Here is a 129162-nt window from a genome sequence, read left to right as displayed (position 1 = left end):
TCTAGAAAAAAAGCTTTAAAATAGTGTGAAAGTGCAGCCTTAACTCTTAATTTTACGGCAAAATTGCAGAGTCTTTTGCAACGCTCGTATTTAAGAAATATTGAGATCGCAGTCAAAGTATATAGCTCGTACTGATTCAAAATCTAGAAAAAAAAGCTTTAAAATAGTGTGAAAGTGCAGCCTTAACTCCTTAATTTTTACGGCACAATTGCAGAGTCTTTTGCAACGCTCGTATTTAGCACCAAAAATGGTATTATTGAAATATTGAGATCGCAGTCAAAGTATAGCTCGTACTGATTCAAAATCTAGAAAAAAAAGATTTAAAATAGTGTGAAAGAAGCAGCCTTAACTCTTAATTTTACGGCACAATTGCAGAGTCTTTTGCAACGCTCGTATTTAGCACCAAAATATGGTATTATTGAAATATTGAGATCGCAGTCAAAAGTATAGCTCGTACTGATTCAAAATCTAGAAAAAAAGCTTTAAAATAGTGTGAAAGAGCAGCCTTAACTCTTAATTTTACGGCACAATTGCAGAGTCTTTTGCAAGGCTCGTATTTAGCACCAAACATGGTATTATTGAAATATTGAGATCGCAGTCAAAGTATAGCTCGTACTGATTCAAAACTCTAGAAAAAAAGCTTTTAAAATAGTTGTGAAAGTGCAGCCCTTAACTCTTAATTTTTACGGCACAATTGCAGAGTCTTTTGCAACGCTTGTATTTAGCACCAAACATGGTATTATTGAAATATTGAAGATCGCAGTCAAAGTATAGCTCGTACTGATTCAAAATCTAGAAAAAAAAGCTTTAAAATAGTGTGAAAGAGCAGCCTTAACTCTTAATTTTACGGCACAAATTGCAGAGTCTTTTGCAACGCTCGTATTTAGCACCAAACATGGGTATTATTGAAATATTGAGATCGCAGTCAAAAGTATAGCTCGTACTGATTCAAAATCTAGAAAAAAAGCTTTAAAATAGTGTTGAAAGTGCAGCCTTAACTCTTAATTTTACGGCACAATTGCAGAGTCTTTTGCAACGCTCGTATTTAGCACCAAACATGGTATTATTGAAATATTGAGATCGCAGTCAAAGTATAGCTCGTACTGATTCAAAATCTAGAAAAAAAGCTTTAAAATAGTGTGAAAGAGCAGCCTTAACTCTTAATTTTACGGCACAATTGCAGAGTCTTTTGCAACGCTCGTATTTAGCACCAAACATGGTATTATTGAAATATTGAGATCGCAGTCAAAGTATAGCTCGTACTGATTCAAAATCTAGAAAAAAAGCTTTAAAATAGTCTGAAAGAGCAGCCTTAACTCTTAATTTTACGGCACAATTGCAGAGTCTTTTGCAACGCTTGTATTTAGCACCAATTATGATATTATTGAAATATTGAGATCGCAGTCAAAGTATATGATCGTACTGATTCAAAAATCTAGAAAAAAAGCTTTAAAATAGTGTGAAAGTGCAGCCTTAACTCTTAATTTTACGGCAAAATTGCAGAGTCTTTTGCAACGCTCGTATTTAGAAATATATTGGAGATCGCAGTCAAAGTATAGCTCGTACTGATTCAAAATCTAGAAAAAAAGCTTTAAAATAGTGTGAAAGTGCAGCCTTAACTCTTAATTTTACGGCACAATTGCAGAGTCTTTTGCAACGCTCGTATTTAGCACCAAAAATGGGTATTTATTGAAATATTGAGATCGCAGTCAAAGTATAGCTCGTACTGATTCAAAATCTAGAAAAAAAAGATTTAAAATAGTGTGAAAAGAGCAGCCTTAACTCTTAATTTTACGGCACAATTGCAGAGTCTTTTGCAACGCTCGTATTTAGCACCAAACATGGTATTATTGAAATATTGAGATCGCAGTCAAAGTATAGCTCGTACTGATTCAAAATCTAGAAAAAAAGCTTTAAAATAGTGTTAAAGTGCAGCCTTAACTCTTAATTTTACGGCACAATTGCAGAGTCCTTTTTGCAACGCTCGTATTTAGCACCAAACATGGTATTATTGAAATATTGAGATCGCAGTCAAAGTATAGCTCGTACTGATTCAAAATCTAGAAAAAAAAGCTTTAAAATAGTCTGAAAAGAGCAGCCTTAACTCTTAATTTTACGGCACAATTGCAGAGTCTTTTGCAACGCTTGTATTTAGCACCAATTATGGTATTATTGAAATATTGAGATCGCAGTCAAAGTATAGATCGTACTGATTCAAAATCTAGAAAAAAAAGCTTTAAAATAGTGTGAAAGTGCAGCCTTAACTCTTAATTTTACGGCAAAATTGCAGAGTCTTTTGCAACGCTCGTATTTTAGAAATATTGAGATCGCAGTCAAAGTATAGCTCGTACTGATTCAAAAATCTAGAGAAAAAAAGCTTTAAAATAGTGTGAAAGTGCAGCCTTAACTCTTAATTTTACGGCACAATTTCAGAGTCTTTTGCAACGCTCGTATTTAGCACCAAAAATGGTATTATTGAAATATTGAGATCGCAGTCAAAAGTATAGCTCGTACTGATTCAAAATCTAGAAAAAAAGATTTAAAATAGTAGTGAAAAATGCAGCCTTAACTCTTAATTTTACGGCACAATTGCAGAGTCTTTTGCAACGCTCGTATTTAGCACCAAATATGGTATTATTGAAATTTTGAGATCGCAGTCAAAATATAGCTCGTACTGATTCAAAATCTAGAAAAAAAGCTTTAAAATAGTGTGAAAAGAGCAGCCTTAACTCTTAATTTTACGGCACAATTGCAGAGTCTTTTGCAACGCTCGTATTTAGCACCAAACATGGTATTATTGAAATATTGAGGATCGCAGTCAAAGTATAGCTCGTACTGATTCAAAATCTAGAAAAAAAGCTTTAAAATAGTGTGAAAAGTGCAGCCTTAACTCTTAATTTTACGGCACAATTGCAGAGTCTTTTGCAACGCTCTGTATTTAGCACCAAACATAGGTATTATTGAAATATTGAGATCGCAGTCAAAGTATAGCTCGTACTGATTCAAAATCTAGAAAAAAAGGTTTAAAAGAGTGTGAAACGTGCAGCCTTAACTCTTAATTTTACGGCACAATTGCAGAGTCTTTTGCAACGCTCGTATTTAGCACCAAACATGGTATTATTGAAATATTGAGATCGCAGTCAAAGTATAGCTCGTACTGATTCAAAATCTAGAAAAAAAGCTTTAAAATAGTGTGAAAGTGCAGCCTTAACTCTTAATTTTACGGCACAATTGCAGAGTCTTTTTGCAACGCTTGTATTTAGCACCAAACATGGTATTATTGAAATATTGAGATCGCAGTCAAAGTATAGCTCGTACTGATTCAAAATCTAGAAAAAAAGGTTTAAAAGAGTGTGAAAGTGCAGCCTTAACTCTTAATTTTACGGCACAATTGCAGAGTCTTTTGCAACGCTCGTATTTAGCACCAAACATGGTATTATTGAAATATTGAGATCGCAGTCAAAGTATAGCTCGTACTGATTCAAAATCTAGAAAAAAAGCTTTAAAATAGTGTGAAAGAGCAGCCTTAACTCTTAATTTTACGGCACAATTGCAGAGTCTTTTGCAACGCTCGTATTTAGCACCAAACATGGTGTATTATTGAAATATTGAGATCGCAGTCAAAGTATAGCTCGTACTGATTCAAAATCTAGAAAAAAAGCTTTAAAATAGTGTTAAAGAGCAGCCTTAACTCTTAATTTTACGGCACAATTGCAGAGTCTTTTGCAACGCTCGTATTTAGCACCAAACATGGTATTATTGAAATATTGAGATCGCAGTCAAAGTATAGCTCGTACTGATTCAAAATCTAGAAAAAAAGCTTTAAAATAGTGTGAAAGTGCAGCCTTAACTCTCAATTTTACGGCACAATTGCAGAGTCTTTTGCAACGCTCGTATTTAGCACCAAACTTGGTATCATTGAAATATTGAGATCGAAGTCAAAATATAGCTCGTACTGATTCAAAATCTAGAAAAAAAGCTTTAAAATAGTGTGAAAGAGCAGCCTTAACTCTTAATTTTACGGCACAATTGCAGAGTCTTTTGCAACGCTCGTATTTAGCACCAAATATGGTATTATTGAAATATTGAGATCGCAGTCAAAATATAGCTCGTACTGATTCAAAATCTAGAAAAAAAGCTTTAAAATAGTGTGAAAGAGCAGCCTTAACTCTTAATTTTACGGCACAATTGCAGAGTCTTTTGCAACGCTCGTATTTAGCACCAAACATGGTATTATTGAAATATTGAGATCGCAGTCAAAGTATAGCTCGTACTGCTTCAAAATCTTGAAAAAAAAGCTTTAATATAGTGTGAAAGAGCAGCCTTAACTCTTAATTTTACGGCACAATTGCAGAGTCTTTTGCAACGCTCGTATTTAGCACCAAACATGGTATTATTGAAATATTGAGATCGCAACCAAAGTATAGCTCGTACTGATTCAAAATCTAGAAAAAAAGCTTTAAAATTGTGTGAAAGAGCAGCCTTAACTCTTAATTTTACGGCACAATTGCAGAGTCTTTTGCAACGCTCGTATTTAGCACCAAATATGGTATTATTGAAATATTGAGATCGCTGTCAAAATATAGCTCGTACTGATTCAAAATCTAGAAAAAAAGCTTTAAAATAGTGTGAAAGAGCAGCCTTAACTCTTAATTTTACGGCACAATTGCAGAGTCTTTTGCAACGCTCGTATTTAGCACCAAACATGGTATTATTGAAATATTGAGATCGCAGTCAAAATATAGCTCGTACTGATTCAAAATCTAGAAAAAAAGCTTTAAAATAGTGTGAAAGAGCAGCCTTAACTCTTAATTTTACGGCACAATTGCAGAGTCTTTTGCAACGCTCGTATTTAGCACCAAACATGGTATTATTGAAATATTGAGATCGCAGTCAAAGTAAAGCTCGTACTGATTCAAAATCTAGAAAAAAAGCTTTAAAATAGTGTTAAAGAGCAGCCTTAACTCTTAATTTTACGGCACAATTGCAGAGTCTTTTGCAACGCTCGTATTTAGCACCAAACATGGTATTATTGAAATATTGAGATCGCAGTCAAAGTATAGCTCGTACTGATTCAAAATCTAGAAAAAAAGCTTTAAAATAGTGTGAAAGTGCAGCCTTAACTCTTAATTTTACGGCACAATTGCAGAGTCTTTTGCAACGCTCGTATTTAGCACCAAATATGGTAATATTGAAATATTGAGATCGCAGTCAAAATATAGCTCGTACTGATTCAAAATCTAGAAAAAAAGCTTTAAAATAGTGTGAAAGAGCAGCCTTAACTCTTAATTTTACGGCACAATTGCAGAGTCTTTTGCAACGCTCGTATTTAGCACCAAACATGGTATTATTGAAATATTGAGATCGCAGTCAAAGTATAGCTCGTACTGATTCAAAATCTACAAAAAAAGCTTTAAAATAGTGTTAAAGTGCAGCCTTAACTCTTAATTTTACGGCACAATTGCAGAGTCTTTTGCAACGCTCGAATTTAGCACCAAATATGGTAATATTGAAATATTGAGATCGCAGTCAAAATATAGCTCGTACTGATTCAAAATCTAGAAAAAAAGCTTTAAAATAGTGTGAAAGAGCAGCCTTAACTCTTAATTTTACGGCACAATTGCAGAGTCTTTTCCAACGCTCGTATTTAGCACCAATCATGGTATTATTGAAATATTGAGATCGCAGTCGAAGTATAGCTCGTACTGATTCAAAATCTAGAAAAAAAGCTTTAAAATAGTGTGAAAGTGCAGACTTAACTCTTAATTTTACGGCACATTTGCAGAGTCTTTTGCAACGCTCGTATTTAACACCAAACATGGTATTAATGAAATATTGAGATCGCAGTCAAAGTATAGCTCGTACTGATTCAAAATCTAGAAAAAAAGCTTTAAAATAGTGTGAAAGAGCAGCCTTAACTCTTAATTTTACGGCACATTTGCAGAGTCTTTTGCAACGCTCGTATTTAGCACCAAACATGGTATTATTGAAATATTGAGATCGCAGTCAAAGTATAGCTCGTACTGATTCAAAATCTAGAAAAAAAGCTTTAAAATAGTGTGAAAGAGCAGCCTTAACTCTTAATTTTACGGCACAATTGCAGAGTCTTTTGCAACGCTCGTATTAAGCACCAAACATGGTATTATTGAAATATTGAGATCGCAGTCAAAGTATAGCTCGTACTGATTCAAAATCTAGAAAAAAAGCTTTAAAATAGTGTGAAAGAGCAGCCTTAACTCTTAATTTTACGGCACAATTGCAGAGTCTTTTGCAACGCTCGTATTTAGCACCAAACATGGTATTATTGAAATATTGAGATCGATGTCTAAATATAGCTCGTACTGATTCAAAATATAGAAAAAAAGCTTTAAAATAGTGTGAAAGTGCAGCCTTAACTCTTAATTTTACGGCACAATTGCAGAGTCTTTTGCAACGCTCGTATTTAGCACCAATCATGGAATTATTGAAATATTGAGATCGCAGTCAAAGTATAGCTCGTACTGATTCAAAATCTAGAAAAAAAGCTTTAAAATAGTGTGAAAGAGCAGCCTTAACTCTTAATTTTACGGCACAATTGCAGAGTCTTTTGCAACGCTCGTATTTAGCACCAAACATGGTATTATTGAAATATTGAGATCGCAGTCAAAGTATAGCTCGTACTGATTCAAAATCTAGAAAAAAAGCTTTAAAATAGTGTGAAAGTGCAGCCTTAACTCTTAATTTTACGGCACAATTGCAGAGTCTTTTGCAACGCTCGTATTTAGCACCAAACATGGTATTATTGAAATATTGAGATCGCAGTCGAAATATAGCTCGTACTGATTCAAAATCTAGAAAAAAAGCTTTAAAATAGTGTGAAAGAGCAGCCTTAACTCTTAATTTTACGGCACAATTGCAGAGTCTTTTGCAACGCTCGTATTTAGCACCAAACATGGTATTATTGAAATATTGAGATCGCAGTCAAAATATAGCTCGTACTGATTCAAAATCTAGAAAAAAAGCTTCAAAATAGTGTGAAAGAGCAGCCTGAACTCTTAATTTTACGGCACAATTGCAGAGTCTTTTGCAACGCTCGTATTTAGCACCAAACATGGTATTATTGAAATATTGAGATCGCAGTCAAAGTATAGCTCGTTCTGATTCAAAATCTAGAAAAAAAGCTTTAAAATAGTGTGAAAGTGCAGCCTTAACTCTTAATTTTACGGCACAATTGCAGAGTCTTTTGCAACGCTCGTATTTATAACCAAACATGGTATTAATGAAATATTGAGATCGCAGTCAAACTAGTCAAAGTATAGCTCGTACTGATTCAAAATCTAGAAAAAAAGCTTTAAAAAAGTGTGAAAGAGCAGCCTTAACTCTTAATTTTACGGCACAATTGCAGAGTCTTTTGCAACGCTCGTATTAAGCACCAAACATGGTATTATTGAAATATTGAGATCGCAGTCAAAGTATAGCTCGTACTGATTCAAAATCTAGAAAAAAAGCTTTAAAATAGTGTGAAAGAGCAGCCTTAACTCTTAATTTTACGGCACAATTGCAGAGTCTTTTGCAACGCTCGTATTTAGCACCAAACATGGTATTATTGAAATATTGAGATCGCAGTCTAAATATAGCTCGTACTGATTCAAAATATAGAAAAAAAGCTTTAAAATAGTGTGAAAGTGCAGCCTTAACTCTTAATTTTACGGCACAATTGCAGAGTCTTTTCCAACGCTCGTATTTAGCACCAATCATGGTATTATTGAAATATTGAGATCGCAGTCAAAGTATAGCTCGTACTGATTCAAAATCTAGAAAAAAAGCTTCAAAATAGTGTGAAAGTGCAGCCTTAACTCTTAATTTTACGGCACAATTGCAGAGTCTTTTGCAACGCTCGAATTTAGCACCAAATATGGTAATATTGAAATATTGAGATCGCAGTCAAAATATAGCTCGTACTGATTCAAAATCTAGAAAAAAAGCTTTAAAATAGTGTGAAAGAGCAGCCTTAACTCTTAATTTTACGGCACAATTGCAGAGTCTTTTCCAACGCTCGTATTTAGCACCAATCATGGTATTATTGAAATATTGAGATCGCAGTCGAAGTATAGCTCGTACTGATTCAAAATCTAGAAAAAAAGCTTTAAAATAGTGTGAAAGTGCAGACTTAACTCTTAATTTTACGGCACATTTGCAGAGTCTTTTGCAACGCTCGTATTTAACACCAAACATGGTATTAATGAAATATTGAGATCGCAGTCAAAGTATAGCTCGTACTGATTCAAAATCTAGAAAAAAAGCTTTAAAATAGTGTGAAAGAGCAGCCTTAACTCTTAATTTTACGGCACATTTGCAGAGTCTTTTGCAACGCTCGTATTTAGCACCAAACATGGTATTATTGAAATATTGAGATCGCAGTCAAAGTATAGCTCGTACTGATTCAAAATCTAGAAAAAAAGCTTTAAAATAGTGTGAAAGAGCAGCCTTAACTCTTAATTTTACGGCACAATTGCAGAGTCTTTTGCAACGCTCGTATTAAGCACCAAACATGGTATTATTGAAATATTGAGATCGCAGTCAAAGTATAGCTCGTACTGATTCAAAATCTAGAAAAAAAGCTTTAAAATAGTGTGAAAGAGCAGCCTTAACTCTTAATTTTACGGCACAATTGCAGAGTCTTTTGCAACGCTCGTATTTAGCACCAAACATGGTATTATTGAAATATTGAGATCGATGTCTAAATATAGCTCGTACTGATTCAAAATATAGAAAAAAAGCTTTAAAATAGTGTGAAAGTGCAGCCTTAACTCTTAATTTTACGGCACAATTGCAGAGTCTTTTGCAACGCTCGTATTTAGCACCAATCATGGAATTATTGAAATATTGAGATCGCAGTCAAAGTATAGCTCGTACTGATTCAAAATCTAGAAAAAAAGCTTTAAAATAGTGTGAAAGAGCAGCCTTAACTCTTAATTTTACGGCACAATTGCAGAGTCTTTTGCAACGCTCGTATTTAGCACCAAACATGGTATTATTGAAATATTGAGATCGCAGTCAAAGTATAGCTCGTACTGATTCAAAATCTAGAAAAAAAGCTTTAAAATAGTGTGAAAGTGCAGCCTTAACTCTTAATTTTACGGCACAATTGCAGAGTCTTTTGCAACGCTCGTATTTAGCACCAAACATGGTATTATTGAAATATTGAGATCGCAGTCGAAATATAGCTCGTACTGATTCAAAATCTAGAAAAAAAGCTTTAAAATAGTGTGAAAGAGCAGCCTTAACTCTTAATTTTACGGCACAATTGCAGAGTCTTTTGCAACGCTCGTATTTAGCACCAAACATGGTATTATTGAAATATTGAGATCGCAGTCAAAATATAGCTCGTACTGATTCAAAATCTAGAAAAAAAGCTTCAAAATAGTGTGAAAGAGCAGCCTGAACTCTTAATTTTACGGCACAATTGCAGAGTCTTTTGCAACGCTCGTATTTAGCACCAAACATGGTATTATTGAAATATTGAGATCGCAGTCAAAGTATAGCTCGTTCTGATTCAAAATCTAGAAAAAAAGCTTTAAAATAGTGTGAAAGTGCAGCCTTAACTCTTAATTTTACGGCACAATTGCAGAGTCTTTTGCAACGCTCGTATTTATAACCAAACATGGTATTAATGAAATATTGAGATCGCAGTCAAACTAGTCAAAGTATAGCTCGTACTGATTCAAAATCTAGAAAAAAAGCTTTAAAAAAGTGTGAAAGAGCAGCCTTAACTCTTAATTTTACGGCACAATTGCAGAGTCTTTTGCAACGCTCGTATTAAGCACCAAACATGGTATTATTGAAATATTGAGATCGCAGTCAAAGTATAGCTCGTACTGATTCAAAATCTAGAAAAAAAGCTTTAAAATAGTGTGAAAGAGCAGCCTTAACTCTTAATTTTACGGCACAATTGCAGAGTCTTTTGCAACGCTCGTATTTAGCACCAAACATGGTATTATTGAAATATTGAGATCGCAGTCTAAATATAGCTCGTACTGATTCAAAATATAGAAAAAAAGCTTTAAAATAGTGTGAAAGTGCAGCCTTAACTCTTAATTTTACGGCACAATTGCAGAGTCTTTTCCAACGCTCGTATTTAGCACCAATCATGGTATTATTGAAATATTGAGATCGCAGTCAAAGTATAGCTCGTACTGATTCAAAATCTAGAAAAAAAGCTTCAAAATAGTGTGAAAGTGCAGCCTTAACTCTTAATTTTACGGCACAATTGCAGAGTCTTTTCCAACGCTCGTATTTAGCACCAATCATGGTATTATTGAAATATTGAGATCGCAGTCAAAGTATAGCTCGTACTGATTCAAAATCTAAAAAAAGCTTTTAAATAGTGTGAAAGTGCAGCCTTAACTCTTAATTTTACGGCACAATTGCAGAGTCTTTTGCAACGCTCGTATTTAGCACCAAATATGGTATTATTGAAATATTGAGATCGCAGTCAAAATATAGCTCGTACTGATTCAAAATCTAGAAAAAAAGCTTTAAAATAGTGTGAAAGAGCAGCCTTAACTCTTAATTTTACGGCACAATTGCAGAGTCTTTTGCAACGCTTGTATTTAGCACCAAACATGGTATTATTGAAATATTGAGATCGCAGTCAAAGTATAGCTCGTACTGATTCAAAATCTAGAAAAAAAGCTTTAAAAGAGTGTGAAAGTGCAGCCTTAACTCTTAATTTTACGGCACAATTGCAGAGTCTTTTGCAACGCTCGTATTTAGCACCAAACATGGTATTATTGAAATATTGAGATCGCAGTCATAGTATAGCTCGTACTGATTCAAAATCTAGAAAAAAAGCTTTAAAATAGTGTGAAAGAGCAGCCTTAACTCTTAATTTTACGGCACAATTGCAGAGTCTTTTGCAACGCTTGTATTTAGCACCAATTATGGTATTATTGAAATATTGAGATCGCAGTCAAAGTATAGATCGTACTGATTCAAAATCTAGAAAAAAAGCTTTAAAATAGTGTGAAAGTGCAGCCTTAACTCTTAATTTTACGGCACAATTTCAGAGTCTTTTGCAACGCTCGTATTTAGCACCAAAAATGGTATTATAGAAATATTGAGATCGCAGTCAAAGTATAGCTCGTACTGATTCAAAATCTAGAAAAAAAGCTTTAAAATAGTGTGAAAGAGCAGCCTTAACTCTTAATTTTACGGCACAATTGCAGAGTCTTTTGCAACGCTCGTATTTAGCACCAAACATGGTATTATTGAAATATTGAGATCGCAGTCAAAGTATAGCTCGTACTGATTCAAAATCTAGAAAAAAAGCTTTAAAATAGTGTGAAAGTGCAGCCTTAACTCTTAATTTTACGGCACAATTGCAGAGTCTTTTGCAACGCTCGTATTTAACACCAAACATGGTATTAATGAAATATTGAGATCGCAGTCAAAGTATAGCTCGTACTGATTCAAAATCTAGAAAAAAAGCTTTAAAATAGTGTGAAAGAGCAGCCTTAACTCTTAATTTTACGGCACATTTGCAGAGTCTTTTGCAACGCTCGTATTTAGCACCAAACATGGTATTATTGAAATATTGAGATCGCAGTCAAAGTATAGCTCGTACTGATTCAAAATCTAGAAAAAAAGCTTTAAAATAGTGTGAAAGAGCAGCCTTAACTCTTAATTTTACGGCACAATTGCAGAGTCTTTTGCAACGCTCGTATTAAGCACCAAACATGGTATTATTGAAATATTGAGATCGCAGTCAAAGTATAGCTCGTACTGATTCAAAATCTAGAAAAAAAGCTTTAAATTAGTGTGAAAGAGCAGCCTTAACTCTTAATTTTACGGCACAATTGCAGAGTCTTTTGCAACGCTCGTATTTAGCACCAAACATGGTATTATTGAAATATTGAGATCGCAGTCTAAATATAGCTCGTACTGATTCAAAATATAGAAAAAAAGCTTTAAAATAGTGTGAAAGTGCAGCCTTAACTCTTAATTTTACGGCACAATTGCAGAGTCTTTTGCAACGCTCGTATTTAGCACCAATCATGGTATTATTGAAATATTGAGATCGCAGTCAAAGTATAGCTCGTACTGATTCAAAATCTAGAAAAAAAGCTTTAAAATAGTGTGAAAGAGCAGCCTTAACTCTTAATTTTACGGCACAATTGCAGAGTCTTTTGCAACGCTCGTATTTAGCACCAAACATGGTATTATTGAAATATTGAGATCGCAGTCAAAGTATAGCTCGTACTGATTCAAAATCTAGAAAAAAAGCTTTAAAATAGTGTGAAAGTGCAGCCTTAACTCTTAATTTTACGGCACAATTGCAGAGTCTTTTGCAACGCTCGTATTTAGCACCAAACATGGTATTATTGAAATATTGAGATCGCAGTCGAAATATAGCTCGTACTGATTCAAAATCTAGAAAAAAAGCTTTAAAATAGTGTGAAAGAGCAGCCTTAACTCTTAATTTTACGGCACAATTGCAGAGTCTTTTGCAACGCTCGTATTTAGCACCAAACATGGTATTATTGAAATATTGAGATCGCAGTCAAAATATAGCTCGTACTGATTCAAAATCTAGAAAAAAAGCTTCAAAATAGTGTGAAAGAGCAGCCTGAACTCTTAATTTTACGGCACAATTGCAGAGTCTTTTGCAACGCTCGTATTTAGCACCAAACATGGTATTATTGAAATATTGAGATCGCAGTCAAAGTATAGCTCGTTCTGATTCAAAATCTAGAAAAAAAGCTTTAAAATAGTGTGAAAGTGCAGCCTTAACTCTTAATTTTACGGCACAATTGCAGAGTCTTTTGCAACGCTCGTATTTAGCACCAAACATGGTATTAATGAAATATTGAGATCGCAGTCAAACTAGTCAAAGTATAGCTCGTACTGATTCAAAATCTAGAAAAAAAGCTTTAAAAAAGTGTGAAAGAGCAGCCTTAACTCTTAATTTTACGGCACAATTGCAGAGTCTTTTGCAACGCTCGTATTAAGCACCAAACATGGTATTATTGAAATATTGAGATCGCAGTCAAAGTATAGCTCGTACTGATTCAAAATCTAGAAAAAAAGCTTTAAAATAGTGTGAAAGAGCAGCCTTAACTCTTAATTTTACGGCACAATTGCAGAGTCTTTTGCAACGCTCGTATTTAGCACCAAACATGGTATTATTGAAATATTGAGATCGCAGTCTAAATATAGCTCGTACTGATTCAAAATATAGAAAAAAAGCTTTAAAATAGTGTGAAAGTGCAGCCTTAACTCTTAATTTTACGGCACAATTGCAGAGTCTTTTCCAACGCTCGTATTTAGCACCAATCATGGTATTATTGAAATATTGAGATCGCAGTCAAAGTATAGCTCGTACTGATTCAAAATCTAAAAAAAGCTTTTAAATAGTGTGAAAGTGCAGCCTTAACTCTTAATTTTACGGCACAATTGCAGAGTCTTTTGCAACGCTCGTATTTAGCACCAAATATGGTATTATTGAAATATTGAGATCGCAGTCAAAATATAGCTCGTACTGATTCAAAATCTAGAAAAAAAGCTTTAAAATAGTGTGAAAGAGCAGCCTTAACTCTTAATTTTACGGCACAATTGCAGAGTCTTTTGCAACGCTTGTATTTAGCACCAATTATGGTATTATTGAAATATTGAGATCGCAGTCAAAATATAGCTCGTACTGATTCAAAATCTAGAAAAAAAGCTTTAAAATAGTGTGAAAGAGCAGCCTTAACTCTTAATTTTACGGCACAATTGCAGAGTCTTTTGCAACGCTTGTATTTAGCACCAAACATGGTATTATTGAAATATTGAGATCGCAGTCAAAGTATAGCTCGTACTGATTCAAAATCTAGAAAAAAAGCTTTAAAAGAGTGTGAAAGTGCAGCCTTAACTCTTAATTTTACGGCACAATTGCAGAGTCTTTTGCAACGCTCGTATTTAGCACCAAACATGGTATTATTGAAATATTGAGATCGCAGTCATAGTATAGCTCGTACTGATTCAAAATCTAGAAAAAAAGCTTTAAAATAGTGTGAAAGAGCAGCCTTAACTCTTAATTTTACGGCACAATTGCAGAGTCTTTTGCAACGCTTGTATTTAGCACCAATTATGGTATTATTGAAATATTGAGATCGCAGTCAAAGTATAGATCGTACTGATTCAAAATCTAGAAAAAAAGCTTTAAAATAGTGTGAAAGTGCAGCCTTAACTCTTAATTTTACGGCACAATTTCAGAGTCTTTTGCAACGCTCGTATTTAGCACCAAAAATGGTATTATTGAAATATTGAGATCGCAGTCAAAGTATAGCTCGTACTGATTCAAAATCTAGAAAAAAAGCTTTAAAATAGTGTGAAAGAGCAGCCTTAACTCTTAATTTTACGGCACAATTGCAGAGTCTTTTGCAACGCTCGTATTTAGCACCAAACATGGTATTATTGAAATATTGAGATCGCAGTCAAAGTATAGCTCGTACTGATTCAAAATCTAGAAAAAAAGCTTTAAAATAGTGTTAAAGAGCAGCCTTAACTCTTAATTTTACGGCACAATTGCAGAGTCTTTTGCAACGCTCGTATTTAGCACCAAACATGGTATTATTGAAATATTGAGATCGCAGTCAAAGTATAGCTCGTACTGATTCAAAATCTAGAAAAAAAGCTTTAAAATAGTGTGAAAGTGCAGCCTTAACTCTCAATTTTACGGCACAATTGCAGAGTCTTTTGCAACGCTCGTATTTAGCACCAAACTTGGTATCATTGAAATATTGAGATCGCAGTCAAAATATAGCTCGTACTGATTCAAAATCTAGAAAAAAAGCTTTAAAATAGTGTGAAAGAGCAGCCTTAACTCTTAATTTTACGGCACAATTGCAGAGTCTTTTGCAACGCTTGTATTTAGCACCAAACATGGTATTATTGAAATATTGAGATCGCAGTCAAAGTATAGCTCGTACTGATTCAAAATCTAGAAAAAAAGGTTTAAAAGAGTGTGAAAGTGCAGCCTTAACTCTTAATTTTACGGCACAATTGCAGAGTCTTTTGCAACGCTCGTATTTAGCACCAAACATGGTATTATTGAAATATTGAGATCGCAGTCATAGTATAGCTCGTACTGATTCAAAATCTAGAAAAAAAGCTTTAAAATAGTGTGAAAGAGCAGCCTTAACTCTTAATTTTACGGCACAATTGCAGAGTCTTTTGCAACGCTTGTATTTAGCACCAATTATGGTATTATTGAAATATTGAGATCGCAGTCAAAGTATAGATCGTACTGATTCAAAATCTAGAAAAAAAGCTTTAAAATAGTGTGAAAGTGCAGCCTTAACTCTTAATTTTACGGCACAATTTCAGAGTCTTTTGCAACGCTCGTATTTAGCACCAAAAATGGTATTATTGAAATATTGAGATCGCAGTCAAAGTATAGCTCGTACTGATTCAAAATCTAGAAAAAAAGCTTTAAAATAGTGTGAAAGAGCAGCCTTAACTCTTAATTTTACGGCACAATTGCAGAGTCTTTTGCAACGCTCGTATTTAGCACCAAATATGGTATTATTGAAATATTGAGATCGCAGTCAAAGTATAGCTCGTACTGATTCAAAATCTAGAAAAAAAGCTTTAAAATAGTGTGAAAGTGCAGCCTTAACTCTTAATTTTACGGCACAATTGCAAGGCTAGCATTTGCATAGTGTGCACCTGTCTTTACATATATACAATGTTGCAAAATGCATTTGAGATCTGTCCTCACTATTGAGCAGATTGCATTATACATATATACATATTATGTAGCTCACCGGAACTGCGGTCGAGAGACTCGAAGCATTGAGCGCCCTTCTGCGCTCATTTAAGGTCAAAGACCATTCTGGATGTGGGCATGGTTTCAAAATAACTCTTCAAGATGTTTCGGTCCAACCATTCTGGTTTTAACTGAATTATAGCCGGTGTAAAATGTGAGGCCTCGTGTTAATTGTCTCCACTTTTATTGAGCTGGTGTACATCCTTTGTGAGCGGAGAAGAGCAGAATTAAACTCTCTGCTCTCTTTATCATGAAATATTAAATCTCAAAAGCACGCGAGCGTAGATGGTTAAACGAGCTAGCACCTCCAATGCTTTGAGCTTCAAATAGAGCATTGCTATCGCCACGTTCTCCCAGTGCAATTTAATTTTTCCAAGTTCGTGAAAAGAGGTCGTCATTCTGAAGGAGCGATGTCATTCTGCTTCAGTTTCAAAATAGAGTATTGATTTCTATTTTCAATTTCAAATATATGAATATATGAAATTATTGTTGCTTTTGACTGTCATTAATGTTTTGAAGGGCCTCAAAATCTACGAATTAATTCAAAGCAACTAAGATATAACAGTTTTTAAAATGTAGTAACATTTTTTTTTAAATAAAAAATACTTAAAATAATGCAAAATTTACTCTAAAACAATCTCAATGATGAGTAATTAATTCATAAATAATAGATAATTTATCAAAAGAAATTGGTTAAGGGGTAATAATGATGATGAAAATAGCAAGTAGTATTTTTTAATAAGAAAAAAATATTTTTAACGTTAAAACCGAGCTTTTTTCCTTACTCGAGAATACAGTTTTTGAAGCGTAAAAGCTTGAGAATTTTCAGCAACGATAATGCAGAACGCAATAAGGGCGCACAAGCCTCTTCACAGAGCAGTGCGCAGATTTTACCGTAGCGATAACGGGGCAGCAGGACGAGCAAAAAAGCCAAAGCTGTGTAGAAACTCGGCGAGCCGTGACAGCAAACTCTGTGCATTTTGCTAAGCTTAGGCTTGAACAGCAATTCTAAAGCGGCTGGATAATGAAACGTTCTGCGGTGCAAACTGCAACCATGTCACCGGCAATTGAGAGTGGATTGCGCGTTGCATTGTGTGCAAACGTTAATGAGCAGCGGCTATTTGTACTCTGGCTTCTCGCACCAAATACCAATGAGAAATTGCGCAGGAATCATTTTTAATTCTTATACTGCAAAGTAGTCAAATAATGCGTAGCAGTAAAATTATCTTCAAATTAATGACGAAAAGAGAAAATATTAATATGAAAATACATCAAAATATTTGATGATGAAATTGTTTTTTAATATTGTATTAAGAATCAAGAAAGTAAATCAAAACACTTTGGCATCGACTTTTATAAATAAATGATTAATAAGGAAAGTTCTTCAAGATTCTGTTTTCAAGAAATCTAATAGGAATCAAGCACATTATAGTTGTCATTTATTGCAGTTTGAGTCGCGAAATAGGTGGTTTGTAGCGAAAGGGAATTAAATTGATGATGGCTTTGCGAGATGATTTATGGCCGGTGTGCGGCGAGAAGCACAACAACAACAACCCCGAGATGAAGTGAGTAAGTAATGGTGCGGCGGTGTCCAAAGCGAGCGAGCGAGCGGCGCACGCACGCAGCCAAACAACGCTATTGCTGTCTTGAGGATGCCTGGGCGGACAAGAAAGTTCTCTTTAGATAGATTACGACGCGCTAATGCTATGTGTCTGCTGAGAATTTCTCTTTTTCAAACAGCCAATTAATTAATTTCCGTCCCCGCCTGCTGTTAACAATGCCACGCACGTAGCAAAGGAGTGAGCTATGCAACTCGCTCCACTTCGCTGGCGAGCGCCTTGCCTAGTTTCGTAATGGAAGTGAGACTCAAACGGTCTAGAGGCGATTCAAACGTGTTTTACAAAGTTTCCCACGAGAAGAACAAAAGTAAATTTAAACAGAAAAGCATTAAGCGGTCATAACATTATATTCAGTGATTTGCTCTTCAAATGGTAAAAACTATTACGATGATAGGATAAAAAATAATTGATTTATTTTATATTCAAAAAAAAGTATTTTAAATTCGGAAGTAAAAAGTTGGAAACATTTTTCAACGCGACCACATTTAAACGTGGCGACTATTAATTTGAGAGTTCCCTTCTCAAATGGAAGAGGGAAGAACAGATATGAAACTTAATTTTGTTTGCAGGGGAAAAAGTTGGTGCGGCGACTGTAGCTGAAGTGATGAAAATGAATGCAAAACTTTTCTTGTTAACGCTCGAAAAAATGGAGGAGAGGACTCTTCTTGGGCGACAAATTCTTAAATTTATTTCATCACTCCCTGCAGCCATAAAAATCAAGCAATCGTCATTCTTCTGACATTCCACTGCTCGGAATTCAAATAGGGGAATAAAAATTTATGTAACTGGAAGACTTGAAAAAATGTAAGATCAAGTTCTTGCTTCAAATTACAGATCGTTATCATGTTACACTTGAATAAACTCTAGTTTACGACGCAAATACGCAAAATAAAATCAGAATTATATTTGTAGAAAACATTGACATTAAATTTGTGAAAAATTGGCAATTTAATTGCTTTCTTTTCTACAAAGAACAAACAAAAACATAGTCTGCTGAAATAATTTTTTTTCTATTATATTGATTATTTTGTATGTTTATACCAGTCAAAGAAAATATCAAACTCTCAAGCGGTGAGTAACGAGCCTAAAAATAATCGCATTCATGCACCACAATTTGTTACCAAGGAGGATGGGTATGGCTTATTTCCTTGAGGAGGCATATTGGTGGAAAGGGCTTGAATTTATCACTCGACATCGCCACGCATGCATTCAGGAGCGACAGATTCGACGGAGAATTCCTCTTCACATTTTTGCCGAATCAAAAATTCAGCATCTTCAATGCAGCCAGCCCTCAAGTGGGTGAAAGAACGTCGTCGTCATCTCCATTGTTATCAGAGGCATGTATTCGCGCACCCCAGTATATCCGGCACAGATGGAGTTTTATCTGAACTGATGACGCATGGCTTCAATGGCTAATGTTCAAAATTAATTTCAATTCTGTTTACTGTTCTCCAACAAGTCTGATATACAATTAATTAAAACCGAGAAAAACTTTGCTTTCCAATAATGGTACGACATTTATTTTGTGTTATTTATTTAAGGTTTTAATATTATTTACCTTACTTCAGTTTGACTATGTTGTATGTAAAGATATTTTATAGAATAATTCTAAAATTTAACAATTTAATTAAAACATTTAAATATTTTCCCTTATTTTTTGCTGAAAACATCGCAAGTGTCTTTTGTAAAAGTGAACGAAATATCAGACAAAAAAATTATATTTATAGCGTTAGTCTTTGGTGTGACAGTGGAGTACTTTTAAATTAATATTTGTAGTCCTCTTTTGACCTGGAAATATTGCAAGTTGTTGTGGAAAAGAAGTAAATTTATGGGAAAAAAGTCTATAGCATTATTTATTGCCATAGGCGCGACTGATAGATGAGTATAAATTTGGATTTTGCAAAGCTAGAGAAACAACCCTCATAAAATAATTATATAATCTTGAAAGATTAAAGAGATTTGTGCTCTTTGATACATTCATAGCAAAAATCGGAACAATGAATTTATTTTACAGTTTTTTATTCTTAAAAGTCGAGTACTAAGTTTTTCTTGTTTTTAATTTTTGAAATTCTAAATTATTCAAAGGTCTTGCTTGCTTTTAATTAAAAAATAGCAATTAATTTGAAAAAAATATTTGAATTATAAATAAATTGCCAATGATGTGTTCCGATACGCTTTAATTATGAGGAAAGCCGTTACTGAAATTGAATATCAAAACCCATAATAATATAACACGAAGGATGGGAAGTACATTCGCAAACAGAACGATCCGCGTTGAAAAATGTTTAATTAACTGAATAGCACGCAGTGAGCTCACATTCGCCGCACCCATTCGGTATGTACAATCTGATAAACGCAAACTCGCAGAGTATTGGCATGTCTTACCATTATTTATTAGTCCCAGCAGCCACTCTGCAACAGCGAGCGCTAGATGAATGTGTGCGGATAATAATAATGCGAGCAAATATAATATCGTGGATGTTCCGAAGCTGGATAATGGCGAGAGAGAGAGAGAGAGAGAGAGAGGCAGCGTGCGCGAAATGCAATAATTCATTTCCGCTGATCAACAACTCCCGACTGGCGGACGCGCTCGCGCCTCTTTTTAATCGCACATGCACATGCCGCGCAATAAATCAGCGGCGTCGTGCAATTTCAATAAAGGAGAAAACGCGATTTCAACCAGCGAGAGTTTTGCTTGTGCAGTCAGTTAATCGAGTTGCCCCCGAGTGCATCTCATTCCGGATAGTGGTTGCATGACCTGATTCTCGGCTCCAATAATATCTGCTTTTGCCACCAGCATTACTTGAAGTTAACTCGGAGCTAATTTGATCGACGTCAGGCTCTGAAGAGCTTCATTAAATCGCAACAAAAACTTATTGCATATCTAAAGGAAATTCTTTCTGAAGGCTATTTAATTTTAATTAAAAATAAAGGATGCATAATTTTAATCAAAGAGACAAAAAAAATACTGAAATGAATTAATTAATGCAAAAAAGAACTGCGGTTGAAAGTTTTGGTTTCTAAATTAATTTATAGACCCATATATTTTATTAAATTGTTTTCCCTTGCCCAATTTTTGCTTTTCCACATGAAGCCTTTGAACAAAAAATATCAAATTTCACACTGTTAATCAACGCTTCACTTTTTTTACAAATGAAAAGGGGAAACATTTATTATAAAAATGTTTCATTTTGATTGGTTTGAATAACATTTCAAGCTTTCCTGCCGTTGCTTTCAACGCGTCCAAAGGACTGATAAAAACGGGAGAAATGAAAATTGTAGTCAGCACGGAGTATCTCACTTGATCACCACTGCTGTAATATTTGTTTACAAAAAGCGGGCCGACTACATTTCGTTTTCACCAAACAAATGTGGGCGTGCTATCCACTCTATTGATTAATGAAGCAAATTACATTCCTAATTTTAAATGTACGCTAATGCGTGCGTGACATTGCTGAGTGAACATTTTGTCATGCAGGCGATGAAGCTTTGTTGTCAAATTAATTGCCAGTACAATAACTTACTGTTCTTGGAAATTTGTAATAAAAGCAATCTCCTATATTAATGTCAAGTTATAAAATATAAATTGTGTGTTCCTGGAATATAAAAATATAAAAAATAAAAAATGATTCCTCTTTCAATAAATATATCTGATGTAAATAATGAAACCAACTTATCACAATTTTACCATTTTTTTTTTTTTTTACAATAAATCAAATAAATTTTAATTATGAAATATACTTTTCTTTGATCAAAGTTTTAATTTTATGATTTATGATTTTCATATTGCTGAATTATTAATGTAAATTACAATTGTATTGTTAATATATTTGAATTTAAGGAAATAATTCCAGGAATGTACCCATGAAAATCACTTGTAACTAAATTAAACTTCCGCAATTATTTTATTGACATCTGTTGCGTGCTCCAGTATTGTTCACAGGGCAAATTTAATGTGAAGAAAGCCCATAAAGCTGTTGGTGAAACTGAAGATCGCACCCTCTGTGAGCTGTGGGTGCAGACAATGCCTCTTGCCATGTGCAAAATAAATGAGTAAGAGCCATTTATTTTGCCAGCAGCCCCGGCGGGTTATAAATTTTTCAAGTGCGCGCCAAGGCAGGTAATAAATATGAGAATGAACCAAATTTATCAACTTGCCGCTGACAACGCGCGAAAGCGAACGTGAGCGCACCTCCAGGTATATTTCTCCTGGGAGATCCGTCATTAAAAGTTGTGTCATATCATCCCCTCGAGGTCTGGCAGAGTCTCAGAATAACCCTCTTGAACTAAGCGAGCTGCGGTTGAAATTAGGCCTCACACCGCACTCGCATTATACCATAAGCCTGAAGATAGTGAGGTGGATCGAGAGAGCTTCTAGTTTCCAGCAATTTTGATTGACCCTCCTCAAGCCGTGATTAAGAAGTACTGTATGAAATTTCTTACTTCTATTTGACGTGATATCATTATTTTAATTAATTACTTTCAATGGCACAAATTCATAGTAATTTATAAAATTTGAAACATATATTAAAAAATAAATTTATAAATAGGCAAAAGCCTGAAACATTTTTAGCATCATTTTAGGCTAGAATTATGTAAAAGGTCACTTTTAAACTATAATTTATTCATCTCATATAATAATGTAAATAGCGTAATTCATTGAAATTTTTTAGTTTGAACCTGCCAGCAATATGAATATTCAATTCACTGAAAGAAGGAAAAGTGAAATAGAAAAGGGGGTGGAAATATTGACTTTAAGTCAATCGGTTATGATGGTTGTATTTACTCTCTCCAAATTCAAAATTTACTCATGGATAGTATTATGTAATTTGTAATTTAAGTACGAAAGCGATTCCATTGTGACTCTTACGCTTTTAAATGACTTTTTTAGAAAAATATAAATCATAGATGCAAATAAGTAAATATATTTTGGAAAGAAATATTTTTATAAAAAATCATAAAATGAAGTGTGGATTTAAATTTAGCTTTTCCTCCTTGGGCTTTTAGATTTTTTATTGTTTAGTAGAATAAACAATATCCTGGTCTTTTTTCACGGAAACAAAATACCACTCAAAAATCCATCAAGGAAAGGCTGAATTTCAATTCAAACGCCATGAATAAAACCTCGGCTGTGAAATTCTTCTGCTAAATAAAAATTCAAATTTGGCACGTTAAAGAAATTACAATAAGCCTTTCAAAATATTATCAAAATCATTAATTTTTCTCTCCCACGTTAATTGAAATATCAAATTAAAAATTATTTTTATTTATAAACTTTAAGGTAGCTAAATTAAAGGAAGTTGGGAAAATTGCAAAAGTTTGAAGAAGAGACAAAGCAAGACACGGGTTCTGGGAATGAAGCAGCTAAGCTGGGCGCGCGCGACCGGAATCGCCGCTCACGCTCAGAAATCAGGAGGCGCCTGCGAGGCCGAGCGTCGGCGCAGTGGCGCCGGCGTCGCTCCTCCGCCGCTCTTCAGTGTTGGTGCTGCAGTCCTGCCGGGTGCACCTGCTTTGGCCGCCGCCGCACGTGCTTAGCAACCGACGACCCTCGCTCACTCTCGCCCACTCTCGCAATCAGTGTGTTGTTTTCTCGTGAAGTGACTCTCTTTTTCTGGATTACCTCGCGAAAGTTCAGCGAGGAGAGACGAGACATTTTTGCGCCACTTCGCACGTCCACCGAGCCAGTGGTAAGTTTTTTTGATGAATTTCTTCTTTCTTTTCTTTCCTTCTCCCCTGTATTAAACACACAAAAGGGTGGCTTGCCTGGACGTCTGCCAGCCGGGATTATGTATTTCGCTGGCCGGTGCCTCTTCTCAAGCATTCGTGTTATTCCGCAGAAGCGACCCATATTTCTGTTGTGCTCGTCCTCAATGCAGACGGCGTGAAGGAAAAGAGCTGCTGGCCTGCAGATATTCTCGCCCCATTTGCATATGTATGAACGCCGTCGCGCTTTTATTAATATTTATGCCACCCAAGCGCTGTGTGCTTTGTCCATATCTGGCTGGCGCTCTGCTTTATTTCTATATTCTCCGATATACTGCTCGATTTTCAATCTCAAGAGTCACGCTTCCGGGCGCATCCTTCTCCCCTGCAGCTCAAGCAGCGTTTTCAATTTACAGATTCCTACACTATTTTCAGAGAAACCAAGAAACGTAGCAAGTTTAAAAAATATTATCAATTCTTTATATATTATTGATTTTTTAACAATTTTATATGACGAATAAGATTTTTTTTCTATTAATTCTAAAAAATTTATTGCAACTATTTATTTCAATATAAGTATTGAAATTTTTGCATTTTAAATTTTTTTAAGTAAAAAAAATACCAATTTGATTTTATGTTGTTTCCAATCAGCTTAAATTTTTTTTTTTAATTTAGAATATCTCTCTAATTAAAATGTATTCAATAATTAAGCTAATCATGTCTTAAATCTGTTTGAATTGTTGAAAATAACTTTTGATGGTCGTATTAAATGACTATCTTTAAAAGTACCCCATTATTTAAATTAAAAATTCAAAAAGAAAGAAGCGTTTGTGATATATAGTTCTTTTTTCTCTCTGATAGCGTGGGTTTTACCGCGGCGGCCGAGTCTCTTATGATTTTGAGCGTTTTAGCAGACACCTGCTAATTGTAAACCCTTCCTTCTCTTTTTTAAAATTCAAATCTCGTGTGTCCACTGAGAAGAATAAATAATACTAATAATCGTACGTAAAACCAAATTTTATGCCTTTAGGAATTTTACAAGAAAAAAATTCAAATTTCTTGGAATTATTATCATTTTTTCTCAGGATTAATTCAATCAGATTTATCTTTCACCTCAAGATGACTCCTTAATATTTTATGGAGTCAAGTTCATATTATGTATTACGTAATAATTCACTCACCTTCATTGAGTGTGTTTACATTTTCGCTGGATCGAATGCAAATGTGTGCGATAATCCATAATCTTCAGTTTGCCTTCGGTTGGTTTAATTATTCATCGTCAAATAACTTCCTGTGCAAACACCCAGCGAAAGCAATTACCATCTCAAATAAAGTCTCTTTATCCGTCTTTGGCAAGGCAAACATGATGCGATTTTAAAGAGCAAACCGGTCTCACTCTTTCTCCGTCGTCCGTCGCCGTGTCAAGTGTGCGGTCATAATTCAGAGGCACCCCTTTGCTCGTCACGCGGCACATAAATACTCGCATTAACAACACAAAAGCTGGCCAAGTTTGCTCATGCATTTTTAAGCGCGGCGAAAGTTGGACCGAGAGTTAAAGCGAGCGAGCGAGCCTCACCGCACCAGTCGCAACAGCAGCTAACTTCATTTTCGCCGGCAAGTGGCTGCTTGCTTTTCTTGGCCTCTGTCTAGCTAACGTACTAATTATCATTTAAGCCGAGTGCGAGACTGTGCCGCTGGATGCAAAAACAAGCAAGGGCTGAAATTTAACCGGCGGCTTGTTTGCCAAATTGATCAGATGCAACTCAAACAAACTGTGTTGAAAGACCTGGTAAACAAAGGTACATTCACAATTGCGCCACACTGGGTCGCGCCGAAAATTTAATCGGCCTTTTACCAAATACCAGAGCCAATACAAAAGGCTCCGTTGATATAAATCGTGCTATTGAGCTAATCGAATTGACAGCCACGGATTATGGCAGCTCGTTGAAAGCTTTTCAAATCCAGACCGTTATAATTTTATTTTCCTTTTTTATTTGGTAAGCAAAATTGATTTATTATTTTCTCCGTCGGAATATAATCGAAAAGTGGATTTTGTGTGCAAATTTTTGGCGACATGGCGGCTCTTGGTCGACTGCCTCATTCAATTTGGCCGTGTGAAGTGCGATCTTGTGTAGGCTGCAGATAAACACTACAAGATAAAAGCATCACAATGTTTTTATATGTACTCTCCTTTACGTTATGTAGAGAGCAGGCCACGTGAATACAGATGGAGAGTGAGAGAGGCAACTCTGAATGCTGGGGAACGCATTGTCCAGAGCTGTGTGTAACAAAGGGCTCTCTTGTGCCTCTGGAATCAGACAATGCAACAGCACGAACTGGGAAAAAGTGAATTAGCAGATCTCGGGGAGATGGACCCTGTGGTGCACAAAAAGATTTTTTCTTTTCACTCGGGACTGTCGTTGAAGCACTGCAGCTTTTCTATTTATTTTTTAATTTTTATTCTTCCTAATTTTATTAAAATTAAAATTTTTAAACTTTAAATTATTTTCTTTGAAGTTTGAGAGGAAATTTGAAGAATTATTTGAAATAATTTATTTCACACCGCTTTCATTGGCTTCAAAATGAAATTCAAGTTCTAAGCGTTATTTTTTTTTCTTATTTTTTTTTTTTTTTTTTTTATTTTTTTTATTACAGAAATTTGTTATTTTGATTATTTTTAAAACTTTCAGATGCACAGAGTGTAAATCAAATTGATTCAGGAAGCTCGCAGCTGGGAGGGCAAACAGCGTTTTGTAAACCACGCGCACCACATTAGTGACCCTGGGGAGTGTGCTCGGCCAAGTGCAATTTGATTGAGCCTTGAGGCCATCAATCAGGCGCGTCTAGAATTGGCAGATCCACTTGATTATGCATGCTCGTGCGCGCAGAATGCCTCACAAAACCCTTTGGGAAGCGACTTGCTAGTTGACAGGGCAGTGCAAGATCGGTCGCGGCAAACAACCGCCTAATTGCTTCGCACAGTCAAAAAATCAATATATTTTTATGAGGAAATTAGCCCTTGAGAAGCGGGGGTGGATATGTTAGAAAATTCATGCTCGTCATTGTTGATTTGGAAATTTGCTACAAAAAAAACTGATGCAAAAAATTCTTTTTTTTTCAGACTGCGAGATGTAATTTTTTTTTTTTAATTTTGAGCATTCAGAATTTGAATCGTACTTTTGGATAAAATTCCTGTTTTTTTCCTGCAACACAACATGAAGAAATTATGCTGTCTATCTCATCTGTTGTGGAACAAAAGATATATATTTTTCTTCTCTACCGCACACCGCTCGTATTATCTCACACGAGCGCCGACTTGCCGACTTTTACGTGTTATTTGCTCTTTGACATGCATTTTCAGACTCGGCTTTGGTTGGATAATTTTTTTTCCTCTGTTCTTTTGGGTCGTGTGTATTTTCCCCAAACGCCATATTCTTCAAAGAGCGGAGCGCGTGGCACGAATTTCTGCGGAGGACAAATAAATAGAGGGCATGAGAGATCTTTTGCCTTTCAGCGGCAGTAAAAGAGCGGCGAATTTATAAATATTAGGAATGAGAGAAAGCGCGCGCATAAAATTTACAAAAGCATGGCCGAGAATGATATCAAAGGCTAAGGGCAGTAAAATTTTATGATGGGAAAATATTTTTGCAGCAGCATAAGAAACGCGCGCGCGTGGCTATTTCTTTTGCTTTTCCTTTTATTCATTCCCGGGCTCTGATTTTACGACTGTGTGTTTCAAAGTCTGCGTTTGGCGGCCCAATATAAAAAACGAGCTGAGAGAAAAAGTACAGGCGGCCCTGCGATCCACATGCGCTGCTTTCACCAAGCCATGCGTAAATAACCACCCTTCAGGTCGATGAATAATGATTTTATTGGGGCCCGAGTTGGTCTGCCGGGACGTGAGCAGGCAAGAGATTGACGATTGCACTGATAAAAAATAAAAGAGCACCTCGGAATTTAAAATTAATTGGTGATTTGTTACACAAAGGGAGTTTTTTGACTGCTTCACGACAAAAAGAAAATAAATAAAATGATATCAAAATTTATAGCAGGAAGCGCTTGTTAACCATTACAAAGGGTTTTTATTTTATTATAGGCAGATTAGAGGTAAAAGAGGCAAAATTTAAAAAGAAAAATATACAGTAAAAAAAGTTGATAAGGATGGATTATTTAATTTTTTTTTTTTATAAAATTTAAGTAAAAGCAATACTGTTTTTTCTTTAGTTTGATTCAGGCTATAAAAATTAAGGAAACTTTAAACAATTAAGTTGTTTGTTGTTGAATTATGAACCTTCGTGATGGATTTTAAGGCTCCAATTTTGTAAACTATTCGCATTCCATCATAGCAGTTTGACAATCCTTACAAAATCAGATCAACACGCTACATCCTTCATCGTGTATACGCTGTTAGCTGCTTACATAATTCAATTTGCCTATAATTTAGCTAATACATTTCATGGAAAATGGAGAAAGTAGATATTTTTGCATATATTCTTTTATTACTTTTAAATATGTATTTTTTTTTCAAAATACAAAAATTGTATGTTTTTTAAAGTCAAAATCACCATGGAATTTCTTAATATTTGTCAAAATTATCGTTGATTTTGGAAACTATATTAATTCCCATAAAAAATGTTATTGACGAAAAGCTATTATTTTTTGTATGCTGTAAAAGCAGTTTAAAATTTTGGTGCTTATTGTTGGGGCAACAGAAAAATTTCGTTAAGTGAGTGGCGTAGATGGCGTAGTTGTTCAAGCGTGTCAGGCTTTGACTTGTTAGCGCGTCAAAACGTGTTCTGTATCGTCACTCATGTTCGGTGCCGAACTTGCCTGTGCGAGGTTTGTTCTGTTTCCTCCAGTTGTTGGAATTCCTGCACCAAAAGGGGGGACATTTCATAAATTCCAGCGGCACCTGGCTTTCCAGCCGATAAGCACTAAATACTGGAGCTAGGCAGGATCAGACAATTCAGATGAATATACAATTAATTCAAAATTTATATTAATACAAAATTCGCATTTTTATTGCCATACAATCATATCAATCAGGCTATAATTTTGATCTTATTTAACAATTTGGATAAATTTAATTGACCTGAAGTTTAATTATTAAAATAATGTTCTTTTTTCAATTATTTTCATTACCAGCAATAAAAACGTAGTTGATATTAAAAGTTGTGAGCAATGTTTATAATTTCTACGCATATTTTCGTCACGTACGCAGGAGTTGCTCAAGCCAGATTTCATTGTGCGAAAATAGCATGCTGGTAAACAAAGCACGACGCGTTGCGCGAGGGTTTCTTCTTATTGTTATAAGAGCGCGCGCGACGCGTGCAACACACAGAGCCCAGCATTGTGCTTAAAGAAGTGAAAGAAGCCCCGCAAGAGATAAGCGGAATCCTGCGTGTGTTTGTGCGATTCAGCAAAAAAATTTAAAAGTAATCTCGCTCTCTCTCTCTCTCGCGCGCAATATGGAACTGGATTTCGCCTTGCAATGTGTTTTCCTCCCCAACGCACGCGTGCAATATTAAATGTGTACCACTACCACCCTGCTGCATTATTACGCAGTCAGCACTTTTTTGCAGGTTCATATACGAGCCTGATAATAGTAATAACAACCCCCAGCTATGCGGAATGCCTCTCGCTTGAACTTATTTCCACCCAGAGAGGGGTTGCGAGCAGCGTTCCAACCCACCAAGAAACACACATTTTGCGAGTCACCCTGCCAAAAATATAAATCCAAAAGGGTGGAAAAATGAAAAAAAAAAAAAAAGCCTTAAATTTTTGCTTGACGTTTTAATTAGGAAATTAAACGCACATCTGGGGTTTTGGTGAAATTCAAGCAAGGCAAATTTATTATATTACAACGTATTTTGTGTTCCCTTCAACTTGCGAGGCTTCTGAAAGCTGCTGAGATTGTTCAACGTTTCCCGTGAACTACGCAGTGAGATTATTTTCCAGCAATATATTATATTTATTTGTGGACTTAGATGAAAATGAGCCAAAAATTAAATAATTATAATCATATTTTGAATCAATTTTTGTTTGCTTTTTTGTCAAATGTTTTAAATTTTTTGAAATAAAATAAAAATAAATTCATGATATTTGAAATTAAAGTCAGAAATATATGTGAGAATCAAAATGGCACAAGGAAATCAATTCAAACTAGAGATTCATGCATAATTTAAATTGAATCCTTTACTTACACATCTCTTTGATAATTAATAAATATTGATAAATATTTATCAAGCATCAATGAGGGACTAATAATATTATGCTATTTATTTACTATAAATTTTGTAATTAAGGCGAGAGAGGATTATTCTCGCTGCGTGGCGAGATTATCTTTGGCAGGCATCCCGTTTGCGTCCATCTCATTTTCATTGAATTTCATTCACTAGAGCTGCAAGTCTAATTCAATTACGAGCACACATCTGCCGGAGCATTCCATGATTATATGCTTTGGTGCATTCGAGAGTTAATTTAATTTTACGCGCTCTCACAGAGTGCATTCCTTCTCTATATTTGTTCTGGCAAACGCCTCTATGCACTTAACCAGTTATAATGATCCGCTTCTGCCTTCCCAAGCAGACGTTAAAATATTTAATCATATTTAATTTTATATATCCTCTCAAGACGTTTGTTTAATAATCGTAAAAACACCCACGGCAGGAAAGTAAATTAAATCAAGGAGGAGTTTGCTTTGCTGTTCTGTTATATGGAACACTTTTTGGCGCACCGAACGTAGGCCCATATTTGCTTTGGTCGCTATTGTTTCGTTTCATCCTCGGATATTTGCTGTGGGTGCTCGTATAGAACAACAACAAAAATAAATTTCAGGTTTGGATCGAGGCAGGCAGGCAGGCAAGCCTTTTCTCATAACTCACACTCTCGCCTCCTGTGTTTTGGGAGCTGCAGGTGTATCGTATTTCACTGGACTGTCAATATCGATTTTCCATTTCTTCGCGCAGACATAAGGCATGACGAAGTCTGCATAAAAAAGACGGCGCTTTCACTCCTCGCAATAACTTCAATTTTGATCCAGATGAACATTTATGCTCTCCTTGAAACGCTTCAGTCGCGACACCATTCAATTGTAATCACCCTTAATCACACTGGAAATTTCCAAGAATTCGACGAGCAAGTTCCTTTGTGAAAAATGAACACTTCCTTGAGCTTATAAGATTTATAATGATATGCTAAATTTCATAAATTTGACTACCCACTGAAGTGTAACTGAACTCTTGATGGAAAAAATTAAAGGCAGCAATAATTTTTAAGAAGTGAAAGTTGTTTTTAGAGGGAAACACGGCAGCTGTATTATTATGGATGCAAATTCCTCTGGTACAAGCAATGCGTAGAGAGAAATTGGCAAAGTTGAGTTGGTAGTAAAGAGAGTGAGTTAAGGGCAGGGGAGTGGAGAGAAATAAGAGCTCGTGCATAAAATCCACCCTGCGTAGAAGTTTATTGTTGCCTTGCCTTATTTTCGCTAAGTAAGTGAGCGCGCAGGCACCATGTGGAGCCGGTATAATTTTGATGCCACACTCATTAATTACGTTTTACAGCCCCCTGCGAGCATTGACATTGCGATGAACAAGCAGAAACGGTTTCTCTCTTCACTGCGGCTGGTGCCTCTCTCAGCCTTTTTAACTTTTTAGAACGAATTTTCGAGTTTATTTAATCGGCGTTGCAAAAAAAGAAAGAGCGTAATTTAGAATAACCGCCTTTTTCCGTCGTTGTGAAATTTCTTGTTGGAGAAAAAACGAGACAACAGTCATGTCGCTGGATAATCTCGCAAATTTATTCAACAGAGAGACCAAAACAAAAAAAGTGTTCCTCCTCCGGCAGGGGACGTTTGTTTCCGCATCAGAAAAACTTTGCGGCGCAACCCTGATTACAAAATGCGAGAGTTAAAAGCTGAAAAAGTTGTTTTTCTGCTCACTGAGAGGCAGTTGAGAGAAAAAGGAAAGCGTTAGTTATGCATCCAGGACCCAAGTGTTCTGCAACTCCCAGAGCTGTTGTTTCTCTATTTTTACCACCGTTCCTCGCTTGCTTTTTTGCCTCCCTCTTTTGTCACAAGGCTCGGAAGTATTGTACGGGAAAGCTCTCGTGATATTTATGTATGAGCCACGCTGCGCCGCTCGCATGCATGCATGCCAGACTGATTTACTTTCTCGCCTCTTGGAATTCCTTGTGTCTTCCCTTACGCACGGAATGCCATTCGTTGGGATTCTTTGGGGTAAAAACTAGATTTATTTCAATCTTAAGGCGTTCCGATAGCACGCATCGCTAAAATTAGATGGGGAGGGCATTTTTCAGATCCCCAGCACCATAAGAAGGAAACCGCAGCTGAAATTTGTCAAACTCCAAACTTATATTAAATTGATTAAATTAATTCAATCTAGTCTTGAAAATTTGAAGAATTAGTATTTGTATATTATTTACTCTGTTAGCTTTGAAAGGTTCTGAGCACCAAATTTTTACACTAATTTTGACTGCCAGATTCAATTGCAAAATAATAAAAACTTGTATTCATGAACCGTTAAAACAAAGTCCAGAATTCAAAACAATCATTGAAACATTAATTGTAATTATTACCACCATATTATTTTATATATTATTGTCTATTTATTTAAATCCTAATTTTCAATTCACTTTTTTCCTTTGGCTCAAAGTTTTTGGATGGATTATTAAATTTAAATTTCTGGAGACCATTATTTTTTAAAGAGAGGGTATATTGATTTTTTAAATATAGACCAAATAAAAAATAAAATAATTAGGAAATCAATCATAAGCGTTGATTGTATTCAAATTTTGGCCTCAAAGACATTTAAAATAAATAATAATAATAGAGAAATAAAAAATTTACAACATAATCATAAAATTTAAAGTTTAGTCAAAAGAATAGTTTTGAAATAATCTTTTGAAAAATAAAGTATAATATTATAGTAAAAAGTATAAATTTTTGGTATTATAAAATCTCTATGACATGAGTAAGGAAATACAATGATCATCCGACATAAAAACACATTCCGAGAAATACCAAATAACAGGAAACGCAATAATACTCAAAACGCGATCGAAAAACTTGCGTGCTCAGAGGGTGTGTATTTTAAATTGCTGTTGACGTCCAACATTGCTCTGCAGCATACAAATTTCCTGCCACTAAACTATAAATTTTTGATGTACACCGGCGGTGACCATTTGCAACCTTTGAAGTTATCAACCCTAATTATCTTGTCTGATGCAAACAAACCGTGCGTCAGTTGGAAATTTATTCACTGGCTCGTCCGGCAGCCATTGCCCGGTGGCACGCAAAGGGGCCAATTTTATTTGCAAATGTCAAGTGTAAGCTCGTCCATCGGCCAGAAGCTTTGTTTAAATTCACGTGTGCCCGCTCGCTGGGGAGTGTTGGCAGAGCGATTTTTCCAAGCGTTTTGTTGCCATTCAATATCAATATCGCGTTCTGCGCCGCTTGTATTATTTTTCAGTGGTTGCTTTTCTGTGCGTTTTTTTTTTTACAATGTATAAAAAATATAACGTGTATTTGCGTAAAAGCCTGGGTGGTGAGTTCGCCAGGGACGGAGGCGGCGGCCATGCTGATGACTGATCACTTTTTATCATTCGCAGTGCTCGGCTCTCTCTTTCTCTCTCTCGCACATACAAAAACAGCTGAGCACTCGAAAGCGGCGAAGATATAGGTTTTTTTGCCTGTTGTGTTTGCGCCTCCGCAGCTACAGCTTTTGAAAATAAAGCTCCACCAGCAGCAGGGTCGCAATCAATATCAAATAAAAGCGCGCGGCTGCTTTTGTGTCGCCACCAAGGAAGAGCTGGTTCGCAGAGTGAAAAACACAAACCACGGAGAAAAGTGCCGGAACGTATTTTAAATAAATTGGAATCGAAAGCACGCGCCCACGACGCCGCCGCGATAACAGGCGATAATGCAGCAGTTTTTATGCCGCAACACAGTTTCCCCATTTTATTTATTACCAAGGTCATAAAACAATAGGTGTGCGCGCATAAAATTTATACTCGCTGGCAATGGAGCTCAAGCGCTTTCGGCTAAAGAGAGAAATTTTGTGCTGATGCATTAGGCTAAAAGCGTTTCTCCGCGCAGCAAAACGCGCCAAATTTATGGGAATTTTGGCAAATTTTCGCTCGTAAATTGCCCGTAATTTGTAGCTTGTGCTGAATAGAGAGCTTTTAAATGACAGCACCAGGGCGTAATTAGCCATAATTTGTAAATTGGTGACTCAACAAAGGGGTCTAATGTGGTTGAACCTAATTACCAACGCCGGAGAGAAGAATGAATTTTTTTATGAAATGCTGTTTGACATATTAAAACAGCCGTTGAAAATTTCAATTTTAATTGCAGATATTTTTGAGTGAATAACGGATACGGAACTGCTGAATGTGCAAAAACATTTGTTAGTTGTGAGCACGAGTGCAAAATTTTTAAGCGTGGGCCTTTTTTTGAAATTGTGAAATTTTGTCATTTAATAATATAAAAATTATTAATGTTCTAATCTGAAATATTTTTTTCAAGCTTTTTCAGACACATTCATCCAATTAATTTTTATTGGTAAAATTTCAAAATATCCCTTTTTAGCAATCTCAGGATCATAATTAATATGTTGATTGTTTTTACGTGCGCCGAGCTGATATATAAATTGAAAAAAAAAAAAATTATTCTTTACATCCGCATATTATTTTATTGGGTCATTTCAGTGTAGTCTGTCAAAGGCTTTATGTTTTAGAAATGAAAGTTATGGCAATGTCACAATAAACTTTTGATTTCCACGCATTTAAGGTACCGAGTGTAACACACAGAGCTACTTTCGTTGTGATACCAGATTTCAAACTAACTTTCGCATGGCGAGTGCGACGACAAAGTAAGTTTGCAAAATCCATCAGGAAAACATTATGCCGTGGAAATGGCCGAGGGCATCAAAGACCATCAAATGAACTGGGCACTGCCTGAGTGCAAGAATGTATCTGGGCTCTTTTTATGGCGCCGGCGGACGATGAAACGGCAAATGCGTGGAGGAAAAAGCAGCACGTGAGAGCAAAAAGTTTTGGGGAGGCAGGTGCTAAAATGGTGTACCGATGTTGGCGAGGCGAAAGAGCGTGAAATCTCATGCCTCTCGCTCGCCCACCCTGGCTGCGCGACACGCAGCAGCCCTCTGTGCAGGGGCGAACACGCCCATTACACACAGCGAATTGTGCAGCGCCGAGAAGGATTTCGCTACTTTACCTCCTTTTCCCCCGCAGCTACAAGTTCATTAACTTTTTATGCAAATCAGCACTGGGCGCTTTTTAAACACTTCATTCGCCGCGAAGCGATTATTTTGTAATTGAAATTGCAAGAGAGTGGTGCGCTGGTTTTTATTATGCAAGTACGCGGCCGACGGAAAGTGGCTTTTTTTTTTCGCAGCCACTGCCGCCACCACTCTCATTATCATGATGTATCAGAGTTTTCCAACGAGAAGAGTGAGCGAGCCGTCTCTCATTAATATGTATGGATTCGTGTAGTGATTTCCAATTTCGCTGCAGCAACCAATATAGGGCCTGTTATGGGACTTTGGGAAAAGGTCTTTTGAAGAGTGCACGAATGTGTTTTTATTAAAATTCTTTCAATACCTTTGAGAGGATTCTTTTTAGATTTTTCATGGAAACTTGAAATCTAAAAAAGAGAACTTGAACATTTTTTCATCTCATTGCTTCCAAGAATTCCTGCAAATAATGTAGTATTGAATTTGGATAGAAATAGGCCTGCAATAAAATACGGCAACTCTTCAAAAGGAGCCAAGTTAAATCACTTTCAATGACCGAATTTCACTATGGAGACGGAGACATTGGAGGAATAAGAAATGGTTAAATTTACAAAATTGCCATAAGCTTGTATGTGCGGAACAAATGTTGCACCCCGTTTCATGTATTTATTGTAAAAGGCAAACATTGAATCGTTAATTTAAAGAGTTCAGTCGATCCTGGCCTACAGAAGATCAACAAAGTAACATCATGTGCATGTGCACATTATCAGTTTTTTAAATCTTGTTTTGTTCCTAGCTTAACTCAGCTATTGACCTTAAATTATGTACTTTTGTATTCAATAGACACACCATTTTGCAATTAAAATTCAATTTAAATTAGTGTGGAAATGCCAAAAATTATATTTTCGATGACAAATATAATGAATTTAAGTGGTAGCTAATTTTCAGAGCTTTCTCATTCTCACACATTCACATAATTCGATTAAAGCGTGTACTAAAAAATAACAAAAACCGATACAAAATTACTCTGAATTTATTTTCTTATAAGAATTACATAAAAGAATATAAACTAAAAATTAAAAGAGATCAGTCCAAAAATGACTAAAAAATTTCCAAAGTAGAATAATTTAGGAAATTTAGTCATTCTGCTGTTGCCATGCAAAAAAGCGGCTTCATCCTTAATTGGCTGGTGGGGAAAATAGTGTCAAAAGACACGCTTTACCTAAACAATAAGAAATTCATAAAGAAGCGAGGGAGTGCATGAACGTTCGCTAACCCGTCGCGCCTGCTAAGTAAGTAAGTGAAGTCGAGGCGGGCGCGTTGGGAGGATTTTGTTTCAACACACGCACTAATGAGCAGCTGGCAGGGTTCATTAATCAATTTGAATCGCAAAAAGGACTGAAAGCAGGCGGCTTGGAACTCGGAGCGCACGTCTAACATGCACAACGTCAAAGTTCATCTTGAAAGAGACTCTCGGTGCCGCTTTTTCATCTCGGCGGCGGATTCGGTGTTTCGGAATGATGAGCTCCGCCTTGCTTTTTATGGCCCGGCCGGCTATTTTATGTTTCAGCTCGCGCGTGTAATTAATTTGAACGTTTTCCTGCAAGAAAAGCGCAAACGCCGCCTCTCGGCTGCGCTTGAGAGAAATTAATGTGTTATTCGAGATTGATAGCCGTATTGCGACAAAGAATGAGCCGCTTATCAGTCGTTTGCTTTCCAGCACTCGCAGCCATCTGTCAGGCGCGTGAAAAGTAATTTTGAGGGCTTACGACAGAAGTTAAGACGTCTGATTGATGGTTTTGATCAGGCATCCATTGATGGCTTCCATTAATTCCTCCTTTGCTAGAAGTTTTTGCTAGGAATCGAGCCACCACGATTTTGAGGGTTTCTCTCATAATATTGAAATGTTTCAACATCATCTTTTTTTATTTACAATCACTGACCTTTGATCTCTCTTATTAAAGGGTATGAGTAAACTCTAAAAAAATCCGTGGTTCTAATTCTTTATAATTCTTTGATTAATTTGGGAAATTATGAGGACTTAAAATGAGTTTCTCCGAGTGAAAGTTGTCTTATGATTTATGAACTTCAAAAATTTTTGAACCAATTTAGATTCTCTATGTCAAATTAAAAAAATTTTTAATTTCTATGAAAATTTTTATACATTGGTATATCTCAACTAATAAGCTTTTAAGTTTAATAACTGCGGGCAACGTCGAAGCTAGTGTTCATTAACAAGGATGGTGGTCAATTTGCAAAAGTTGATTGCAGCGCATGCACGATTGCAAAAATTACCAACCACTTCAAACAAGCGAACACTTAACATTTCCATCGGAATAAGCGTAAAACGCAAACTGTAATAATGGTGCCGACAACTGTGTGCTTGCGCTGGTTATGCAAGCGCGTCGCTCCTGCAATTCGTTCGCGCAAGATGAGCTTGGCTAATGGCTTAATGATTGCAGCCATGATGATTATACCGCTCCACACTCTGCGTTGCCAGTTGCATGTGCAATTATTCGCGCCGACAATGTGCCAAGAAGCAGAGATACAGGGAATGGCGACACTCTTGGATTGCAAACAAAAGCCAGACAGACCTGCCGTGCCTGTACATGAAAGGTCAATTGGTTCATTAACCTCTTTCTCTTTATTCGATTTATTGATTCTGATCATTTTTATAAAAAAATTAATGAGTTACATAAGATAAAACAAATTTAGTCCCCTGCGGTCTCCTGGAAATTAAATATTCTAGCGTCATAGTAGCGTTGAATTTCATTAGAAACAATTTTTTATTCAATTAATTCAAGAATGATAGAAATTTAATACAAAATATAATTTTAAATTTCAGGTTTGTAATGGAAAATTGCATTACAAAAGACATCATTTAATTGAGCATTATTTAATATTTTTCCTGCGTATAGTTTTTGGAGGTTTTTATTTCTGCATATTATTTGAATGGAAAAAAAACTTCATTTTTTTTTTAATTTTTTTATCAAATAAAAATATATACATAGTCAGATTAGAAAGATGATTTGAAGTAACAATGTGATAAGTTGAAAAAAAATTATGCTTTATTTTTTTTAAATAATTGTTAACCTACATTACGCCAGAAAAACTAGATGTGCATAATCATGAAAAATAAACAATCAGTAATGAGGACCTCAAGGACGCCGCTTTTTGCTTTCCTCTTTGAATGCAACTTAAAACATGCGGCAATTGAGAACAAACGTCCCTTATTGGATGCTCCAACAAGAGCAATAGTCCTTGGGGAGCTAATCATGAATGCAAATGGGTTCGGATGGTAAGCAAACATCAGAGTGCCGGTCTTGCGTAAAAACAAAGGGGGATGACAACATGATTACGGTGACATTATTTCAGCCGCCTGCTGTATAAACTAATTACTAACTTTCATCATTGGCGTTGGTGAGCGGGCGGGTGCGCGCCTGAATTATGAACACAAGTCGTGACAGCACCCATACTCGCTCGCACAATGCCACACACCTTGACGCACAGCAACTTAATTAATACAATTTTGTTTATAATGCAACCCCTTCCTTCCTCCTAGGAGAACTGAGCCTCGTCGCGCACTAATTTGCCCCGACTCGAAGCAAGTTCAGCTGACTGTTTTCCCTCTCGCAGCCTCTTTGATGCTCCGTTTCTCGAGTCACAGCTCCTGAAATTTATATTAAGCGGAATCTTTGATATTTAGCCGGAGAGCTAAGCCACTCACGCAGCCGTCAGTTTGTCGCCACTTTGCAGATAGAGGAGCAGACGAAATTCAGTTTGGAAAGTCTGGCAAATTCGATTCTTGCGCATTTGACACGCTATAGCTGTGCCGTCAAATGAAATCCTTTACGTTGGAAATCTAATAAACAAGAAGAAGCAGAAAGATGAGTAAAAGAAAGTGCGTCTTTATAATGTGAAAGTGTGCATGAAATTTTTTTGATGGTTTTTCACATTTGAAGCAACCACAATAATTTAATTTAAATTTCAGTTTAAAATTATGATTTTGCCAAAAGAGAAAGTAGAAAAATTTCTCTGAAAATTGATTTAAATGTGTTAAAACTGGTGAATTTAGACTAAATGAAAGTGGTGATATTTACTATGAATATAAATATATCATTTTTCTATTAATTAAGATGATATTAATTGGCATTGAAACAGGGATGAAACTTAGCTGAAATAATAACAAAATTGGAGTATAAATCAATTAAAGATTGAAATTCTAGTGAGAAGGAATTCACAATGTGTTGCATCAAGGATCGTGATTAAAATAGTGTGGTTCTTATTCTATCCAAGACCGCTTCACGCGCTTCACAATAAACACGTTGATTTTTAGATTTAAAATATATTGGCTGAAGAAAATGGTCACGAGAAACTGTTCATTTTTGTTTCTCCTTGGAAGGATTCATCCCAACCATTTCCCTAAATGTTAACAATAATTTAAAAAAAAATTAATTAAAATGGGGAAAAATTATTTTTATTTGTTCATTTTTATAATATTTCTGATTCACTGGTTAAATTGCGTTGTTTTTTCTTCTTTTACTTGATTTTGAAAAGTTTAATTAATATCCTGATGTAAAATGTTTTAATATAACTTATCGTAATTAACTCTATATTGGAAGAGAAAAGGAAAATTGATATATGTGCAATAAATTTTGCATCTGCCAGTGGACGTTGACATATCCATTCATCATTCCATTCGCCTTTGTCATTTCATTACTAATTTTATTCATGCGCTAGAGAAACAAGGGCTTCTGGATAAGCAAATTAGTTCTGTTGGGAGTGACGCGAGTCGATTTGCCACAGGTTGCTTTGACACACACGAATGCATTATACCGGAGCTTGCCGCTGTCAGTTTTTTTTCCTGCCAATCCAACATGCTGTCAAGATAAAATCGCAACTCGTGCAGCAAAAGCAGGATTTCCAATAATCTTGTGGAAAAACGCAAACGAGCAAAGGAGGCAACAAATTTTCGTTCTCTCCAAAAATACTCAATTCTGATTCAGGCCAAAGGAACCTTTATATATTTTGTTCCGGTTTTCAATAGAAGCAGCAGTCTTTTGGGCCGAACTTCCAATCACGTGCCAAGATTTTCAATTACACGGCCATTGATTGAACGAGCCAGGGAGGTGTGCAAATCAAGGCAGCACACGAACGAGCTATAAAACTTTGCGAAAAATTTTCGCTCTTGACGCGTGAAATCCCCATCCAAATGGAATTGTGTGCGCCACTAATTGCGTCAAGGGCTGTTCAGGGCTGCCAATCAGGCCGCGCATCAATGGCCGGCGTCAAAATTAAATTGGTGCCACCTCGTCTGAATTTTATCGCGTATTGCGTGCCATCCATCCATCGCGCCGAGTTATATTCTGCCGTGTGCGTGCGCGCCGCGTTCACCAGTTACAAGTTTAATTAAAGACGTGAGCACAATATTGATGAGAGGGATCGATTTTCTGGGATTTTCGGCGCCGACCGTGCATTCCTCGATTTTATACGCGTTCCCGATCACGGCACGCTGAAAAACCCTTCCGGCTCAAAGAAAACGCACCTTTCTCCCTCGGGCGAAGTTTGTGCGGCGGAGAGAGATCAAACTTTTATATTCTGCTGAAAGTGATCGCAAAAATCGAGACGGAGAAATGACAGCAAGCGTTGTTTCGATAACGGCGCACAAAACTTTTTACCACTGCTCTCGGAGCAAAGAAAGAAATAAATGCTGAATACTCTATAGAGTCTTGGAAAAACATCTCAGTCAGTCAACGGTTTTTCTCCTTTTGTGGCATGTTATGCAGAAAAAGCTAGAAAACTCGAAGGGCGGAAAAATTAATGGCCGTGCTTGCAAATATTCAGTATTTGAAAACATGTTCTACAATAACATGGATCGTCTGGCTTTATTATACACGCCGTTGTAAAGAGATTGCTTGAAGGGAGATGCTACAGTTTTGTAAGTCAAATTTGATAATTTTGGTATAAACATGATTTTCTCTTCAATTAAAAACTTTGTGAATCTCAGTAGAATCTTTTACTTTTGAAAGGGCGCAAGGGTTTAATTTCGACTGAAATTTTTGCAAGAATTGCAGTTGTCATAAGAATTTTTAATTTATATTAAATCCAATTAACCATTTTGTGCAATTTTTAGTGTATAGATGGCAAAAATTACATAATGAGACCCTTGACCCGTGATCCATCTGCGAATAACTATTTATTTTTTGCGACAAAAAAAAAATAAGAGATAAAATTGTTTGTTTTATGTATTTCAAATTTGAATAATGAAAAATGAGTAAACATTTTCTTAGTTTGTACTACTTTATCTATTATTTTTTTCTTATTTAATCAACAAAGAGTTAGTAAAAAATCTTAAGCGACCTAATTAAAAATAAAAAAAAATTAAAATAGAAAATAGGTTTTAATTTTGATAATTTGCTTTTAAGCGTTTCTCCCTGTAAAGTCTCTAGTGGAGGATTATTTTCATTTGTTTGGCTCGATGTACGTTTTTTCGCGACTTGTTTTCTGATCTTGCTTTTTCGCATGTCGGCGAGGCGCAGACTTATATTTCGTTGCTCTCGTTGGCAATGCCATTGTGAGATGAAGCGGCGCACGACGGTGTAATTTTTCAAAATGATAACAAAGAGGGCAAAAAGTGACGTCGTGTAATATTACTCCAGAGAGAGGAGAAAACAAATTTACATAATAATACCAACTGTGCGTGTGTGCATTTTTCTCTCCCCGCTCCCCCTTTTTATTAGCGTGTGCGTTTCTTTTTCTCGGCGTGCCATATCATAGCGAGTATAGCAGCAGCAGCAGCTCTCACTGGCTACATTACATAGGGCGCGCATTATGTAAACACTTTGCGTTCTTTTTCTCTTTCCGCCCTTGTTTGCAAATGGCGCAATAAGCGAAATATACTGGTGTGCAGGAACTCTCATTAGGGGATATTATCAAGGACTGCGCCCAAAGTGCTGCACACGCTGTTGCAACGATACACCCGCTTCTTTATTAGGCCCGACAGCCCGTCTCTCTCTCTCTCTCTCTCGGCTCAAATCTGCTATTTTGAAATCACGTCCGACTGCGTCTCTGTTCCAGGTGCCAGTGTCTCCAACAGCCCCCGCCGAGAGAATTATTCGCATTTCTTTAGGCAAAATGCTTCTCCAATTTCAACTGGAAACGGTAAGTGCCCATTGTTAAACATTCATTTTAAATTTAGCAAGAAAATAATAATAGAAAATAACTGCGAATGAAATTTTATTGCCAATCGTATCTAAGAGGTTGTTAAAAAATTGAAAATTAGCAACACAATGGATTTGCCAGAATTGCAAAATATTTTTATATCTTCTAAATTTGGTAGTTTTTATTGTTTAAATGAGAAGCAATACATTATTTTATTTAATATTTAAGAAATTTTAAGTGTACGTTTTATTTGATACAAGATTGTTAGTTTAGATCTTGTTTTAGATAATTTAAAGCCCTCAAATCGTCAATTCAATTAATAATGGTTCTCTATTAAAACAGTCCAACAAATGATTTATTCTTGTTGGGTTCAGCCTTTGTTTGAGAAAGTTAATTGTAATAAAGAAAGTTAAGATTCGAACAAAACATTCAATTAATTTTATCAATGAACGATTATTAATTTAATACAGTTACTGATTTCCGATAATATATGATATAAATTTTTAATCAGATTGAATCGTTCATGTTAATTCAACAAATCGTAATTTCATGCAATCAATAAACCGCAATGAACATAATTCCAGCTCTACAAAATTTGATTGATAATAATTTAAGCCACTACAAAGCAGCAGCGTTTTCAAAACATCAATGTTGCCGCGTCATACGCAGACTCGGCGAGTTTTAAAGCCTAAAATCTTTGCCGTCCGCAAAAGCATGCAGGCTGTAACATATTCCCAGCACGCGGTTATCCCCAACTCTGATGGAGTACACATGATGCGGTTTTATAGGGCAAAGATTAGGTGCCTGCGGGGTGGAACGCGTTCCGGGGGCGGCGGGGGCCTTTATGAGTATTTATGTGCGGCGCACTCACTAAACAACAACGGGCGCACACTTGATGGAAAAATAGAATCACATATAGTGCGGTGGCGGCGGCGGCAGGGGCTATCGTTAACACAGGGACAGCAGGACCACTTTTGTGCACCCCGCTGATGTGCGATGGCGGCCGCTTTTAATGGTGCTGGCCTGCTGTCTTTGACATGTTTACAGGGCAGTAAACAAATCGCTGATAATTCAACTCGTTCACTTTTGTCCGACGCATCCCGTTCCATTTGTCAGGCGGTGCAGCGATATTAAAGACCACAAAAGGATCCTCGCCATCGACAATTATATATGACTCTCGTTTGAGACCCTTTCAATGTTATTATGATCAAAGAGCAAAATTTGAAAGGAAAAATCAACAATTTGGTATCATTCAGACATTCAAAACTCAAAAACAGTCGCAAAGCTGATATTTTAGTTTTCATATTTAGTACTATTGATTTATTTTCAAAATTTACTTATTCTCTTTGCAAAATTTCGTATAAATTAAATTATTGGAATTGTAATTCTGTTTCCGTTTTGATTTGATAAGGAATAAGGAAAATATAATTGTTGAATACAGAAATTCTAAATATTCATTAAATTTGGTGTTGAAGCAGCTGCTCTGAAAACTACTGTTGAAAAAAACTCCGTTTAAATAAACACACTCTGGGTAAAAACGCCATTAATTAAAACGTAATTGAGCTTATTTGAAGCGTACGTGAGTGAAAAACGTTACTTTTCATTAGAAAATGCTTTCTCTGGAATTAGCTGCAATCAGCCCAAAATTGACACTTAAGCTTCTACCAATAATTGCTTTTTTATTTGTATTTTTTTGCTCTCGGCGCCAAATCAAAGCAAGACTCGCAAAAAGGCGGCCGCAAACGCGCTTCAAAGCGGGGTGAATTTACGTGGCGCGCGTGTGCCAAACCAACAGCAATTTGAAAAAATCAAGCGGCGGTGGCTTTTTTGTCCATCTATGTGTGCCGGCGACCACATTATTTTTGCCAGAGAGGGAGAACGAGTGCATGGGGCGAGCTGCTGGTGCGCCCGGCTGTAACTCTGTCAGACCCGATCGACGGGCAAATGAGCCCGCGGCCACTAATGGCTTCTGTAATTAGGTCTGCACAACAGCGCCAGCATAAAAGCATGTTGCTGCTCTCCGTAAATAACAAAATAACGAGAGAGTGGGAGAGGGAAAAAGCCTCTTTTTTATCACCAGCAGTGGCCCGCGGCACAAAATGTGCGCTCGAGCTGTGCAAAAGGAGAACTTTGCTCTCAGCTCGATCCGTAAATTTTACCCACATCTACAATTTCTTTTTCAAGCAAGTAGCCACCGAAAGAGAGCGAAAGCAGGTCAGACCACAGCAAATTTTGAGTGAAGAAAAAATTTCTTGATAATTCTGATCATCAATAACAATCAACATTTTTAAAACGGAGTAAACATACTTCAGCTTTAGATTATAAGTTAATAATGTTCGTATCCTTTTTGTGTTTGTGTTGAAAAATCTATTTCGATGATAATTTTATAAGAATTTAAAATAAGAGAGTACACGTGCAAAAATATATAAGTTGCTTAATCAGTAAGTAATCTGTATTTATAACAAATTTGGTATATTATTTAAATTTTAATGACGAGCTCCATTTGGTAAAGCATGACAATTATTTATAAATTTCTCTGTATATTTTCCTTTGAGTATTGAAATAAAATCATGTCAAATTAAATAAACAAAATTTATTTAAAAATATGTATTTTAATCTAAATGCTACAAAATTATTTGGTAATAAATAGTAAAAAGTATTTTAATTTAATATTTTTTGTTAGTTATTTCATCTAAATTCATAATGTGATTCCTGGGGTGTTTGTTAAATATTGTATTAAAATATTATTTTGATACAAGAGACAGATATTATACGATAAGTTAATTCAATCAATTAAATGAAAGTAAATTGAATTACCGTTACCACAATTGTATCATTTTTTCATGTATGTTGTGTTAATTATATTGTTTATAAGATGAATTTCCCTGCATAAAGTATCCGATAATATCAAATAAATTTTTGTAACTATACAGCTGCTCAATTTATGATTTTATAACACAGGTTTGACAGGATTCTTAACCAGAATGTTTTTATTTTTTACATAAACCAAATTATGTGTGTGAAATTTTATGAAGGTTAAAAACTGTCGTTACCAGAAACCACCTGAGAAATTAATTATTTCAACTGTGAAATACCAGTAGATTGAACTCCGTTTGGCGCTGCACACCACCTAAATTTTACACTCCCTTTTGTGAATGGGGAACGAGCAGGTTTCGCCTCTCATTGCAAGGAAAATCACGTAGAGTGGCGGGCTTAATATTTGATTGCGCGCGCAGCCCTTTTGCGCGCTGCGAAGTGCCAGAAATTCCGGTCAACCCTCGGTTGCGGTTTCGCCATAAATGCTGAATAATAAAGTGGCGCGCATTAGCAGAATTGCAGATTCGCAGCTGGAGTGTGGCAATAGCTCGTCGCGAATAGGTTCATGACTTGTCGATATAGGCAATTTTCCCGAATGGCCGTGACCTGCCTCTTCACTTTGTCTCCGAGTAATTGCGCACCAGGTCATCTATCACTTTGCTGTTTCAAGCAAAGAGCTCCATTAGAAGCAGCAGCAGGCTGGTGCTAAAATGCGGAGGGGCAGGCACCTTTTCTCCTGCTGCATAATGACTGCTTTTTGCGCCGCCGCCGTGTCAAGCGTGGCTTCCAACGCAATTTATTATATCGCGCGCAATCCTCTTTATATAACATTTTTCCCACTCACCGAGTTTCTCCGTTTCAGGAAAATTTTGAAATGAGAGCGACTGAGAGAGAAATGCTGCTTATTGTTGCAAAGCAAAAAGAGAGGAGCTTTCCATTTGTGAGAGGATTTTTATGATTGAAAAGGGCGAATGAGGAAGGAGACATTTTCTTTGCCAAGCTTTCTGAGCCGCCGCCGCCGGCACACGAAAACGAGCTGGATAATTTTTTCCCACGAAATTAAATTCTGTTCCCATCTTTTTCAACTGCAAATCTTGTTGAACCAAATTCAGAGTGAAGCGGATTTTTAATGCAAAGAAAGAGCTTTCGGTATAGCGTAAAAATTCAAAGCATCAAATTAATTCCACATCACGTGTAACAAAAGCTCAATTTAAAAATTTTCCTCCCGTGTCTCGAGCGGCATCGATTGTGTTTCCCTGGAGGAAAAGCACGTTCTTTTGCGTGCGGCCTAATTGCTTCCACCGTTCCACCATTCAGCCGAAAGCCTCTAAATTGAAAGCGATCTTTTAGATATAAACGGTTAGGTATAATTATTAAGTAAACATGTATAATTTAGCCTTAAATAACCCTGTCAATCGATTTTATCAAATATACATGCATTTGATCACAAAATCAATCAATTTTTCACCATATTCCTTCTAAATAAGGTTAAAAAAATTTAAAATGAAAAAAATTATAAAAAGTTTGAATTTGAAATATTCATAAAAAGTGTCTAATATTATAGCCCTATAGGAGAAATAAACAATAAAAAAGCACGAAATAGTTTATCGGCACTAAATTAAATTGTACAAGTAAAGATTCAAACATGTTTTTCTTTCAGATATTAAATATTTTGAACATTTTTTTTACATATTTTTATGAACATTAAAATAAAAAGGATAAATATGCGTATTATTATATTTTTATTAAAATAATCAACACAAATTGAATTTTTTTAATCTCAGTTTTCAATTAGGTAATTTTGAATTCATTGTGATTTTTACATAGCACTAGAATTGTAAGTGACTGTTTGCTTAATTTCCGTTCCCTCCTGCTTTAATTCTGACTGATTTATTGGATGATGTTTTGCTTCACTGTTTTGCCGTTGTCTGTAAGAGTATCCTTTCCCTCTCTATTATTGATTGAATCAAGACACGGCGATCAAATATTGGGGGCTGGAAATCGAATTAATTCATCATCGTGTGGCGCCACAATTTTCGACAGCGCCGGGCGTTCTTTTTGCGGGGGTGCCGGTCGGGGCAGGTGGCGTTAATGACCGGTCCAGTGGCCACTTCTATTTCCGCTGATTACTCAAGAGAGAAATCCCTCGCCTTCACTCGGCTGTCACTTTGATAGATTATGGCAGCGTTCACCAGCACCAGTAGAGCCAAGATTATAGGAAAACGCAGGAGAAGCGTCCCTGGCTCAAGCCTAATCTCGACGCAGACGCTGAATAAATTTTGCGGAAGAACGCGGTCGATGGCTGATTACGCCGGGGGTGTGTTTAAAATTAATTAAATGAAAGTGACGCCCTGGATCAACAAACAAACAGCCGAAATGTGAATCTGGAGAAAGTTTGCGCAGTCATCAATGAGAGGGCACGGGTTAATATCGGCCTTAGGGCACAATTTGCAGAGGTGGAAATTTAGAGCTCTTGATAAATAAATTCCCAACCGTTCTCGAAAAGGGTGGTGAATTTTTTCCCCGCATTAGGCATTCCGTTTGTTGTTGGAGTGCCTCTGATGAAGCCACATTATTACTATTGTCCCTGCCGTCGCATTGCTTTGTGGGCGAATATTACCGCGGGAAATATTAAATTCGGTTCCAGTGCGGTTGTCTTTATGCAAATTAGAACGAAGCTCGGCTTGAAAGCGTGTGTGTATGGACGCTGCTTTTGAAATTCATGGGACAGCAGCGAGTACACTTTATGTAATATAAATTCGCGCCTTGCACTCTATGATAGTAAATTGTCTGACAAATATTGGGCGGAGGGTGAAGTGTGAGCTCTTGTGGTTTGAAGGATAAATTTGATTTGCGGCCTCAGCGGTGCCTCTGCTCGGCTGGTGCTCTTTAGCGCCGCACAATACAGCATTACTGCAGCGCGCCTCCGCCCGCTTTCACCCCCGTTGAGGCGATGGGTGTGCGACGGCTTTATTAAAAACATATTGTACACGAGAGCAGAACACAGGCCAGTGGCGCGGAACGAAAACGTCGTGTGATTCTGCACGGCATGGCGCACAAGTATTTACGCCTAATGACGTTTTTCAAAGTCACTCGTGCAAAAACTGCTACGTCAATATCAGGGCAGGAAGTGGAAGGCGGAGGGAATATAAAAAAAAGTGTGTATACGCACGTTCATCCTTTCGCATTCAATTACGAAATGTGAGCAGTGACTCGGTTCGGTGCGATTAAAAAAATCCTAATGAGGGTTTTGCTCTCTTTTGATTCTGAGCATCATTCACACGCGCAACTTTCTGCCATCTGGCTTGGATGGCTCTTTTCTGGGACGTTGCCATGGTTTCCTTCTCAAGGCACTTCTTAATTGATAATTTTCATATAAATTAATCCACTTTATTCAAGGAAAGGTAAAATAAATAAGCATAATTCCTTTACTTTTGACTTTTATTATATTTTTGCCAGTATTAAATGCAGTATTGAAGTGTAATGATATCTTCAATCTTCCATTACCGTAAATAATTGAATATTAATTTAAATTATTTTAATTTTTATAAAACTTTACGAATTTGCATTCATATTTTTTACTTTAGGCAGCTTAAAAACAGCTTAAATTAAAAAAAAATCTTAATTATATCAATGCATTCTATTTATTTTGTTATCTCTGACCTGTCTGACCTGTTATGAGAGAATAAACGAATTGAAAAAAAAATTTGAATTTTATTCCAAGTTGAAATTTAGAATCATTAAATAATTTCAGTTAGCTTACTAAATTTACTTTAATAAAGCCGTCAAGATGTTACATGAGTTATCTTGAGCACCTTTTCTCTCTCTTTGAGCGATGAAACTTTGTAAACATGTAAATTTAAATTAAATCATAACGCCCCTCCTTTCATACACATTCAACTACTCTAACTCGATTAAAAGAGGCAAAAGCTTGTATATTCAGCCGAGATCCAAGGGAATGTTTACATGTATCCTCTTGCGCTTTGTTTTCTTCTCGGAACGAGCATTATTCAGAGCTGGAACATAAATTTGCATAAATAAGACTAGCGTGTGGCGGAAGGGTAAATTATGTTAGTTTTGTGTTACAGCCCAGACACACACACACATACACTCTCGCTACTGATGTACATTTTACAAGCACCGACGTAAGCGGCCGTGCAATGTGTTTGAAACTCTGGCAAGAAAATAGGTCTTCTCTACAAGGAGAGGACGGTCCTCTTTGAAGTTCAGACACTCTCTGAGTAGGAAAGACCCAGGGCAGTCATTCGCCGCTCACTTCGCGTCGTGTATATAAATTTACAGTCAGCCAAGCACACAGAGAGGAGAGATGCACATTACTCTCGTCTCTCGCGTATAACATCACGCGTGTAAAACAACATTTATATTTGCCAACGGCTGATATAATGGTATGTACAAATGAGTGCACAGTACATACCAAGTACGTAGTACATACAATAACATGTCGTTTCCCACCTTTTTTTTTTTGAAGCAAAAAGCTCCATACCATGATTGTATGTATATGAGAGTGCAATTTGCTACAAGCAAATGAAATGGTATGTTCAGTGTCGGGACATATTTATTCATAATTGTCGCAACTTGGCGCATACTATTTATCATCCACCGTAATTTAATGGGAATAATATGCAAGCTAGCGTTTTTATGAGAGGAGTATTGTTTGTTTCCATAATTTGACTTGATTCATTTTCATTTGAAGGTTTTCTGCTCATTATATTGAAAAAAAAATCGTTTCCTTTTTTTTTAAATAGAAACAATTACGAAAAGTGTTTTCAAATTTATTTCAAATAAATATGTAAAAAATTTCACTAATAATTTTACAAAATTTATTACATAAGAAATCATACTATTTTACAAATTTTAACTATGTATAAATTTACTCAATTTTGATAGGAGCTTGATAAAATGCAAAGATAAAGCTAATTTATTATTAATAATAATATAAATAGAAGGACCAAAATTCTTATGATTTGGTACAGCTTTCTTAAAAAATAATATTATTTATCCTAATTTTATTGCTCTTTGTATATTTTTATTCAAACAAGGCACATTTTTTCTTGTTTGTTTTTGCACTAATCGGAGATTCCGCTTCAGTGCTACCAACAGTCCGTTTAGAAAAACACCAGAATTAACTATACTTTCTGTTCATTCAAAAGAAAACAAATCTTTTTATAAAAACCAAAAGCACGGCTAATTTTTTTTAATGAGAAAACTCGTCTGACTTGTTGTTTTGCACGCGTTAATCGTCATTCACCGTGCGCTGCGGAGTGTGAGGATTACGTTTCTGAAACGCAAGGGGCGCTACGCGTTTCGGGGCGGCAATTAACCGCAGCTTTAAATTTCGCCCAAAACTCTCCTCCGAGTGTAATAATTTGTGAAATGCGATTTTACGTGAAGAGGAGCACGCGCGCGTTAACAGCGTACAAGAGGGCATTCAACCCGCTTGCAATAATATTGTACACTGGAGAGGACGAAATTTAAAGTCATTCAAGCGTGAATCGATAACTATCTCGAAGGGCTGCAGGGCCTCTTGAGCCAAGTGATAAGGCCCAGGCAAGAACCGCTGGCTGGAATATTAGAAGTGTACGGCAGCAACCCGCCCGCGCCCCTTTATTGCTTTTTAATTCAATTTGTGCTCTCCTCAATATTCAAAATTGCTCTCGATGAGATGCATGCAAAGTTCTCGCGCAAGTGCATGATGCACGCGAGCGCAGGAAAAATGTTACCCGTCTGATGAAATTATTGCTAGAGTTCAAGTGATCTTGAAAGAGAGCTGAAGAATGGTTATTTCTCTCTATTTCAAAGTAAACTTTTATTGTTTCAGAATACAAAGCTTTTTTCTCTTTGTTATAAAATAAACATGCTAAAATAATGCTAACAAAAAAGTGATTTAAAATTAACTGCAAGAAATTTGTTTTGTAGTAAGAGCTTTCAATTTAAATTTGGTAGAAACGTCTCTGATTAATTCATCCAATAGAGTTTAACATTTAATATTTTCTAAAAATAATATTAATGTTTATTGCATTTTCATATTGCTAATTGTAAGCACTAAAAAGTTTTTAACTTTTATTACAGTTTAATATGAAAGGCAAATTTTCAATTAAAAAATATTGCTTTCAACAATCAAAATTAAGAATTCAATCTACTTAAAATAGACGTTTATATTTAAAGTAATATCACTATATTTGAAATTAAAATAAATCAAACTTTTATTATATTTTTACTAAAAATCATAAATATTTTGTTTTATATTATTTTAAATTTTTTAAATTTATTATTTTAATAAGAATTCTAACTTGTATGAATACAATAGAGCATAGCGTAAAATAGAAATTATTAACTATATAATTCTGAATTGTATTTGACTAAGTTTTAAACCTTTTAAATAAATATTCACAAAGTTTTACTTTTTGAATGAATCTAATGAGTTAATTTTTAGCGAAAACTTGTAAAAAATATACATAGTACAAACTACAAGTAAGTGCAAATTATAAATAAATTAATTAATTTTATCTCTATTAATTTAAATAATTACACCTTCATTTCTAGACTATTCCGAATGTTTTGGTCTAAATGGAGTGATTAGGGGCTGATACATGGTGGTTTCATGTGGTGAGGGCAAAGGACTTGATTGTCGTCAGCCTAGCAAAACATCACCCACCCGCACCACACCACATTAGAGTCAGTGAGAGACCTTGTTGCTGCATGCAAACACGTGTGTGCATGTGTACGTTGGTACATTTCGTACGAACAATGAAACGGCGCTTTGACGTTCGCCCAGGCAGTTTTGCAATATGATGCGCGCACTCGCCACCCTCGGCACGCGTTACACCCAAGTTCACTCACTCGCCAAAGGGCTGTTTGTCTGCTGCCGAGAGCAAAACTACTGCTAGAGAATAATTTAGCATTCGTCTCGCAGCAGCGCTAACAAGCAAAAAACGCGCGCCAAATGACAAAACTCGACACGCGCTTTTTCCGCGCAGGTGGAGCATTATTTTAAAATTCCTCTCGCCGGCGCCCATGCATTATTTACCTGGGCGCTGGGCGAAGAAAAAGCGCACACAACACACAAAAAGCAGATGGTTGTTTGCCATTCTGCTGCATCGCAAGACATAAAACAGCGCGCGCGCTGCCCCCCTTATACGTTTTGCCATCCAAATCCAATTACTGCGAGATGACCCACTCCGCGTGCGTGCAGCCCAATCTAAAATTTATGCCGACGTAAAAGCGGAAGCCGGGGTCACTTCATCATATCGCGACCCACGTATATTTTCCTTTTTTGTGCGTTTCTTCCGGCCCTTAGACGTATGAAAACGAGAATAACGTTGTGGAAGCTGAAGTGAGTTATTCAAAGCGTCACTCGATCTTTCTCGGCTTTATTCTAAAAAGGAATGCAATTATTAAAATACTTGAAATTTACAGATGGTATGTTCGGAAATTGGTGTTTGAATCTGATATTTATTGCGTGGGATGGAAACAGATAAGTTTTGCGGCTTAACAAATACCAAGTACCAATTATAATAATATTATGATGTTTTGGCAGGTTATTGTTGGAGAGTTCATTGAAGAGCTTGTAAAGAAGCTTGCTACTGAATTCATTATAAACAGATATTAGCGTTGGAAATTAACATTACCACGAATTATGATTCTGAGAACGCTGGTTGGAAATTGTTTTCTGCCTACAGGGTGTATTTTGATTTAAAGCAAACTCTAAGCCAGTCCTCTCCATTAACAATTGAAGGTTCATGTTTATTTCTTTTTTGAGCGAGTTAATTTAAGGAAGGCTACATTTAATTTTAGGCGTGTCGTATCATTTAAAAATGACTTTAAATATCTGTTGTTTTAATTTTTTTTTATCAATATTCACATAATTATATCAGCATATCAAAGAAAGTTGATTGGTTTTATCAGTTAAAGATTTCATTCACTGATCTTGTTAAATTAAGTTATAAAATTTTTTTAATATCAAACATAAAATTAATTTTTGTGAATTTTTGTAACAAGTACGTTACGGAGAGAAGACGAGAGCTGTGTAAAGACTGTTATATTTGAGCAAGCAAAAGCTAACTTCATGACGGCAAATTTAATGATGTCGTGGGAAAATAGCAAACAAATTTACTTTTGTTTATACTTCAGTCTGTTGTTTTATATCATCATGTTTTGATAACTTGTCTCAAAGCAGAGTTGTAAATTTTAGTAACCACGAATTTGCTGAATGAACTTCTTTCTTATGCTGTGTAGGCGTTGTATTTGCGTTTCAAATGTTGGAAAGTCAGTCTATCTCAACAAACATTTAATTTACAATTGCAAATTAAAATCTGGTGTATCTTTTACTCCATATTAAAAAAAAACTTTGACTTATAAATGAAAATTAAACATTGGTTTATTTCTTTATCGCGCACGCTATAATAAATTAAATTGAATTTTTTAAACCTGCTTTGGAGCTATTCTGGTTTAAGTCGCATGACGGACGCTCTGTTGGTTTTAAAAGGGTGCCCGAAATAAATTACCTCGAGTATCATAATCAGTTACTTAAGCTTGGCAGCGGCTCAAGAAACAATTCATCCTCGCTCGCGCCCCCGGCACTTTCAATTCCGGCCAGAGGACTGGCGCGCGCGTTTTATCTGCAAGGACAGACCTGCTTCGTGGGTCCAGCAAACTGATAGCGTCGCTCCAGCGGGAGAGCTCAGTGACACGGCTTAATTAAAGAGCTCCATCTCTATCTCACGCTCTTAATCTTCGTCATTCTGGCCAACGTGCTCCGTCGGAGTAGGAACGAAAAAAATAATGGTGCGCGATTCTTGCCTCGCTAATCCCTGTTGTCAGGTCCGGCAATAATTGGACCTGCAGGCCAGCGACTTTGTTGCTACAACACAAGCCGGCAGGACAACTGTCGTGTCGCAACTAACAAACACGATCGACGCACCAGATGCCGGTCTCTGAATGTAATTAGCGCCTGAGTGGATCATCTTTAATCTCCTGGGCATGTCATCTCGCACAGCCTCCGTCGTAACGAGATTCGAACTGCGAGATTAATGCTCCATGTCCGACTCGTGTAAATAATTTATCGCTGCTGCTCTCAACAATGTAATCACGGATTGCTAACGAATTAATCAGTGCAGCCAAGCCAGCCACACACACAAAGCCCAGCGCGATTATATGAATTATGGACACAACTCACAAGTCGCGCGCACTGCCCTCTGTGTTGACGCCGGGGCCGCTGGCTCATGAAACATGTATTTTTATTTCTTTGATGGTCCTTGTGATAATAATAGTAGCAAAGGCCAGACTGCGCAATACTTTCCGTGTTTTCATTTAGCATGCAATGCCCAACGGCATTTTCCGCCACCAGGAAAAGGAAATTGTAAAAATACACATTTTTTTTGCTTTTTTCAATTCAACAAAAACACATGATTTCATGTGATAAAATTGTGAAAATACAATTTCATGAGCTAGAATATCATTTAAATTCTACCTTTGCCTTTATTTGTGAAAAATACAAAATATTTGAGTATAGAAAGTTTTAAAAAAATTTGTAAATTTCTGCGAATGCTGCTCTACAATAATTATTAATTATTCTAAAAAAAATTCACAGCGACATTTTCGAGACTTATTTAAATAGAGTCTCTCACAGAATTTTAGGATAAATTTTATTGAACTTCCATTACTCCATTATATTATTTGATTAATAATCTGCCAATAATATCTAATAATTCATGGAATTTATCAATGCTATATATGTGCAGTGACATTAAAAAATAAAGATGAAGGTAAATTTGTATATATCTATACATTTTGACAGAAGCACCGTTTTCAAATTGCCAAGCCAGGGTGTAGAACTTTTTGAATCATTGGAGGATGAATTTTGGATGAACGATTGTGGTCCTGGCGCTGACAGTGCGCAGGAGGGAGTATAATTTGAAATTACACTTGAATAATGCAGTTTGTTGCGCGAGAGCCCAAACTTTATTTGCTCGCATCCTCTCGGTTTGCTCGAATAGGGAAAGGCAAATTTGCGCAGCCTGCGTTAAATATTTGATTGCGAGCTCCAATTTGCGGTCATCGTGCGTTTTGTGCCACCCTGCCAAATTAAAAGACTGTTTTCCTGCCAGAGCTGGTTGCATAAATCTATGCCAACTAAAATTTCCATTATTTCTTCGTCCACTAAAAACTCTAAAACAGTTTGTTAATTAATTAAAAAGCTATGGACAAAATTCAATTTAGTGTTGAGTTAAGATAAATTAATTTACAAACATTCCATTCATTCTTTTAACAAATTCCAGAGTAATTGCAAGTCTTTTAATTACAGAAGTAAATTTGCAGTGCTGTTTTGTGGAAATTGAAACGCTTTTTACTGTTCTTGGGAGAACGGCACTATATATCAGGAGTCTATTTCCCGGAGCAAACTGTGTGTGCGGAGGCTTCCGTATTATCTCTTATTGCTATTTGCTGTGAACGCAGAGTGCGTCTTGATATCTATTTATAAATAAGCGACGCAGTGGAGCAGGACGCAGCCTGATTGCGAATCCCGCAGAGACTGTTTATTCTGCAGTGCCGTTTTATCTGAGTAAGAGAGAGAGAGGCCAGAGGAAATTGATACTCTCGCCCTGCTCTCTCTCTCTCTCCATCTTTCTCTCTTTTTCGGCTGCCAGCAGAGATACTTTTTGTGATTGCCTGCTTATTTTCAATACGCGCCCGAGCGCCGCACCGGCTTATCAAAATGATGTAAGTGACTGGGGCCGCAGGGTGTTTTGCAAAAAGCGACGTAATCAGATTAGCAAGCACGCGCACACCGACCCCGGGGAATTTCGCCCGCAATTAATTCCAGACTGGTTTTTCACGCCCACGTCGTCCGCTCCTAAGTGCGCATCAAAGGCGGCAAAAAACGATTCAAACGCGGTTTCCTTCTGCGACTAAATTTTGTTTGCCTGCGGATCAAAAGGTAAACTCGTATGGCCTACTCACGTGGTATTTCGGCTCCATTACAACGCGGGAATTCAGGCCAAATGCTAGAAATCTACTTCCGTCGCCTAAAGTACGTTTCCATGCTTATTCCCCACCTCTGGCAATTTTGGTTTGGTTTAATCTTGACAAAGGGCGCCGATTTGGCATCGCAGTCACGTAGCTCACCGGCAAAACCCTAAACTCTGGCACGTGCTCACACATGTGTATGGAAGGAACTAGAGAGAGCTCGCGCGAGAAAACTTTAAACGCAGCCATTACTCCCTTTGTCCTTAATACGTCACACGCACTCCGAAGGGATGCAACCGCGTCCGAAAACTTTCTTTCGTCCCCCAGCGTCTTCTTTCTCTTGCAGAATAATTCGTATGTGACACGCGCGCGTTTAGCCCCGGTGCCGTTTTCATAAAAGTTATTTACGCCCGGCGATAGATTTACGTACGAAAGTTTTCATTTTAATGTATTCCACGAGGAAAACTATCTCTCTCGGCTTTTAAACCCAAACACGACCATAAAGCTTGTGGGTGATGCAAATGGGTATTAATTTTGCACGGAATTTCGCGCAGCGTCGCTCGCGTTTCATTGCGCCGTCGACTTTGGCTATAAAACAATTTGTACGTACTTCAGCGGCCATTTGTTGGCCCTGGCGGTATTAAAAAGTCGTTCGGCGTGTATTTCGGAGTTGTTTCTGATTATCACTACTAGATGCGCAGAAAACAAGGATTATAAAATGTGATAACAATTTTGAAACCCACGAAATTAAAAGCTTTTTATATGATTTTAACTTTTAAGCAATGATTTTATATTATTTTTTTTTTATAAATAGATAAAGAATTTTTGTTGAAGCGTAATTTTTTATTCTATTATACACCATAATAAATTATTTGCTTCATAGCGATTTATGTCATAATGTCAAAACCAGCAAACTAATAATTCAATGTAGGCAGTCTGGGTTCAAATGCAGTGAAATAAAGATAAAAATAATTCAAATTTATACTCTATTAAATAAAAGCTTGATAAAATCGCCTTTAAAGCTCATCTGGGAATTGAACACCCAAACTCGTTATAAAACTTCAAACAAAATTTATTAATCTTAATATAACCAAATGCGTTCAAATCGTAAATTTGTGAAGAAGAAAAATCATGTATGATTCACTGGGGCGGATGGGTTATTTTTTATCTTGGAAGTTTTAGCAAAATACTTGCTATTGGAGGTGCCGTTTTGTTCAAATATTCCTATTTTTTCAAATTTTTTTCAACAATTGAATGTAACAATCAGGAAAAATTAACAACAATAATAATAATTTATAATTGTGTCTGCCAGGTGATATATAAAAATTAAATCAAAATTAAATTTATTAAATGTACATTTTTACCATTTTAATAAGGAACCTGCCTAAATGCAAAGCTCGAACGGAAATGTGTATATGCAGGCAGAATCTGAGCATTTAAATTTGAATGGGCTGGAATTGGTTTCTGGAGCAGGAAAATAAGCCGTCCTCAAAGTGCTCCAAGGAAACCTTCGTGCGGGTGCAATTTAGTCCACGGAAAGGCTCATTAGTGCGGCAATGAAAATAGATCTCCTTGTGCTGTGAGCGGCCAGTATCTGTGCAGCTCACAAACTGGCCGAAACGGTCCGAGAGAGGTGGCACCAACGGTGTGCTGGCCACTAAATGTGCTGGTAATTGAGAAGATTGCCCTGTCCGGAGGAGCCTGCCCAAACGAATGGCGTAATAAGCTTTAATGAGATGTTGCCACTGATCCGAGCGGAAAGAAATTGATGCTGCGCCGCGCCACTCACTTCCGCGAGCTCAAGTGGAAATAATAGAGAATCATACTTGAAAGCAGGAACTACCTGGCTAGATTAGGGCGCGCTTTCCTCGAACAAGAAAAGTGATTAGCGAGGATATTGTGTTTGAGGAAAAACGATTATCATCCTTTTGTGCTCAGACCAAGCGAGGAAAAGCCATCTTGCCTCCTAATAGAGAACTTCTTTCTGTTTGCTTCAATGCCGCCTTGATTATTTTTGTTTCGCGTCAATTTACAAAAGGCGGGGAGAAAATTGTGCACCACCGCTGGAGACAATCGCATTTCCACGCCTCACAGACTGCGACGGTGAAATGAGATCGGCCGGGCGTCTGGGGAACGAGTGGTTCTCACGAGATAATCCAGGTGGAAATTATCAAGGCACTCGCGCGCGCCGGGAATCGACTTCTCACTGGCGAAAGCTGAAAATAAAAATATCTTTTGATGTCGCGAGGGGTGATCCGAGAAGATTCGTCAACGAAAATGACGTGAATATATTGCGTTCGACACGAGACTTACAACGGAAATGCGGAAAAGCTATATAGGTGCTTAGCTGAAAGGTATTACTGACGCGGGCGGATCGATATATCTGGTGATACACGGGAGCATGATGAAAAACGCAGCTCCAGAGAGCCGGTCGGCTGCGTCACGACTGTCTCGGAAAAAGCACAAGAAGCAAAAAGTCGGCTGCAAACAAAAATATCAAACGAAACCGCAGCACAGAGGAAGTCGGCGCAGCCCTTGGGGAATCCAATACTTCCACGCGCTCTTGCTATCCCAGTTTATGACTTTTGCTTTAATCTCCACGGGCATGCATATGCCTTGCCGAATCCACGTTTAAGTCGCGTCTTAATTATTGTACTATAAGTACTGTAAGTTGATAGTTTCAGTCAGTTATAAATTTTAGTTAATAATGCTAGATTTATTATAATTATACTTTGTTCTGAAACTTGATTTTAAGACAGAACGTGTGAGGATGCAAAATGTAATGTGATTACTAAGTAGCACATAAACAAGTGTTATGGTGAGAAATTTTTAATAATTTATAAATATTTATTTAATATATAGTATAATTTATATAATTATTCATAAATAATAAAATATATTTAAATATATTAAAAATTAAAAATATTTAAACATAACTGTATAATATTGTATAATTATCAGACATCAGTAGTATATTTATATAGAATATAATATGCCCATCTTTATAAATAAGTGTTTTTATAAACAAATTATACTTTTGTATGTTGGGACATAATGCTTATAAAAATTTAGTATTATTAAAACGTCAGAGAGAAGACAATTTGTTCAGATTTCCATTTATTTCCCATTCTTTAATGATGTCTCAAGTTCGCTTTTATTTCTGGAACATAAAATAAATAAAGACTTTCAATTGAGTAACTTCTTCGTGGCAACACAGAGATAAAAAATACTTTGTCCGTGCTTGCCATGGAATACAAAATTCTTCTGAAATAGATGAAAAGTTGTCTACGACTCGCTATAAAAATGAGCAAGAAGCGTGATTGTATTTTATGGAGCAAGCTCGCTTTTTTGCTGTGCGCCTCTGATATTTCGTTTTTAAGGTCTCTCTTCTCTATGGCTGCGATAAAGTGGCTGAAAGAAGAAACCCCGGTCCTATGGGTACATATCCACTTCAGACGGGGGCATGTGTCGTTCGTTCATGTGTGTGTGTAAAGTATGATACAGGGTGTTTAGCAAAGGAGCAAGAGTTTGTTGTCTTAGGCATTAATGTCACTCGCAGAACTGTGCATACACTCGCTGCGAAAGAATTTTGTGGGGCAATAACTCTTTCATGCATGGTTCGAATGTAAAGAGCAATCTAAAATCCGAGCATATACACACTCGAGACGACTTTTCCATTCGCAGCTGCATAAAACAACACACAGCAGCAGCCATTCTGATGGATTTTCTGATAGTTTGTTGTACTGCTTTTGCCACATATACGTATACAGCGAAAATCCATTTCCTTGCAAATCGAGCTCAAATTTTGTAACACGTTATTGGACGCGGCGAGCGCCTTCGGTCTGAAAAATTCTTTTGCGATATCGCATTGGCGAATCCGTATCTGGGAAATTGGCTGGTGCGGCGCCGCCCCGGAGAGTTGCCGCAGGAGTATAGAATGAGCATACAGATGGTTGGTTTCACCGCTGACAGGGAAATTGAGAATGCGGTCACCGACGATAATTGGCCGGCGTCCGAGAGAATCAGCGAGTCGAAAGCACCTTCGGCAGCAAAGCGCAACTTTTACGGGTCACTAAGGAAGCGTGGCACGGATTTGCATTTTTGTTTTCCGAGAGTACGAAGAGCCGAGGAGGCAATTGGGATGCAGCAGCTGCAGCCATCGCCGGCTGCGCCACTTTTTGTAATAAATTTATGAGCGCAGAATAATAAGCGAGAGCAAATAGTCGCTGCCATGACTGTACCTCTACGATGGTGCAGTGCTTTGTCGAAAACATCATAAATTTCAATATCGTCGCGCGCGCGGCACCCAGCAAATAAAAACGCCATTTCTCAAGTTAGGCAAAAATGGCTGGCAGCGAGTCAAGAAAGGCAAGAAAAGTGAGTCCTCGTTCGTTTTTTGTGTAACAAATCGCCCGCGGCCAAATTGCTCATTGCCGGCGGCAGCGGGCAAGCGCGAGCCGGCAAATGGCTGCGCCACCAGGCTTGACGCGAAATTAAATTTTAATGGCATCATCTGGTGCAGACTTTGGTGCATTATGGATTATGGAAAGCCGCTTTTTGCCTCGCTGTATCGCTTTTGGCTTTACCTACAGCACTCGGCCAAATCCGCTGCTTCGTCTGATAAAGCTGAAAGGCGCTCTCGTCATTTGCATGTGAGAGTGTCGAGCTGTGCAAAAACTGAGAGTATGCCTAAATTTTTTTAACGCTTGAGCTTAAAATATCATTTTTCAATCAAAATAAATTGCAATCGCTTCAACAGGCACCACGAGTGACGCTATAAAAAGGCAAATAAATAACTAGATTTGACGACTATCCTTTAACGACCGGAATGAAAACGCTTGGACGAACATCAACTTTTATCATTCCAGAAGAAAAAAAATGAGTTATCCTCAATGCAGAATTATTTATTATAAAAAAGCACCAGCATTTTTGGCAACTTTGTGAGAATTCATGAAAAAAAATGAAGAACAAATTCTCAGAAAAAAAATATGAAAATGTTATTTCATACATAGACGTTATAAGTTTGTTAAATAATTTTGTGCGTAGCGATTAATTTCTTGACATTTTACAGAATAGAAGCCGTAACTAATAGTGAATATTTTAATGACAAAAAAAAATTGCATAACAATCCTCGTCTTTTATCTTCTTTCAAATGTTTAGTATGAAAATTTTGAATTATATTTAATGATTTTCAGTTTTAAAATATGCAAATATTTTCATTTTGGTGGATAATTATTTCATGCAAACAGGTATACTAGTATTTAATTTACATTATTATTCTGCCAAAACTTTTCTCCTCTTCTAGAAAATTCATAACAAAATTTTCCCGAGTTGGGCTGCCCCAGCTTTCCCATTGTTCGCATGAGGAGTTTGTCTTCGGAGAAAATCTGTGTGCGAGCAACTTATAGATGAGTTTCAGTCGGGAAAGTTTTTTAGATTAGCCGCGCAATTTTCCGAGAGGCAAAATTAATGAGTCTTCCAAATCTGCACCCCGAGAGGATAAACGCACAAAAAATCGGTGTTTATTGTTCCGCAGCTGTGGAGAGAGGGAGCTCGAGTGCGCCAACTAATGGCATGCAAATTTTGCAGATTTCTCCAAGTTCCCGGGAATAATTGATGACTCGCTGAATAAACAAGAGGAGAAAGATGGCACTGAAATGAAAAATCGTGCGCATTTGCATTAAGGAAGGGGCTAAAAGAAACGCAGCACCTATAGATCACTGTCTATCAGCTACACGGGAGCTTGAAAAAGACTTGGGGCTAAAAACGCCAACTTTTTACTTGTAAAAATGTACACAGGAAAAACTTCGGCACAACCTGGCTCAAAAAAGTTTAGCAATTTATAATCAAAGATCCGGCGGCGGGCGGGCGCACGGAAATTCTGCCAGCAATTTATGGAGGCTATTAAGCCTTGGCCGAGCTTCCTCGGCTCAGCTTCAGGCGAGCTTATTTTTCTCTAAATAAAGATCGCACCAACTTCGACAAATATTGTTTGGAAGGTGAAGTGGAGCAGAAGAGGCGCATTTAATTAAGAAATTTCAAGAGAGTTTACTCCCTTGGCTCACTCTGCATGCAGAGAAGGCGTTTCAATTCAGAACTTTGTTTAGAATAAAAATAATAAGACACTGGAGATCTGATTTAGTCTTAGAAAAGAGTGGAATGAAGACTAAAGTTTTAATGGAATTTTAAGAGTGAATTTCATTCAAGATTGAAAAAATTCCATCAAATTTTTATTATTTATAAATATTGCATTTTGTTGTTAATTTTCACATTTTTATCTTTCTCTTGTATTATCATTAAAAAAAATTGAAAATTTTAGCGAGAGAACGAGACAAAAAATAAAAAAATTGGAGCAATTTTGATTAAATTCTACTCACAAATTTAGAAAATTTCACATGTAAAATCTTAATTTTTATTATATTTAATAAGTAAATTTGTTGGATTACAGAAAAATATTTTTTGTTAAGTGCCCTCATAATTACTATGTTGTCCACCACTCTGTGATGGTAGTTGTGGACAGGCACATTGCCGCTTGCGTGGGCATTTTTCAGCAATTGGTTATTGTTGGCCCGCGGCGCGAGGCCGGAACTTTGACAGGCAGCAGCTTCATTGCGAGCCGGCAAATCGCTTAATTACGGACGCACGCATGCAATCAAACGCGTCCTGTATGCAAATGAGGCAAACGCCGCGGGTCCCCTGTGATCTTCAGCGCGGAAAATTCAAAATTGATAGTCCCTCTCTCGCAGCATGCAAATGCAATTTATGCGGCAACCGGGTTAATCACTAATGAGCTTTTAACAAACCGTGCGCCTGCTGTCTGGTTATCGCCACATCTCTTGCATCAGCGAGCAACTTTATAACATAATTAAGCAACCGCTAATGAAGCACTCGCGTATCACTTGACCGCCTGGAGCTTGTTTCATTATCAATCGCATTGGAAAATGAACATCAAAGTTACTTGAACTTTTGCCAAATTAACTCATTATAATTTGATAATTTTTACTAATTAAAGAGCGGAAATAAATTTTCATAAAATATTCAGCGGAGTTTAAAATTCAATCACAGCCAAGTTTTGAACAAAAAGAGAAAAAAAAACGTCTTTATTTTTTTTTCAATATGAATAAAATTCTTTCATTAATTAAATTTTTCCCGTAAAAGGGTCACAAAATTTCAATTTCTCAAACCTCTCGTGAGTCTTTTTCATCCTTCATTAATTTGAATTTTACAAATGAATTTAAATGAAAGCAAAAAAATTGCAGAAGACTGATTTAAATTTATTGAATATGAATTAAATTTCATTCAATTTCGTGGAAAATTAAAAAAAAAACCTTTCTAAATAGCAAGTACTGATATATCAGTTGTTTTAATTATTATTATTTTTACTTTTCTTATATCGGTCAGTCCAAATTTCGTTTTGTAAGTCTCTCATGCATTTCGGATATTAAATCAAGAGAAGCAAATATAGTTTTAAATTTTAAATATATTAATCCACATTATTAAAAATTCCGGCAACGAAATAAAATTCAATTTACATCAATTTGAAAGTTAAATTGAGCTTAAAATTAGTAAATCTTATTATGAATCGATTGAATTTTTATTGCTTATTTATTATTTAATTAGCTAATTTGGCAGAAATAAATTCACATTGTGCATGTCAAAACTATATGGATCACTATGAAAATAAGCGTGGGTTGGATGTCCACACAGAGGTTACTTGTTCCCAGGTCTAAATTGGCCTGGTGATTATCAAACGGAACAAAGCGAGACGTACCTTGCAGCCAAATTTCTCTAGCCTGCTGTGGTGTCCACTCTCGCAATTTCCAAATAGTAACACACAGCCCATGCAAACAACTCGTAACGTGAGTATTGATTGCGGAGAGTTGGAGAGACAGAGAGACAGAGAGAGAGAGGGACTGAAATTGCGGCCGTCGTCGTCGGTTGTGTGAATTGTGCCGCCCGAAATGCAGAGACGAGCAAAAAGGGTCCCGCAAAGAATTTAATTATTCTCGATTGAGCAGCGCCGCCCTAGACAAATTGGATTGCAGTTGGTCCCGGCTGTGTTTCGGGCAGGCTTGTTTGCGAGGACGGCGAGAAGGCACACAGACCATCTGTTTTTCAGGCCCAAGAGCCAACCAAGTACGTACCTGGCCGGCCAAGTAAGGCAAACGCGGGGAATATTGCGTGTCCTTGCAGCGCCAACGGCAGGTTTAATGTGATTTCGACACAACAAGAGCAGGCAACATTGCCGGAAAATGTATTGTTTCTCTTCTCACCAACGAGGCTAATGAAACAAGCACACTCCAACCTGCTGAACTTGAAATATTTTTTTGCTCTTTTCCACTTGTCGGCATCTGTTCAACTTATTTGCAGGTCTGCAGAATATTATCCTTATTGTCAGTTAATGAGAAGAGGATAAATTTTTTCAATCGGCCCTTTATTTTATTGACATTTTAACTTTCTTATATAATGATAAAGGGTAAAAAAGTAAGATCAATATTCGAATGATTCTGATTTTACAAAATAATTTCCAATATTGAAATATTGGAAATGAAGTAGTCGGGCTTTTCCTCGTTGCAAAAAATTGCTTTTATTCATTGACGAGGAAAAGCCCGACTACTTCATTTCCATGATCATCTCCTCGAGTGTCAACTTCTTCAAACAAATTTAAATATTGGTATGAACAGCAGATTTAAAATTCATTACATTGCCACTTGATTTTTTTTTTAATACGCTTATAATTTAATTTTAATCATAATTTAATCACATTTAATATGCTAGAAAATTTATATATTTTCTATATTATTTTCCTCAAATATAGTCTTCAAACAACAATTCGAGAAATACTAGTCACACGATAAAAGGTGATTTTGGATGCGCAAAAAATTTGTAAATTGCAATATTGTAAATAGTTAAAAGCAATTTTTTTTTTTAATTTTAGCTCACATAATAGTTGTTATCCAGCTTGAAATTTGCATTGTAAATTTTATGAGGCTGCCCAAATTTGATATTCTTGCAATCAAATTCCCGGATTATAAAGGATCCATTAACGGTACTTTCAACCCTGGTAACCACTACACAGCTCACTTGGCCCTTACAATTTTAATGAGAACCCCAGCTATGTTAATTTTGAATTTCTGACCGGACCAGAAAATTAAAGTTTGCGAAACGGAATTGGCTAATTAAGAAAACGCTATGAAATTTTAAAAATAATATTTTTCTTTTCCTCTTTTTCCCTTTTTTGAAACTCAGCAAACAACTTTGAATTTCCCAAAAAGCAACGTTGGAATAAAATTTTGTATAATTGCTGTATAAATAGCTAAAAGTGAAAAGAAAAAGCAAACAATTTTTTGTTAAAAGATGTTTTCCAGAGAAAAAATTGTTGATTCAATAAAATTAGCATTCATCATATTTTCCCTCTGCAAACTTCTTCTTTTTATTAACGGGCGACTGTTTACTTTTTAAAGCACCACAGAATTTTGTTTGTCGCCTCCGCTACTCAATTGATTCCCTCGGAGAGAGACGCTCTCTCTTCTTCGGGCGAATTCCTAACGGAGAAGGGCGCGCAAAGTGCAAATTAAGTTATGCAAAATTTTCGTCGACTCGTCCCTCAGAGGCAAACATCAACGAGCACGCGCCAGGGAAAACAAAAATTAGCATCCCCACGAGTTTATCGCAACCCCCTCCAGCAAGTTGAATTTTCCAGCGCCCACCAAATTGGCCGACGGAATTTACAAGCAACGGCCAATATGAAGTGCCGGGATTGAATAAATTTTCTCGGTGCACTCGTGACGGACCGGTTGCATATATATTCCCTGCACGATAAAGGCAAAGTAATTTATGAAGTATGAATTCCTGGGGGCTGCGTCGTAAAATTTTACGGCCAGGCTTTTACGGCGCCAAGGTGAAATATTATCAGGTTGTGTGAAACGTCGCTTTTTATATGTTGCAGGATTGCCCACGGAATACGCCGTCGGCGTGATGGAATGCATCATCATAGCCTAATGTGAGTACAAAATTTCGTACAGCAATTACGAGAAAAATGACTTTACCTTTTATTTGCCATGTTAATGTTTGCCTTGATTTTGTTTGTCGCGTGCAAATTTGACCCAGCGATTGATCAATCGATGCTAACAAAAGATATTATTTACGCAAGCATTGCGCAAAACTACAAAGCACTTCACTGACTGTTTGTATGCGTTCGATCGAGTTATCGCAGCCATGATTGTTTGCCATTTAACGGAAGAATTGCATCACGGCTGTATTGAAAAGCCAAGGTAGAGAACTGATGAATGCCCTTATTACATAAATGTATAGGTAAACTCCTAGAGCGGATTACGGAGGTGCAATAAACCGGAAGGCCATTGTCTGCAGTCGAAATTAGGACAAAGAGAATGCCTTGGGAGCAGCCCTATTGTTTGCATGCGGAACCGCCACAAACAATCAACTTCCGACCTCAACTCCGGGCCTCTTATTTTAACCATCATAAATTTTATATCATTATCAAAGTATCTTCATTAGAGAGGCACCGATAGGGAAAATTGATTGATTTTTCCCAAGCTTTGTTTGAAATTGGGTCAGATATAAAGAAGATTTATTTCTAGTTGACCTAATTTTTACGCTAAATGCATTGAAATGAATAAAGCTAGGAAAACGAGATAATTAAAATGTGCTTAAGAATCGAAAAAAAGACAAAATCAAGATAAGAGTTTCGACAATGAATGAAATTTATGTGCGATTTTTTTAACAAAATTCTATTAAATTTTTTTGTACAGTTCAAATATTTTGTTTTCAAATTTTGTGAAACCCTAAAACTATATAATATATATATTCCATAATATTATGGAATAAATAAAAATATTAAATAGCAAATTTCAATTAGTTGAAACTGGTTGAAACTAAAAACCATTCTAGAGTTGTTTTAAATTGCAAAATTCCTTACCAGCGGCTCATAATCACAATTCCAAAAGTTTTGCTTTTTACTCATTTACAAATAAACTAAATTTTATATATATTAATTAATTCAGCTTACAGTTGTTTTTATAAATATTCTAACTAATTAAAAAAACTATAATCTTCCAGTCAAACTTTAAATGAGGATTTGACGTACTAATCAATCTTTATTTTACGTTTCATTGTTTCAATACGCAACAATGACAGTTTGAGGCAAGTTTGGTGTGAGTATACACGGAAAATGTTAACTTGAGGCACTCTTGAATTATTCAAGCAAACAGATTTCAAGCAGAATGCGAAGCACCACCCTAATTTGCCGACGGTCGCCGAGAGTATGCATAGGTATGAAAGGAAGGAGCCGAGCTGCTGCGTATTCACTCAAACTTTGAGGAGGCAAACATTTATAAATATTAATCCACGGCCGGTTTGCCGACACAAAAGCTAACGAGAGAATTTCGTCAGTTGGCCGGCTGGCATCAAGATTGTTTGGCTTGGAGTGTCCGGCAGAGAGTTGCGTAGCCCTTTTAGCGCGAGCGGCCAGCGCACCCTCTCCTATCATCTCTGTGCATGTAAAAGCGGCGGCGGAGAGATTCTTGCGGTGCGTCGGGTCGCGCAGCGGGCCGAGGGCCACATCAAAAAGCGGCCGATGATCTTCACAAGCGAGTCAGTTATCCTTTTCGGCCCAAGCGAGGGAGAAAAAAGGCGAGATTTCGCCGTTAGATCTTGCTTGCTTGGGCAAGGCGGGGTGGGGCGCGCCACAGCGACCGGAGTATTCTCTGGTGTTGGCCTCGATCGATCCGCGGCGCACTCCACCAGTGAGCCAAAAACTCACTCGAGCAGCATCTACATGCTCCGCGTTCGATGCACGCCGCCGCCGCCGCCACTTCTAATCACACACGCGTGCACACTTTGGTCCGAGGAGCGCACAGATAAGCCTCTCGCCGGACAAAAATGTAATACAATAATCCTGGATAGAGGAGAATATGTGTGCCATTCGCTGTGCTCTCCGTAAAGCGCCGGCTGATCTGGGATATGAGGATGATATTACCTCTCTTTGACGTTATTTGCGCGCTCGCTCGTGTATGCGAAGAAGAAAGAAAGGCCCAGATTTGATCTTGCTGCCCTTTAGCCGGCGACCATTTTGCTGCCCTGTGCCCAAAAAAAGTAGCATCAAATATATTAAAACTTACCTAGATACGTTTTTGTATAATTATATAATAAAAAATAAAAATGATAATTTTTTTTCATTGTGTGCATTAGAGCAAGCAATTGTTAATATTTAATTTCAAGTTAAAAAGCTTAATTTATTGTTATGTTACTTTTTTACTTTAATTGTCACAAATTTTAAACAAAATAAAAACGTTTATAATTATTTAATGTTCAATAAAATTTGATTTTGTGTTTAAATTTTGATAGAATTTTACATCTTTTATTTAGATAATTTTGCTGTTTATTTTATATTTATTTTTATAATTTAAATTCTATATTGACGCTTTTGCAAATATATTGACTGATATTGACATATCTTCACACAAATTTAAAGTACATCTTACCTGCCAGAAAAACCTTGACTAACGTTATTTTGAATAGCAAAGACACCAATGTGAATAATTCTCAAAATATTAACTCATTTACAATTGAAAATCTTATAATTAAAATATATAACTGTATAATTTCGCCTGTGATTGACAAGTTTTAATTACAATAATTATCTTAAGCAAGGTATTTTATTCTATAAAGTTGAAAGTTATTATTATTCTCTAATCTCTACAAAAGCATAAAAAAGTATCAATTATTACATATAGAATTTTGCTTTTCCTCAATTTGCTTCCAATTTATTTTCATCATACTCCATTCCGTTGCTATCAACAGATAACATGAAATTTTCTCCTTCAGCAAATCTTTATTTCTTTTTTTCTTTTTAGGGGCAATCATTTCATATCCACCGCACCCCTTTCTGCGAGTTGACAAATGAGTGGAAGTCAGAGCGTCAAATTTATCACCCGTGATGGTGTTATGGAGCTCACACGAACATACACCCATAGCTCACGCACACATACGTGCGTGGTACACATGCGTAGCACCGCAATAGGCGAGCCTATTGTGCAAATATCCCCGGCCATACTTTTTCCTACCGAGCAGCCATTGCAATGATTCACTAACGAGCTAATTAAAAACGAGGGTACTTAAAACTTGCTGTTCACTGCAAAATACATTTTTTGCAATTAGAGCGGAGAATTCAGTTGTGTGCAAGCAATAAAAGTGCTACTCCATATTTTAAATCCATTCATTTTAGGAGCGCGCGCACTACTATACACTATAAAGGTGTTCGTGTCGTTTTTATAAATGAGCAGCATTACTCGTAATAACAATAAATGCGGCTGCAGCTGCGTCATATCTGGCGGACAAAGCAACAATAACACGGGCGCTCACACAATGAAACGTGACACAAATTTAAAACACACACACTCGTCGCGTGAAAATCATTTTTAATCTGTGCAAACGCAAATGCGCGTCTCGTAGATTATGCAAAACATCAAAAAGCGACATCCACTCGCTCTGGCTTGTTCGGCGGCGCCAGCGAGCAGCGCCGAAGCGCGCTTTTGTATACCCTTGTCTCTCTCGCTCTCCGCCGGGGTTTATCTGCTAAATAACAAGCGCGCACTGAGAGAGAGCAACCAGCAGGGGACGCTCTCCAGCCCCCTTTTTATTGCCGCTTGCGCCTAAAAACTGTCTGTACACACAAAACCCGTAGCTGAAAAGCACGGCCGCCGAGCGTAAAGCAAAATTGAATTATTCTCTACCTCGGCTTATTTTACCACGTTTCTACATTAATACAGCTATTGCCCAAAACGTTTTGTTGTTTAACAAAACAGGCAACGCACAAAAAATCCTTTCACGTCGCATTCACTGACGTGGGGTTTGTATTTTAGAATTCTTTCAAAGCATAAATCCTTTCATTAATCAGAATAATTGATAGGTCAATAAGAGCTGCTGAACTGTTTAATTAGTTTGGTTTTCTGTGTATTCAAATACTTTAGAAAAGTTTTAACTAATAGATTTTGATTAGTAATCATTGATGCATTTCAAATTTATTTACAGTAAGTCATAATACTTCAACTTTAAGAACAGATATAACTTAAATAAATTTTTTATTTAATCACAACTTAAGCGTAGAAACATTTCGTAGAAAAATATTTTTATTATTGTTGTCTCATGTTATATTATCATTGTTTGTTTGCTGAATTGATGCGTCATTTGTATGTCGAACGGGCCAAGTAAACATTGACGCAGGGTTTGTTTTGCTAACAGGCCTTTGGTATCAGAAGAACTTGTCTCTAATTCCTGAGAATTGTCAGAATGCATTCAAACAATAATAATTCCGACTCATGCATATTGTGAAGCGAATCTGTGCGCCGCGCGCCTTCGCCAAACCTAATTTAAGCCGTGTCAACTTGTAATCCGATTAAGGATTTCGAGGCAAGTTTTATTTCTTGGTGGCGAAAACACTTGATTTGCATACGACGCCACCGAGCAGAGGGAATTTTTGCAAATTCACGTCCGTGGGTCATAGACAAACGCTGCGAACTTTTTCAGGGGGAAAATCTCCCTCTGGCAGAACCAACTTGAGCCCACACGCACCCTTTTTCCGCTTCATGTATTCCCACCTTTGGTCCGGGCTTGGCACACTCCCACACTTATTTCGCTTGGAGATTTTCCAATAGAAAGAACCACTCAAATGAGTCATGTTTCAATTTCAAAAAATTTATAGAAGTATATAAGTTCAATTCAATTCAATTCAATTTATTTTTCTCCAAACAAGTCAATACAATCAATTGTGAAAAAATTGGTTGGGTTAAGTTTTAATAGGAAATCGGCTTTTCCTTTTTTCTTTTTATTTTTATTTTTTCTTTATGTTTTGTTCAAAACAATAAACGATTTATTTAACCCACGAGAGAAAAGCTAATTCTAAACTCAAAAAAAATGAATCAACCTTCAACCGTGAAATTCTTTTAACAAAACAAAAATTACACCCTTCGCTAAACCGATCAGTTAACTTTGAAAGCGGAGATTTAAAATAATAACGATGCAATCAATGTTTACTTTGATCAAACCGATATCGAAAGGGAAAAGCCTGATAATTGGTTTAGTGATCCTTTTTATTTTTTATTTTTCCACCAGGCGTTCAGCTTACGGAAACCCCGCAGCATAACAGGCAATCAAGCAAATCACAAAAGCGGACACCTGGCACGTCAAGCAATCAATGTTTCACTGGGGTGTATTTGTCAATCGTACCAAACACACTTCATAACACAAATATAAATATTTAACAACGAGTCAATGTTTTGTATGATTTTAGAATTTGAAGCCTGTAATAAATTTAAATTATCAATTAAATAGTAAAAAAGTTTATTTGTATTTTGATACAGCAAAAAATAATAATAATTTCTTATTCGCATTTGAATTTTTTGCCTTCTCATTTTCCCATCTGGTAACTTTTGCAACCTGCATGGAAGTGGACGATCATCTTCAGCAAGGAATTTATTCTCCTTTTTTCCTCCTACGCCTAGCAAAGTTTCTGCCGAGACACTTTCCCACATGGCACAGCACATATAGGCTGGCACGAAACTTCCACTGCTCTCTGACATGTGTAAACACACACAAAAAGTTTACTCGCTATAAAAAATTTATAAATAATTCACCAGCCGTTCATAATCTGCCCAAGAAAGTAACTCTGCCGGGAGTCTTTAAATAAACATTTTTGAACCAAAGACGACGGGAGAAATAATATACGAACGAAGCAAATCCCTCGACGCACTTGCCATGAACAAACTAACATCTCGATGACGCAGGTTGAGCGCCTGTTTGTTATTAAAATAGGCAATCCGCCGCACCTCACCGTTAAGCGGGATACATAAACTGAAAATAAACAAAAAGTGAGAATGGCTTCTTTACAGCCGCAAAATATTATGGTGTATTTCACAGTACTGATAAGTCTTGGATTTTACATAATTTTACTGGTAGATTTTTCACAACAGGTAATATTTCTGTAGATTAAATTTAAATGGTTGAGGAAAAAATGAAAGGATTAAAAATTTGAAAATAAAAAAATTAATGAGAAAAAGTTTCGTATGATTTATCCACACAATTTGATATAAAAAAATTATATAATTTCACTTCTATTTAAAATTAGATTATGAGTTTCCCAAATATTTTATCATAATTATATTCTTTCTTAAATAACAGTAGTAAAAAATAATATTAATTATGATTTTTTGAGTAAAATATAAAATTTTAATTTCAATCATTAATTTTAACTAGTAGAGTTTTTAGCATTAATAATTGTGTATATAAACTGTAAGGTTTCCCTTTGAAGAAAGTTTGACGTGTGCTTTCAAAACAGTTTCGCACGTGCGGAAAGTCGTTCAGGAAGTGAGGGCACACAGGCCTCGAATGAGTAACAAGCAAAATCGCCTCCAATATCCTGTCCCGTGTAATGCTTCCTCGCATGTCACTCGCACCGCACCTCGCCAAGGAAAATAATATTCGAGAGGAGGAGACTCCGCGCTGCAGCTGAGGGAAATAGGAATTTCAAGTTTGGCAAACACGGGCACGGTAGAGAGAGAAAAAGGGTTTCACGCAGTTTGAAATTTCCGCCGCACTCAATTTGAGCCCAGGAAGTCACATCAAAAGTTTTTCGAGCAAAAAGTGCGTGCGCGTCGGGTGCTGTCAAAGGTTTCAAAGTTTCCCATTTTCAAGGCGTGAATGTCGTTAGCGAGGCCATTGTGCGGGTCGCAGCCATTTTTCGTTTATTTCGCATCAACCGCAGCGCGTCGGCTTTTTGTTCCCTTGTTTGTTTGCGAACGAACGACCAAACGAGAGTAAATCAAAATAAGTTGCGTTCAAAATAAAGCTATTTGCGAGCGCCGTTCTTTTTTATTTGGCGCGTGGACTGCCAATAAATGCGAAACCACCCACAGTGCCTATTCCGAAATAAAATGTGAGAGCCAGAGACGATTAATCGACTGCTTCTATCAACTAATGGTTAATGGCGCTATTGTTTTCCTCTGTTATGGTCGAGTGTTTGGCTGATTAAATTATTGTCCCTCTCTCTCGATTATTGTTTGGCAGCGGCGAATCTGAATGGAAGCCATTAAGGTCTTTAAAAACGTTGATTTGGGAATTAAAAGGCGGTTGAAAAAAAACTTGTTATTTTCTTTATGAAAAACAAGAGGCAGACAAATTTAAAAAAGCAAAAAAATAATCACATTTGAAAAATCATGACAAATATTTTAAAGATATCAACAGTTTTTGTGTTTGTGAAATATCTTTGAAGCCAAAATTAAAATAGTTATGATTTTACACAATTTGAATCTAAATATCTGTTTAAAAAAAAAAAAATCTAAATACACTTTGGAAACTTCATGTAAAGACCTATCAGGATTGGGAATATTTAATACATCGAAAGTTAATATTGAGAGAGGAAGTTTTCAGACTCATTAATGTATAGAATTTCATTTTGAATATTTCATTAAACTTGAGGCAAATGAGATATGCTACGTGAGAAGCTCAACCAATGAATTCGACGCAGGTAGTGCATGTGACGGCAGAAGTGAAAGCGAACACCCACGCGAGGGATCATCCCTCTCTCTCGCATGTGCGTAATTCAATACTTAATTTCGCGACTGGCGCGGGCCGTCAGTTTATTACTCGACTCGAGCGGCGCAGCGTAGGATAACCTTGGCAGAAATTTAATAACATTTTCCCGTCTCACCGCATAATATGTAAACTCTCGAGCGCTCATCATGAATTTGTTATTTCAGTCTTCGCTGGTATCGAGGGCAAAAAGAGAACCGAACCGCAACACTCGAATTTGTTCAGCACAAAACAAAAGCAATATAATTGGGTTATGTAGTCAAACTTACCAGACACAACAAAGTGTTTTAAATACTACAGGTCACTTATTTTTCAGGGGAAATATTTCATCCACCTCAAATATAAGTTGGCTACAGAGGAACTACTTTGAGTATTTTGTATACTAAGAGCAAAAAAATAAAATACAATTTTGCTGTTGATTGTTCAAATTCAATTGTTGAAAACAATTTAATTAAAAAAAAAAGAATTTTTGGGAAAAAAACGGCACCACATTCGAGATAAAAAGACCCCCATCCGCCGCAGTGAGCCTCTCTAAAAAAAAGTTTATGGATTTTTTGTATTTGTTTGCAAGTAAGGGCATTATAATGACAAAAATAAACAATTAATTATTCACCCGGTTTTTTTACGGAACTTTTGCTCTCTAATGGTGAAAAATGTCAAGTCGTAGTAAGAGGCTGATGCATTAGAGTTTTGTTGTTGTAAAGTTGCGGCTGCGGGTCCGGACGCTAATTTATAACTACTCGTGCTGCAAGGGAGCGACTTTGTGTAATTCAGATGTGTGTCAGCTAAGAAGATTAGCACGGAGCGCGCGCAAAAAGTCTGGTGCGGCTCTTGCTAACATTAATTATTTCGTGCTACCAAATGATTAAACTCCGCAGTCAAATGGACGAGTTGCTTTTTAATTTGCAACTTTTTGCCGGCTTCAACGCGAAGGCGGAAAGTGTGAAATGGAATAAATTACTTCGTGCAGGCCAACCTCAAGCAGATTACACGAAGGTTTCGTTTTGATATTTCCAAAAGTTGCTACATTCTCGTCCATTCAGCACTTTGAGGCGCAGTCGAGTGAGTATAGAGATAGCTGCGAGATTGCGAGAGTGGCCGAACCTATTCCCAAACACTGGAGGCAAAAGAACCATTCATCCCTCTTCCCCTAGCAAATGCACCCAAGAAAGTTGGAGCGGGATGTTGATTTAGAGCGGAAATCTTTTAATTTCGAGGAACCAGAGAGCAGAGCGCGGTCCGTCTGCCTCTTTTGTGAGGATTCTCCTGCGACAAAAGTCAAGGAAGGAAATGTCCTGGGGACATCTCCATTCAAAAAATACCAAAGATTCTTCGTGAGCACTTATTGGCTTTATTGAATGGCACAAGTACAAGAGGAATAAGAGACGTTTCTCAGATGAGTTAAATTATTAATATTTTTTTTTCTTTATAAAATTATTATTTAATTTGATTGGAAACATTTGCGGAATGGTCATGGTTGTTTCCACTCCAATAAATGGAGAGTGCATTAAATCGCCAAGCTGCGAGTCCATTTACGAAATCAGACCGGGATCAAAGGGAGCATCTATAATTTGCACACGAGAGATTGGTTTGCGCATTTGTTTTCGGCAGGCAACGCACGCAGCGAAATGGCTTTTCCCAGGCCGCAACCAGGCCGTAAAAGTAAGCCTCCGATGAAGTAATGGCGGAAGCTACCTGAGACGATTATTACCCAAAGTGGTGCCGACGGGTACGCCAACCGGCAGACGCGGAAGCGGCCCAGTTGGCGGCGGCGCCATTCGAAAACAATTCGCAGAGCTGCTCCTCCAGAATGCAGACATTGTTTTCTATTGTTTCGGAGCACTTACCATGAATGTTCATAATGCGGCAGCCTGAAGATTGCCGGCCCCTCGAGCATTGATGGCCGAAACATCTAGTATAGCCCACCTCTGACCGCACCACCACCGCATTCCAAGCAAGGCCTAACCGGGGTTTAGGCCATGGTTTATCCAACTAACCCTCCAAGGAACAAAGTCAATGTAAAATATGGATAAATTTTGCATTTAAAATTTTTACCAAATACAAAAAATCAATCAAACAATTTATTTAATGAATTTTTTTAAATTTTGAATACAATGAATAATCCGGAATAATCCTAAATTGTAGACAAAAAGGGGAAATCTCAATGTACTGGTGCTTACGTAAAGGGTTAGTAAGTGTTTTTAATGTTTCTATATTTAGCTTGTTATGGATATTTAGCAAAAAAATTGTACCCTTTTGGATTTTTTTAAAAATAATTTTCGCATTCCTGTGAATTAATCGTTGTTTTTTATAGAATAATCACTATTTGCCAACATGAATCTCCCAAAACAATATTAATTAAAGTCTCCATAGTACCTGCTTATAATTTTTTCCCTACTAATGATAAAAGAAATTTGAGCATAAACCAAATTTTTTTGCAAATGAAAAGGGCTGCCTCGTCAATGACTTAGCCGTGCTTCTGTCTTCCCACGCTGTGTGAGCTTCAGAGATAACACACACGTGGTGAGCAAACATATCCGTGTGTGTCAAGTGATGCAGCCATGAAAAAAGCATCAATTTTTTATACCTTAAAGTAGCTCTCCACGTAAAAAGCTTTTGAGTGTATCCTTGGCGGTGTACAAGAATCGATTAGCTCTTTTTATTCACCTGTTCCGTGCGTTACGACAGCCACTAAGCCACAGCACTCGCATGATCATTACTCTCGCTCTTGTACCAAATCTCGATCGCATACGTGAACACACTCAATACGTTTTGCTACTTATTCTTTGAAAGCCTCTCCGTACGATACTTTGCAATCTGAAGGACCCTTCAAAATGTATATTAAATATAAAACGTGGAAAGCTCCTGTGCTGTAATTTTATTAGAGGTTGGAAATCAATATAATTGCCCTCATTTGTGGCAAACGGTTGACAAGTGAATTCTCTGCAAATGAATAACTAAAAAATTTATTTGTCAGTCGAATTCCTTTGATGACATCAAAGCGCCCGAGCAAAGCAACAAAAGAGTTGGTGTAACAAAGAAGCCGCAACAAAATATTTTATACAGGCTCTCGTTTTGCAGTCATTACGCTCCGTTTGTTGTTGCGCCATTTGCACTACAAAAGATGAAACGACGACAATAGATTTGGTGACGGCACCGACGGAGAGCTAATGACGATGTCATAGTGTGACAAATTTTCCCCTGGGGTTAAATGATCTGCTCGCGCGCCACATCTAGAGGCAACGAACAAAATAAATAATCGGCCCTGGGCGACTGAACACCCTCGCGATCCATCATCCCCTGGCGACAATCGCAACACAAAAACACAGACGTGTGCTGCCGGCTATTCCACAGCATACGTACAGTTGTCGGACAAAACCACAATGCTCAGCAGTCATCACAAATTGCGTTACAAATCCACCAAATTTAGTTTCATTAGTACTTCGCCTGACAGCTGAGTCGTTATACAAATTTAACTTTAAAAAATTGCTCTTCTCATGAGATTTGCTATGAACGCAATAGCAAATTTCTAAAGACGAGGGATGACATAAAAGTTTGTGCTAAAAGAATCAATAAATGAGGATCATGAAATTCAATATACAAATATTATTTAAATCTTTTTAAAGAATGGCCAATAATAACTAAGTGAAGTTTGGAAGAAAATTTTATAAAAGGCAAAATTCTTAAAATAAGAAAACAGATAAAAATTTTATAAAATTCCCTTCCCTCACAATTTTATGTTGTAATATTTTTGTGCACATTTTACTTTGATAGTTGTATTGAATTTGAATTTGTCTTGAACTAAAACATAAAAAAAAAACATTGTTCATTACTAAATAGCACACATAATTATTGAATAATGTTTTATGTATTATACCTTGAAATATTTTGTAAATAAAGTCATTCTGGCATGCGATATTGCTTGATGAAACATTCTTTACCTTCCTGCAGAGACTTGCAACCCTGCGATCGTTTCCCAGCGCTATTTTCGTCCAAAATGAAGCAAAATAAGGCACCAATCGATGAGCTTATTGGTTAGGAAGGCTACTATTCTGAATCTCATTATAAACCGGTGGTATAAAAATACCAGACAGTCGAATTGAAGAAGATCCCTTTAGGCAAAAGCTTTTTAGCATTGATTTTTTTTTAGAGAAGCAGAAAAAATATTTATATCCTAAAACAGCCGAAAGGGAAGGAAATCGTTAGGTCTATTATAGGTAAAGCTTTTATTCTCGGAAATAATAATGATGTGAATGCAGAGGGCGTATCAACAGCAAAGGCTACGGACTAGAAAATAATTTAAAAGGCATCGAAGTTGAGCACTGCTGGATAATTTGAGATTACCAAGTTTAAATAGATGCGTGTGGGGGTTCGAGAGAGATCTTAATGTTGTAAGTCTGCAACTAATCCTCCCCGGAGCAGGTTATCTCTGGCGGCTGCACCGAGCCGAGTTGGAAAATATGGAAATGACGACCGGCGAGTGCATTATCATAAAGGCGAACTGGTTCCGTGCCGGGTCGCAGTTTAATCCAGCAGACCTTGGATTATTAAGTTATTGGCCGCTTTAATGAAATGATGATGAGAAAACCCGCCCCCCAATATCACGCTCCTTGCTTCCGAGCAGCCAGACTTAATTACGCCAGAGCGCCCATATTGATAAAACAAGAGATCAATACCCGCGCCACGAGTCTATATTTTATTTTTGACCGCACACGCAGGAAATGAAGTTAGCCTGCTGCTGAAAAATGAAATTCCCAGCGCTTCGGTTGGCAAAATTTAGGAGCGGCGCGCAGCGTCGCCAATTAATATCAGCTCTGCTATCCTACACAGAGGCAAAAAGCCGCGCTGAAGAAAATGAATTTGCCGGATAAATTAAGGCAGGAGGAGATTGAATAATCTATCATGGCTCGGAGAGCTCGTGCTGCCATCCCACGCTGAAAATTTGATAAAGCAAAGAAAATTTGTGATGCAACCATCCTTGAGGTAGATTTATGAATTGTTTAAAAAGCTGCTCAGATTGAATTTATATTTTATTTATAATTGGCATGTTCAGAGCAAATTTATTCAATTAGAATTTTTTACTGACTCCGAATTGAATCATTCATGCCCTGAAAATAAACGTTTCCTCAGTTTTGTCAAAGTAATTTATTTATTTATTTTAGAGAAGTTAACTTCTTGCAAGCAGATCTTTGTTATATTGAGAGAAAAATCGTTGATGCATTGATTTCAGATGCGATTTTAACATCAGGGTGTCTCAAACAGATTTGAGTGTATCTCACACAAATAATTAATATAAATATTTAGAGTTAAAAAAACATATTTTTAATAAATTACAGGAGGATGGTAAATTTCAAAATAAGACCATACAATAATTTGTCGACAATTATGATTTAATGAGCAGTGACTATTATAAGGTGAAATTTTATTAATTTTTGCGAAAAATTCAGGTTGATAATTTAGAATAACAAAAATTAAATATAATATTATTGATAAAAGTGTGAATGCACAGAATTCTCAATTTAGTGTTGCCTATAAAAATAAAATTCATATTCATATATCGACAAATCAATACATTATAATGACTTTACTGGTGTGGAAACTCATTTCAATTCCATGGAAAATAAATATGACAGTTGATTTAATCTTTTCAATTCACTACCGCTGGTTTTTCCTCTCAAGCAAACACGATGATAAATATTTTTATGCGCCCGCTAGGACTAAACAAGTTGCGCAATTAGTGGAACGCTCGCCTATATAATTATGCATATGTTGCAATTTTGCGTATTCCACGTTCCGTTTTTATTATATTTTTGCAGCAAAAACGACGCAGTAGATTGCAAATGTCATCAGCAGGCGTCGTAATTTATGACTGCATTCAGCGGACCGAAAAAATGAGAAATAAAAAAACAGAATGATGGTGGAGCGACCACAAACTCGTTTGCGCAGAGCTGGACGCGGATTCAGTCGGTTCGAATTTAAGTTCGGGAGCGGCTGATGGCCGTGATCCGACTGGGGACTTGGAAGGAAAGAGACAAAGCCTGAAAGCCGTGTCACTCCTGCTCGCCAATGTGGCCTTCGAGATAGAAAAGTACAAGTTTGCTTCTTTACGAGGCTACTCTTGCATTGTTGAAGGATGGCCGGCGAAATTGGGAGTGGGAATTTGGCGGGCTTGGAGGTCTCGTAAGTTTCCTCTCCGAAGAATAGATCCTCTCTCTCTCTCTCGCGAGCGGGTGGCACTGGCACGGTCAAGCAAGAAGCAAAAGGGGAAAAGGCAAATGGAGGCCCCGAGCACATCCGCGGGTCTCATCACGCCGTCATTCGTGCTAAGAATAAAGAGACCCCGAGTAAAAGTGAGCGTCTCCCCTAGGACGTGAAAGGGCTGCTTCTATCTCTACGAGCCCGACGCTGCACACACCTCTCTATATCTGCACCGGCGAGTAACAAAATAAACACCGAGATGTAACGCAATCAATACATTCGCAGCGTCCAATTTCAAGTGCCCCTCGCCTCGGGTTGCTTGCTTAGCGGCGAGCGAACTGAATTTATTGAATACTTGATGAATCCTCACTTGACTGCTTTTGTGCTGACCATGCGGCTCATATTTGCATTTCCAATTCTGCGTATACTGAATGGTCCACGGTGCGGAATATTTTCACAGGAATATCGCTGAGGGTAGCGTTGGAAAATCGCACGCTCCACAAAATGCGGAAGGGGAATTCTATTTTATTAAAACGGTACAAACAAATAATGTTCTTCTGAATTGTTTGCGATTTAAATTTCAAATTGGCCATTATTCAAGGACCAAATGGAAATTAACACAAATGGAAATTAACAAAAAAATCGCGTAATACAATCATTGTTTTTAGCAAAACGAAATCAGTGAAAGTGCAAAAAAGGCGACTTAACGATCCGTTTGATTATTCTCGAGGAGATTAGCTTCATTTGAAATGCGACACTTGATGTAGGCAATGTGGAGACTGTATAATCCGGAGAATTACTTGGACCTCGGCCAAATAAAAAGAAACCACGCCGTCTGGTATACGTTTTTGCCAAGGTAATTACTTCTCTCTTTTCTCGAGAGTACTTTCGAAATCGATCACGACGCGGTAGAATCTGAAATCAGGTCTGTTAAGGAGTGCAGGTCAATAGTACCCCAGACCAAAAGAACCCATTGAGGGCTTCAGAAGCAGTGCTACCAATATTTACATGAATTAAGCTTTGATTTAAATTTTCAGATATTTGTTCCAAATTATTATTAATTGGCTTAATCTAAATTTGTAAAAAAAAAAAAATATATATTTTCTTATTATTTAAAATTTATGTTGGATTGAGATTTGATAGTACCAATTTAAAAAGCTTAAATAATGTAATATTCTTGTTGTATGAAAACTCTTGTCGCAGCATAAGTTACTAGGAAAATTTGAAATTATTATCTTTATAGAATATTTTTAAATAACATAAGTAAAGTTAGAAACCCGCCATAAATAAATAAATTTTAATTCAATAAAGTTCTTGATTTGGTGGAAAAAATTTTAATTTTTTTTTAAATTGTTATATTTTGTTGTTAATTTTTTTAAAAATTAGATAATGTTTTTAAACAGAAAAAGCACGAATTTTTTAAAATGAATTAAAACAAAAAAGAGAAAAAAATATATTATATATTTTAAAATAAAAAAATGAACACCTTCATTTTCATTCAAAATAGTCTTTTGTCTTCTTAAATGATTTCCAAAATTGGAAAATATCAAGGTTCCTCGACGTTTGAAAATATCTGTAGGTACTGACGTACTGTAAGTAAGCAACTATAAATTTTCTGGCAATCTACCTTACAATAATGAATAATTAAAAAAAAAATTGACACGAAGTTAAATCTGCCTTGAGAGTGAGGAACTATTGGTCGCATACCCTGTTGAGGAGGTGCTGAATTTCAGAAGCCGAAATCCAGCCAAGAACAAGGAAATCCCTCTTTGCTGTTGGCAATCGCAATTGGCAGCGAGCAAATAGGGCCGCGCCATCAAGTAATTATTTACTAATGCTTTGCGAGTGCGTCTAAAGCCTCACTCAGCCAATTACGGGAAGTGATTGATGGTGGTTTCCTTTATAGAAAAGCAGCGCACCCTAATTGAACTGGATTCAGAAAGTTGAAAGAAACGGGAATAAGTCGTGTGCGGGTTAGCGAGTGCATGGCAAAGGGTTCTTGAGAGCGCAGAAAGCGGTTCAGACCACTTGTGCGTTGGCAGAAAATCCGGTCACGGGATGAAATATATTTGCAAAAAAAGAGTGCTTTCAGAACGGTCCCACTTGTGACACAAACGATTCCCCCGGAATTTGCAACCGTTTTGCCATGCAATTTAATTTGAGCTTTGAGGCACCATCGCAATTTGCCACACAGAGAGCCACGTGAACTATTAGTTGGCCTATTTATGCGCCGCTGGCTGGCGATTCAATAAATATTTAATGGAGAGCAGCGCGCCGGAATGGGCTGCATCAATTTTACGCGCTGCCTTTTGGAAATATGAAACCAATAAGGGCTGCGATATGAGCCATGAAAGTGAGGCATTATGCAGGCCAGTAACGGCGTTTTTCCGCACAGCGCCCGTGCATTTATGGGCAAACTCACGCAGACACTGGTCCAAATGAAATTCGTATTCCACTATTTGGCTTCATAAAGAGTGGCTCGTTTAATGAGATTAGGTTTTGTTGCCAATTTTCTTACTGCGTAGTTTAGTGAGAGTCTTTATTGAAACGTTGTGTGAAATTTAATTCACTGAAAGTTGATCGTTTTCATTTCTATTTTTATAAAGGAAATTGCACTCTGCAGCTTTTAAATGCACATTCAAAGAACTGGATTTATTTTCTCGCTGAACCTTGATGCAAAAAGAATCTCATCAGTTCACGTATTCATTCAGCGAATATATCTGAAAACGAATGTAAAGAAAAAGATAAGTGACTAGTGAGGAAGGAATAAAAGCATCGCTAAAAGCTTTCAACGTTGGTTGTAACACGACTTTTGCCGCATAGAAATGCACCGCCTTTTCTCGAAATTTGCTCAGCTCGTGTTAATAAAAATTCACTCTGTGAAATGAAGATTCAGCTCGGGTCCGTCGTCGCCTGAGCGGTCGTAATTCAAAACTGGGTCAGCCGTCTCCCTTGACAGGGAAACTGCACACAACAAGAGACACAACAACAGAGCCATTGACCGAGTTGGAACAAATTCATGTGTGAGGAGAGCAGGGAGGGAGAACCGTTGGCAGTGGATTTTTATTGTAACGAGCTTTTCGCGTTCTCGCAATCGAGCGAGATGGAAAAGTTTGCTCCAGGTAATGGCAGAGAAACAATTTCCTTTTGTCAGGAACGGGATGAGCCCGACGAAGACTGTTATGCGATTTCGCAAACAAGATTGCGCGACGCTGGAAAGTAAAATGACTTAATTAAGGGAGATTCGTCTACATTGACGGAGGCGAACTTGAAAAGCCCATTATTGCCGCTTCTATTTTTCATCAGTCAGAAAAGAGGAGAGCCTGCGCTCGGTTGGTTAATAATTAATCCACCCACCTCCTCCAACTCCTTGTGCCATCAGCTCCGTTCGACTGCGCCTCGCTCTCCGAGAGTGGGCGCAAGGATGCGGAATTAATTAGAGGAGCTTTTATTTTTAATTAAGTCCCTAGCAGCGGCTGACTAATGGCCCAAAACATTCGGCGCGGTCACATTTCATTATTGCAAATTGGTTCAATTTGTTCTCTCAAAAGAAGGCTTTGATGCTAATTAAAAAGCAGTTCATACCATTTGAACTGTGAATTCTCTGATATAATTAAAAAAAAAAAAATATTTAAAAATATAAAATTTTGATGTTTTGTTTCAGATCAGATACATTTGAAGAGGATCTAAATCACAGCCAGTGGTAAGTTGAATGCTTGTTCACGTTTGGTGAGAATGAAGATTTTGTTTTTAATTTTCCAGAAAAGTTTTTTTTTGTAAAAATTAAAAATGTAAAAAATCCGAGACTTGGCGGACGGAATCTTTTGAATGTGCTTAAAGCAAACAAAGCTGCGGGTGCTTGAATACAAAATTTGCAGCTGGAGGTTTTCTTTCTCGAGTAGTAATTGAAATTTTTAATTAAGGAGAGATGTAAGGAACGGGGGAAGAATTCGTGGGTTCTCTCGCACAAAGTGCTTTACTTTGTATAAATATGCCACAAAATCTCGCGGAACGTGAAAGAGGGCAAAAAATATATCGCTTCAAGAAAACAGTTTCTCTTTTTTTACTCGGACAAAAACTTTCTCTTGTAAAAAAGTCGCCGAATACTGAAAGCGACAGTTTAAGAAAACAAAACTGGTGTTTCTGCTTTTACAGTTGATATTTTATTTCTATCCAGTCGTTCAAAATCAACAGAAATAAATAATCTACTGCAAACCAGACTGGAAAGTAAACGCGATGCGCGCACATATCTCTCCGAGCAAAATGAAACCGCGAGCGAATTCATCTCCCGAAAGGGCGTCGCGTCGCACATAAATATCCATGGCGCAGAAATGCACACGAGGCCAATAAACACGTGGAAAGCGACCTGATAAATTGCACCTTCGCCCGGCCAACGCCACGTTTTGCGCCCCGCGTAATAAAGTATGCAGCCAGTGCATCAGGGAAAAAATGAAAACGCTCGCGCTGCTCTCTCGGCAGAGCAAACTGTTTTGCATAGATACATTATGAGATAGCCGCGCGCGATTTATGACGCCTGTATCCTTTCTGCATGCGAAGTCGTAATAAATTGTGCACCGAGATAAGACCAGGAAATGTTGCACGCTGCAGCCCGCTTAGCGTCTTTTAAACAGTCTTAAACCGCCTTTTATGCTGTCCCGCGATCATAGCATAGGGCTGACCTCCATATTTCACACTGGCTCCTATCTGCACACTCCTTTGCATAAAAGATGTCTCAATATTCGCTGGCGTTTTGTAACAAAATTTGTTTCTCCCAACGACTCTTATCATTGTGGATAAATTTCGAAGTATAATTTATTTTGCAAAGTGGACAGTCGGGTTTTATAAAAGTTAGAGAGACGCTTTAATTTCAAAAGTGTATTTAAAAAAGGTTTTGAAAACTTCAATAAGAATTGGAGAACTTCATCCTGTTATCCGTGTTTTAATATAGAAAGTTGACTTGAAATTTTTCTTATATAAATGTTGTAAATTACATTTTAAAGGCACTGAAGATGTCATAATCATAAAATATATATGGCATATAACATTTAAAATCATTATTTTTCAGAACAATGTTTATAAAAAAATATTGCTTACATTAAAAAAAATCAATTGTATGAATTTATTTATTTGAATCGTAAATTTAGAAGACGGAATATTCTTTTTGCATAGAACTATTCGTTGGGACGATTCTTTTCCGCAACAGTTTCTATTTTTACCAATAAAATGGTCTAATAATTAGATAATTATGTGACTTAATTCAATTTTTCATCATGTGTGTTCAGATATCTTTTTCATTCAATGTTAAGATTATATTTAATATTGTGGATTATCTTTAATTTTTTACCTTTTGAAATTTATAAGAAAAGTGAAGAATAATAATTTGTTAATAAAAAACTGAGTAAATTCAACAATGAATTTAACTTAAACTCTCTCTTGTAATCAATGTAATTTATAATATTGAATGTATGGATGATGTATTTGGGCAGTGAATGCCCGGTGGTACATTAATAAACACAATTTGTAACTAAATAGACAGTTAATAAGTAGTTTCCATACTGTTGGGAAGAGTATTTTCTTTGTAATTAAGAATGTAGCTTACGCACTTATAGAATTGTTTTTATTACATTTCAACGTTTGCAATTATAAGAGATAAATCTAAAATAAATATTTAAAAAAAAAATTAATAGCATTTTCCTCTGTAATGTTGCATCCGTGCGCTAATTTCCCGCCGCTTTGATTCAACATATGCGCGCAGAACTATTGTACGTTTTTGAGAAAGAAAAAATAATAATAAATCGTCCGGAAAAAAATATCGTCCGTACCCCTCTTTTTAATTTCCTTTTTATAGTTAAAAAGTTTAGAAGTTTTTTTTCGATTCCAGCTCACTTCGGTTCCGATTAAATTCACTTCAAAGGAGCCAAAATCGATTATTATTAGCATCAAGTAAACGTCGAAAGTTCAATCAGCAAACCCAACATTTGCTCGGTTACATATATCCGGACTGTTTGATCAACCCACATGCATTAGCCCAAGGCAACGGATCACGCCGTAACGGCTTAAACGCGCTTCGAAAGCACTAAATCCGCGCGACAGAGACATTTTTACGATGCTAGTGCTGATTTAGTCTGGGAGCCACGAGCAGATAGAACGAAATTGAAATCAAACCGAGAAGTGCATGGTGTGTTAAATCTAGCTCTCATCTCTCCCAGGAGCGTGTTTGCCATTAGACTGAGTCATTAAAGCGAGTGTTGTTTTCCTTCTGCAGCCATACAACTCATTACATTAAACATTCGTGTTGCGAGGGCGTGTGTGCTGATAAGAAACGCGGCGCCTCATCTCGCGCACGCACACACAATATTACATACAATCGCGATTTTATCTGCGGAGCGTAGTTGAAAGTCGCGTTTGCGGTTTTGCGTTCGCTCATCTCGTCTGCGGCTGTTCTCTCTTATTGGGAAAAGCAGCACTCAAATTAACCCGCCAGGCACACAGTCTCTCTATACCTGTGCCTGACATTATTTGCTCAACGCTCTGCAAATTTTCCGTTGCAACCGCAGACATACACAGCGAGAGACAAGTAGTGCTGCATTTCTGCTCGCAATCTACGTCGCCAATGCGAGGGCGAAGCAAACTTGTTTAGTATGCACAATGCTTACATAATGGGATTGAAAGGCAGAGTCAGCGCTGCGAATTGACATAGGCAAACTTAATTATACGGGGAATTGTCGGTCTAATTTAAAGTGGAATAAGGAAGGAAAAAGCTTGTAATTTGATTTGAAAAACCCTCTTAAGCAATATTGATTTAGGTTATTCAAGTTTAAATTACATTCCCTCTGTGAATAAATTAGTTATATTATTTAATATTCTTACATCAAAAAGAAGGTTTTGATTTTGACTAAAATAAATTTTCTAGATTAATTTGTATTTTAAATGCATTTGTTTTACAATAATTTGTAAATTTCAAGGATATAAATTTTGAATTATTGTAATTTGCTTTTTCCTCTTACTGATAATGAGTCTATTTTAATGCGAAGTATTTTCGAGTGCAAAAAGCAAGAACGAATTAATGACGTGCTTTTGCAAGTGGCCATTATTTTTTCGCATCTCATCTCGAGCACAAACATTTATTCTGTCCAAATTAGAATATTTACATGTGATTTGCAAAAGAAATGGTGGACGAGTAATCCCATCTAATTGGGATGCAGTAACAACACTGAATTCTCCTGGCGAACGGGAAATATTCAGAGGCGAACCCAAACAGAGCGGGCTGGCGAGGATGTGCCTGTTCGTCTGAGTGAGCAGAGATGCCCGAGCGCGGCTCATAATGTATGCCGTTGCTGCTCTCGCTGGCTGAGCAAACGGAACTCTGGCAAAACAGAAAAAGCTCGACGGCAAAAAGAGGCGGCGGCAGCGAAAGGGATCGCTCGGAGAGTCGAGTGTTCCGGGCCAGCATGTGCAAACGATTGCTAAAAGATAGCGCCTGCTTAAATAAACGCCAGACGTCTGGCTGCAAACAATAAGTAGCATGGTTTCGCCTAATTGAAATTGATTGCGCGCCGGCGTAAACATCAGCACACAGACATAAAACACGACTAGCTATGCAAATACACTTCCACTTGAAGCCGCTGCCGCTATTTATTGCCGATCTGCGCTACTTTTTGCGCAGTATGTAAATTTGCTTCCGGCTTGTCCGCTCGATGGCTATGCTTTGTGACTTTTTTTTATTTTGGGAAAGAAATTCTTCTCGCTGGTCATTGCAGAATAAAATATTGTATGGTGTTGTTGTCAATTATTAAAATTTACTGTATATTTGAAAATGCGATTAAATCAAATTTAAATTCTTAGGTAATAAAATTTTTGAAGAGAAGAGAATCATCGTAATAAAAACAATTATCTGACCCGATTTATCAATTATTACACAATTTAAATAATTTTATTGCTTTTTTTAAATTGAGAGTTTAAAATTAGTTTAATTTCAAAATCATCATTTACTATTATGTTTATTTTACGCAATTTAAATAACTAATCGTAATTCACCTTCAAATTCGTAAGAATGATTAAGAATAATAATCAGTCCGTACTGAAGCAGAGCATTGTTATAAATTTTTCTTTTGATAACGTTATTTTTAATTTTTTTATTATTATTCTAGGTCGATAATATAAAAAAATTTTAAATTTTCTAAGGAGGGTTTCCTTTTTCATTTGTTATTATTGAAAGTATCTTAAAAATATTTTTTATTTATCTCATATGATAAACGTATCTCAATTTACGGGGAAATTTCTCTGTGGCTCTACATTAAACTTTGTATGCTACTAAAAACAAATTCGAAATATAAATTCCCAAATAATTTGATGCTCTTAATTGTAAAATGTTATCAAAACAATATATATGTACTAAAAATCTAATTTATATAAGCAATATATTATTTGAAAATTTACTGGATTAATTAATTTTACTGTTGAATTTTTGTATATAACTTAATTATTTTATTAATCAACACGGTTTTTGTAATAATTTGAAATGTTCAATGCATGTCAACAAATATTTTAAATCATTAACCTATTTTATTGCCATATTGTCTTTTAATTAGAAGCACATTAGAGTGAAAACATTGCTTTGTTTACCAGGCAATGCGTTGTGCCGACTAATTTGTGTGTTAATTGTTTGCGTCGGATAATTTAAATAACAAGTAGTTACAATTACTAAATACATATATTATTGTAATCTCTGTTATTTGCCCTCGACAGCGGTGATTTTATTAGTTCAGCGCAGTAACTAGCAATACATAGTTTGCTGATTAATTGATTGGAAAATAGGTCAATTATTCAACGCGGATGTGTATTGTTGTTCATGTTGTTGTGAAGCGAATAACTTTAATAACCGTTTCAATCACAAAGCACCATCATAATATGTTCAGAACAAAATTGGAAAAAAATCACAAGGTTGTACTTGCATTTAGTTCAGATTTTAATTGGAAGCATTTTGAAATTTTGTGCATGAATAAATGATTGCAGCGAAAAGTGATTTGCATGAAGAAGTGAGTCGTTCGAGGTGAAACGTGTTAACCGCGAACGGCGGCCCCCTTTACAGAGCAAACAATAAAACTCGCTGGCACCATCATTCAGCGCCTAATCTGCAAAGCAGGCTTGATTTAAGATGCAGCTAGCTGAATGTGTAAATTTAATTACCGCGCCGGCCTAAGTTAGAGTGGCCATAACAGTTAAGCCGCGTGTACTCAGCTAACTTGAGCCAGTCCGCATAACTTTGAATTAAAGTTAATTCGCTATGGAGAGCCGTAATCGTTAAACGAAACGGTCTTAATAATAAAATACACTCTCCATACGAAGCTGCGCCGCCGGGGCCGCAGCCGCGCGACGCGTATTATCATAATAATGCACTCTTGCAAAAATGAGAGGGCGTCGTCATTGTGAATGCGCGTCGGCGATAATCGCAAGTGAAAAGTGGCACTGCCCTTTCCATTTCGTATGACGCAGGCAAGGCCGAGTTATAAAAAGAATACTGTAAAAAAATTTCAAATTTACCTTTTTGAGGAATTAAAATTTACATTAAAAAATCTTATTTCGTTTTTATTTCCTCATAAATTTTAGAAAAATGTCATTCAAAGAGTCATTTATATAATGACCGTAACGAGTTTTTTGTTATTTGATGACAAAAAAGTCTTTCGTAACAAAACATTGTCCGCTGTCCTATTCACGGAGACTTTATTTTTGAAGCATCCGCAAACAATGTTCATTTTCTGTGGTGAAATGAAAACGTTGTTATTTTCCACGTAAATTCCAGGAAAATGATACTGCCCGCGTTGATGTATGGGTGCACGTGCGGAAAGACGAGGAAAGCAGCGCATCAGTTATTCCACCGAGTTTTTGCCAGACGGTCAGCCAGTCGTACTGGATGAATGAAGGGTATTTTATTCAACGGATGCGAATCCATTTCAATGCAACGCCATGGCACGGCGCGGGGAAATCATAACAAATGTCCAGATTGTTTATCTTCACTTGTAGAGTTTAAATATGTAAATTTAGGCAAATACGCATGATAATTGCGGATGCGGATAATTGAACTGGAAAAGCAAATATTTTAGTAATGGTAATCAAGCATTATTAATTTGAATTCAGTCATTCAATTGAAGTGAATTTCTTTATTTCAAAATAAGATGTATATAATTATTTGAACAGACCTTTTTTCTTTGCAATCTTTGGAAATTTAAAATATTTATTCTAACCAGTATTGAAACTGTTCTATTTTTTCATTCAACGTAGTCTTAATTAATGAGTGTAATAAAAAAAAGCTTTCTATTAAAATATTTAATGTATTTAAAATATAATTAATTCCCCCCTCCATTATCATACTAGATTAATTTATTAATTGATCGTAATTAATGAAAACAAGAGACCTTTTTCAGGTTTAAAATTTACAATAAATAAACATTGAAAATTAGTAGAAGAAGAAATTAATAGATTGAAGAAGAAAAAATCAAAATCAAAAGTAAAGGCCCTGGAGCAGCAAATTATGTTAATAACGACACTCAAAAACTTTTGCAAAAGTAGCTTTGGATTTTTAAAAACAATTTGTTAAAAATATTGTCAATAATTTATGATTATTTTTTTATAATTATTTAATTTATTATGTAGAATATGTAGATCATAACATAAATTGATTTCTTTAGGCTGCAAATTAAAAAAAAAAAAAATTGAGAAAAATGTCAAACTGCACGTTCTCATTGTAATCGTTTAAAATATTTTGTCAATTTTCATAATTATTTTTAAAATAGTTTGCAAAAATATCAGTTAATAAATGAATTCCCTATTAAACGAGTGTCTGCTCTCCATCTACTGATGGCGACTCGCACCACAAAAGTATATTTTATAACGATGCAGCTCTCCTACGCAAATAATACATTAAGCGAGGGCGTACGTAATTCCGGGGCCGAGAGAAAAAGTGGGCGCTTGACGTAGCAGGTGTTTCAGCGTGTGCACTTTATATAGGGAGTGCCACGTACAATTTGATTCATGAACACTTTTATTTCCCGGGCTCCTCCGTCCGCACAAAGGAGACCGAGTGACGAACGGTGCGCTCTGTCAGCAAATAATTCCGCCACTACTGTTGCTATACCTTATTCTCCTTACGCTATATATATAAAAAGAGATGGGCCAAATAAAATATAATGGCGTGCAGAATTTCATTTTGGAAAGCTGGCTCTATAACTCGCTTTCTCGCCACTTCCTTCCTCCCGCCGCTGCTGCTTTTTTGCAACAAAAAGAGAGAAAAATGCGCAGAGAAAGGAAAGAGAGAGAAATTTTGCTCCGCCTGAATGGTGCAACTGGATGAGGCCACGAGCGTTCCTTTCGTAATCGTAAAAAGAAGAGCACTCGATTGCATTTTAAAATTTAATTGCACACTGAAGCAGCTTTCCTTGTGCTGAAACTAGTCTTTATTTCTCGGAATAAGAGCTCCTGGATTTTAATTCATTTCCTGGTTAATCCAACAGAAGAGGAACGTTTTTAATACAAAATAGTTTACCCGTTGAATAAATTAAACTTTAATAATTTAAAGCTTTTAAAGTTGCTTTTAATTAATTCTTTTATATTATATCCGTATGCAGACAAATACATGTAATTAAAACAAAATTCAAAATACATGTTGATACTGTCGCATAAAATATGCAAACTGAAGGGCAGTTAAAGAGGTAAAAATTTATTAAAATTCATGCACTTACATGAAATTTGCATTTAATATACAAGCTTTTGTAATGTTTGATATATTTTTACAGAGAGAAAATCGAACAAATTTTGAAAGTATGAAACTTCTACAAAATATTCAAAATAATTTATGCATTACGGCAGGAATACCACCAAAAGTACTCGAATGGTGTCACCTAATTAGCCGTTATTGTTGAGCCCTGCAGTTGTTGTAGTGCTCGCTTTTGTTAAAATAGTTGTTAGGGTAGTTATTGCAGGCATACCAGTTGTAATTGACATTTTCAGTGATGTGGAAACGTTAGCCGTTTTCATTGAGACTTGCATAGTTGTTGCATTGGTAACTTTAGCGGTAGCTACGGCAGGAGTACTGGTAGCGACTAATGTATTTGAAGATGTGAGATTGCGCTGTACATTAGCCGTACTTGTTGAAACTGGCATAAAATAAGTGCTCGCTATTGTTGAAATAGTTGTCACGGCAGGAATACTAGTTGTAATTTTGGGTGATGTGAAAACGCTTGCCGCATTTGTCGTTATGTTAGAAACTTGCATAGTTATTGCAATGCTTGTTTTAGTTGAAATAGTTGTTGTGTTAGCTTCGGCAGACATATTAGTAGTAACTAATGTGCTTGAAGATAGGTTGCTCGCCGCATTGGCTGCCATAGTTGAAACTTGTGTGGTTGTTGAAGTGCTCGCTTTTGTTAAAACAGTTGTTGTGACAGGAATACCAGTTGTAACTGAAATTTTGGGTGATGTGGAAACGGTTGCTACATTTGCCGTTATCGTTGAAACTTGCATAGTTTTAGTTGAAACAGTTGTTGCGGTAGGAATATTAGTAGTAAATAATGTACTTAAAGAGGAAAGATTTCTCGCCGAATCAGCTGTTATTGTTGAAACTTGTGTAGTTGCTGTAGTGCTCATTTGTGTTGAAATAATTGTTGCGGCACTCACTATAAGGCTACCAGTAGTGGTTGTGGTCATTGATGACGCGGTAACGCTCGCCTCGTTGATCGATATTGGAGTTGATGTTATCAGCTCGGTAGTCATTGGTGGGACAGTAACATCAGCAGTTATTTTGAGTGGCGTGGACTCGCTCACAACCCTCATAACGTTAGTAGAACTCAAAAGTAATTCTAATAAAGTGTTTGAGCGTGTCTCGGTAGGTCCTAGTCCAACAGAAGGTGTCTCAGCGCCAAAAACTGAGACACTTGACGATGAATCAATCATGGTCAAAATTTTTGCGTTTTCGGTAGTTGTTTATCAGGCATGGAAAAACTCATAGACATGTCAGTGCCTTTGCTAGTAGCTTCGTCAGGGCCGGATACACTTTTGATATTTATATTTCAGGTTAAAATCTCCTTTACATGAAATAAAATTTACATCGAATTATAATCAATTACATCTGTTGATTTGGATTCTACATAATCATGTATTATCCCCGTCGACTTCTGTTATTTTAATTACATCAAGGATGGGTGCGTGAAATTAATTAAGTTCAAAATACTTACACCAGAGCTCCCTGAAGTTGATGGATTTTTCTTGACGACCGTTGAATTTAAGATTGAAACAGTGGTTCTACGAGAAACGCCATGACATAACTTTTTCACGCAGCAATTAAAGATGCGAATCCTTCTCACTTGTACAGTTTTTACTATATTTGATTTTTTTATGTTGGTTAACGTCATCTAATTATAAAAACAATTAATACTGGTTTACCTCTTCTGATATGCACGATTTGTGATGCTGGGACAAATGGGATGATTGGGAGCGAGACAGCAAGTGTTGCAAACTAAATATAACCTTTACATTTAGTTACGTAATTGAATTTATAGATATTAAAATATTGTTACAAATACAAGGGCAGCCAATGAAGCCAGCACCACAGTCCGCATGTTGCAAAAGAATGAATTTCAGTCGTGTTGAGAGTGAACTGGAAAATGATCACTTAAAATTAATTATATTTCCGCCAGCAATGCGCTCTATCATTTGACTTTGGATCGGAAATGGGTAGCCTGCTACAAAAACATAGTAAATAGGAGGTCTTTAAAAGTTTCACAAATTTGGAAAATCTTACATACAATTATAATTTGAAAAAAAAAATATTATTTGTTTCACCCGAAATAAATTGAAGTGCTTATGATGCTTTTTTCATTTTGACCATATTGATAGTGCTATATAATTATTATAATGAGCGATATCATTATGCGTTTCCGATTTTATATTATAATTAAGAATATTGGAGCCGGATAGGAGTCACATTCAACTGCAAGCACTAATAATCATTTTCATTGTCTGAAAATTTATACATTTCATTTCTCGTAAAATTTCAAAAACTGCGTAGAGAAATTGTTGGCGAGTTAATGGAAAGTAATTTTAAATAATTAGTGTGTGGCTCCACGCTGAGGAAATGACGATGTGGAATGTTTGAAGCGCGTGGCAAAACGTTATTTTCTTTCAAAGCTAATCAATAAATTTCAAAAATTTTACGTGTGGGTTTCTATGATATTACGCTCGACTGTACGAGAGAACTAACGTGGCTTCTAGTTCAAAATCTCTTTGAAAAATGTATCTTGTCCAGGATGGCTTCTTTCTCAACAACATATATTAAACAAACATAAAACTTCAGTTTTTGCTGTTTCAAAATAGCACATTATGCCAGAAACCAAGAACCAACCAACTTTAAAAAAAATGGAATGATGGAGTAAGAGCTCATATTCTCATATGTATAATTAAAATATATGTATATATTTTAATTATATCCAAGAAAAAAAATATACGTAGATTTCCCAATTCTTACCCGTAATTAATCCTATTGCATAAATTATTTAGTTTATATATTTATGTTTCGTTTTTTGTCTTGCAACTATAATCTGTCACCTTATTTAGAACATTAAAACTTTTGATTTATTACATTTTTTTTCACATAAAAAATGGTTTATTTTCACGCGCTGCTTATCTGCCATCTTTTTATGCAAACTTCTCTATTGATGGGGCGAACGTACTTTTCCACACATAGTTGATGATTGAGTGCACGTATGCCTTCTTCCTCCGATATCATTCTCCGGCACGTGTCAGTCAGTCTCCCTCGCAGAAGCTATATCGGGATGCACGTCAGAGGTGAGGGTTCTAATGCAACCCTCTGGAGAGGACTGCGCCCCTGAGCACGTTATCAAATTTTTATTATATGCACCTCGCGCCAAGCAGAGGAGCCTCGCTGCTTTTTCTCCTTCCTTTTTTTATCAATAACTCCCATAAAAAGTAACAACTCGCATATGAAGTGGAGCAGCGCTCGTAAAATTGATGGCGCACTTTCACTCCTGGCAGGCACTAAATTGAAAATAAGTCCCAGATTTGAACAGCCCGAGCCAGCTTGGTGCGCGGGCGGCCGTGCACGAACCCTAATTAAACTTGCTTTCCATTCATTCATCTCGGCGGGCGATAATCCGCGCGCGCCTGCCGCTGCAAAATGTGAGCCGGCGAATTATTGTTGCTGCTGAAAACGAATTTCAGTCCAAACAGATTAATCCCATGGGCGAGTCCGTGTGAATTTTACCGTTATATGTGGAAAGAATAATTTTACCTCGCCTTTTCTTTGTAACAATATCATTGTTATTGCTTATTGTCAATGTGTTATCAAAATGTAAATGTCATCAATTTTTTATAGCTCGCCCACTTTCGGATTTGAAGCACATAAAAGGATTATTTATGAAAATCCGTAGTTTGAAAAGTTATTTATGTTTATTCCCATTAATCTGAAATTTGGTTCTGAACAGATCAAAACAAAAAAATGCTGATTTAATCCTGGAACAAACATTTCACGTGAAAACCATAAATATTATGTTTATTTTTCCATCCCTCGGAAAGATATAATCTGTTTGATTTTTTTCAAACTCATTTATCGAGAGTCACAGCTGGCAATGTTTAATTAAATTTGGCCTTTTGAATTGATCAAAATTGACCCTTGAACCTTTTCCATTGCGCACTCACTAAAAGCAAAAAAAGTTGGCTCAAAGAGAATTTTTTCATCAAATTCAGTGCAAAAACTATTCCCAAGCACCAACTCTGCATCGGTCCCTGGTTTCCTGGGATATTGATTGCAAAATTTAGTACCTGGAAAAATTTAGCTTTAACCTTTTTTTGGCTACGAACAAATTTAATGGCTTTTTTTCCCCCGATGACTGTTGAATAATTTAATTGAAATTATTGATTTTTTTTTTTTTTTCAAAATAGCCCCTTAGCGACTGTTGAATTATAGACATTTTTTGGTAATAAATTATAATTGAAATTGAAGCAAATAATTAAATAATTCAAGTTTAATTTTCGTATGCAGAATAACAAATTAAAAAAGTGATTCTTTTAGTCAAAGCTTGCCATCTTCTAATTTAATATCTAGAAAAAAGCTTTAAAATCATTTGAAAGAGCAGCCATAACACTTAATTTTACGGCACCATTGCTGAGTTTTTTGCTCCGCTCGTATTTTGCACCAAATATTGTTTATTGAAAAAACGAGAAATATTTGCTTGTACTGCTTTCATTTCTAGAAAAAGCTTTAAAAAACAATATAAAAATAATTTAGCACATAGTTAGCTTATATTAATAGTTTGATAAATTTTTGTAAGTGAATATTTTTAATTAATTTAGAATTTTTCTACAGGGATTTGTAAGCATTCTTTTTTTTTTTTGGCATTCTCTCACTTTTAATAAACTGCAGAATGTTGTTACATCGCATTTACACGAGGAAATGTGGTCGGATCCCTTGCTGAAATATTTCCATCGGCGCGGCACAAAATTGAAACATTAAAATTTCCGCAGTGGCGGAGGCGAGCGTGTGTGCGGGCCGAGGGGAAAATAAATTCCTACTGGGCATTTATTCCATTCTGATTTTCCGCCCTCTCTCTTTCTCATATGCTCGGGCCGCGCGCATAAAATATCTTCGCTCGCTCCTTGGCCCGGGGCGAAATTTATGGCGGTGTGCACGGCTGAAAAAGCACGCGCGCGCGTTCCGCACTCGCGTTTGGCAGCCTGTAAATCACTCTTAATATCGCCCCATAATATTATTACTCTGGCTGCCGCGCCTAATGAATCTGGCCGGGCGCCGCGTGCACTTCATGGCTGCATTTTATTAAGCAATGTTGTTTCCGTGTGTTTCGAGAGGCATTCATCATCTCGGTTTTATCGCACGCAGAGGCCACCGAACCCTTTGGCCAGTCATCTTGCTGCGGCCAAGATTTATATCTGATGCAGGAACACGATTTTTTACCCGAGGGCCATAAAAAGAAGGGCTTCTCCCGCCCTCCGCCTGCCTCTCTATCTATTATTTTTCACGGGCGGCCAAGATTTGTGGCGCTGCTCTCGAGCGAGCTGCAAAGAAGTACTTGTCCTGTTTACAACGGGCTAATTTTTTATGCCAAAATAAATCAACAAGTTATCTCTCAAGATGCTCTTGTTCTTTTTGTACATACATCAGCCACTTTGGCCTGTGGATGCGAGTGTCTTGCGGTTGTGCTCTACCCAGTAAATTGCGACTTTAACTACCAGCGGCAAGTCATTACCAAGTGCACTTCATAAGTCTGGGACCGGGAGAGAAAACGACTGTTTCACCCGTAATAGTACAAAGTTCCCCGTGAGAGAACACTTTACTAGAAATTCATCTCTTCAACTTAGTCCACTTGAACTTTTGAATGGTACTGCATTTAAATCTTTTTATTTGCACAAGTCAAGCATGTAACTGAGGAAATAAGCAATTATAATATTGTTTCAAAGCATTCATAAAAACGTCTGAAATTATGTAATTTTTCTTGCAATAAAAAAAAATGCATTTTTCAAATTACTTTTCAAGCAAAAGCAAAGCTTACAGCTGTGCAAGGAAAGGGAAAAATCTGGTTTCTCTTCATTCATTATTTTTCACTTTGGTCAAATTCATTTGATGAAAAACAGATCGATGAAAAGGTTATTTTATTTAATTACCTCCAAATTTCTGACAGTGAATCTTTCCTTCTTCACTTTCCTTCAAAAACAGATTTTCATACCTGGGCTATTTTAAGAATATTTATAAATTTAAACATAAGTACCCTTCAGCATTGTAACATAATTACTAGTTGCCAATGGCTACAGTGCTGCACTTTAAAGAAAAGAAAAAAGCCTACTTTCCAAGAGTATTATTTTTCTACCGAAGCACCGCCCACATAGCTTTTCAAGATCACTTCTTACAGCGTGCAGAATTAATAAAACAAATTTCATTAAAAGTTTAAAACTTTTTAAAATTTAATATTAAGATATTGAAATAAAAGTGAAAAAATTTATGTTTTCCATGCATAAAAGTGGTCTTGATAGAAAAACCAAAGCCAATCCTGATTGTCAATTGATTATTACCAGAAAAAAATATTGTTACCCAAATGCAGAATGGCACAGGCCTGTGTGCGTTTTTCTCTTTCGTACAAGAAAAACTAAAGCAAGGTGGCGGTGCCAAAATTCGATTTGCTCTGTGTGTTGTCATCAAAATTTCAGGCGTCTGCTTCGCTTCGTCACAGTCACTCAGCCAGCCCCAGCCGCGCCGTTCAACTTTTTGTTTGTTTTTAATCTGGCGTGTGGATTGCGAGTGTAGGCGCTAATGGCGAAGCCATTATTGGTTCTGGCGCTCGTCCAGTTTGATATTTTGACTGGCGAGCACTTTCACCCCCGCAGCGGGAAATCGAGCCGCCGCGGCATTATTCAGTTAACGTATCAACCCAGTCCCCTCCCCATATTGGCATTCGTGCTGTAGAGTTTTTGTGTCATTTTCTCAGCTGGAAGCTGGAACACATATCTTGAGTAACAAATTTTGGTTCATTGTGCACCAAAATCAATTTGTGAACTAATTAGTGCAAAAAAGGAAATGATTCAAATATTTAAATTTAGGCAATTTTTCTAGATAAAATTCGTATAATTCACTAATTCAGTGAAAGTTTGTATGTTTTGGCATCTCTTCCTTGTCAGCAGATCTTAAAAGCCACTTGAAGAGGAAAGTAACAAAAAATGATTCGGTACTTATTTTTCATTTAGATATAACTTCCGAAACTTGCTGAGGTTTCGTCGGCTCTTGACGGTCAGCTTCATGAAATCGTCTCAAGCAGACTCTTGAGAATTTTCCGCGATAAAAATCATCTGCAGGTCTAGGAAAAAAACGTTGACAAGTTTAAGAGGATTCCTGCTCAAAGCGTTGCCAACCTTTTCCATTCCTTCAGAGTTTTTCCGGTTGAAAGAAATTTTGAGGTTTCCATGGTACCGTAATTATTTCCATTCGCATCACGTCAACTTGTTTGACAAGGCGCACGACTCGTTCGATGAGCGGTTGGCGAATTTTAGGCGCGCTTTGATTATGCGGAGTGCGTAGCGAAAAGAATTGAGGCGTCGCAGAAGCTTCGGAATTCGCAGCGTTTTAAGAGCCAACCTTCGACCAAACATACTTCCAACATATATAGCCATCCATAAAGCGGCTTTTTTGCCGTTCTGGCTGCCTTGCAAATTAATGCTCGAAGAGAGAGTGTGTGTTTGGATTAGTATTCCGAGCGGATATTCTCAAGACAGCCTTTAAGAGAAATTCCTGGCGCGCTCTTCTCTTCCACCACCGCCGGCACTTCCCCAGCTCATCTCCACTCAAATGCAAATTTACGCTCGGGAATAAAAACACATTCAGCGCGCGCACACTTGATTATTCAAACAGTTACATAAGTTGGTTATTAATTAAAATTTCGAAAAAAAAAGCGGGACGAGAAGAAGCTCGGTCGTGCATCTGCTGCGTTGTGAATAATTAGCGCGACCCAGTTCGACGCACACCATATTCTGGTGCTAAAGCGCCGCTTTGATTTATTAGCTGGCGCGATCGCTCGAGTCAAACCACGCAAAAATGCCATAAATCCGCGCTAATTGCCTATAATCAATTCTGAAATTAGGTCGATAACAGCCAATAATCTGTGTGGCGAGACAATTTTGTTCCACGTACATTTATTTCTATTAGAATAATTATTGTCTATGTTTAACCACCAACTACTATTAATTTAGCTTTTCATACAAGCCTCAAAATTTGACTTAAGAAAATTAAATAACAAAATATTTTCAATTTAAATCTTTATCCCTAGTATTTGCATTAAGCAGAGGTTATTTTTGTAGAAAATGAATATTTTAAATTGAAAAGCTCTTCAAAATAATATTGATAATAAAAGTAATTAATAAATAATTATTTATTTCATTTTAATATTTTATATTTTGATGCTTTTTTTATCTTTAAAAAAATACAAATTTTCATTTATGATCTCGGAAGGTTTAGAAAAATTATTGCTAGTGGTGGTTCCGTTTTTTGCAATAATTCCTTTCTTTTCAAATAAATTTTTCAACAGTTGAATGAAAACAATGTGACAATATAAATTATTCATACTGTGCTTTGCAGATCATGAATATAATAGAAAAATTCATAAGGCTCATTTGCAGAACTTTCTCAACATGATAAGATAACTGAATAAGCAATCATGATGTGCATCAATGTCAGAGCACATTGGCAAAGTCGCCGCATTGAACCCTCAGTAGAGCAATTCACGAGAACCCGACCAGCCTGAACGTCAATTTCTCGCACTACATTGGGCACCACCATCAAAGTTCACAAGTTGATTCACATCACTGCCGTCCCCTTGGCGCATCCCACAATTCATAATTCAATAAGTAAAATCATATTTGCTCCATCCGACCTGCGAACCGAAAAGCAAATTAATAATTTCCCACAGAGAGGAAATAATTTTAATGAGAGAATCCTTCCTGTAATTATTTCATCTGGAACTTTTGTTTGAAGATGAGCTTTAGAGGTCGTCGCTGCAGCTATATTTTGTGCAGTTTACACGGGCAACTTTTCCGGTGTAAAGTTGAGCTCGCAGGCTGAACATAATGGGAGGGAAGTTTTGTACACAAAGGTTGCGGTGCGAATGAGTGACGTGGCTTATTAAAAGCTACTCCTCACGCTTGATGTCCTCGCAGCTATTTTGCGGCAACTTGCTGGATTGTGTGCATGAAAATTTGGATAATTATTACCTCGAAAGCATGTTGTTTGAATACCCGAGGAGATGAAACTTTGCTCTCGTGGCACGTGCTGGCAAGAAGAATGTGTGCCAGGCGAAACATTGGATAATACGCAAAGAAAAGCTCCGGGGCAGATTAAACAAGGTGATTCAATTTGTAAATATATACAGGTTTTAATTGTCAATTACGTGTATTACAAAAAGCTTCTACTTTGCGCAATTAATGTTTCGCAAAAGTCCGATCACATTAAAAAAGTCAATTCCGGCGGAGCAATTTCAAGGATAAATCTCAGCCAGTAAAATAACTGTAAATGTGATTGGTATTGAAGTTTGCACAAATTTGCTCTGTGACGGTGGCTCGATCAGGCAGATTATAAAATGTCACCCTTTTCAGAAGTAGGTGACGTATAAGTCCCATAAACTTCGCAGCTCTTGAATTTGCCAACTCCATTTCAGACTTTATTTACTATAAAAGCCGTAGGCGTAAATTTTATGGCTTGGTTGCAATTTTGGCGAAGTGGCGAAATGGCTCCACACACGTCGTGCTCTGCCCCACCCCTCTCAATATTGAGAGGAAGAATAAGTGGCGCAGTATTATAAGAATGGGAAAAGTTGCGAATATAAAGTATAATTTTATTTGCCAAATGCAACTTCCTCTCTTTTTTTTTATTATTTATGCGGAGAGTGTTTGACTGGCGCATTGTGCTGATAGAGTGCTTCTGCTCGAGAGAGCTTTGTGTGCTTAGGGCCGACGGGAAGGTCCTCGCTTTCTCTTTAGACAACTCACTGCTTCACTCCTCGATATCTCGTGCATTTAAGGCGTCGAAACAGACTTAAAGCGTGCGCGCGTGTGTATTATTTGGGCAAAACATTGCGCTTTGTTTCAGCAGTGCGCCCCCTTAAGTTTGTGTTTGCTAAAGCCGGCTTCTTGCACGCATTCAGACGGAGAGAGATTTTGAGGTTTCCCAGATAGAAGTGCTGCGGAGCAGAAACTTGGAGCAAAAATTTTGCTTGAAAAGCAAAGCTCTTTGATGCGAAACTCTTGAGAATTATGAAAAGAGGAGGAAGTGCGCCGCTATTAAATTCTAGACTCGGTTGGTAATTATGACTAAAATCTCTCATTCTGGAAATTTGTTACAGCCATTTTAACTCAAACTTAAAATCTGTTGGATTAAATGTGGGAAGGATTTTTTTCAAAGTGATACTGTATTATTCGAAAAACAAAATTAAAAATAATTTTTTTTCCTGCTTGAAGAGATGTTTTGTGCTCTAACTCTAACACCAAGGGTTTATAATAAACATCCTCCACCTTTTAGGTATTCACAGAGCGTGTGCACGTGCTCTATTATGTAGGAGGTCGCATTTGTTTAAGCCTTATCACTTTTTTTTTCTAATGCTTGCAGTGCAATATTGGCTGCTTCTCATCTTCAAAAGGTCTGTCGCGATGCCTCTGATAAATATCAAAGAGACTTTCTTCTGCGTTCTCTCGAGCGAGCGAAAACAAACGCAGAGAGAAGTTGGGCGCAAAATCTTTGAGTGAAATCAGAGCCGTTAGAGATAAAAAGCCGACTGTCTGCTGAGAAATGCAATTTATGAAGGGCCTCCTAGTTTTTGTTTCTTTGAGCGGCGTCTCCTTTCGCTTTTCGCGATCGCACTTCCAATTTTGTCCTTTTAGTGCAGGGAAATATGAATAGATCAAAAATCAATACCATAATAAGTTCCTGAACAACTCAAGCAATCGGTTTTCACTTTTATTAACTAATATCGTTAAAAGGTATCAAGTTTTGGGCGCTTCTGTTTGCCAATTTTTTCCTCCTCTTTAGAACAAGATTCCAAAACTTTTCCAAGTTAATTCTTTAATTTGTACGTCGGCTTTCACAAACAGCACTTCACCTCTGGCATTTTTTCGCCGACCACACTTTTTTTCGTTATATTCCTGCGCAACCTGCTTTTTCCTCAAAAGTTTTGCCACACTTATCCGCCCACAACCTAATTAGAATAAGCCCCCTGGAAAGCGAGTGAGCGCGTCGGTCACGTGCTTGATGTTGCGAAAAAAGAGACTGAAGAGGCACTCTGGCAGAATTGCAAATTGATTGGCGGTCTGTCTGGCCGAGGGTGAGATTCTCCCGCCGCCGAATAACCAACCAGCCCTGGGACGACGGATGGGCCTGCCATAAATATGTACACACGCGGCTGCACGTGCGCTGCAGCAAAAAGTGTTTGACTGGCCAAGTGCTCGTTATGCGGTGCACGCCACTTGAATTGCACGCTTTTTTTATTATTTCATCCCCCTAGAGCGAGAGGGTGCCTCGCTGGGGCGCGAGAAATTTCTTCGATCCGCCGAGCAGTTTATATCTGACACATCTACGAATATTCAATTTTTATCTGCCGTCGATGCTTCCGGCCTATTGTACGGCGACGAGATGTGTTTTGTGCCTCGTTGCTTGCAGAGATGCTGGGGGTGGCTGCCTCACCCACCTTCCCTCCGCCCGCCCACCTACCACGCTCGTCTCTCTCGCAAATTCCGCAGACGAGTTCGTTCTTTCTGATCTCTCACTTTGTCGGTGGCTTTTGATTTTTGACGGTCTCGGATCAATACTTTTAGAGCCGTAGCGAAGCCCACAGTCACTCTCCTTGCATTCACCGTGACGTACCCTTTTTGAAGGGAGGCATTATTTATTGCTGGCGCCGTAACAACGCCACGGAGAGTTATCGATAGAATATTGTATTTTCCTCCTGACAGCTGTCATTCAAGCTAACTTCACTTTTAACAAGCTAAATTATTTATAACAAAAAAAATAAATAAATAAATAAAATATAAGTTGCCTAAGAATTTAAAAACAATTTTTAAATTTAAGACACTACTAGTTTGACTAGTTTTAAAATAATTGCCAATTTAAGTTGCAAATAATTATTTATTATTATATATTATCTTAAAAGCAATCGCGGCCTTTATAGAGATAAATTCAAAGTTTGTACATTTTATTCTTATTAAGAGACAAAAAATTACAAATCTCTACCTTGCAATTCAAATTTTGAGAAATTACAAACATTATTAAATTTAAGTAAATTAAGCCAAATATGCAATTAAAAGGTTTTTGCTGAAGGCTGGCATTTATTTAGACTGCCTGATAATTTCAAATAGCGCTTTTTATTTTAGTTTTTGCTCTTATTCGTGGCAATAACTGCAGCTCTCTTATTTATTATGTTTAGGATCAGAATTTATTTTCGTCTTTTCTTTTAGCCTTGCACTTCAGCTTTTTTCAGTTCTTTTAGACAGTTCAATTACATTTTATTTTTATAAATTTTTCAGATAAATTTCATTAATTCGCCTTACGCTGGTTCAAATATTACTGCAACAATTTATTTTTCAGTGCATTAATATTTTCATTTAAACACTAACTCTACGGTAGGAATTTTATTTTTAATTTTATTATAACAATCAGTTTTATAATTACTCGCTTTTAACGACTCTGAACTCAAATTTGTAGCTAAATTATATAGAATGGAAGCGGTTGCTGAAAAATCTGTAGCCCAAACAAACACTATAAATAATTTAGTGTGGCAAACATAAAGTTTTAACAGCTCGGCTATGCAATTCGGTCCGGTGCCAACCCGGGACGTGAAGTTAACCCAGGAAATAATTGTTCTGTCTGATCGTGTGCAGTTGCAGATTGTTCCTCGCAACAAATCTCTGGAGGCGGTTGTTAAATAGCGGGCACAACGCGCAACACGCTCAGAGCCAGAAATTTCATTGGCGAGGTGGGCTGAATATGTATAATTGGGAGAACTTTCGCACAGCCAAGTGAGAATCCCATGAATACAAAACAAGTGCGCCTAATAAAATCGCTTCCACCTTTTGTCCGCCATCAATTATGTAACAAAATAGAATTGCTGCAAATTTTATTGTTTGCAGCGTCCCATTGTTTTGTATTGTAAAATTTATTTCTAACACAATATTGTTAATGATTTGCTTGCGCCAAGTAAATACAATGAAATTAAAATATCCAAATAAATTTACAAGATGTTATTATTATATTTATATTATAAATTAATCTTATTCTAAATTGTTTTTTATCAGGCTCTACTGATATTTTCAACTGTTTGTCCATGCTTTGTCAATTTATTTATGCTTTGCAAAAGTTGTGCGTAATAAGCACTCTAATAATTACGCCGGCGCCATTAGCTGAATTTTTATTCGGTCCGCAGAGTCACCAGAACTTTGCCATTAATTGACGCGTTGCTCGTCATTTATTTTTCACGGCCTAAAATTTTGCGAAACACGCCCGTTTTGCCGCCTGGCCGGAAAATGGCGGGAGATTATCGACCAGAAATAATTTTTGTGGCGCTGCGTCGGCTATTATTTTTATTTGCCAGGTCGTTAATTTTTCGAGCACTTGGGTTTGCGGCGCTCACCTTGCTCGGTCGGGATAACAAGAAGGTCGCGCACGCGGTTACTTTTGTGCAATTTGTCAAGCGGTGCGGTGCGAGAAACTTTTTTTTTCTGTCTTTTTTTGCGTGCGAGGTATAAAAAAAGGCACCGCCAGAACTTTTTAACTTGGGCCGCACAAAAGTTTAATGATAATTGTTGGCACGATTTTGGCAAAAGGAAGTCGCTGCGCCCAGCAAAAAGCAAAAGTCTTTGCCACAGAGAAGAACCACCGCACGATGTCGAGAAATTATTTTTGCAGTAAAACCAAAAAAGCGGCTTTTTGTGTGAGGAATCTTTATCATTTTTATTGCGAGATAAAAGTCGGATGTGTGCGTAATTTTCAATTATTTCCTTTGTGGCGAAAGGATATTTTTCGGCCCCGGAGGTAACGCCGCAGCCACACGATGTATTTTATTACGCAAAAAATGAGTTTGGCAGTCGCTTTATTGTGCGGTTTCGTGCTACTGACAGTTGGCCAGTGGTCAGGTGGGCCAGTAATTAGATTCAACGCCTGCTGCTGACACTTAGATAGGCACTTTACGGTCAGCTGAGCTGAAGCAAGGTAATCAGCAAGTTTCTTGGCAAATTATATACAACACGCAGATGCATTCATTTGTAAAGCTTAAAAAGTTAAGTTTTGTGGTAGAATTTCATGATTGAGGGTTTTTTCTTAGAAAATAAACAACCATCAAAATCCATGCAGGATAAGCCAATTTTAAGTAAAAATCATCTTAAAATTTAACATCAAAGTAAATACATTTTTTTTATTCATATTTTTATTGTCATTTTTCACGAAAAGAACGAATTGGCTTTTAAAGGCAGTTCCAACAGTTAAATGCATTATGGCCAAGATAATTCAGATTTTCTAAATATACTGTAATATTTATAATTTTTTTATTTGAAATTTAATAAATTTTTACATAATCCAGCACTTAACACCAACAGTTTCTTACAGCAAAAGTTTTAAAAGCTCGAGCTCTACTTTTCTTGCATTTCTTGCTGTTTAATCATGGAAGCTCAACACCTTCTAGTCTATTACGCAGCCCCTATACTATAAATTCTCAGAATTAATTTCCACCAACAAAGTTATGCATGCACAACGTCAGCCTGCACGAATGCAAGTATGCAACTGGGTGAACGTCGATGTGCAGCGGATTGCCTAGCAATGTTGCCGCGGCAGATAACGGCCCTGTTATCGATTTTCCCCGCGTCGGTGGCTGTGGGAAAAAGTCCTGCTCTCGGTGACCGCGCTTTATTTTGATCACCGTTTGCTAATTCGTTCGTGACAAACACAGGCCGACGTTTAAAAACACGCCATTTTTCCACGGCTATTATTATTATTTGCATTCGAATAAGCTTGATTAAAACGGACGGGCTGATGAAAAATAGGATCAGTGACGGGGTCTGATCGCCGGGCTGGCGCACTGACAAAAGTTAATCATCGATAAACCTATCAATTTGCACGAACCGCTGCGCCCTTTGGCTTTGTTTTAATACGTTTATAAATGCTGAGCTGACTGAGAGCAGCGACCGTCGCCACCGCCGGCCCAGTCTAATTGACGATCCATAATTTATGGCCAGCTGCAGTTTAGCGTTTGATTTAGACACGCTCGCCATCAATTCCAAATTTAGAAATTAAAATATTGCGTGGTTTTGTCTCATAACTCAATTTTAAAAAGGAATTTTTCAACCAGACTAGTGTGCTTAGTTTAGTTTGTGTACAAAGTTGTTAAGTAATTACAACGAGGTCATGCGGGGTCACTTTTGTAATAAAATGCTTTTACGAGGCAGGGGTGCTAAGCATGCAATTATGCTCATTTAAACACTTCCGCCGTTTCTCGCGCGCTCCAAATAACTGGCAGCACCGCTTGCAATTAATGTGGGTGAAAAACTGCCAGAGTGAATTTGCATTTATCAGCACGTTTCGCCGGCACTAAAGGGAAAGCGACAGCAGCTTTTCTCTGTGCAAACAGGTTTAGTTCGTACATGCCGATATGGGGCTTTGTAGGTAAAGGTGCTCACAACACACACGATCTCTCTCGCGCGCCCTCGCTCGCTCTTATGCAACCTATCCTCCAATATATGGTAATTAAGCCAGGCCAAAGGGTTTCCATGGAAACTAATGCATAAGCACATGGCCAACAGCGAAACGATGAGTCGCCTAGAAATGGAGAGAGACGGAAATGCAATACTCTATTAAGCCATGCTGAAGAGGGAACAAACCTTGAGTGCTAAGGTCACTTTGTGAATTCCAGCTTCAACGAATGCCAGCAGAATGAATGGGAGTGTTTGCTGCGGCAGGTAAACTAAGTAGAATTAAAGCTTGTAAAAAACAGTAAAAAAGTGGAAAATTTAAAATTCATGCTTTAATATGAATTAAATGGAAGATAGATATTTTTATTTTATACCACTTGTTGATAATTATTATTTATGTTTAATTTTCAGAAAGGAGAAAAAGTTTATTCATTCAACAAACACATCCTCTTGCTCAATATCCCACAAAAAATGTTTCTTTTCAGTATAAAGCAAAATTTTTCCACGATCTAGCTCTTACTGGATAATTCACTGAAATAAAGCCCATAATACAAAAGCTTTTCGCATTTATTTAGTGTATCAGAAAACTTAGAAATTAATAACCTATAAATTTTTGAAAATAATTTTTACTAAACAAAAATCTTTAGGATCAACATAACAACCGATGAGGAGTCGTTTTGATCTCAGAAGTTTTAGCAAAATTTTTGCAAGTGTTGGTGTTGTTTTGTCCAACAATTCATTTTTGTTAATTAAATTGTTTGAATTTAACCAATTTATTCATAACAATGAGGATGATTAAACAACAATAGTAATTTGGAAAAAAATTAATTTTAAAGTAAATATTCATAACCAAATCTCAATTTCCGTACAATTTTTACAGTATAAAACAAGATAACCTTTTGTTTATTCTCATCAATGGGCTTGTAATAAATTTGAAAAAGGCAGCAGCTTTGCTAAAATGAACCATAAAAAATGAGCAATGACACCTGATGTTTATCAGAATGATGAAAATTGTGGCGAATATTAAATTTAAACACGACCAAGGCCCTGCTTTTAATAAGTTTCGCCGAGCAGATGCTGCACTCTGTGGAGAGTGATAAGGAATCGCACAATACTTTTTATTCATGGGGCGTGCAGCCGTCGCTTTACATGTTTAACCAGCGCCGCAAAAACGTTTAGCAGCCAACAGATCTGCAGCGCGCTCGGCCGTCCGCCCTCTTTCGCTGCGAGGAAATAAATTGCCCCTGTAGCGCGCGACACTTTTAATATAAATTAATTTCATCTATCATTGTCACCGTTCCGAAGCTGCAGATTATTATTACTCCCATACTTACTGTGTGATTCGCGGCCCCGTTATAAATAGCACCTCGGTGGCTTCGTCTAATTTGGCTGTTTATTTCCTGGCAAAGATTTATCTGCTGCGTGGCACAGGGACGACCGTTTGTTTAGACAGCATTTTACCAAAACAAGTCCCCTCGGTCCTGGGGGGCGGTTTTTCTTTTTTGAGAATTTGTAAATAAATGCAATTTAAAAAAAAAAAAAAAAAAAATATATATATACTCTAAAAGATTCCAGAATTTGAACTAAACTTTAAAAACTTGAAAACTCTTCTTATTCTTAAATTTATTGATCAAATTATCGAAGAACCTTTAATACTTCGGCCAAATTTCTCCCCACATCGGCATCATTGCCTTTAATTTTATTACGCCTGCCGATGCAATTAGACGAAGCTGGCTTTATCGCTAATTGGAAGTCATGTCAAAAAGTTTTGCCTTACAACCAACTTCTACATTATGACTTGCGATTGTTTTACAACTAGGGAGAGAAAGGAGGCAGCCAGTTAGTGAGTCTCGCCGCCCGCAGCATTCGTTTTAATCTCGGCCCCACTGCCATCCCAATTTGAATTGGCTCCTTTTTCTGTTACTCCATTGCGTCGCCCAGGCTGGCGAACGAACGAACGAACGTCTTATCGCTCCAGGAACGCCGCCCGCCACCGCCGACTTTTAATCTCATCCCTCATTGCGTTCACGGAATTAGTTTGACACCGATCTCGATCGGCATAAATCAAGTGCAAATGGAAATTTGATCACACCTCCGGGCTCGCCCCTTGGCCTTTGCTACTCTCGCAATTCAAGATTGGTCTTTCGCTCTGATATTAGTGTATTCTCAGAATATAATACATTTTTTAGATACACGTGAATTGTCGTGCCTGGAATTATTATATCATTTATGCACTACTTTGACAAGATTGAAATAAACATATGGCTTGAATTTACTTAAATTGATAAAGAAGCTGCCCAATATATAATTTGATTATGTAAAGAAAAAATTTGGTTTTAAAAAAAATAGAAAATTTTTTACTTAATACTCAAATTAGAAATTTAAATTATTATAATTAATATAATAAATTTATTAATATTATTATAAAACTATAAAATTACATTAATTTATTTTTTTTAACATTTTTTTTTAAATCTAAAGACTTCTTTTAAAAAAACTTCAAAACTTTTCTTAACAAATAGATAAGAATTTATAATTTCAATTTGTTAACGTTGCTAAAAACGAGGACAAGTTTTGTCTCGTTGGTGATATTTAAATATTAAAAGTGATTGTTTTTCATTAAAAAGTTACAAAAAACTATTTTTTTGTTATAAATAACCCATTAAAATGATTCACATCTTTCATTTTAAAGGTATATCAAATATAAGTGGCTCATTTAATATATCATTCATGGAAATCGCTTGGAAATCCAACAGCCACCTGCCGGCAGCCTTTTCTTTGCTCGCTGGTGTCACTTTGTCAGACCAAATGCGAAAGCGGTTATTGAAAAATGCTCGCGGTTGGTTCCCATTGAAAAGCTATCAAGGAGCCGCCATCAAAGTTTCCATGTCACCGCTGACGCTTTTTGTGCGCTTTTCATTCATTCCACTTTTATCTGCGGCCGCTTCGTCAGCAGAGGTTTCGCAAAAGCGGGGCTGCTAATCAAACCTCGCTTTTTCTTCTCTCGATTTGTGTTTGCACGCGCGTCCCAAACACATACAATGCAAGTCGATAGCCGAATAAAGCTACGTGATATGATTGTCCGCAGCAGGCCAAACACACTCTTCAATGAGCGCTGCGCCGACGGCGATAAATTACCGGCGCCCGGGCCATGTTTTATGGAACTCACGAACTGCATGGTTATCGATATATTATGGACTCGCTGCTTTTTTCGGTCAGACTTGCCGGCCCGAATGTAATTTTAGCACACTCGGACTGCAAAAATAAAATTGCCCGCGCACAAATGACGTTGATTGTGCCAGGCACGGCGCGCGTTCTGTTTTTCATTAAAACGCCAATCAACCGGGGTTTTGTGCGTTGCCTTTGTTTCCCTGTAAAAAAAGCAGACACGCGGTGCCGGTTGAAATCATTTTGTGCGCGCCCGAGTTAATTATGGATGAAATTTTTAGTCAAATATTGCCCGAACGATTTTTCAATCAAACAACGTGTCATTTCGCTTGTTTGCCAATATTAATTTCGGCTGATCAAGCAAATAGATTGCTTCCGTGGTTCAGAAAATATTTATTTCAATTTTTCCTACACAGCGATTAATAATTTTGACAAAAATATGTTATGAATGTGGATTTTTTTATATTAATTCAGAGTTTTAATCTCATCAAATATCCATCAAAATAAATCTGAAACTTTGCTTAATTTGTTGATTAATTTTAAATCCAAGATTCTATATGCTTTGTCATCGTTGATAATTAATTGAGTGCCATCCGGAATAATTGTCCTATTATGGTGCATTGTACTGCCTTTTCACTGCAGCATGAACTTAATTCCACCATTGAATTCCAAAGCGTGAACAATTGAATGAAGTGGATCAGCAGCCTTTCCCTTCTGTGATCATTATTGCAGCCCCGCCATTTATTCAGCATCGACTCAATTCTTTAATGCGAGGTCTCAATAGAGCCATTACCTTAACTCCCTGACTTGTTTCGCAGAGAGGTTGCCAGGCAGGGGTCATTTTTACACTGCTGCTGCGCTCTTTAGCCCGCCCCAAAGGCCAAATCAATACTTCTCCAGCTAAGAACAATGAATTTTTACTACCCAGAAAAAAGTTGCTTCTTTTTTTTTACTTTTAAAATAAAATTAAATAATTTAAACATATCATTATAAATAGTGAAATTTTTAGAAATACTAAAAATAATTATGGTAATTTGAATTTAAAAACAGCTTTTCCACGATGTGTTTTGTGAGTTGTTTATTTATTATTATAAAAAAAAACAATATCGTTTCGCAATCTATTAGAAAAATTCAATACAGTAGAATTTTTTGAACCGAACAATTATTTAAAAAAAAAAATGATTGTTGGATGAAAATTATTTTATAAAATTAATTTATGCTCTAATTTTGGTCACCAATAATATCACAGTTCATGAATTATGGCTGCAGCCCGCAGCGGAAACATGTAGAACACGATATTGTTTTATCTGGAAAATAACAAAACTCACAAAATCCATTCAAAGCAGATAAAAATTATTTCTTCTCAAATAATTTTTAAAATATTGATAAACAGGAGTTCATTATAGATTTTGCTAAACAGCTATTCCCGGTTGTGAATTTTTAGTAGTTTGTTGTTTATTGAAAATAGATATTGCTTTTTATACGACACTATAAAATCGACTGAAAAGATAAATACAATGAAAAAAAGGTTGAAATCTGACAGTTTTCAACATTTTTCTTTGTATTTTACCTTCTAATAATGAGGACTTAACGGAGCAAAACACACGTTTGATACATTAAATTATAAAGAGAGTTTGCAGGAAGGAAAGATAAGCGTTGGAAAAAACGCTCGTCGCAGGATAGAAACTGCGACAAGGAGCGGTGGTAGTCGTGGGGCCAGAGATGAGAAACTCGGTTCCATTCCCGCCCACATGGTTGCTGGTGATCCATTTTAAAGGGTTGTGCTTGAGCCCCTGCGATCGAGCCAATCAACGCGAGGGCGTTTGATTTTGCCGCTTGTGGCGGTGATGAGGTGCGAAAATCAGCACCGATCAGCACAAATCGCATTCATAAAAATGCGAGTCGATGGCGCGAAATAATGAAAAGATGGAATGCTGGCTGCAAACACGCTCCTTCGGCGATGCGATGAGGGTTGCCTGCGCAGCCAATATTGCACGCTCAGCCCGCGGGCCCTCTCGCCAAATATGATTCTGCTGTTTGCATAAAATTAAACGGTTACGGCCGCTTGAGTATCTACGTTGATGATGATAGCAACGATGCGGTGCGCTTGGAAATTGGTATAATTCCAGTCCCCTCGTCTAGCTGATTAAATAGTTATTCCATGGAGACCTTTAAAAATTGGTAAATTAAAATGCAAAGTCAGGCTAAAAGAGAGCAGAACATTTTTTGTCACGTTAAGAAAATCTGAGGGAGAAAAGTCAGAGGGAATTTCTAGGAGCTTTGCTTGCTAATGCAGTGCCTGGAAAACAAACACTACCATTCACAGTTGACTTTGCATTTTATATGCGAGGATGGCAGCAGCCCCAGCAGCTCACATCTTTTCACAGCCGACTTTCCTTCTCCGGTTACTCCGCTCCCGTGGAGCCACTGGGGTGAAAAGAAACTAAATGCGGGGGAGAGAGAGAAAAAAAAAGAACGACGACGCGCAATAAAATTTTAGCTGCAATCAATATGATGGCCCCTTTTGCCACTTTCTTTTCAGTTTCCTTGCCCTTTGAAATGCTTAGATAATGCACCGAACTAACTGAATCAAATTTTTATGACGCAAATGCAAAATTAAAACCACCGAATAGCATTATAAGGGAGTCCAGCGTCATTTAGTCCCCCATTACAAATCAGTTACAAGAGAAAAGCAGAACTACGAGAGATATTCATCTAGGCGGTCGCATTATTTTGAATTGGACCACCACCATAATGTCTTTATGGCCATTATATTTTGGAATGAAGACAATAAAAGAAGCCTTTTTCTTTTGCTTCCTTGTTTTCCTGGCACCAGAGAAGTTATTGTGCTTCGTAAGCACTTCCTATGTGCGGAGGGGCCAAAACCACTGGAGTGGTTCGGTCGTTATATTGGTGCGGTGCAGAAATTCGCCCAATGTTTTAAACTCGGAGTTAATTTTTTTGCCGTTTGAATCGTCGTAAAAGCCAAAGTGGCAGTTTTTTTTTTCGGGAGAAAAATTGAAGTTTGACAGATGCGGTTTGGCGTGTCTGGCGGCTTTGCAGAAAGGCAGACCTGGAGGCATCATCAATTCAGCCGCAATAAGCCTTTGAGCTGTCATAGACTCGGAGAAATAATAACGCCTGGGCTGCAGTGTGTGCGAATGACACATCCAGCTATTGTTCATTTCAATCCCCTGACAGCCGACACTGCCTGGAGAAAAAGCGGCAGCAAAGGCGGCGCCGGCCGGGCTCTCGGCCACTTTCTCGGCTCGCGTACCAAACTCTCGGCTGCTGCAACGAGCCATAAATTCAAATGAATATTATTTTTATTTGGCTACTCAGCCGAGTGGTGACAGTAATTGAAATACTTTGAGAGCAGCCGCCGCGTTCACACTCCATTTGCCACTCCTCTCGCGTATGCTGATGATTTTCATGAAATGTATAAAGAAAGTTAAGCACAACTTTTCTCATAAGAAGAATAACTTTTAAAATGCACCTGCCGCCAGTCATGTATTTCGCAGACAGTTCATGCTTATTAAAGCGTGGAACTGATTTATCATTTTTATATATAGAAATAAAAATATATTATTAGTTTTTTTTTTAATTGTATTAAAAAAATCCTGAATTTTAATTAGTCGTGGATTTATTTAAGAAAAATAATGTAAAAATTACACATTATTTGCCGGATTTTGCGTGAAAAAACTTGGAAAATTCAAAAACGTTCCCAGAGAACCGTTAATATAGTTTCAACTTATAAACTTAATATTAGAGTTTTTGTAGCATAAATTCACGATTGAGGGTTGCTTCGTGGTAATTTGATTTTAGAGTAGACTTCTTCTCCTCGATGAGTTTTTGTGAGTTGTTAAGAAAAAAATATATCGCTCTACATGCTTTGGCTGCACCCATAATTCATGAGCTGTGGAATCATTTTGACAAGAATTATGTAGTACAAAAAAAAATCTTTTTATAAATTATTTTTCTTTCAAAGTAAAAATGTTCTGTGAAAAATTAATGAAATTTTATATATTAATATATATCCATGAAAATGATATATTTATGGTAATTGAACCATTCTATCTGACAGAATTAGACCCCTGGTTCAGATCTGGTGCAGAACTGGTGTAGAACTGATGCAGGACAGCGAGACCCGCTTCTGCACCAGTTCCATACGATTTTTGAACCAGGTCTGCACTAATTCCAAATTTGATACACAAAATTTTAATTCTCGAATAAATTTAATAAAAATATATTTATGTTTAAAATTTTTATATTGTATTTTTTCACAAAACAAATTTTATCACACAAAAATTTGACATTAAATATTTAAAAAAAAAAATTGACATCGCCGAGAAAAAGGTACGCTAAAAACAAACATATCAATTTCTGACCAAAATTATTAAAGAAATCATATTTATTTTTTCTTTAATATGTTGAATTTCATGTCAAATTTTGTGGAAAAATTTGTTTTGCGAAAAAATGTAACTTTATAAAATTTATGATATCATTTAATTTATATTACATCACCTTCGATTAGGCTGGAACCTTTTTCTATTATCCTAGCATGTAGGATCAAAATATTAAAATTTCAGGATTTAGATTTTTTCGATTTTTCATAAGAAAAGCGTGAATATTTCACATTTACTCGATGATTAAAAAATTTATTTTGAGAATTTACGCATCTAATGTGGGTGAATTTATTTAATTTTTGACGATTCATTACTAAGTTCTCCAAATATCTAAAAAATTATAAAAATAAAATAAAGGTGGCACCTGAACTTAAATTAGCCTTTAGGCATTATTATTATTTGTCTGATTATTTGTTCTCCTTGGGCAATTGATGCGTGCTGTAAACATAATGCTGGAATGCTTTTAGCGACCAAAGCAGTCGTATTGTATGTTTTATCGCTCGCACTCAAGCGGGGGGCAGGGTCAATCCCTTAGAAGCGGCGCTGATGGTGTTCCCAGCACGCTCCAGTGCGCATAATGCCCTGTAATTTTTACAATTCGTCGCCGTCTCAATAAAAAGGTAAAATACAGCCAACTGACATTGCCGCTTGATTTAGTGCTGACAATAAAAAGCGGGCAAACATGCAGTCGTGCTTCCCTTTTCCTCCCGGTGCGCCAGCAGGCACTTTTTGTTTATCGAAGGCACTGACGCCCCACGACTGGAAGCTGCGGCACTAAAAATTACTCGCCGAGCTTGTATTTGATTGCATTTATCAATGTACAAAGCCATTTGATACATGAACTGAATAAGAAATAACTCGAGCAATGCGTTTGATCACTGGAGCTTGCTAACAAGTTCTCGAGAGATGTGATCTGCAAAATTCAGTGCACACCTCTCAACCACTTTTATGAGCGCGCGAGAGAGAGAATGAGAGAGAGCGAAGCCGCATTCCCTTTCACAAAGCCGCCTCTCCAAAGAGATGGTAATCTTGCTTTTAGTTAAATACTTTTGTTACGACGATGGCGGTGCTGCACATAATGTTAAAACATGTTCCATTCAAAGAACTTCATCATAGCAGCGAATATAAAACTCTCTTTGTTACATCTCGCTCTCCTCCCGTGGCTTAGTGAATTTCGAGACATCTCTGGAACGCAGTGTGCTAAAAAGTTTTGGCCGCATTCGAAAAAAGAAGTAACTTTATAAAGATGCTGTACGTCATCTTAAAATAAAATTTAGTTAGGATTTTGTGTCCATATTTCAGATTGATTTGAAAGCGATCAATATGGGTTAAAATAAAAGTCTGAATTTCCATAACGACGCTTACTAATGCCCACAGCCTCTAGTGTGACCTCTCGAAATTTCGGGTTGCGGAAGAGCAATAATTGCTATGTGGTCTCGAAACGTAAAGTTTTAATGAGAACCGAGATTGGGTGTCGAGTGCCGATGAAGTTTATAATTGATTTCTGCTGGAAGCATCAATAGATATAATTTTGGTGTTTTCCTCAAACAAGCAAACTGGGCTTAAAGACACTAGTTTATTAATTTGTCGCGTCCGTGGACAAATGGCCAATCTGGTAATTCTGGTTAAATTTATATTTTTTAACCAATATGTTCAGTGTAGAAAGAAGAATTATTTTACATATGAGTTAACTTTCATATTAATAATCATTGCTGTTTACAGTCAACACCAGCAAAAGTTTTCAGAAGTTTATTAGTTTCAGTTACGCTAGGTATTGCGGAAAAAAAGTGGTTAAAATGACGAACTTGAAACTTTCTTTAAATATATTTTTTTTAATAAATTTTTACATTACATGATATTTGAAAAATCATAAATAATAGAATAATTTTAATTATTTAAAATATTATGAACATAAATTGAAATTAGAAAAGCATAAATAATCACTTGAATTTAATAATTTATAAAAATATAATATGCAATATTTATAATTGCATTATATATTTTACTATTTTCATGTGCAATTCTTTCTTTTTAGTTTTTTGACAACAATCAATATTTAAATAAACAACAATTATAACAAATTATCCTCAACAACATGCTGAATTATTTACAATAATCTGAAACATGATAATTTGAGCAGATAATCAGTTTTTAAAACTATAAAATTGATAAAAAACCAGATTGATCATTTTCCCAAACGGAGAAAAATTAAATGATAATTAGAGTTTATCAAAAAGGGGTGATAATTATGCTTATGAAATAAATTTATGTGAATGATTGTAACTTAAGATAATTTGAATGCTTGAAAATAAAATACTATTTATTTTATATATATTTTGTGACCAATTCCTTTTTTGTTCCAGAACACCGCACGCCGTTTGACCTTTTCGGCCGGAGCGCACGCATGACTGCACGATTGTCCGTCGCCGCTGCTGTTCCTGCCACCCCATCGAAGGAGCAATTTATGCAGTAGACATCAGCGCCGAACCAAAAATTGGATCGCTGCGCCCAGCGAGTGGAGAACAATGAAAGCGCCCTTCTGTTTTCGTCAGATCTAATTTAAAAGTGAAATCATTGTGCGATTCGGGAAAAATGTATTTCAAAAGAGTGGCATGAAAAGCAAAATGCTGCTGCACCATCACTGGCTCACCTTCCTGCTCATGCAATGGTGTTTTCACATCAGCGTCGCCTGTCCGTCCGCGTGCGTGTGCAAATGGAAGGGGGGCAAACAAACTGTCGAGTGCGTCAACAAAGGACTGATCGCAATTCCCGAGGGCATGGACGCGGGCACGCAGGTGCTCGATTTCGCCGGAAACAATTTGCAGATTTTGCCACGCGAACGGTTCGAGCGCCTCAATCTTGTCAACCTGCAGCGCATTTACCTGTCCAGATGCAAACTGTTTCAAATCGACGACACGTCGTTTAAAGGGTTGACCAATTTAGTCGAACTTGATCTGAGCGAAAATCTGCTCACTCGCATCCCGACCGAGACCTTCAGCGACTTTCGGCTTTTAATGAGGCTCACCGTGAATGAAAACCCAATTAAAACGCTGCGCACGCGATCTTTTCAGCCGCTCTCTTTTTTAACAACGCTGGAACTGAGCAAATGCGAGATAGAGGCAATCGAGAATGACGCGTTTTACGGCCTGGAACGGCTAGAGTGGCTGAAACTTGATAATAATAAGTTGTCAACCATTCGCGGATCGTATCTGTTACCAGCCTCATTACGCGGAGTCGCTCTTGATAATAATCCGTGGCATTGCGATTGCAAGTTGACAGAGCTGCACGCGTGGCTATTGAATTACAAAAACATTCCGCAGTCTATCGAACCAAAGTGCAACTCGCCGCAGAGGCTGCAGGACGCGGTAATTAAATCTCTGGATGTGGAAGATTTCGCGTGCTTACCAGATGTGTCACCGACAACCATGTATCTCGAAATCGGAGAGGGCAAAAATGTTTCCCTTCTCTGCCAAGTTTCCGCCATTCCCGAGGCTCGAGTTTCCTGGTGGTTTCAGGGAAGGGTTTTACAAAATGATACCATGGTCGCGCCCGGAGTTCACCTATATTATTACATAGAGGAAGGAGCAGTTGACAAGAAAAGCGAATTATTTATTTTTAATACTAACACCGACGACAACGGCACGTTCATCTGCGTGGCGGAAAATCCAGCCGGAAAATCGCAATCAAATTTTACAATTCGGATTATCGTGCGAGAAGACGTGGCCGTTCCTGTCGTTCTCCCTTATGAGTACATGGTCGCCGTTGTGTCTGCCATCGCAGTTCTCGGCATACTGGTGATCATTATTTTCGTTTTGATCGTGGTTCGGTGTCGCCGCCAGCGAAGCCGCAAACGCAAGAGAGAGCGCAGCAAGGCCGTCGCGCTACAGTCGCCCGAGCAAGGTGCGGACAAATCCAACGAAATTGAGGCGAACATTGCGATTACCCGAATGCACAAGCTCATCAGCACCGGGGCCGTTCCAGCGAAATCGAACGGCGCCATCATTACGGAGCGGCACGTGCAGATGAGGCACCACGAAGTGCTGATCCGAAGCGGCGCGGCCGAGGTTCCTGGGCGCCTCGACCCTTACCAGCTCAGCCCCAATCGAGCCTACCAAGAGCAAAATCCAGACCTGATCAACGACACTGAAAGTGTGGGCAAGGACAAAAGGGTGACCGCGGGCGGCAGGCGGAGGGAGGAGGGCGACGGCGAGGAGGTGGACCGAGACAACTGCGGCAACAGTTATCAAGAGGCGATGGACAACATGATAGAAGAATTTCTGGAGGCGGCCGAGCCTAAGAAAATGGGCAAACCCGGAGTCACGTGGCGAGATGAAGCTGGTTTTCCTCTCAAAGTGCTGACGCCGATGCGCGAGCACGCGCCGCCCAGCACTTTTTCCACCCTTCCTCGCAGGATGATCGCCAAACCGGAGCAGGCCTATCAGTTGTCGGCCGACGTGCACCTTTCCCCGGGAAGGTTCCTCGACCAGGACGGATACCCTGCGGACTACGGCCTGCCGAAAATGTCCTCGCAGCCGCCCATCGCGCTGTCCATAGTTCCTCCTCCGCCCCCTGCTGCCTATTATCGAACCCTTCCGTACAAACGCGGCCACAAAAAAAGCTACCCCCGAGAAGCCGAGTATTTGCCGGCGCCGGTGTACGAGGCGTACGCGGACACCCCCACGGACGTGCGATACTCGGTCGAAGGCTATCCGACTTCCGCTCCGCCCGTTTTCGCTCCGAACGAAACTTTCCCCGATCCCATCAACAATTTCATTCCCTCCCCACCTGCCGCGTACAAATCCGACATCACCGAAAGCAGCGCAGACGGCATCAAAGCTGAATCGCCGGCCGCCCCAATTAGCCCGAACAAAGCCTGGACGGGCTATTCGCAATCGAGCTCGGCGAAGACTTCCGAGAGTCAGCAGAATTTAATTGAAAGCGCGATAAACGCGATGGTGACCGGGCAGCCCAACACGCAACACGAGAGCCCCGACGAAGGCTTCGGCGAGGACGGAACCGAAATATGACATAAAAAAGCGGGGGCGCCTGTGGAAGCCTCCAAGAAGTAAATTTAAAAAAAAAAATGGACTGCCTATTTTCAATTAGTGAATGAAAATGAATTGCGATGCTCACGATAAATTCGGCTCCTTGAGAACTGTTCTCGTCTTTAGTGCGAAATTTATGTAAATATAGAATGGCCCTTTTAAAGTGTGCGAAATTATGCGAACAATTTGTACATTCATACAACTTGACGTTTTATATTTATGGCAAACCAGTTACCAGTGTGACGAGAGTGAATGAGACGTGATTCTTGGTGGTTATTTTTACTGTACAGCATATCTCTATTTTTAACGAAGTGATGGGTCGACTTGCACGGGGGCAGATATTTTTGAATATCAGAGAAATGTGTAAAGCGTTATTTAAAAAGAGGCTGAGAATGAATTTAATGACGTGTTACAAATGGTTAAAAAGCTACTTTAAATAAATCAATCTAAATAAAAGTAAAATCAAATAATTCCTTTCCCCGGTGTAAAAAAAGCAAAGATACTGATTGTCAACCCCCAAATGTATAACTAAAGCATTAAAAAAAAATTGATCATAATAAACATAATATTCAAGGATGGTGTTTATTATCACTGAGATGTCAAACTTCAATTGCCGGAGTCTCCTGCTGTATAGTTGCAACAATGTAAAATATACCTGAATACATTTATGACTTTGTAGCCCTGTCCTTTACGGATAAAAAGAAGGAGAGATTCCATTCTCATTTGCTGTGTTTACTTGTACACTTTTCGGAACGCGAAAAGCAAAAAACTTGAATCGGTTTTGGTATTTCCTGGCGGAAGTTAATAATTCACCATTGCGCGAAAAGATCATTTGAAAGCATTTGACTGTAAGCAACATTGAAATTTCAAAATAGTGTTGGTATATTTGGTAAAAAAAAGATTAATAAAAATGGAATTCCCACTTATTTTTGTTGAGCATAATTCAGCATCCCATCTCGCATAAATAATCTGATCATTTTTCAGGAAAAATATTTTGTTGGTCGCTGTTTGCGTTTTTGATTGGAATTTGTGATGCAGTAAAGCCTAAAGCGTTCTTTGTTTGGATTTGTATTTACGCATGTTCATGGTTGCATAATGTCAACAATTCCGAATGAGAGGTATTAGCATTACCAGAGCACGCTCAAATAAAACCAAATCACTCAATTACTGCGCGTCCAAAATGTTTCAAATGCACAACCAAATTCACTGTTCCACATCAATGGCTAGTACTCGGGACAACATCATAATCAAACTCAAGTTCAATAAAATCAAGCCTATTCATTTAAATCACAAATAGAACCTACTATTTATAATATTATTCATAACTTATATTTGAAATAATCTTTTTTTTTTTTCAAAAAACAACAACTTTCCAATAAATTTTATTATTAGTTAGACAATTATATTTCTAAAAATAAATTGTAAATTAAATTGAATTTTTTTTTTAATAAATTTTATTATTCTTCAAAAATATATTCCTAAGAAAGAATTATATTTTCATTTGAATTTGTTTTGCAATTTTTGTTTTAATAATTTTTTCCGCTAAATTATATTATTAATTAGAAAATTATGTTCCTTATTTTAAGTTAAAATTTTTTGAAAATTTTTTCAAATAATAATTATTCCAATGATAAATTTTATTATTAGTTAGACTATTTTATTCCTAAGAATTATATTTTAATTTCAAAATTTTGCATCTTGATAAATTCGGAACGATTCACTTTCTGCATTTGCCTGCTCGGCTTAAGGTCGCTGGCTGCCATTATGAGAAAGGATTGGGTGCTTTAGGTTGACTTGTTCTCTTCGGATCAACGCCTCGCATCACTAATCCAATTCGTCGCTCCGCTTTGTTTAACGCGTGCTGGAGGCACACAATGCTGAGCTCGTCGTCAGAGCAACGTGCCATTCTCCTTATTGGCACGTTAATTGATTTATTTGCGTGAGCAGAGCACCAATTTCTTTCGACTCTGCCCTTGTTTGACAGCGTCGCTAGCATAAAACTTGATTTAACCAGGCACTAAATGTCACACCAGACGACCCCTTTGCCGCATTAAATTCTACAACTCTGCATATGCTGCGAGGATATCATTTCACCACCGAAAAGTTGCTGCGCGCGCGAGCTGCCGAGCTGGATATTAAATTTGATGGCTCCGAGGAGGGCGAACTCCGTCAACGCTCGCTCTTTTGCTAGGGTGAAAAGTATGTGAAGCAGAAATGGCAGATTGCCACATTTGCAGTTGATTGAAATAATTTCTGTTTGCCAGTGCGGTTTTAAAAGACCGCCACCGCACTGCATGGATTTGGCGGATGGAAATGAAGCCGGCCAGAAATTATTTTCTGCTCTCGCATATTCGAAAAGATCATACTCGGGAATCGTACGTGCACTTTACTTGATTATATTCAGCTGTGTTTGTCACGACTCTGATTGCTTTTGTGCTGCTCTTGACGCAAATTGAGGCCACCAGCCGTCCGGCCGTCCTGACTCGTTTGTTTTAGCAGCGCTGATTGAATATATCTTTGTGGAATGGCACAGCATTTGTAACGAATCTTGATTGTGGAGTTATTTGTTTTCGCTATTTCATTTGGTGAGATTGAATTGATATTTCCATACCATATATTCTATACGATTTCCATTAAAATGGATTTGCTTTGAAATTATAACTAATGAAATATTTTACAAATGCATCGAACACCCATCTATGCATGTTTATCATATAAAAATATGGCTAAAATTACATCTAATAATGATACAATATTACTTTCTTTAAAAGCATTAAATTATATATGCCAGATGTTTCAATGAAAAAAAAATCCCTATATAGCAATAAGTACATTCATTTGATTTTTTGCTTTAGTCAATTCACTGTTAAAATTATTTTCATTTGATATTACAAATGATTACAAATACATCTCAAATCTTAGTCAAAAGATCATATATGCAAACATCTGAATTTCGATTATTTTGATTCTTAAGTTAAATTTTCAAATAAAAGTAATAAATTTTTCTTTAATAAATATATTTATCAATGAAAAATTGAAATCTGATTAACCTCTTTGCAAAGAAAAGATGAAAAATAAAGGACAACTGACCTCATATGGCTCCCTGCTGGTACTTTGTAAAGTCTCCAAACTAAAACTAAGTGGGAGGAAGTAATGAAAAATGCAGAATTAAATTTTAATTCTTAATTAATTTTTGGGCTGTTGGCTGACTCTTTGCTCTATTAATTTCTGCAATTTTTTGTTTATTCAAATAAAATCTCCCTATTTCATTTTTAATTTTTTTATTAATTCCTTCCACTTAGTTTTAGTTGGGACGCGACAAAATCCTAGGTTTTTAAAGTACCTGCAGCCCGCAGGTCGCCCTTGGAGCCACTTTGTTTTTCATTTTTTCTTTGCAATGGGATTCGCCCAGTTTCAATTTTTCATGAAATCCACCTCGAGCGTGACCTCTAAATTTATTAATGAATTTAAATAAAATAAAAAAATAATTGTATTTTCCCTTTTCAGTAAAATAATAAAAATTTGTATATAATATACTTTTAAATTTGCATAGTATGAATTGGCATCTCATTTTCTTTTAACAAGGTCACATCCAATTATATTTTGCTGCTGGTTTATTTTGTGTTTATTTTCCTCTCGTTTTAATGAGAGCCTGGTATTGAGCCAAAAAGCGACCTCCCTGCGCGGGGTAATGATAATTATTGGCCCTCGAAAGCAGCTGCACCCTAATCAGCTCCTAATACAGAGAAATAGCGTCCCTGTAATGGTCGCACGCTCACCGATTCAGCTGAGGCCTCTCGTAAAAGCAAAATGCCTGCCCGAGGTATGAAAGAGCTGAGAACGTCATCACCCACCCTCAGCCGTGCATCCACCCTGCAGCCTCTCTTCTTCTCACCGCCGTAACCAAGTTGTAAATAAAGCAGATGTAGACAAGTTCTTGCAAGGGCCTTTCAACTGTACTCGGCCCTCTTGTGGCCGGCTTATTTTTTCTCGCCACTGCAAAAAACTGTCTTTCTCTCTGACGACCCCGCACAACTCAAGATTTCGCAACTTTTGTTGACTCTGTTGTTCTAGGGTGGATGAGGGAAAACTTCCACAAAGGTGTGCTTAATCTAACAATAAATGGATCCTCAGCGCCAAGTTTACTGCGTTGTTGGCACGAGCAAAGTACGTGTTTATTTACTTAGTACAAATGCAAATGGTAAAAATAAACGTTGAACGTTTCTATTAAATATTCATGAAGATTTTTAGGTTTTTACCAAATATAAAAATAAGGAAAATCATAATATTTTATTTATAATTCAAACGCCATCAAAGATATGCTGGAGGCTTAATTTAATACCAAGAAGTGATATTAAAAAATTACTTGTTCTCAACAATTTTCTTCCATATAATTTAATTTAGAATACATTTTAAATTGTTGTTAATTTTCTTTTAATATTGTTTTTTTTTTATAAAGAGTTAACTTTGTAGCAAATAATCGACAAACGTCTCAACTCTTTGCTTTGTAAAAATAAAACAGTGCTTCGATTTTACTCTGTACAATGCAGCCCGCTTGACAACAAACTGTCTCGGGGAAATGAAGATGGCCACAATGGCGTCGGCCCGTTTCATATGTATTTGACAGAAGAAGTTCGCGGTCGGCTTTGAGCTGGCCTGAATTTTAAGTGAACCGTAGTACAAAGTGTTTGAGGGAATAATGAATTCGCCAATAAAAATAAAAACAAAGTGCCTGCCGCTCTTTCTTCAAATGCAAAGTTTCACTTCCTTCCTCAGCGCCTGAATATGAAGTGCAAAGTTTCAAAGGCCAAAGAATTGGAATTTATTCCGGAGCGCTCCCCAAGTTTTTGGAGCGCGGATAAATTAGCTTGCTGCCCAGAGCATCCCCTTGTGCATTCTGTTTGCTAATAAAACAACAACAATTTTTTTTTTTTCAAAAGAAAACAGACATGGGCGCTGCAGATATTCTCTCTGGTTAAATATTTTTCTACCCTCGCAAGAGGTGTAAATTGAATTAAAACGAGGGGGCTTTGCGTGCAGCCAAAATTTTCATTGCTAGCTTTTGCCTTTTTATTCTGTTTCATGAAGAAAACGAACTCGTTTGCTCGCCGCGAAGAAATTGGATCAACGATCAACTTGTCTGCTCCAATTTCCATCTAATTATTCTCATCCGCACCCACTCTTCGATTCCGCGCAGCCTCGTTTAATATTCTAATAGCGCGACTGAGTAATTCGCCGTTGGCGCACTTTTACCATCTGCCGCTGATGGTGTGACGAAAAGGGGAGCGCTGCCGTAATCTCGTTAACATCAAATCACTGGTGGCTAAGAAAGAAAAAGATTTACATACCAATCACTTCTTCAAAGCTACCCTTTCTGAACTAAACTCTTCTGTTCTTAATAATGCGAGCGGCAAAGCTTAGAGAGGCTGAGTTCAAACAAATCTTTGAAGATTTAATTTAAAATAGAAGTTCAGCTAATTTCATCTTGAATTTAACTATTTCAAATTAAAAAAGACTTCTTATTTGTAGTGGTCGCCACTTTTTGTCCTGTGACATTTCCACCTCAAGTATTTTTTTAAATTTATATGGACTGGTTTTGAAAATGCATTATTAAATAAATATTTCTTTTCAAAGTCGTGGAAAACTAAACAAAGGCGTGTTTCAATAGAAAAGTGCAGTGGGTCTTAAAATGCGCTGTTGCAATTTCATTTGATGATTGCGAACAGAAGGAAGCCATTGTGCCGAGCAGGATCTCGGGCAATAAATTGACGGCCGACACAAAAAGAGTTACAGCGCTGCTTTCTTTCTTTCTTTCTTGTCGCCGACAGGAGGCCGGATTTAGCCACTCTAGATCAAAAGATTTGAAACTGCCGCCTCTTGTCTCTCTCGGAGGATAAGGGAAAAATGTTCCAGGGCCGCCGATTCCATCAGCCACGTCTCCCTCGGGACTTACTTTTGTTCTTATATGCTAAGGGAGCAAAAGTTTGAGTTCTTTTAATCAGCGCGCGGATTAATGCCGACGGCAGCCAGACCGGCCCAGGCCGCTCTTTTATAAAATATTTCCCCGATGCGTGCGAAAGTCAAAAGGAAGGACTTTTGCAACGTTTCCCGGGCCCCCGGTGGCCATTCATCACACCCACCGGCCGATATGTGTGCGTGCGAGTGTGTGGAGGATACGCTCGGACCGACCAACGCCTGCAGCCCGATCAATATGGACTGGACCGCACACAAATCTTACCGCTACCCGAATGCTAAATTTTTCCCTCCGATTGCAAACACATTCGAATAACGCCTCAAATATGTACACAATTTCTTTGCACTCAACAAAAGCGAGTTGCTTCTACAAAAATGTGTCATATTTCATCACCTTTGAAAGCCTCGCAGTGAACGAGGCGATTGAGTGCACTTCCTTGGTCAGCAGGAAAAAACATTTTTCTGATCGGTTGATAGTTTTAGAAATGCAAAAAGAAATGTATAATTTTTTTGCGAAAATATAAATTTGCGAATTTCTTTTCAATGGCAGGTTTGTTTGACATTTAAATATTGTTTTGTTTTATTGCCATTTAAAAATAGTTAATTTAATTGACGCGTCTTAATGATTTACTTAGGCAAATTAAGCACAAAAGTTGGGGTATAAAATTTTTAGCTCTCCTCGCAGAGAAAGCTTATGCTAATTCAGCGCCCGTTGTAAAAGCGAGCACTTTCTCCCGACATCCATCGGGCGTGGCATAATTTAAATAAATTTGCGATGTAATTCGAGGTGCGAACATGCACTTTCAGCACTTGAATAATCTCCAGATACGAGAAACGGGAGGCGTCTTAAGCAGGTGAGTTGCCACACCGACGAACGACCTCGCGAGAGCTCGACGGGCGCCGCTTCACGCGCCGAAACTTTTTAATAAGCTTTAATCTAAGTATGCGCGCACAATGCAAGAGAAAGGGAGAGAGGGTGGAGGCCAGGAGAGCGAAAGTGTAATCATCATATTTTCCCGGCCTCTCTATAGAGCAATTTCATTCTTTCTTTTGTTAAACTTTTTATGTTAATTGCAAGAGGAAAGGAAAGTTCCGCTTGCAGCGCCGTTGCTCGCGGCGAAAGTATTTTCCTTTTTAATTTCCTGCAGCGCCCTTGAAATTGTCATTTCCTCGCTTCAAATCAAGATCGAGAGCGTCATCATTGCGTAAAGGTAGCCGAACAGAGGCTTTTGCCAATTAGAGGTGCTCCCTGCCAACCGTGAGAGAGGCAATCGTTTTGCTTTATTGGCTGCGTGTCACATTTCCTTTGCCATAGTTACGTAACGATTTTTTTTTCTCAAATTAAACAGGGAAAAAGGTTGAAATTGGTACAAACACAAGATTTTTCTCCAATTAATTAACACTTGAACATTACTTCATTATTTCCAAGAATAAATATTAAGACATAATTTCATTTACATTTTGTAAATAATTAATAATAACTTTTCCATCAAAGAACGTGATTTCCAGTTTTCTTACCTATAAACAACTTTCAAATAAAAAATGGCAAAATAAATTACCATTTCCACGAAAATTCCTCCACTCCACACCCAGAAAACAGGGCACTCAATTTCACCTACGCGCGTGTGTGACCGAAATAACCAGGTGGCCGGGAGCAGAGTTTAAGTGGCAAAAGAAAGCAGCCGGGCAGTGAATGAAATAGCCCGGAAAGACTTAAGTGACAAAGGTGCATTAATTCCGGCAGCATTGTAATTACCCAGGAGCAGATGACAGGGAATTACGATGTGCAATTACGACGGGCCAATTACCTCTTTTAATTTGAGAGAGCGGGCACTGAAAAAAATGGCTCAAGAGTGACTTGCATTTGCTATTTGCGGAGCAGAATGATTGGACTCGGGTTGCCGAGCGACCTAGGGAAAGAGAAAGAGGTCGCTGAACGAGGACGAGGAACTCCCTGATATTTAATATTGTTGTGTTGGAGCGGTATTGCGGTAAAATAATTACAGATCGCTTGTGCTGTTCTAAAGGGTCATTATCCGTTGGAAAATCCAAGCAATTATTTCGATATTTGACGAGCTTGGTGATTTTCATCTGATACTCTCAATTCAATTTTGAAAGGGATATACAAAAAATTTGTATTTATTTGCTAAAAAAAATGAGATACATTTTTATTTTAATGCTACAAAAGAAAAGAGTCAAAGAAGAATTTAAATTAAAAATGTTATCATTTTAATTCTTCCTCCTGTTTAATAAAATAGTAATAAGGAAAACTTCAACACATCTCATTTATTTCGTCTTCTCGTAATTAACTTTCAAAATCAAATATTTGCAGCATTTTAATGAAGTGAATATTTTTAGATTTCAGTCGCTTTTATTGTAATTAAATTGACTTTGACGAATTTCACGAAACGTCGATTTCAATTTATACTCGTTCGTTTATGTTTATATGCGGAACCTCTTTATATTCATGACAAACGCGCGCGCTATATTGTGTTTGTTTGTTTGAGTGCAAAAGGGAGGGTGTGGTGGTGCAACACTGCTCTAATGGGGTGTAATGTGTGGCAATCAGTAATTACACAATAAACAACACACGCCGAGGTCTGCAGATCAGCATAGCAGCCTCGGGGGCGACGCTTCGGCGAATCCACACATTATGGTGCATACGCTCGCTTTCGCACGATTCGCGCTCGCCCAGCTGCGTTGTGTTGCACACTCAGCTTGTGGCTGTGCCGCACTTGTAGCTACAGTACTTGCGGTGTCTGCAGGAGCCGTTCTGCGGCTTACAACTCGTGGGATTTGCATGCGGCGAACAAGGCCAACAACTCAAATATTGCTGCTCAACTACACGCGCACTCGCACCCTTTTTATTGGACAAAATGACACGGATTTGTGCTATCGGAAATCCAAGAGTATTATTTTGTGCAAAAAGAAAAGAGTAAGCTAGTTTTTTATTTTTTTTTTTACATTGCAAAATATTATCATAATAAGAAATTTAAAAAAAGCGTTTACATTTTGTGTTGAAATTTTGCATATTTTCAATAAATTTTCATAACTTATATGAAATATTTATTTTTGAAAGGAAATTAGAAGTTAATAAATGCATCAGGTACTTAATTTTTTATATAATTTTATAACATTTTTTTTATTAAATTAATAAGCCTATGGCCCTAGGCCATTTTGTCATTTTCTTAGATTAAACTCAAATTTAGAAGTGCACCCAAAAGGGATGTTTACGTTCGGAAAGTGGGCACTTTTTTCGGATTTTTTTTTACCCAGCTACAGTTTTTCAGAAAAATAATTTTTATCATTTAATCAGAAGACAATCTATCAGATAAATCAGATTATTTTCCATTTTTTTAATGTCATTTTTATTTCATGTTTTAGTTGGAATTTTACTCGCTGGTTTTCGCTATTAGAAACACAATCTTTTGCGAGAGTGCTGGTTCCAGCATGGTGCTGCTCGCGAGAAGAAAGGATGTGGCAGACAGAGATATGCAACCCGCGCGTCAGGTGCGTAGGGCACTTTGCATAAGCATTCATCAGACTGTCATCTCTAACGCGACGTGGTCGGCCCGGCCTCAAATAAGCAGCCGGCGAGATGCATAAATTATATCTAGGTCAGCGGCGAGATCATTACAAAGGGTTTATTGTTCCCTGCGGGTTTCCTGTTGCAGGTTTGCTTCCCGCGGGGGTCACATGTCACGGCACAGGTCGACCCGCCAGGGGAAGATCAGACTCGGAAAGTCATTCAAATAAATAACAAGCGCCCACACACTCTCCTCCTCCGGCGTTTCTGACAAAAGAGAAAACGGCCCACCTGCCGGCGTGATATTTATAAATTTTCTATGTTGTAGAATCAGACTAAATATAATAATAATACAATGAATTATAATTATATACACTATAGAATTAAAAAAAAAACATTTAAAAAATCAGATGTGGCAAAAATTTAATTTGGAAATTTAATTATTGCTTCTATAAAAATTACAAGAAAATATAAAAAAGCTTTTTATTATTATTGAGTGGCTATTTAAAGATTATTTCAATGTTACAATTTTAAATTTAATATACATAATTAACTGTAAATAAAATTTTTGCATACTTTTTATTAATTATAATTTTATTGTCATAAAAAAAATATTAAATTATTTTTCAATTCAATTTTATTTTGCTCTTTAGGATTAAAAGAAT

General features: G+C 37.1%; 1 protein-coding gene and 1 long non-coding RNA gene across 2 annotated transcripts; one reads left to right on the top strand and one right to left on the bottom strand.

The window, feature by feature from the left end:
• Positions 1-22898: 22898 nt before the first annotated feature.
• Positions 22899-119913, top strand: LOC132194134 (leucine-rich repeat transmembrane neuronal protein 1-like). The gene is made up of 5 exons (XM_059615234.1): positions 22899-23096; positions 41460-41543; positions 65296-65349; positions 82816-82854; positions 116317-119913. The coding sequence occupies exon 5, from the start codon at positions 116566-116568 to the stop codon at positions 118978-118980; it is 2415 nt and encodes an 804-aa protein (XP_059471217.1). The 5' UTR covers positions 22899-23096; positions 41460-41543; positions 65296-65349; positions 82816-82854; positions 116317-116565; the 3' UTR covers positions 118981-119913.
• On the bottom strand, positions 91852-92624 carry LOC132194409 (uncharacterized). The gene is made up of 4 exons (XR_009441546.1): positions 92586-92624; positions 92378-92520; positions 92250-92317; positions 91852-92195 (listed from the first exon to the last, which is right to left on the bottom strand). It is a non-coding gene; the product is annotated as an uncharacterized LOC132194409 (long non-coding RNA).
• Positions 119914-129162: the final 9249 nt, after the last annotated feature.

Source organism: Neocloeon triangulifer, unplaced genomic scaffold (genome assembly GCF_031216515.1).
Source record: "Neocloeon triangulifer isolate White Clay Creek 2 clone unplaced genomic scaffold, ASM3121651v1 ptg000006l, whole genome shotgun sequence".
Taxonomy (NCBI): domain Eukaryota; kingdom Metazoa; phylum Arthropoda; class Insecta; order Ephemeroptera; family Baetidae; genus Neocloeon; species Neocloeon triangulifer.
Note: the sequence above shows the minus strand (reverse complement) of the source record. Positions and strands in the feature narration are given on the sequence as shown.

Coding starts and splice junctions, on each gene's coding strand:
- LOC132194134 (XM_059615234.1), top strand. CDS start 116,566: ATGAAAAGCAAAATGCTGCTGCACCATCACTGGCTCACCTTCCTGCTC.